The sequence below is a fragment of the Anabrus simplex genome, chromosome 4 (assembly GCF_040414725.1).
Source record: "Anabrus simplex isolate iqAnaSimp1 chromosome 4, ASM4041472v1, whole genome shotgun sequence".
Taxonomy (NCBI): domain Eukaryota; kingdom Metazoa; phylum Arthropoda; class Insecta; order Orthoptera; family Tettigoniidae; genus Anabrus; species Anabrus simplex.
Genome location: NC_090268.1, coordinates 338309096 through 338453274, shown reverse-complemented (window position 1 = coordinate 338453274; position 144179 = coordinate 338309096). Strand labels below are relative to the sequence as shown.

Below are 144179 nucleotides of genomic sequence, written 5' to 3'. Positions count from 1 at the left end.
ATAGATAACCCTACTATTATTTCCAATTTAATGCCCAATTCCAGAAATTTCTCACACCGACAAAAATTTCAGTTTTCGTGTTATGACGTAGTGAAAAACAAAAACAAAATGGGGATCGGAATAAGGATTACTATACAGGGAACCACAGCTGAGTACTGCTACTGCTCTAGCAATAACGATGAATGATATGATGGTTATAATACTAATAATAATAATAAGAAGAAGAAGAATAACTGTCGCACTACGAGATCATCAGGAGATATTTTGAGCACTTTCTTTTAAATCTTCCGTGGTTTGATATCACTCTGACCTCATGCGGAACGTACGCTTGGTAAAACCGTTGCTTAACTTCATAAATACATTTACATTATTGATTTTGTTAGTTATAGGTTTGACCCTCTGCATTGTCTACAGCTCCTTATTGGAGCCAGACCGTGAGTAATGATGCTGGAGATAGAGGTGATGACGTGTTAAGCCACATAAAAGAAACCCGCTAGTGTTGTTATCGGTACACACTTGGTCGCCCCGCTGCTGGCTGCAGGATCCAAGAGATACGATACAAATGGAGATGTCGCTTTGCGCCATGATGACTGCACCAGACAAATGAACACCCGTTCAATGTCGCTTTAATACAAGAGTCATCAAGCGGAAACTTCCTGAAATTTGATATAACTCGCTTCATTTGTCTCATTCTGGAAACGTATAGATTTAGTAACTTTCTTTGTGTGCTTCGTTTGCTTGTTAATAGATTTGTGGAGCAAGGAATAAATGCTTTGTTCGGAACTTAGGGGCTTTCCTTATGTCCATGATAATAGCAGATGATGCAATGAAGTGTGGGAGAACATTTCAGAAAATCAAAGAATAGTATAGAAACAAATTCGAAATGCATTATTTCAAGAGCGAACTTAACCCGCGAGTGGTCGCTAGCCAAAATGTAACGCGAGTGGTCGCGCGTGACACTTTCTCTCACATTAAAATAAATATGACATTTTTCACAGTTTTATGGGGCGTAAGGCTGAAATTTACCACTGAAATCAAACGCAAGTTCTACCTTATATATTTTAGATAAAAATGAAGTAAAGAAAATGAAATGGCGTATGGCTTTTAGTGCCGGGAGTGTCCGAGAACAAGTTCGGCTCGCCAGGTGCAGGTTTTTTGATTTGACATCCGTAGGCGACCTGCGCATTGTGATGAGGATGAAATGATGATGAAGACGACACATACACTCATCCCCCGTGCTAGTGAAATTAACCAATTATGGTTAAAATTCCCGACCCTGCCGGGAATCGAACCCGGGACCCCTGTGACCAAAGGCCAGCACGCTAACTATTTAGCCATGGAGCCGGAAATAAATATGAAGTGATTAGCTGTTTATTAAATACACAACTTGCTGCTTAAAATAACATATGCAATGTACATAAAAATAACTTCCGCCCTGGAGTTGTAAAAAAATAAAATCTCACACATGCATTATATCTAGTAATATTTACGTAAAAAGCAAGGTTTCTGAACACAATAACATTTTCAAAAACAAGAAGTGCTCATAATTCAAATATTAACGCGTACAACAGGAGTAAGTTTTCCGCTCCACTTCAACATAACACCAACGCCATTGGTCGCGCGATGAGAGAAACTCTCACGCAGTGCGCGCGGTCATATAGGAACCTTTGTTCTGACTAGGGGAGGGGGTGCTTACCCTTCAAATGTGAATCGCTCTACTGACGACAGTTATAAACTCAGCTAGAAGAGGGTACAGTCACCTCCCTGTCATCATTGTGAAGTAATATAACAATAAAAAATAATGTGAGAGAAAATCTCATATAGCGACCACTCGCGGGTTAAATCTAAACTCTTCATACAGACCGTGTATTTTTTTTTGTCATTTTAGTTCTTTCAAGAGAGTCAGTTTGTTGTTGATGCTTTAATCAGGCTTGTTACCTGAATTAGTGTTCTTCAGAAAATAACCGAGAATAGATTAATTCTTGTCATAATAATAACGTTATCAGTTTTACATCTCAATTCTACATGTCTAATTGTTCTCGGAGACGCCAAAGTGTTGGAAATTAGTCCCGTAGGAGTGCTATTACGTGCTGGTATGTCTACCGACACGAGGCTGTCGAATTTCAACGACATCTTATACCACTTGACTAAGACGGGGTCAAACCCGCCAACTTGACCTCAGAATGCCGATGCCGGATATATTCTCGAAATATGCATTTTCACAAACTTACAAATGTCAAGTAAATATTGGCTCGATATAAAAGATTTCGTTAGCAAAACTGGTGTAAACGCAAACTTCCAAGAATGTACCGGTATTAGATAAAAATTTGGAAATTGAGATATTAACGAATTTACATTTTTAATTGCGAATTCCATTAATGAAGAACACCAGTGTTTTGAAAATATTGTATAATCATGATGAAAACGAATAATAGGTATATACTGTATAAGGGCCAAAGTGAAAAACGCGAAGATAATCGTTATTATTATTATTATTATTATTATTATTATTATTATTATTATTATTATTATTATTATTATTATTATTATTTAATCCTGTTAGGGTTAGTTCTTCCCTCGGGCTCAGCGACGGATCTCACCTCTACTGCCACAAGGGCATTGTCCTGGAGCCTGGTGGCTGTTGTCAGTGTTCTTGTAAGCTACTAAACCACGTTGTCATTAGCCCAAATTTATCAGAATGATGAAGATGACTGTCGAAATGATAAGAAATTCACTCGAAGAAAATTGAATTATCAAGGAGGTGGTGGTTATTAAAACCTAGATTGTCCTTATATTATTGAAGCGGAAGGAATCAATATGTTATGGCCTTCAATGGCGAAAATTCCTTAAAAGCTGCCAACAAAACTTTCACTGACTTACCGTTGATGTTAGTTGTGGTCTGCTGTACGTCAACTGCTCTGGTAGCCATTACTGCTGCAACGACGAGTAAACAACAGCTTGTTGTGTATAAAATGTTGTTTTAAATGATGATTACTGGCTAAGCAAAGTAAAACGGGTGTTAGACAGGAAAGGAATGGGGGACTATTGGGATAAAGAGACTCAGAACAAAAATAAGACGAGTCAAAAAGTAACTGGAAGATAGTGTAAAGCCGATAATCGTGACAGAATGAAAAACAAAAAAAACAGCACTAGAATTCTGCGAAATTATCCGAAAGTTGTCAATAAGGAAACGTTTACGAAGAGAGAGGTGAGAGGTATGGTGTGGTGGATAATGGGTATATACTTTATATAGACCAAAGAGAAAAGCACTAAGAAAATGGTTATTATTATTATTATTATTATTATTATTATTATTATTATTATTATTATTATTATTATTATTATTTAATCCGTTAGGGTTAGTTTTCCCCTCGGACTCAGCGACGGATCTCTACTGCCTCAAGGGCATTGTCCTGGAGCGTGAGACGTTTGGTTGGAGATACAACTGTTGGGGAGGACCACTACTTCGCCCAGGTGGCCTCACCTGCTATACTGAACAGGGGCCTTGTGGGGGATGAGAAGATTGGAAGGGATAGGCAAGGAAGAGGGAACGAATTTGCCATGGCCTTAAGTTAGGTACCGTCTCGGAATTTACCTAGAGAAGAAGTGGGAAACCAGAGGAATCTACGGAAAACCACTTCGAGGATGGCTGGGGAGGGGGGCGTGGTGGAATCGAATCCCCTCTACTCATTTGACCATCCGAGGCTGAGAGGACACCGTTACTGTCCTCGTACCACTTTTCAAGACACCGTTACTGTCCTCGTACCACTTTTCAAATTTCGTTGCAGAGCCGGGAATCGAACCCGTGCTCCGGGGTTGGCAGCTAATCACACTAACCATTACGGAGAAACAATGGAAGAGGCACATCTCCTGAGAATTTGTAGGGAAACTGATTCACTTAGGGTTAAATACCTTGGTAGTGAATATAAAGCAAAAGTGAAAGAGAGAAATAATCCCATACAATTGTAAATTTGTTAAATAAAGAGTGAATTGCACCAGAATTAGCAAAATGTTTCTGTATTAAAATATTACATGTGACAAAAGAAATTTAGAGACAATAAAACAGGCACTAGCTTAACCAATGAAGGGTAAGATACATGCTTGTCTTAGAATATATAACACTGTATAATCTATATATATATAAAATAGCTTGTCCTGACTGACTGACTGATTCATCATCGCGGAGCCAAAACTACTGGACATAAAGAAATGAAATTTTGGGGATATATTCACATTATGATGTAGGTGCTCGCTAAGAGAGGATTTTTGGATATTCCTTCGGTAAGGGGGTGAAAAGGGGGGTGAAATTTTAAAATGAGTGTATCTATATCTCAAAACTTTAAACGTTTATAGATGTGAAAATTGGTATTTACAATCTTCTTTAAAAATAAGGAAACACGTACTTTTTTGTTTTGAGAAAATCCCAATAGGAGGGGTGAAAAACGGTGAAAATGGGGGGAAAATGGGTTGAATGCCTTTAATCAGGATACCGGTACTTATATATCAGAAACTGAAGATATTACAGACCTCAAAATTGGTACTTTTGATCTTTTAAAAATAAAGAAACACGTATTTTTTTGTTTTTGGAAAATCCAATTAATGGGAGGGTGAAAAGGGGGTGAATTTTTAAAATGAGTGAATATATATCTCGAAACTTTTAAAGTTTGCTGATGTAAAAACTGGTATTTAGAATCTTCATTAAAAATAAAGAAACGCGTATTTTTTTGTTTTCGGAAAATCGCAATAGGAGGAGTGAAAAGGGGTGAAAATGGGTTGAATGCATTTAATGAGGCTACTTATATCTCAGAAACTGAAGATATTACAGACCTTAAAATTGGTGTTTGGGATCTCCTTTAAAAATAAAGAAGCGCTTACTTTTTTGTTTCTGGAAAACCCAATTAGGGGGGTGAAAAGGGGGGTTATATTTTAAAATGAGTGTATCTATATCTCAAAACTTTTAAAGGTTATAGATGTATTTAGAATCTCCTTTAAGAATAAAGAAACACGTATTTTTTTGTTTTCGGAAAATCGCAATAGGAGGAGTGAAAAGGGGTGAAAAATGGGTTGAATGCCTTTAATGAGGCTACTTATATCTCAGAACCTGAAGATATTACAGACCTGAAAATTGGTGTTTGGGATCTCCTTTAAAAATAAAGAAACACGTATTTTTTTGTTTGTGGAAAATCCAATTTATGGGGGGGGGGTGAAAAGGGGGTGATTTTTAAAAATGAGTGTATCTATATCTCATAACTTTTAAAGTTTATAGATGTAAAAATTGGTATTTAGAATCTCCTTTAAAAATAAAGAAACACGTATTTTTTTTTTTTTGTTTTCGGAAACTCCCAATAGGAAGGGTGTAAAAGGGTGAAAAATGGGTTGAATGCCTTTAATGAGGCTACTTATATTTCAGAACCTGAAGATATTACAGACCTGAAAATTGGTATTTTGGATCTACTTTAAAAGTAAAGAAACACGCATTTTTTTCGTTTTTGGAAAATCCAAATATTGGGGGGTGAAAAGGGGGGGAGAATTTTTTAAAATGAGTGCGTCTACATCTTAAAACTTTAAAATTTACAGATCTAAAAATTGGTAGTTACAATCTCTTCTAAAAATAAAGGAACACGTATTTCTTTGTTTCCTGTAAATCCTAATAGGAGGGGTGTAAAAGGGGTGAAAAATGGGTTGAATGCCTTTAATGGGGATACATATATCTCAGAAACGAAAGATATTACAGAACTGAACATTTTTATATGGGTTCTCCTTTAAAAATAAAGAAACACGTAATTCTTAGTTTTTGGGAAATCCAATTAATGGCGGTTAAACAGGACTGACAAGTTGGGGTGAATTTTTTGAAAGACTATCTCTACAGAATATCTTGGAAACGTAAAATGTTACAGACGTAAAAAGTGGGTGTTTGGAATCTCCTGTAAATATAAATAAACATAGGTGATTTGTTTTTGGAAACTCCACTTAAGGGAACTCAAAAGGGGTGAAATTTTAAAATGAGAATTTTTACAGTATATCTAAAAAAACTTAACATGTTACAGAAGTGAAGGTATTTTTTATCTCTATTAAACATAAAGAAACGTGTGTTTTTAGTTTTCGGAAATACCACTTGGGTGGAGTGGGTGGTAAAAGTGACTGAAAATGGTGTTGAATTCTTTTAATTAGGCTACTGATATCACAAAAATGAAGACGTTACAGACGTGAAATTTGATATTTGCAATCTGCCTTAAAAGTAAAGAAACACGTATTCTCGGAAAATCCAATGAAGGGGGGGGGGGAGAATTGAAAAATTAATTGTCTTCATTGTATGAGAATACATACATCTAATAAAAACTAAAGTTGTTACAGACGTGAAAATTCGTATTTGGATCTCCTTTAAAAACAAAGAAAAGCGCGTTTTGGAGGGGAAACCATCTTGGAGGGCGGGAGTGTAAAGGAGTTGAATTCCTTTCATGAGGACACATAAATCAAAAACTGAAGAAGTTAGAGTCGTGATAATTGGTATTTAAGAAGATCCTTTACTATTAAAGAAACAAGTATTTTTTGCGGGAAAATTCACTTAGGGGGGAGGGGAGGAGTATTATGATATGAAGTGCAGAAAGTAAATTATTTTTATTGGGATACTTATATCTCAAAACGGAAGGTAATAGACGTGAACATTGGGTTTGGAATCTCCCTTAAACACGAAGAAACAAGCGTTCTTTTAATTTTGTTTTGGGGGGAGGGGTGGTGGTAAATAAACTTAACGGCGGTGGGGTGTAGAAGGAGGTGAGACCAATTGATTTTACTGTTATTAATGTACTGATAAGGATCCTCCGTTGCTCAGGCGGCAGCGCGCCGGCCTCTCACAGCTGGGTTCCGTGGTTGAAATCCCGGTCACTCCATGTGACATTCGTGCTGGACAAAACGGTGGCGGGACAGGTTTTTCTCCGGATACTCCGGTATTCCCTGTCATCAGCAATTCCAGCAACACATAATAGTAATAATAATAATAAAAATAATAATATTCCGGACCGTCGTCAAATGTGCGGACCGCGCTGGAAACGGCTCCTGGACGGGTAATGACTAAGAATGCAGTCCGGCCGCGGGTTCAGTGCCGCCAAGGCACCCAATATGACACCACGCCGGATCTCCTGAAGGATTTTAACCATATTAAAAATGATTATAGGAAAAGATGGCAAAGATTTACGGACCCATCTGACGGGAGGAATACCTGAGCCTAGCCCGGGAAGTACGAAATCGATTGCTGGAAAGGAAGATTGAAAAATGGGAGGAAACGTGCCGTAAAATAATAGAAAACCAGTCAGATCGGGAATTTTGATGGATTCTCGCAGAAAACGAGTCAGATCGCGAATTTCGTCGGATTATATATCTAAAACAATAAGCATTCAATTATAAATTTCAGTATAATACCGTAGCGAAGCACGGGTATCTTGCTAGTATCTAGGATAAAAAGAAAAAGTTAATATTTGTAGAATGTATTATAAAGGTTATTATTTTTAAGTATAATATTATAATATTTAATATACGCATTAATAGACAAAATATTTGTAACAAAGAAATGAAATACATATAAAAGATCGGTACTCTCTCCCTGGTTTCATGTGATATGGGAGTCGGGGATGTGTATTCTATTCTAAAAATAATTAATACTTACATAATACATACATAAGTAATTAACCTGTTGTCCCATGACACCTGCACCTGCATAGACCTGCTATTGTACAATCCGTGTAAGACTGGTTTGAACGTTGTTTTCTGTTTACGACCAACTGAGTTTCTTACTATGACTTCAGAATAGAACATGGGAGAAAACATATTAACTTTCCTGAAAAATGGTCATATATTTCTCTTTCCACTCTATTTTATATCCAACTGAGATCCAGATCAGTAATGTGGGATGAAGGTTCACGAGCTGAACCGTACACGTTCTCTTCTTCGGGCATAAGTCAGACGGCAGTCAATACTCACCTGTCTAATTAGAGACTTTGATGTTGATTATTCAGCCCGCGACACGCTTTCTCTCAATGCCGAGCTTATCGTCTGCTCGCTCACCAGAAAGTCAAAGGTAACACTCACAAGAGTCCACAGTACATACAATATCACGGGGGCGCCATGGTAATATCGACCTCGATAATCACTTATGCGTTGAATAAATACTCCTACAAACATTAATATATTTCCTTACTAAATATGAGGGTTAATCAAAAATTACGTATTTGTAGGTTTTAATTTTGAAAACATTTCTCAGCAGACAAAGTACGGGTCCCAATACACGGAAACGTCAAATTAAGCAAGTTCCTCAAATTTGTCGAACGTTGAAGAGCTAAAGGACCCGAAAAGTTTCAAATTATGAATCTTGGATAGCTCTATCAAACTACATAAACAAATTTCGAAAATCACTTCCGGCCTAAATGAAGTTCCGGAAAAACAGCCTAAAATCGCTCTTTTCTTTACTCGTTTTCTTTTTCATGCAAATCCTAGCCAATTCAACTTATTTACATACTTATTTCAGTAATTTATTCCTTAGTTCAATACCCTCAGGCATCTTTTGATTTTTTGAAAAATGTCAACACTGAATGTAGTTATGAGGGCTTAAGTGAAACTCTGCATTGATTCACATTAGCGCTCGTAGTGCTGCTTAAGTGAAACAATGCATTAACTCACATTAGAACTCGTAGTGGTGGAAAAGGGTAAATTGTTAGTCTCATCGACAAAATAAGTTTGTTTACTACGGAAAGGATTGCAATTTTTAGAAATAAATAAAAAATATATTCTCATACTTTCATTTTATTTACCTAAAATTCGCAGCTCATATCCCTATGGTGTTTCAACATTGAGTTGCTTGTCTGAAAGGTTAGAGCTGTGGATTTTTGAACTTGAGTGGATAAATCAAGATGATGGTAAATAACAATAATTTTCTTCGGCACCTCTTCCTTTCATTTCATAATAATCACCACGTCGCTGTATCTATCTCCAGAAATCTTTCAGAAAGGACACATATATTGATGGAGTGCAATTTTTCGATATGAAGGAGAAAAATGGGATAGGCTGTGACGTTATTTTAGTTTGAATACGTCTTGCGAATGGGGTTATGGATATTCTTGAATTCGTCGTTGAAACACATCGATATCCACGTCCACTTGCGAATCACTATCGCTAAAATTGCATGCCTTTTCCTAAAAATGTTTGATTGGGCAAAGAAGTTGCACTGAATTCCTTCGCAATCACTTAACCTCCCGCCAATGGATTCTATTTCTTTTATTGGGATACCACACAGGGTTTACTACGCCAAAACCAGCAGCAGTCGAAGAGGTAGTTAAAAGACAATTTCTTGACATTCGTTGTGAAAAGAATCCTTCCGCGATGGCTTGATAGTGATGATCGTCAGTTTGAATTTGTGAGCACACGCATGAGGCACTAAACTTGTATCTATTTTTAAAGGCAGTATTTCTTTTCATTCAAAGTATGAGTATGTTTCTGGACCATGTTGTAGCGTAGCAATAGTAAACCCCTTTAAATGTGTTCTATGTAAACTGCACGAAATGGCTTTTATTTCACATATGTTAACACACGTTTTCACCACACACTCCCAAAGTAGGGTTGGGTACTATGTCCCTGTTTCGGCACACTGTTCCGGTGCACAGTTATGTTCCGCTGTTCCAGAACACCGAGTGTTAATTGTTCCAAAACATTCTCAAGCGAGCCGGAGACACTGACTCGCTGTACCGTCAGAAGCGCCACTATGCACTGCCCTTCGCCTATTAGCTGAAATGTGCAGCGGACGCACGGGACGCGGGACTGTAACTGCGCAGTGTAGAGAGGACTTCGAGAAGCAACATTACATGCTCCGCGCCAGTGGGAATGTGCCTGTACGGAACGTGCTGTGTGGTGTGTGCCTGTGTGTAGTTATAGCCATGGTCGAGCATAAAGCTGCAGGGAACGTGAACGAACAGTCGGAATACTGAAATTCGCGCCCAATAATCACGTTTAAAGGCTGCTTTTAGGTTAAGATTTTTCCGGTCAATATAAAATACACATAACACTGTTACAATGGCAGTGCAGTTGTTTAAAAGTAACCAATTCAGGAATATTTTCACCAGTTGAATGTATTGGCCTTCATTGTGAGTAATTAGTGAGTAATTAATATCTCGAAAATTTCCCTCAACACCTTCTCGGGGATTGATGTTAAAATTAATTTGGACTTTATGGAAACCTTTAACTCCAAGAAAAATATAGGTCGTCGCTTTGGAATTAAAAATATAACTGGATGAAAACATTTATGTACTTTCGTGCTGTTATGCTCTCTGCACTTCGAATTCCTTCCCTCTCAATTCCATTTACTTTCTTCAATATCTCGAAAAATTCCCTCAACACTTTCTCGGGGATTGATGTTAAAATTTAGTTTGGACTTAAAGGAAACTTTTAAGCCCAAGAAAAAATATAGGTCATCGCTTTGGAATTAAAGATATAACTGGATGAAAAAATGTTGTCACTCCAGCGCAGGGCGGCACACAGCCAGTATCGACAGGCAGACACAGCCAAGGCCAACTAATTTATCTAGTGCGGTCTTGACACAGCACGTTCGGTTCAGGCACATTCCAGCTGAAGCGGAGCATGTCCTGTTGCCTCTCGAAGTTCTCTCTAGGACGCAGTTACAGTCCTGTGTTCCGTGTCCCGGCACTCTGTACCGAAACACTCCGCCTCAAGCTCCTAATGTTGCGGAACAAGTGAATGTTCCGGTCTGCCCAACCCTATCCCAAAGTACACTGGGCGCTATGGACCTTACTCTGTAGAAGTAAGTCGATCCTACGTCGTAATCTGGAGTATTTTTGAAAACTAGTTACATTGGACTAGTTACGTTATTATGATGAACCAATAATTGAGAATCAATTCAAAGAAGACAACATTCACAATTAATCAAGACTTTTCAGACACTCATTATGCCTATCGATAAGTACTTACTAGCTGCCTTTAAATAAGTAAAAATGTTAACAAGTCGTTAATAGGAAATTAAATATGTATATGTGATGCGACAAATAAAACAGAACCATTTGTCGGAAAACAAAATTTGGTATCAAGATGTTAGGAATTTTGTGCTGTATTAGAATATTGCAAAAAGTCTATTGAAAAATCCCTTTTAATTTTCCGCACCACGTAGTCTATAGAGATTCTGTTGAATTCTATAAAATTTAACACATATCGGATCATCCTGAGTAGTTTATCACACCAATGAAATTCACTTTTTATATAGATAGTGTGCATTTTGAGAGCAGTACAGTGACTCTTTTCTGATTTGCTACTTGTGGCACAAGTTAAAATTCTGCTTTGATCAGTAGAAAGGTAGATGATTTCCCCACTTTCCATCGCTCTTCTGTTGACAGGGTTCTCCATTTGTATCTAATAAAGGGTAAGCGAAATACGAGGGCTATACATCAAGTAGTAGCAACGTAGTCCAGACACTCGCAGGAGATCGGGCATGCTCAAACAGGATATGAGAGCGGCCAGGTGACGCTGTTGTCGATGTGTAGTGAGCATTGTCGGGGATTCAGTTGGGAGTGTTGTTGCCTTGTGGGGATTTCACCACTCTAAAACAAGTTTTCAAAAAGTGGTCAACGATCATGGATTAAAATCGAGTTTGCCCGTGGCAAAAAATGCATCAGAATTTTATCTAGGATTACGTAAAGCCTGTGGCGAGAATGCCTTACTGTATAGGACGGTTGCACGATGGGTTAAGGCGTTTCGTGCGATTCGGCATGAGACTGCTGATTTGCACAGCACAGTTCGGCCTTCCATTCCTCAAGATCAGATTGGATGGATTGTCTGGGAATCATTCTTAGAATTTGGTCTTAATCATCAGATGGTGAGGCACATACTGACGAAATGTCTTAACATGAGGAAAATTGCGATCCATTGTGTTCCACAACAACTCACCAACGTACACAAATGACACCGGTATGCACAGGCTGGCATCCATCTGGACAGTTATCGCAAAGAAGGGAGTGTATATCTGCAGCATATTGTCGCCATCGATGAGGGGTGGGCACGTGCCTATGAGCCTGAATTAAAGTGTCAATTGAATGAATGGCGTCACTCAGGTTCGTCAAGTCCACAGAAATTTCCACAGGAACCCAGTCAGGTGAAGTTTATGCTGATTGTGGCATACGACTACAGGCTTTACATAATCCTCGATAAAATTCTGATGCATTTTTGCCACGGGCAAACTCGATTTTAATCCATGAACATTGACCACCGTTTGAAAACGCATGCTGTGTCTGACGGACAAACCATCAACAGTGACTACTATTGCCGTTTCCTGGAGCGACGTCTGCGTCTGGCTATGTGGCGCAAACGCCCGCGTTTATTGCGAGACGACCACCCTATCGTGTGGCATGACAACGCACGTCGTCATGTCGCAAATAATGTCAAGCTCTTGTTCCATCGGTGGCATTGACAGGTCTTGGAACACCTCCATACTCACCAGTCAGGAGTCCTTGTGTCTTCGACTTGTTTCTGAAGTTGAAGGACTCCCTCCGGGGTTACCGATTTCCTGACTTGGCACCCCGTCGCTCTCATCAACAGAGAACGCCTTGCCAACGCTCCCCAACACTTCCAGAAATTTGGCAAACGGTAATAGATCCTGCGGGAGACTGCATCGAAGGAATATAGTGCCCTTGTACTGTACTTCTAAGTTCATTAAATATTGCGTGCTATCTATATTGCCATTACTTTATTTACAGCCCTCGTAGATGCTTTTTGGACCTTACAGCGATTTCAACGTTTCGTTTCAGGGCTGTGCTGTCAGCGTATAACCTTTCGTTTTCTGGGCCCCTGGTTCGATTCCCGGCCAGGTCGAGGGATTGTATTCTTAAAACAGTTAATTTCCTTGGCTCGGGGAATGCAGCAGGCTATCAATGGCAACACGGAATTAAAAAGAATAATATCAACGACGTTCTGTTTTCCAGACATCAATGGGGACTGTATTCCTTGGAAGAAGGCCGTTCAGAAGTTGTTAAATAATTTGCTGAAATATATATATATATATATATGTTATCTTAGTTTGTTAGCATGCGATGTAATGGCCGTTTCTGGGTTAAACGATTTTCAGATATTCTAAATTAGGTGTACTGAAAGAGAAACCACCAAGCGAGTTGGACCTGCGGTTAGGGTCGTGCAGCTGTGAGCTTGTTTTGTGTTCGAACCCTGCTGTCGGTAGGCCTTGAAGTTGTTTATCCATGCTTACCCATTTTCACACCAGGCAAACGCTAGAGATGTACCTTAATTAAGGTCACGGCCGCTTCCTTTACGCTTCCAGTCTTTCCCATCCCATCGTCGCGGTAAGACCTATGTGTGTTGGTGAGGCATAAGGCAGCTTGTGAAGAAAAGAACAATCAAGACGTAATACACACCTTTTAGCATGGATATAATGCTGTAAACTAATTAAATACCATCCTTTCACGATTAAAATTAGGAGAATATAACGTTTAGCAGTCGGAGTAACTTTCAATGTAAAAGTATATGTGCAAGGGATAGTAGATGGTATTGATCCTGGGAAGCCGTATGTCTCGCATGATATTTCTTTTCCTTTCTGAACATCTGTCCGTATTCACATCGACCCTGTCATTACTAAACATTCAGTTGGAAAGACCGAAGTTAAATTAATATTTTCCTCCAGAAAAGCTTATCTAAGTACATCGATTGATTTTATTGTAGGCTGTTTATTTTCTCAATATTTACCTCGACTATGATTTAGATTCCCGTACATATTTCATTTCCTTCACCTTTATTTTCACTATCTGTTTAAGGTTGTATTGATGCAGATAGCTTTTTGGTGACTGTGGTTCATGTAAATGTTAGGATTGGGAACTTAACTGCCGTGAATTTAATGAACAGCCACAATACTTTCCCGGAGTGACAAATAGGAAACCATAAAAGTCCCTTACGATCTATGGGTTTGAATTCATCGTCATCCGAAGGCAAGCTCACAGCTACATTTTGTCTACTGCGAGGGCAGATCACTCAGTGGCACCTTCACTCTTCCTCATGCTTAGTTCATATCAATTATTTATATACTTTGTGTGCCTTTGCTGGCAAGATGTAGTGTTTACAGTGCTCTATGCCTTCTGGTATGGGCTAGAATAAATTTGTTACTTTCATCGACGCCACTGTCGGCAGCCCTGAAAATGGTTTTCCGTGGTTTCCCATTTTCACACCAGGCAAATGCTGGGGTTGTACCTTAATTAAGGCCACGGCCACTTCCTTCCCACTCCTAGCCCTTCCCTCTCCCATCGTGGCCATAAGACCTATCTGTGTCGGTGCGAACTAAAGCAACTAGCAAAAAAAAACCTGACTCAGTCTTATCCTTGGCTTTGACAATATGAAAGTGGCTGAGGTATGAGTGATGCTAGTAATGCCATTCCCTATGCAGCCAGTTCCTGCTATGAATGATGTGAAAATGTCGCTCATAGGGTCGGCTGGTGCACGCATTTTAGTGGGCTTGGCAGACGGATATGCAATAGCAATAGTGAGGAAAGCAACAGTAAATTGCCTCACTCCTCATTTCCCTAGTACGCCTCTTCAGTGACACCCAGGCAATCTATGACAGCTAATGGTGTACCTGTTGAGGATCCAACCTGCCTTCGGGATCAATACCCCACATACACACATACATACACACATACATACATACATACATGCATACATACATACATACATACATACATACATACATACATACATACATACATATATACACTTTGTATTATTTCATACTTACGTCACTGTGGTTGTATTAAATAACATCCCGATTTTACGACACTTACGCTCGCGCTGATTTTCATTTTAACCCAATCATTTAGGTACATTAAAATAAAAAAAATTAAGGCATAAAATGAACCATAAGATTAACCATAAATTTGATATTTTACAACTAATTAGATCAAAAACATTTCCTTTACCTTTGGAGGCTAGTGGCACAATAGTCGTCCACCCAGTTTAACTGTGTATTTGTAAACAGTATTATAATAACGTGTTTTTGTGTATGGAGTACGTACTGATAATTTTAATTCGAATTGGGCTAGACTAGGCAAGCAAAGGCAAAGTCATCTCCGTACAGGCCATGAAGGCCTTTGGAGGGGTGGAAGGTAAAGGCTTCTATATATACTATCCGTAACATCGACACCTGATGGGGTAGAGTGGTTAGCTCTACGCCCGGCCGCCTTTGCCCCCAGGAATTAACCTGGTACTCATTTTTGTTTGAGGCTGAATGAACCTCATGGCCAAGTGGAAATCTCGCTTTTTTAATTTTAGGACTTTCTGTCGGGGATTCGAACCCACATCCGGGCGCACCGAGCACGCCTTTACCGCCTTGGCCAGGCAGCCCCTAAGGCTAGGTAAGTATCTTTATTTACAGATTACCTGGATTTTAAATTCGGTAGACGAAGACCTGGATCGTAAAGGATTTGGACAGGAAACACATCGATGCCTTTGACATTTGCTGCTGGCGTAGAAAACTACGTGTGCCTTGGACCGCAAGAAGAACTAATGCGTCCATTCTTTAACAGCTGAAGATTTTAAAATGCCTTTCTTCTCGTATCAGTGAAAGAATACTGCAGTTCTTTGGACACATTGCGATACAAACTAGAGAAAATCTAGAGATCTAGAGATCATGGAAGGGAAGGTTGAGGGAAGTAGACCACTGAGAAGGACTGCAACCAGATGCATAGGACAAGTGAAGACTGCCACCTGTTTATCTTTTCAATGCGCACTGAGGAAAATCGAAATGCGTAAGGTTTTAACAAAATTGTATCAGATGGTCTCATTCATTTGAAGCATCAACCAGTATCTCAGAGCAAAGTAGTAAGTGTTATCCGAGATCAAGGGCATGATAGTGGATGCTAGACGAATGGGCCTTTCAATATTCATCGTTCCGCAGTGTTACGAGCGTACCGGGAATGCATTATAGAAGGCATTACGATCTGTTGTAGACAGTGTACTGGCTAACAGTGGTTGATTAATGATATCTGGCTAGAATTTTCCTTAGAATTAGGGTTCTCTTTAGTTTCTGTGACCTGAGGGAGAATAGCAGAACGTGGACACCTCACCTGAGCTTGAAAAGTCCCAAACTGGGATCTAATTGATTGGAAACCTGTGCCGTGCTCTGATGAGAAAATACGAACAAATCTTCCAGATTAACATTTGCACGTCATAAGACCATATGTTCCAGTTGTCAACAAGACAACGCGCAGACTGGTGATGTTTCTGTTTTGGTATGTGGTGTGTTCACGTGGTATAAGCTAAATCTACTGGTCCACTAAACCATGTCATTGAATAGTGACCAATGCAAATCCCTCTCTGGTGACCATTTGCAGCCATCAGTGGACCTACTGTTTCCTGAAAATAATGGTAGATTGCACAATCTCTTTGAGCCATGTTTGTTCAGAAGTTACTCGAGAAGCACTGCCACGTTTTCCCACAAATGTAGCTTCTACGTCTTCCCGTCATGAAAATACCAATTATTTATAGCACGTGGTTGATAGGTCTTTCCACACCCGGGACTCTGTACTTACAAAGACTAGGGAATTGCAGGGACCAATTTGGAAAATAGCTTAACATATATGTCGACTTCTTGTGATATCTTTGCCACGTAAAATTGTATTTATTTGGTATAGACGGGGATCTACACTTTATTAAAGAGATAATGCATTGCTTTTGGTATGTCAGTATGAACGTAAGTAATTTCGTAAGTCTTGGGAACGGTGTTACATCATCCGAATATGTACAGTGTGGTAAGACTGCACCCGATACCGAAGGCCAACAATGGATCGCGTCTATGGTCACGGCTGGCTGGAAAGCAGGAGCTGGCACTGTCATTATGCGTCCGGCCGTGATTGAAGATGGATGTACGTAAAGAGAAACAGTGGTCATGAGTAAAATTTGCAGTTCTCTGTGGAAAAACACTGGTCTAAGTCGTACTGAAGCTGCGGTGAAAGGGTGTTTTCATATCGAGCAGTTGCACATTAGAAGGTGGCCTTTCTGCGTCCGAAGTCCGAGTGCGCAGTTGACGACCCATGTACCTCAACACAGACATGTCTGTAGCTGTTGCCGAATAGTGTTTTACATAACACCAACTTTGGTATGGGTAGAAACTATCCTCATGTACAGTACGTGTATGACTGAGTCCGCATTTTACTAGTGACAGGACTCGTAGGTGAACAAGAAGTATTCAATGTGGGTACAAGGTCGGTTAGCAAAGTGCGTAAGTTAACGCGATACGATACCTGCCGCATCCACTTGGGGCGATTTCTGTGCGAGTGGAAAATGCCTTCATTGCAATTGATGAAACCTCAGCGCGAACGTATTATCCAAAACAGAAGAGTCAGTCAAATAAATGGCGTCACCCAGCATCACAAAGATTACACAAGTTACGAGAAAATGCATCACAGCGAAAGACATGCTCATACTTGTGCATGAAAACCAGAGTGTTCTTGAGTGTCATTCTGCTCGTGAAGACCACTCCGTCAATGTCCAGCACTACTACACATCCATTTGTGTCGTGCACTTCAGTGGAAACATCCAGCCCTGCTAGACAACGCCATCAACCTCCATGTTAACGCAACAGCACTCGCTGCGACTCCAGTGATGGATCCTGTTATATGCTGGGGATTGTTCATCTTACTACACTCTCCCTATTCACCAGATGTGACTTCGATTGCATTTTCAAACCTAAGAAGCCGTTGTGCAGAATGCACATTGCAGACAAGGTGGCCATCATAACGTCATATCGTAGACTTGTAGTACTCATCCACTCTATCAGCATCGCCAGTGATATTCATCGCTTTCTCCTTCTTTAATAATGAAGTGTTGATGACTGGTTGGCTACTCTATTTCGAAGGATGATCCGTATGTGAAATGATCTTTGAGTTCGGTGTGAATAAAATTAAATACTACAACATTGCGGTCTATATGGGTATATGTTGGCTGCACTCTGCTGTTGGCTCCTGTACTCCGACTCCCTTTAATGTTAGTATTGTGACACACATTGACTTGGCCTTCCGACGTTCATCGTGGATTTACCGTGATGAAGCTTTATTGAACGATATGACACAGTTACTACGACTTACGAAACGGTTCGCGAATGTAGATAAGAAAACAAAATAATTTAATCTAGATGAGTAGAAGAAGATCAATGGCTCTAGTCTTGCCCAGGTTAGCTAGGTATCCCTAAAAGTTCTTCAGTACGGTTTGAGAAAGTTCATACTCGATACAAGTTGTAAACACACTTGGCGATAATCGTATATAGTGTTGGCTTGAGATAAAGACGTTTTAAAACTTCCACTGTTTGTTACTATCAGGAATCGTTTTATGAGAAACTGCGGTGGCGGTGACACGATGTAGATGACATATATTTTCATGTATAATTCATCATTTTGTTGTGGCTGGACTTGGACTGCACTACACATGGACGAACAGCTGCAGAATAGCACAATACAACCGCAGAACCCCGTATGTGTTTGACTGTGCTCTCCGACAGATTCCTTAAAGTAAGCTGTTAACAGCTGACTTTTAAATGATAACCAAGCATTGTTCCTTACGAATAAAAACGGGTAACGAAGTATTCTGAGAGTTTTCCTCCCCACGAGATCTGTTCTAATCCTAGTTACTTACATGAAAATTAAATGGCGTAAGGCTTTTAGTGCCGGGAGCGTCCGAGGACAAGTTCGGCTCGCCAGATGCAGGCCTTTTGATTTGACTTCCGTAGGCGACCTGCGCGTTGTGATGAGGATGAAATGATGATGAAGACTGCACATACACCCAGCCTCCGTACCAGCGAAATTAACAAATTAAGGTTAAAATTCCTGACTCTGCCGGGAATCGAACCCGGGACCCCTGTGACCAAAGGCCAGCACGCTAACCATTTAGCCATGGAGCCGGACAGCTACTTACATATTGTCATAAGATAGAATGAAGGAAGTAAGTAAGAAAAACGACCACGAACCTCCTTTACATTATAAAATCAAGGCGACACAGTTATGTGGATTTTAATATTTTTATTTTATTACTCACTGATGATGGAACTGAGAATCCGAAAATCCGTCTCGCAGTGAGACGATTCGTAAAATCGATATAACAACTCCTAAAGTTGTATAACAATCGATTTTAGGAACATTCTCGCTGCGAAATGAAATTTTCTATCTGGTAGGAAGTGCAAGTTGGTCTTTGGCTGGGGAAATAAAGCAGTAAGCGGCGATCTTCTCAGCTGTGAACTGGCCTTTGTTTACGTCTGCTCAAATTGCACTGTTGCTTCGCGCGTTTGAAGTTTATTGTTTGCTAGCCGATTTGTGATTATTGTGTGGCTGATTTACTCTATTTTAATGGGTTTATTTTATTTAGTGCTTACTACAATATAAACATGAGTGAACTAAGTGGTTCTAGTGCAATTAGAGAAGCATTGGAGGAGCTTGGAAGTGATGAAAGTGAAGACGACATTGGTAATGTAGAAGATTTCCTGATGATTTATCATTAGACGTCTTTTTTCTGGAAGTGGGGAAGAATATGACCTTAATTTATATACCCGTGACTATAGTGATGCGTCAAGTAGTGATGTAAACAATCCAAACGTGCGAACCCTACCAGGCACATCTGACCTAATGGCCAACCACAACAGATTTTTCAGAGTCTTTTTACCTGTAACTTTTTTATTATTCATTGAAGTTTCTATTATTATACTGTATATCATTGTGCGTGTAAGGAAATTTGGCTCATTTTGTATATCTTGGAATTTAATTTCAGATAATGTAGTGCTTGTTACCAACCTCTAAAATTGGAATTCTTTAATTTTTTTAAAGTATGACTAAACATCTATTATACTTTTACTGGATACTTGTAAGTAAGACATCCTACTATTATCTTATTCTCTAATTCTTCCTGAACAAATTGATATATAATATGCCATATGCAGTTACGAATTTGTATTTATTAAGAAGGCTCAGCACTTAAGAGTGAACCCATCAGCACTTGGAGGGTTAATGTGTGTTGATATAGATTGTTTTTAATTTTAATAAGTATATCAAGCCATCAGCACTGTTTACAATGGCGTTTATTCTTTATAATGATTATGACTTGGTTTAGCATTTCCAGTAAATGAGTTATCTCGCTTAATTTTTCTATGCTGCGATTTCATGGGTCGCTCCAGCTAATGGAGTGAATATATTTTTCAGAGAGCTAACTATGGAAATGAGGTCTGCAGCAGCAGTGTATGTTGATTTGAATTAGCAGGCAGACATATATTGTTACAGAAGTAGAGAGCACTTTAGCTGATATCGTTATGGTAATGTGATATCTATACCGCGGACTATTCTAATTTAATGATTAGCATTTTGACATACGCATTTAAAAAGTAATTAACACTAGAACCGACATGTGACACCGACTTCAGCAGCTATTAGCGAATGTCACACTTTTAGTAGCAGAAATACTGGAGGAGAAATATACGGTAGAGGGAAAGATGGTTTTCAGACATGTTTCTATTAATTATGTAATTGTATGAAAAATATCAAACACAAACGATGCCTTCTACACTCTGCAAGCAGAGCATGGGAAGTTCATAAATTGTTCGTATAGAAAGAGTTTTACAAATATTTGAACGGTTCCTTTGATGTTCCATTCAGAGGGCCGACGTTTAAATCCCAGTGACCTCTAGGGTAGAATTATCTTCTTAAATATGCAGCGACTGGAAGATTATCCGGCTAAATGGGAGTTCGTATATCCTGTGTGACATGTGTTAAAATTGTCAAACTCTGTGTCCCTAAAACTCTTAAATCTCCTCAGCTAAAAGTTTGAAATATTTAGATCTGCTGACAGATATTTTAAATTCATTGAACCAGAATGAAGTGACTTTTCAAAATTGAGTACGATATTGTACCCGCTCAAAGCCTGAGTCCCAACCAGCATTTATCTCAGGGAGTGTTACGGTCCGAATCCATCGCAACTACTACTCAATAAAAATATAATGTTTTGAGATATAAGATCTCAAACTAAATGTAAGGGCGCCATCCAATCAGTACAACAGGGTTGAACGGGACACTCTAATCTCTAACTTTAAGGCTCATCATGAAACACACAAATTATATATATTCAGATCAAAGGGAATTTATGAAGGCTCCGTCCTAGGAATGGGGACGGATATTTAAACGGTCACCAAGGGTTTACTATTCTACAAGAACAAGAACCTGGAGCTGTTTCCTTGCAAATGCTAAAGGAGCATTTTATTTAAGTAATCAAATGAAATTTTACACACAATCGAAATCTGTTGACCCTTGATTTGCCGGTAATTTGGCAAATTATTCCTGAAAATTGATTACATAATATTTGTCACTTTTGACCACCCTTCCATTTTGGTGGTAGAACCGTTGATATCTGAAGGTATCAGATTTACCTTCGTTAACACCATGACCATATTTGATCATGGACCAATAACCTGTTGGCTAAGTAGGCGCGATCACATGGACCATGTTATCGCCTCTACTTTAATTGAGATGAGACCAACCCGGGAAACTACAAACTCTCCCCGGGTTCCTAACCAAGATATGCTAATCGTTAGTTGAAGGAATACGACAAAGGGACTCTAACCTAATGGTCCAGATGTAGGGATTTGCCTTCATTTACACATATTAACTTAACTTATTATTTACAACCAATTGACATTATTCCGTTAATTCGCCAGCTGACTTCCCTAGTATTATCCATCATCAGCCTCCGAAATAATAAGAAAAATAAATAAAATAAAAAAATATTTTATTAAATATTATTTTTATTATTATTATTATTATTATTATTATTATTATTATTATTATTATTATTATTATTATTATTATTATTATTATTATTATCTGTGGAGATCATGATTATCGTAACCCGTAATCATCCTCGGACTAATATTTCAACTTTTCGCGATTTTATTTATTTTCATCTGAAATAAATAAAAGTACCTTCATTGATTATTCTTCTTCTCCTTCTTCAAATATTCTCATTATTGTTATTATTATTAGTTAAAAATCTCAAATTTTTCATTTCAACTCCCAACATCATAATTATGTTCAAATTTTTAAAAAAGTAAATTCTTCCAAAAAAAAGTACCTTTTTTATTTTTATTATTATTATTATTTTTTTTTTTTTTAAATTTAATTTCGCCTGTTACACGGTAGTCCACTCTTAATATGTTTAACGCATAACCCCTTTTACAATTCCTATTTATTTTGGCACTAATCAATCCAGATATGATTTACTTGGAATATTATTATTATTATTATTACTTCTTTCGAGAATCTTTATTTTTATTCCCCATCTTTATAATTTGGTCACATACGTTCTCTCCCAAACAGAAATCACCAAGATCCGAATTCATATCGGTCAGGACATACTAGGGTTCGAATCCGCCACCTCATTTTCGTACTGCCGTTAATTCATGGAGACCATATGCTCCTAAGACAATTCTCAAATCCCATAACACCTTGCAGTTGGGCAAATACCTCCAATCTCTGCAAGTGCTAAATTATTCCTTCCTTTTTCCATTTTGAAGTCCATTTATCCATTGGAACTCTTCAAAACATTTTCACCAATTAACCCTCGGTGTGTGTGGACTCTATTCTGCCCCTCAATACACCGGTATATAAATACAACCTCTATGTGGGCCTTTAAGATCCATCTATTTCTTCATCAACATCAGTACAATTCACTTTCATTTCGGGCCGGATTTCTGTCCCACAAAACTCCAAATCTCAACCTTTGGCTCAAATCCCTCTGGATCTTAAACATAGCGTGACCATATTACAACAGTGCCTATCTCGTTTCTACCAAGATTATATATGGTTATTATGGAGTCCAAAAAAAACGTTAAATCAAACATTTAGTGTTAAAACCGGATTCACTGCACAAATTATAATTATTCACGGCACAGGTGATCTCCACATTTAAATTACTTTAATTTGCAATCATACTATCCAACTAGGCCCGTGCCTTTATTCTCAAAGATTATTATTAAACACGCCTTTACACATTACCAAATTCTAATGTCCTACTTCGACCCTTGTACAGACTATTATTATTTTGTCCACTGGCGAACTTCGCGATATTTACACACATATCAATGGACTTCATTCCGTCCCACAACAATTTAAATCACTTGGCAATCCTACCTCTGGATTATCTTAACAACATGCCTTAATATCTATAAAAGTTCCGATAACGGAAACCCACTTTGGAAGCACTTCTAAATGAATATTTACATTATCTTTATGTGAAACGTGCTCCATATTAGCAAACAACTCAAGCACTTGAATGAACAACTCAACCCTACTATACTCTATTTAATAATCAAATTTATGATGCGTGCTTGATCTACTCTACATATTAATTTGTCCCTTTGTCTATCTATCTTTGAATTTATACGAGCCGTAACGGCTCGTTTCACAATCAAGTTACCATGATAAAATATGAATTCCTCCCCCTAACGATAGCTATCTATTAATACATTAAAAGGTACTCAACTCTGCCATTGTAGTCTGCTAAAACCGGACGAGAAGCCATAGCCCCTCCGGTTTTTAGCAATGCATCTCGCTGGTATTCATGCCAGCTTGAAGAATTAATCCTTGACCCTTTCCAACTTTACACATTCTGAATAAAAACAAATAAATTAACTGTTGCACTTTGGAATAATTTCCACCCTAAATTCTATTCACAAATTTTACACTCTCGGCCTTGTATCTAGCCCACTTAATGTAAATTTACATTCTTCATTCCTTTCCCGGACACTAGGAACATGGGATACCTCGGGATCCCCTTTACAACGGCCCGTGCGCGCACTTGAATTTCCCGTCTCACGTTCGTGTATCTGACCAGGTATCAGTTTAGAATCGACTGTTTACTAGGTGACATAAACACTCGTGACCGTTCTCATGTAACGCACTTCCTAATCTGTTGGTAGAATCTCACACTCCGTAAGTTATGCTTTACTGAGTCCTGTCTATTTGAAACACTTCATACTAGTATACTGCTCCATACTGTACTATGAGCTACATCACGTCATGAATCACTGTACTATGTAACAATATAATACTTCGAACTCTACTCCATGAGTAAGTACACACTCGCACCCCTGGCGTAGTCACGGCTCGAACGCTTTGTCAAAAGTAGTCACGTACCACGGGCGTGGTATCCGCCCGAACACTTTGTCAGAAGAACTTCCGTCCTAGTGTACGACCTCATATTTATACTTGTATCCCCTCTCTTCCGAGTTTAACGGAGGTCATCTTGGGGTGCACAGTCCCGATATCTTCATACGACAGTTTGCGGTTTGGCCGGTGGCTTAAATATATGATCCAATGATGTAATTATGTTCTCAAATGCTCTATACCAATTCTCAACTATTATCGTTCGCTGGTAATGGATATATTCGCGAATTTAGCTGCCGTAACCCGGCTCGGGGTTTCGCGCTCTATTGTGGCGTCCTTTGTCTTCAGCCAATCAACGAATAGCGTCCATGAATTCTCAGAATTACACCATGCAATCTCCCGCAATTATTAGCTTTATATAAGTTTTATGGTATAGTAAGGCTCCTAAATTCCACTTTATTGTGAATCGATACTTGACTTTTTTCTATAAGTTTAATCCACGGAGTTAGCCTCGCTAGTGCTTCTTACAATACGAAGTTGTCACCTTGCTTTGGTCAAGTGAATTTTTCCATTGGTCCACCTTGACCACGTGACCGGGAAGGCTCATATTTTTTTCTTCTAGTGCCAACCCCGTGTTCCACTCCGGCTAGTTACATGGAGATACCTCGCCATCATTTCTCAGAATTTTGCACACGGCTCCCTGCGCTGTTGCTACTACCAAGACTGCCCCGGGCTAGGAAAACTTTGGCAACAAGCTAGCCTCTCTCTTTCCTTGTTGTGACAAATTCTGAGAAACCTAATTCTGTCCCCCCATTGTGTTTGTTAATCTCACTGGAGACAAGAGTCTGTGGTATGGTGAAACCTGCCATCTCGGCCTGGCCTGTTCTTACTGTACGTACAGTAAGATACTATTTATTCTGAACATGAAATATATATTCCTCAATAATTCATCATAATTACAATTGCATGACGCTTATCATACCCCCACCAGGGTGCAATATGTGATTTCATTTTAGTTAATCAAATTCTAGAGAGAAGAAAATAATATATAAGCGTGTATATAGCAGGCAGTGTGAGAAGATTTTGATTCAATACTCCCTTTCAGACAAGTGTGATGGTTATGGTAAGAAAATTAGTCTTACCAAGACTAAATTGATGTCAGTAGGTAAGAAATCCAAGAGAACTGAATGTCAAATTGGTGATACAAAGCTGGAACAGGTACTTAATGTCAAGTATTTAGGATGTGTGTTCACCAAGAATGGCAGTATAACAAGTAAGACTGAATCGAGGAACAGAAAAGCTAATGCAGTGAGCTCTCAGTTGCGATCAACAGTATTATATGAGAAGGAAGTCATCTCCCGGACGAAACTACCCTTACATGTGTCTGTTTTCAGAAGAACTTTGCTTAACGAGAGTGAAAGATGAGTGGGTTCAGGATATCTTATTCATAAGTTAGAAGTAATAGACATGAAAATAGCGAGAATGCCTGCTGTTACAAACAGGTGGGAACAATGGCTGGAGAGTAATAGGAATGCCAAGATCATGGATAAGTTTGGAATGAACTCGATGGATAAAGCTGTATGCATAAACCGGCTTCGGTGGTGGAGTCACGTGAGGAGAATGGAGGAGGATAGGTTACCTAGGATAATAATGGACTCTGTTATGGAGGTTAAGAGAAGTAGAGGGAGATCAAGACGACGCCGGTAAGACGATTCTAACGATTTTAAGATAAGAGGTAATGAACTAAACAAGGCCACAGAACTAGTTACAAATATAATATTGTGGGGGTGGTCAGTAAATTCACAGAGGCTTGAAGACTGAACGCTGAAAGGCATACCAGTCTATAATGAAGATGTATTTATGTTTATAGTCGCACTTTGAGCGATATAAGTACATTTTGTGGAAGTTTTTCACGACCCTTAAAACTGAAATTACGACTCAAAAAAGTAGCCTTATTTACTATCCACTCATTTTATGAAACTAATATTTACACTTAATTACACGTTCACTTACGTTTAAGTTTTTCAGTCGCCTCAGTGTTTACTCGCGAACGTAACACACAGTCCGGTTTGAACGTCGTACTCCTGTTCTACAGCACTACCTCCACAGCGCAGTCTTCTTCCAGAACAGCACATTGCACTCTGCGTAGCCGTCTGACGGACTCGCTGTCGATGGATTGTTCGTTATGAACTCGCTGACTACTCCTAGCTGCTTACGTTCAGTCACTATAAACGTACAGAAGACTGACTCACTCGAGACTGACTCAGTCTCAGCAGGTTCTCTCTTAATAGGCCTGCAGACGATTTTCGTGGTTTCCGCTTTCAAATTATTCTGGGCGGATTGTTCATTGTTAAACACCTCCCAGCCTTTTCTAAGAACGTGCTTATTGTCAGTATTGCCGTCATCTGTCGAATGCGCGCTATCGGCCTTCGGTGTCGCAATCTTTTACTTCCTCCTGACATTGTTCCTAAACCATTGGGATCGGCAGTTGATGTCGATTTGGACCAGTTTTACGGCTGGAATGAAAGAGACTGGGAAAACCGGAGTACCCGAACAAAATCTTGTCCTGCCTCCGCTTTGTCCAGCATAAATCTCACATGGAGTGACCCGAATTTGAACCATCAAACCCAGCGGTGAGAGGCCGGCTCGCTGCCGCCTGAGCCACGGAGGTTCTATAAAATACTAAATTATACCTGTAAAACACACCATAATAATTTCCAGCAACACTCTCCAATATCATTTTCATTTCATTAATCATTCATTAATCATTGCCCCAGACGAGTGCGACAGGCCTCGGCAGCCAGCACAATTTTCATCCTCGCCGCTAGAAGAGGACTTCATTCATTTCATTCCTGACCCGACCAAATGACTGGAAAAAGGCTGTGAACTTTCATGAGCTATAATTACAGTGTTGTTTTCTACAGGCTGAAACGCTTTAAAGTTACATTGGGGATGAAATTCTCATGCTCTAGCGTCGTTATTATTCAGAGGTATTTTCATATTAAAGGACATATATCTCTTAGAATTAGATTCATAATGAGCACTTCCTAGGATCCGTAAGCCTACTTCTATCAGGATCGAAAGGACGTGTGTTGACTATGGAAGAATGAAAATGAGAAGTCTGATATAGGCCTACGTATGCACAGAAATGGTGACCCGATATAAACAAAGCATGGCGTATCCCCGCCACCTCCTCACTTAACGCGTTGGTGCAGGTAGACAGCCCGCTACAAGATTGTTGTGATTGAAATGGACACAGTGGTGGATGTATCGTAATACACACACTGTGCTTTCAGCACTACCCTTTCACTCTCTTCCCCTCCTTTTCAATAATGGAGTGGGGCAGTATTGATTTTTTACGACGGAACACCATTTCTGTGAATGCGTGTACAAGAAAAATAGGAAACTGCATGTTAGTGTATTGGAGAATAGATAGTTTGGTGTTTTGTGTGTAAGTTTCAGGGATGATGAAGACAGAACAAACACCCAGACCTGCTGTCGTCAATCTGCACTCCCAAGTTGAGAGCTCATGGTTCTTCTATCAATTGCTTCTTGTGACACGAAGGGATTTCGTTAGATTAGGTTAAGTTAGGCTAGGCTAGGTTAGGTTAGGTTAGGTTAGGTTAGGTTAGGTTAGGCCAGATACTAATAAGTATGGTGGTGATGGTGATTATTGTGAGAAGTACAACAGGGTATACATCCTCTGTTACCACTAAGCGGAAAAAAGAAGAGGTCCAATCCTTCGAAAAATGAAAGTATTAGTACAAGAAATGGAAGGACCATGAAGGCGTGAAAATTTACAAGGAGGAGATCACTGCATCACCTCGCACTGCGATCAATTATATCTATGGGGCTTCACCTATAGGGATATGGTACATTTGTGTGGCTATTGCTTGTCTGGTGCAGGGAGACCATCCGACGAGTGTATGGAGCATCTGCCGTGTATAGGAAACTGCGTGATAGAGTACAGAAATATAATGTGTTGTATAAGTTGCAGGGAAGTTAGAGACAGAACAAACACCTAATCACCGGACCAAGGGAAATTAACCATTTCGGATTAAATTACTCGACCGGGCCGGGAATCGAATGCGGGGCTCTCTGAATCGAAGGCAAGTAGGAAGATCATTAAGCCAAGTAGCCAGGCAGAGAGACAGTGAAACCCGGTGTCGAATCGTAGCCTACTTCTTGCGAATAACACCCATGGACGAATCACCATTAACAGCTCTGCAAAGGTTTAGAAATGAAACCAGGATTTTGGCACGCGATCTAGTGATTAGGAATTGCGCTCCACCACCTCGTCTATCCTGACGTCAAACATTTTGTCAGTAACATCTCTTTCCACCATCGGGATTAGGACTGGATAACCAAAAACAGGAAGAGATGTCGATGTGTTACATTGTCTGCAATGTTGCACCTAGGTGAATGAACGTGTCCTGGGGCCGCATCAAGTCACATATGCCTTCTTTGAGTGGAATACAAATGATTAATTTCATTCAGTGACTTGAAATTAAATATTATAATTTTAGAATTAGAATCCCACCAGCCACTGTGATTGTGGAAAAATGTTTCCCGTATCAAACAATTTGCAGGCTTTATTTAGAACATCTTATTTTATATAGTGCTTGAGGTTGCAATGACTTCTTTTCAAAATATATCGACAGTTATATTAACAATTAACTTCCGAGCCATAAATATAACCTTGGTACATGTGATAGGAGATGATATGAAAAGAGAAGCGATTCATTCAGAGCAACTTATGCTATTCAGTCGGTCTGTGTATTAAATTCCCAAACAATTCCGGGAGCGAAGCGTAAATTCACTAATGGACTATTAAAGTGATTAATAAACGAAAATGTATGATTTACTAGAAATGTTAGTGAAGTTAAGATATTTTGTATGATTATTTTATGTTTCTAATATTAGGTAATGCTACTTATAAACATGGTAAGCAGTTACTATAGAATAAGTATAGGCATCTGAAATGTATTCTGCGATATGAGCGGTCTGGCTCACAGACTAGCTTATCAACAGACAGTTCTTCAGTTAGTTGTCTGTCTAACTGGACTTTCAGCTTTTGAGCGTTTTGAGTTAGAAGTTCTCAGGAAGGAGGGCAACAAACATGGCAGATATTTACGGAGCATTAAAGCGACAATGAAATGTTTATAATTTATTGACAAGGAACTCTCAGGAAATAATGAGGTAACGAACTGTAATTTGGTCAAATGAACTGGAAATAAATCAAGATATATCTGAGAACATTAACAGTTAACCATGTTCGGATGTAAGAGGTTATAGGGTGCTTTATACCGACGTATTCAAAATATGTTATCTTAGACAATCAAACGAACGAATGATGCGTGTAGATTTTATTGTTGCAAAAATTAGGATTGAATAATCTCAGGAAATTTACCATGGGACGAGATAGTTTAGGATGAAGTAGGTAAATTTAGTAATAGCCCTATGCAATGAGTGACAGAAATTGGGGACTGTTACAAGGACAGTAAAGATTTATTAATAGTAATACGGCCTACAGTGAACAATTCAACAAGTAAAAGTGTTTCCACACCAGTCGTCAAAGGTAAAGAATTTGTGAATTATAATCATGTGATGTGCACAAGGAAATTGATTATAATTGATTTTTTTCAAAACTGGAGAACTCGATATCAAAATCAACCAGTGACCCGTACAGACAAATGAGGGCATAGGCAACTTATCAGCGAGATGGCATATTCCTTATTCAAATTTACAAATTACAGTTAATTGAATTAGTAATATTAATTTGTTAACTTAAATGTGGGACTGACGAGATTAGAAGTAAGCAGATACGGAAACGAGACAGAAATTTTCGGTATTATCAATACTATTGTAATGGAGTTGTGGTCCTTGCACGTAGCAACGAGTATATCGCCTGTAAACTTTTTACGTCAATAGTAGTAAAGTTTTGCAGCGTTCAATATTTTAGAAGTCAATACTACTAACAATATACTAATCGGTTTCAAATCTCCGTCTGTGGATCAGTGGTAGAGTATCGCTCTTCGGATCCCTATATCACGGGTTCAAACCAGATTTACTAGTCACATTTTGAAGTGTGGAAAGAAATCCATTCCACACCCCATATCGTATGATATCGGCACAATCAACATTTCTTTCTTTCTTCCTTTCTTAATCTGTTTACCGTCCAGGGTTGATATTTCCCTTGGACTCTGTGAGGGATCCCACCTCTACCACCTCAAGTGCAGTGTACTGGAGCGTAAAACTTTGAGTCGGGGATACAACTTGTAAGCAGGACCAGTACCTCGCCCAGGCAGTCTCACATGATATGCTCAACAGGGACCTCGTGGGGGATGGGTTGATTGGAAAGGATTGGCAAGGAAGAGAGAAGGAAGTAGTCGTGGCCTTAAATTAAGTACCATCCCGGCATTTGCCTGGAGGAGAAGTGGGAAACCATGGAAAACCACTTCGAGGATGGCTGAGGTGAGTATCGAATCCACTCTACTCAGTTGACCTCTCGAGGCTGAGTGGATCTCATTCCAGTCCTCGAACCACTTTCCAAATTTCGTGGCAGATCCGGGAATCGAACCTCGGCGCGGCAGCTAATCACACTAAACACTACACCGCAGAGACGGACACATTCGGTATATACCAGGTAAAATTAATTAAAACTCAGTCACAGATGGCCTAATTCAGATCCGGTTTTTCTGCCGGCTGGTAGAGAGAAACGACAGCTTAAATGATGTGAAATTGAAACGCGTACACACAGTAGTTAAGGTATTTTTCTTCTTCCTCTTCTTCTCTTGTTATTCTTCTTCTTATGGGTGTTGCGTCGTATAAATATAAGTAAGCAACTTCTCAGGAGTACTCGTAGTTTCTCCGGAGAAGTGGAGAAGTGGCTCACTCGAATGAGCAATTGCTTAATTTCGTTTCAATAAAACGTTGTCTGCAACTGCAGATATTTGCTCTGTGACTTGGGGAATCGCTTAGCTACTGCTCACTTATGACATCAACGTAATTGTACTTTATCACTTCTAACTGGAGCTGTGTAAGGATAAACAAACACAGACAGCACTCAGGAGCGTTTATAACGTCTTAATTTTATTATCATTCTAGCATGGATAGCACCTCTGAAGAAGAAACTGGCCGAGAGGCCCAGGTTTCATTTGTGTCAATTATTGAAGATTTCCCCGTTTTGTTTTAAAAGTCGCAGTTATCAGAGTCCAGAAAGCAGAAATCTATAGCTTTAAAATAAATTATGTCGACATATCAGTCAAAACATGGTGTAGGAGTTACAGAAGAGCAGTTATCTAAGAATTTTTTTTTGCTAGTTCCTTTACGTCACACCGACACAGATAGGTCTTATGGCGACGATGGGACAGGAAAGGCCTAGTAATGGGAAGGAAGCGGCCGTGTCCTTTGCCTGGTGTGAAAATGGGAAGCCATGGAAAACCATCTTCAGGGCTGCCGACAGTGGGGTTCGAAGCCACTATCTCCCGGATGCGAGCTTACAGCTGTGCGCTCCCAACCACATGGCCAACTCACCTGGTAAGAAAATCTTTAATATATGAAGTAGACTGAAAACGAAGACGGACCTAATGGGGACTGTAAACAAAAGTATAGTGCTTAAAATCCGAGAGCAGATCCTTTATTACCTTATGGAAAGAGACAGCAATCCATCAATTTCAAGACATAAATGTAGTATAAAATAACTTCAAAATAACACATTGTTTTATATTGCTGAGTATTTTATGAATAAGTACGGAATATAACTTAGATGTTTTAATGTTTTTATCTCTATTTAATATAATTTTACAATTATCAGGCTAGGTCACTGGTGGCACTCGGGAAAATCCGTCATCTAAAGGTGCAGATGTAGGTGGTGGTGGGGGTGGTAGGGGTGGCGGGGGTGGTCCTAAGACTTTCTAATCTGCAAGTGATAGTTCACAGCCAGCTTCTATGCCCATGTCCAGGTCTGGAGACTATCGTAAAAAAGGAGACAAGAAATATACGGGTAACATTGAAAAGACAGCGCAAACAAAATCTTTGTCTATTCACAAGCTGCAGAGATTAGTTCTTCTAGAGAAACTAGCTGTTCTGAGGCTAGAAAAGGAAAAACTATCGAGGGAGAAAAAGTACAGAGAAAATAGTACAAGTGCGGAAACTGCTGAAAGTGTTACAAATATTAATCCCACATACTTTACACTGTGAGTTCAGTGATAACATTCAAGTGTATAATAATTTTGCTTTTAGTTACCGTAAAAGGTGAAGAAGTGATTAAATGCTGTCGCAAACTACCGAACATTGATAGAAGTTGCTTATTACTTATCACAGAAATCCATATACAATCTTTGCAATGTCATCTCGCCATCGCTGTCCTTTCTCTCTTACACTCAAAGGAGGAGCAGCTTCATCTTTCCCAATGATTTCTTTACATTTTTGTCAGTTTCGGGCACATGGTAATCCTGATAATTTAAATGATTAGCAATATTGTGTAGAACAAAGCAGCACAGAACAGTTGAAGGTACTTTCTCTGCAGCTTGTCCAACTTTAGTGTGTGGTGTTGGAAAACGTTGTTTTACTTGACCCAAACACCTTTCAATTATTACTCTTTCCTATTTATGGCACTTATTTTAAAGATAGCTGCTCTGGAATTGCAGGGTTCTGATACGGTGTCATCAGCCAAGGCGCAGTTGCATAATCAGCATCAGCAAGTAGCAGAGCATTTGCTGTGTTCTCTCTTAGTACTCTGTACATATGGAATATCTCCAGATGCGGGAATCGTGTGCAGATCCAGGCCAAGAAACATCCATGCTTCTAAATTCTTCCTTTGCGTTACATGTGGCAATGTGGCCAAGTCCTTTACAATCATATATTAGCAAATGTACCCGTGCTTCGCTACGGTATTCTACTTGTATACGGAGTTCTATGTAAGTTACTGCACACGCAGCGAGTATTAGTATATTAAATTGCATGTCTCTTAGCGCTATCCGAGAAACAAAACGAGGAGGACCCCATACGTTGTTTCCGATTAAAGGGCACTTTCGGGAAATGTAGATGATAATGGCAGGCCACATTTCCTACTGCCATTCGCACTCGAGTTCTGGAGGCTCACTTGCCAGCTGTCATTTGCAATCGAGGTGGATAGTTTTAATTATAATGACAGGCCCCCTCTCCTAATGCCAGTCAAAATAGAGTTGGAGAGGTTTGATAAAAATCGAGAAATGCTGCTCTATCTAAAGTATAAAGAATCGAGATATGATAGTAAGGAATATGACGAATGTTGAAGGTCTCTCCAAATTGAGCAGCGATTGTATCATCTGCTTTGTGAAATGACTTAATGTTTAGAAAGTAGTTACCACGAAACGAAGGTCTGCACCGTCATTAAAATTGCCTTCATATTTCGGCATTTTTCGGAGCCTAAAAATAATACATTTGAACAGCCTGGGAATTTCTCTCAAAGTAGAGAGCGTCCAGTGACCAACCGAATTTATGTGCATAACGAAGGATGTTTAAAATGAAGGGAAATTTCAGATGTAGTCCACGGAATTTATAGAAAATCAATACTATAAGAGAAAATGGAAGAAAACTGTTGCGGTGTCCCTATAAACCCCCATTCTATTCAGCGATTTTTAAATTATATGTATATCTATACCTTCCCCTAGATGAGTTTACTCTCTCAATATAAAGTTTGAACGAGATCTATCCAGCAATTTCCCCGTGTTGGTGGAACAGACGGACAAACTGACACGAAAGCTAAAAACCACTGACACGGTCTTGAGTTGACCTAAATCGGATAATCATCTGAAGAATTGGCAAAACAAACGAAATCACAGAGAGCGGACCCCCTACAACTTTATTTATATAGATAAGTATGGGCACGTTTAAAAGTGCAGCCCTTCATTTCGATATTTACTGCTTATAAACGGTAGATCATATCAACGAACGGATTCCGCCATCTCGCGCCTCTCTTAGTGTTCTACATGGTTGGTGCTATGAAATTTTCCATCATCTCCTACATTTATGGATAGAGAGATTTCGACCAAACTTCATCTATAGAGTATACTCATCCAGTGGAAGGCTTAGATATGCATATGGTTTTAAAATCACTGAATACAATGAGAGTTTATAGGGAAACCATAACACTTTTCTTCCATTTTCTCTTATACTATTGATTTTGTGTACAATCGTAGGACTACATGTGAAACGTACCTTAATTTGAAACAACTTTTGTTATAAGCATAAGTTCGTTTACTCTTCAAATAACTGAGAAAATTACTACATTCTGCGGGTTTCATGCTCTGAAATGAATGGCCGGCAGATCGACAACAAACCTACCGGTTACCATAGCAACGTATCTGGCTGCTTGCCAACAGGAAAGTAAAATAGGCTGATGTTATTTTCGTCAATATTCCTGTAAAGTCGTGGTTGTTCCTTGCGTGGAATGGAAGAGAGCCGTCATGCTGCCATTCTGCGGGATATTTGCGGAATACCGTTGAAGGCTACAATAGTCTTCTAACAGCTCTAAAGGGACCGTTAATATTTGAACAGTACCGTGGAGTGTTACCCATGATTTCACATCGTAAGGTGTTTGCTATAAAATTTACTGTATTTTCCTCTACTTCTCTTTTTCCTCTTTAATTTCTTGCCTCTGCCTTGCCTCGTTAGGCTTAAGTAATAACACCATAAGTCATCTTCATATCTGTTTGCCTAAGAATCCCTGCTCTTAAATTTCTCCTCTATTACTGCCTTCTTATATCCGTAACCCATATCATCACAATTTAGAGAGGCAAATTTCATTTTACAATACATCCATTGGTATATAGATATTTGTCCTTATCCGGCTGTCCTCAGTTATAATTCAATATTGGATCACCCACGTAACGCAAGATTTGCATTTTCTCTTCTCTACGCAAAGTTCCACTACACTTTCTTTGGTGTCCTCCAAGAAGTGCTGCGCTAACCACTGAACATTCTGCTGCTGAAACCTATAAAGCTCTTTACGGTTAACCTCCCTGACTCTCTACGGATTGTGTAAACCTTTCTGCGCCATTTCAAGTTTACGCTGTATACTACTCGACTTTGAGTCACCTACTGAGGTAACTCCAAATTTCACGAGTAGTGAATCAATAGTGAATCAGGTGATAAAAATGTATATTTTATTCATACCAGTATTAAATGCTCTGTGACTGAATAGGAAGCTAGTGACTGCTCAAGGTGTAGAATTTGCTCTCAAAGTGAGCATGTACTGCCGTGTTTTATTCATACAAATGCGAGTAACTGCTCCAAAACTGTGAGCTGAGAGTAATTTTTCACTTTTATTCATAAGAGTCATTATCTCCGCAGATAATGTTATATTACGCAGTGCAAAGACAGTGGATTATTGTCGTTCTGTAGCCCCGAAGGGGAGCTAGAGAAAATTACCGCCCTCTGTTAAAATTTTGAGCAAATGCCAGCCTTCAGGTACTCGGATCATCGTAACAGATGATATGAGATACAGAAGGGAGATACAGAGTCATGTTGCCATAACCAAGGACGCCTTCAGCAGATTACTCTGGGGATGCTTGGACACGGTTCTCAGGAAGATACTAGTGAAGGGTGTTTTGTATGAAACCAAGTTCTAATCGCTGAGTAACGATGACGAAAGGAGATCGGTAGGGTTTAATATTTGATTGTGGACGATAACTCGACTGGGGAAAATTTGTGGAAAGCACAGAAAAAAAATCTGTTAAATGTCTTCAGTTCACGAAGAGGAACTGACTTTGGCATTAGCTACGAAGAAAATATTTGCTAATGTACTTACTGGCGGGAATGGTGAAGAGAAGGAGAAGGATAAAGAACATAGCAGATGGTGAGCATTGTCAGGTTAGCCGAAACTACCAGTATATAAGGAGGATAAAGGGGAAAGAGATGGCTGCTTGAAGAGCTGATGTGAGAATATCTCTATCGGGGCAGACCACTTAATAACGCAGCCTCGAAGCAATTTGCATATGGATTCCAAGCGGAAATGAAGTGTTCTTCAAAATAAAATAATATTATTTGGTTTTCGTCCCACTAACTACATTTTTTGATTTATTTACAATTTGCTTTACGTCGCACCGACACAGATAGGTCTTAAGAAGATGATGCGACAGGAAAGGGCTAGGAATGTGAAGGAAGCGGCCGTGACCTTAAGGTACAGCTCCAGCATTTGCCTGGTGTGAAAACGATAAACCACGGAAAATCATCTTCAAACCTGCCGACAGTGAGGTTCGAATCCACTGTCTCCCGAATACTGGATACTGACTGCACTTAAGCGATTGCAGCAATCGAGCTCGGTATTTTTTTATGATTTGCTGAGAGGCCGAGGTGCCGAAGTTTTGTCTTGCAGTAGTTATTTTATGTGCTAGTAAATCTACCGACAAGAGGCTGAAGTATATGAGTACCTTGAAATACCACTGGATCTGCTCAGTCTGTCTGTTCTTCACAGTTTTAAACTACAGCGTAAGAAATTATGTAAAAACACGAAACATTGTATTTATTCAAAGTTACGTCCGGTTCCATGGCTAAATGGTTAGCGTGCTGGCCTTTGGTCACAGGAGTCCCGGGTTCGATTCCCGCCAGGGTCGGAAATTTTAACCATCATTGGTTAACTTCTCTGGCATTGGGGCTGTGCGTATGTGTTGTCTTCATCATCATTTCATTTTCATTACGACGCGCAGGTCACCTACGGATGTCAAATCAAAAAACTTGCACCTGGCGAGCCGAACCCGTCCTGGGATGTCCCCGCACTAAAAGCCATACGCCATTTCAATTCATTTAAAGTTACTAAAACATGTCTAATATGAGTGAAGAATGTTGAGAGACACTCGAGGAATAATGAATACAAAATATTAATTTTGAAGGATTTATTTCCACATCTATACAGTAAGTTACATTGTGATTGAATGTATGCTGAGGTAAACACATTTATGCGCTTACTGACAAATTTGTACAGTACTTTTCAGATACATACAGTAAATAATTCCTTAGAACTACAAAGAACAGGAACGCAAATATCTTTTTATTCGTATATTGTAGGAGGATTAAGTTTAACATTAGTGCTACAAACAACACGAAACTAAATATAAAATAGTGAACTGCTGTTACGAAACTACATTCTATGGACAAGGAGAAATCTTCAAACTCGAAGAACATTTCTTCTGAAACTCTTCTAGGAGAATGTGAGTTATATCTACCTTACTCCAGAGTTCTGAAATAATATACAAAGTTACTTAAATGACAAATGCGTTATACAGTGCTTTAGCACTCAATTCTCAGAGCACTACTGCAATGTCCACGTATTTCCTCTCTCTCCTAGTAGCTTTAAATTGAAGAATACTCGTAATATCAGAAACTCTGTACATGGTTGTTTACAAGATAATTTTCTGCAATTAATTAAGGTCTGATTGGAAAATAGTAATAATAATAATAATAATCATCGTCATTAAAATAGTAATATAGTATATTTATAATGATATGTCATTTAGCCTAGCACTGCTAATGAATACATAATAAGTGAGAAATATTTCAAAATTAGTCTCTAGGAAGCAGAGTTTGTGCATAAGTGCAAGCATTCCTTCGTACTCATACAGAAACGAGCATCTATATGTTTTATATAAAATACATCTCTTGTTGTTTCAGTCAAGGATACACTGCTCAACCAGTTTTCGACTTTAAAACCCCTTCAGAGATTGTGAAATTGACACTAAAGAACTGACAAGATTTAATACCACTTTCAAGACAAACCAAAGTGAGTGTTGATTACATACTTCTCTGTAATTAAAATTATGAAAAATAACTCATGCTCCTCCTCCAGAAAAGGAATGCATTTCTAGATAAACCTGAAATATGTGGCAAGTAAAAATTTTTAAATTTACACGTAGGATTAAAATATTCTTCACACACAACAATAACGTCTTTTACTACAAGTATCATGGTTTTGAAATTGAAACCATAATATATAATCTAACTCAAACTAATAATCAACAAAAATATTTCTTTATGTCATCATAATTTTTAAAATGGGAAATGCATTTCATTGTGAGATTTACTCTACTCATTTTAGTATAATCTATTTATGTCACAAACGTCTGTCCATAAAATACATTAAAAATCTATTAGTTTCTTATATATGTATTGCATTTTAGTGATTACATATCATTAAAGTTACAAACATGAAAATATATAAAAACTTAATAAAGTTAGTTTAGGCCCTAGACTACAATATATGAGTAACACATTTCAATTCATTTTTAGTGACCTTTATTTATTTGTGTTAAAACTAGGCCGCCACTCCTTAATTTAAGAACAAATATTAATGGATATGAAACTATTTGTGTAAACACTTAAAGGCGAAAACTTTAAAGTATATCTGACCGCAACAACTGAATTTGTATTGGCGAAAATACGGAAGCTGAAATAGGATATCATACATACAGCTATCTACCTGCCGAAAACTTCACAATGAATAAAATAATAATCAACGAATACGTACCTTCCCATATATATCACCAAAATATCTCCTATTAGACAAATCAGTTATAAATTCGCTAGATATTTTAATTTGAACTGATGTTGAAAATTGGATTAAACACAATGTCATCATTAAAGGAATATGGCTTTAAATTGGCTAATTGGATCTACGCAGTAATTAAAACGATCATTATGATTTGTCGTGGGGTTATATGTTGAACGTAAGAAAAAATCAATAATTAACTGACTTTCGTAGGATTAGTTGAAAGAGACAGGAAGAAACAAAATGAAGGGTTCTGGATTGTTCACACACGAACCACACGGTGTAGGATAAATGTACTTCCCAGGTTTTACTATCATGTTTATATTTGGTTTGCCGAGCAATTGGCCGCGTGTTTTGAGTCACGTGGCTATCAGCTTGCATTCTGGATATAGTGGGTTCGAATCCCAATGTAGGCAGTTCTGAAGAGAGTTTTCCGTATTTTCACAATTTTCACACCAGGCAAATGCTGACGTTGTACGTTAATTAACACCACAGTCGCTTCCTTCCCACTACTAGCCCTTTCCTCTCCCACTGTCGCACTAAGACATATCTGTGTCGGTGCGACGTAAAGCAGAGTGGAAAATAATCAGGATTGGTTTGTGGTCGTTATACATTTTCTTCAATATATACTGAAGGTTTACTAGGCTGTTGCAATATAAAACACCCTTATTGTGAATTAACTGAAAATAGCTTCTGGTCAGTTACACATAAAAGTCGGTAATAACGGATACATTCTCCCATTAATTTCGAGGAGTAAAGACCACGCTTTATAAATATAACCGACATCATAAAATGGTATATACTGGGACGGAGGTCTCTTAATTAATGCAGCGTTTTTCATGTAAGGATGACTGCACATTTTACGTATTTTTGTCATAACAACTATCAAAACACTATAGCTACCAAGCAACTATTTTTACGGTAGATTACAATCAAGCTGCTCACATGAAGTACTCGTTAGGGTTGACGTCGTTCAGAACGTGATACAAAGGATTTAACAGCTGCTGTCTAACCACTTTCCTGATGCTTTCATTGTAGAACCCAAGGACCCACGTGACGATCTTAGACGTGAGCCAGTTTAGAATGCCCAGTCCTGTGACTTTGACATCGATTTCACTGTAAACAAAAGGAGGATGGTTGATTAACAACAAGTAGAAACAAGTAAAAACATCAACATTTTTTAGGAATAGCTGGGTTTAAAGATGTGAGAAAGCGAACATCTTAGTAGAATAATGAAGTGAGAGCAGTTTGTAAACGTAAAATGAAGGCATATCAGAAATTGCTCCATTGTTGCTGACTGTATATTCATGAAGGAAACAGCTCGAAACAAATAATTTTAGAGTTCAAGGGAAAGTGGGAAGATTTCGGCAATAACTTGAAAAGGCTACGTCAAGTGGCAAGGAAATCTCCCTGGACACTAGTAAAGATTATTAGAAATGGAGGAGGAAAAATGAATAGTGTCTTGGGTACATCAGGCGAACTCATAATAAAGCCCTGAGAATCACTGGATGGGTGATAAGAATATTTTAGGAGTGTTCTCAACGAAAAACGAAATCTTTCTGGTGACGTCGCGAATAAGCGAGTTCTTAAAGAAGAAAACAATGATAATGGTGAAATTGCGTTTGGGGAAGTGGAAAGGGTGGTAAATAAACTCCATCTTCATAAGGCGACCGGAATAGATGAAATCAGACGTAGAATGGTGAAATATAATATGAAGGCCGGGATAAAACGACTTCATATAGTAATATGATTAGCATGGAATGTTAGTAAGGTATCTTGTGATAGGAAGAAAGTAGTAATAGCACCTATCTCTAAGGCAGGGAGATTTTTATGTGGACTCGAGTAAAAATCGGTGTTGCACATAACCTATTTCTGTAGAATAACATCTAGATATCTAGCTGAAGCGTAAAGTCTCAGTCTGATAGCCGAATCACCATCAACAGCACCATATATCCTCACTCCATATGAACTCTGAGGAGAGGTTTGGGATTGAATCCGGGCTTTGGCACGCAATCTAGTGATTATAAATTGTATACCATCAGCTATCCTACACTGCTAGCAGGACTCGAACCGGACAACCACGGTGTCAGACCATAAGGACTGGGCACCTTAACGATCATTCCCACTTGGGGCGCTATACATATCGATAGACCTCACAGATGGAACCAATGGCATCCCGTGGTACATGGTACCACGTAGTAATCCCAAGTTATACTATAAGACTCTGGTAAAACCCCAATTAGAGTATGGGATACAAGATAGGCTTACTTTATAAGAGAACTGGAAAGGACCCAAAGGAAATCACCACGATTTTTTCTGGCTGATTTCCGACACAAGAGTAATGTTCCGAAGATGTTACGAACTTTGGGCTGGGAAGACATGAGACTAAGCGGGATGATCCGAGTTGTCAGAAGAGAAATGGTGTGGAATTACATTGGTAGACGGATAAGCTTGCGTCGACCTTCAACAGTTTGGAATTATCGTAATATGAAGAAGAAATTGAAACTCAAGAGGATAAATTAGGGAAAATATTAATTTATATGAAGAGGAATTAGGGAATGGAACAATTTATCAAGGGAAATGTTCCACAAATTTTCAAGTTCTTTGAAATCATTTAAGGAAAGACTAGGTGATCTAATGATAGGGAATCTGCCACCTGGACGACAATCATGATTGCAGATCATTGATTGATTGATTGATTGATTGATTGATTGATCGATCAACCGATCGATCTACCACATACGCCAATTTCCGATTCCTGCACAGGAGAAAGGACACGCTAGTCGCTCACCTGATGTTCATGCGCAGCTCCTTCGGTATGGACTCATTGGAACGAAATGCCGTCCAACGAATGCGAAGCATTCTTCTTCACCACCACATCTCATTTGTAGAAAGTGATAAATTTAATAAAAGTTACCGCAAAACTTTAACTTTAGGAAAAATATACTGGCAGTCAAACTGATAAGTTACAATTATCTACCTTGTATAACGACCTAGTTCAATGCTTGTATTTTACTCACTCTATATTGTCAACTCGGAGATTCTCCAGCGATGTTGTGGAATTAATTCCTAATTGAATCGCTGCCCTGATGAATACTGAATTGTAGCCCGTAGTTGCTCTCAGAGTTCCACTTGGTCCAATATTCATGAATTTCGCGAAGTATTGGTCAAATCCCACCTGAAAAAGACAGAACATCTGAGTTATTGACGCAAATAAAAAGAATTATCTGATATATGACGCCCAGTTTGAATTTTTATACATCTCCCAATGTCAAAACGGCTAAATTGATACTGATCTCCTTATAGAATGTAGCTTGTTGAAGCTGACTTTCTGACAAAAATTCTCCATTTTTTAACATCAGTAATAGAAAAATTTGTTGCAAATTCTTCTGCAGTTTTATAATCTTTTATAGGTAACCCCATTAACAAAATTTCGAATATTATGTTCTCTGATATAAGTATTCATAACGCCCGTAGTGTTTTAAATTGACCGGGCGAGTTTCACTTGATTGAGTATTTCATATGAAAGCATTGCTTTTGACCGCGCCATTCCTACTGACGTCATTGTAATATATGTATGTCCATTTCATTTGGGAAAACCACTAAGACAGACTTTCTGAGGATGTAAAAAGGCAGGTGGAGAGTGTCTACCATTATAATGAAAGCTCCCCAACCTGATTGTTACTGATGATACGCAAGCGGGTCTACCATTACAGTGAAAATCCTTTAACTCAGTCTTCGTATGAGAAAATATGTTTGGTGACTTCCCCGTCGCGTTTCTAGGGCAATGTTCAGAGCTATGCAATTCATACAATCTTTGCTCACAAAATGTACACTACCTAACCTAGAATTATAGTGCATAATTCCGTAGCGAAACACGGGTACATCCGCTAGTACCCTATATATCAGGGATGGCCACAACGAAGCTCGCGAGCCGCATGCGGCTCTTGACACCAACCTTGCGAGGAATCCAGTTGGCTGTGAATTAATTTACGCTAAACATATCTTTACAAGGAAGAGAAAAACTTATTTCTGATTTGGCCCAGACTGTATTTAGCTTTCATAGCAAGTTACAGCTTTTTGGGAAAGACCTTCAGACTAAAACATTTTATCACTTCAAATGTTTGAAGAAAATTACTGAAAACCTTCCTGGCGTTCAGGTGGAAACTGAAGATCACATGAGTAAAATGTTTGGCCTTGCTGAAGAAATAAATGGCAGATTTAATGATTTGAGATCACTTAAACCTTCATTTTCATTTCTGGAAAATCCTTTTTCTGTTGATGTTGTGGGCGATGGCTGTCCTGTTTCATCACCAATAACAAAGGATACAGCAGCTGTACAGTTAGACCTACTAGAACTGCAAGAGGACGAAGGACTAAAAGGACTCAAACGAAGTAGCGTTTCTACCATAGAATTTTGGAAGATTGTTCCAGAAGGAAAATACCCACTAACAAAAGAGTGTGCTAAGAGATCTCAATCTTAGCGACTACGTATGTGTGTGAATCACTGTATTCAGCGCTTAAATTCATCAAATCTAAATATCAATCTAAACTAACTGATGAAAATTTAAGTGAACTTGTGTGAACTGCGCTTACCAATTATCAGCCTGATTTAAAAATAAAAAAAAACCTAACAGCAGAAATGAATACTCGAAAAAGCACTTCTCAAAAGTAAAATCTCATTCCTCGATGTGTACCTAAACAATAAGTTCCTTCATTTGTTATAAAATGAAAAATGTATCTTCATTTTAAAAACCATTTTCTAAACATGCTCCCTATTTTGTCTCCTAAATTTGCGGCTCGCACAATTAAGGTTAGTGGCCACCGCTGCTATATATCAACATAACCTCCGTTCAATGCTACGGCCTTACGCCACCGTAATGTGAGGGCCTGTATGCCTGCAAGGTACCACTCGACTGGTCGATGTCGGAGCCAACGCCATGCTGCATCGATAACTTCCCCATAATCCACGTAGTGCTTCCCGCGGAGTGCATCCTTTCTTTGGGCCAAAGAAGTTAGAAGGCGCGAGATTCGGGCTGTAGGGTGCAAGAGGAAGAAATTCCGCTGAGGTTTTGGGAGATCCTGTCGGTGATGTGATGATGAAACTTGCCTCGCCCAACGATTCAACCGTGCTTTTGTCCATTTCTAGGTCTCCGTAGACATTCTGCAAGCGTCTATGAATATCTGTGATGGTATGGTTTTCCGACAAAAGAAACTCTATAACTGCTCTCTGTTTAATACGCACCTCCGTTACAGACGCCACTTTGAAGGCTAGTTATAGCGCTGCCACCTATCGGAAATTAATGAAACTCTACGAGACGAAGCGGGAATATTCAATGATGTCCCAAACAAAATTCCAATGTTTTGAAACCGAAATTGGCCGGAAATAAAATGTGTTGCATTATATATTGGAAACCCGTCGTATAAGATTTTGAATAATTTAAGGTGATTTTAATTCTTTTAAATTCATCTATTCTTTACTGTACATTTTTCTTACGTATGGTTAAATTGTTAAATATCTTTCATGACAAAGCAAACTGATCAGCAGTTGTCGGTGTCTAAAAAAGGGTAATGTAAGGATTTATACCTGTGAGTCTTGTCTTTCCAAGGCATATGTAGAAACATAATATGGAATACTGATAATTAGAAGAAATAATTTCCTAATGTGTCTCAAGCACAAGGAATGCATCAGCCTTCGCATCTGCCCCTACAGCCAGTGACTCACCCTGGCGTACCTCAAGGCCAAGGACAAATGGAAATGAGAAGGAATTGGATACAACAGTTATATACTTTGCGCTTCAGTACAGAATGATTCTCCCTAGTAGTTCAGTGCAAGAACAATGCCAAGAATGAAACCACCACAAAGTGTATCTTTAATTCAGCTAGTGAATGAACAAGAAAAGACGTGTTTATAGAAATGGTCGTGTTTTATTTAGTAAATCGTGCTGTGTTACAGTGAGTGTGGAAAGGAAGTTTGTTGTACAACAGCACATAAAAAGAGAGAAACATGTGCAAGCTGTAATAAGTATGAAGAACAAACTGAGTTCCTAGCTTCTTTGGGGGTGGGGGTGGGGGGACGAAGTGCTAGCACTACATCCATCAAATCAGTATGTTCATTAATATATACTTTCAAGTAAATCAATTATTAACGTATAAACAAGACCTGCGGAGTTACATGGATATATTACTTGTAAAACCATTGCTAGACAATCAGTAGAATTAAGTTTTGTCAAATATTTTAGTCATTATTTTTGTATATATAGCATATTTCCATAAATTTAAGGGCATTTTATTGATCATGTTCAGTGATTTTTTAGGTTATTTGCATCTGCCCCCCGCCATAGTCATAACTGTCTGCCACATGCTTACTCTGTCTAGTTAGAATTTCCCATGCATATACTGACTTATTCCTTGACGTAGAGCAAAAAATTACCACTATCAAGTGATTCATATCAATCTTGTATCAAAGTAGGAAAATATAGAATATCTGTACGTACATGATTTTATGAACAATGAAGTAATGACATACATACCTTAAGATCACGCAGTCCAAGGCTTCCAAACACGGACAGTGTGCCTTTATCATACGACAAAGTCATATCTGACGTTCTTGTAATTGTAGCGAGGTCCCTTGCCCAGCCTTTTTCTGCCGTGAAGTTGCCGTGCCAAGTGATAAACAAAATCTAAATGAATGGAAATTGACTTTAGACCAGGAATTTATATTCAGTTTTTATTGATTTTTGATAAAATTCTACACTAGATTATTGTTACACAAATATATTAACATATTTAATACAAGGTTTCTGACTTGATGTATAGAACGGTACTTGTGTACAGAATACACACAGTAGGTTAGATGATCATATAATGCTTATTTTACGATGATATGAATTGATACATACATACATACATACATACATACATACATACATACATACATACATACATACATACGTACATTATCATTATAGACTGCTATGCCTTTCAGCGTTCAGTCTGCAAGCCTCTGTGAATTTACCAAACGCCGCCAAAATCCTCGATTTGCAACTAGTGTTGTGGCCTCATTTAGTTCTATACCTCTTATCTTTAAATCGTTAGAAACTGAGTCTAACCATCGACGTCTCGGTCTACCTCTACTTCTTTTATCCTCCATAGCAGAGTAGATTATTCTCCTAGGTAACCTTTACCTATCCTCCTCCATTCGCCTCACATGACCCCACCACCGAAGCCGGTTTATGCGTACAGCTTCATTAATCGTGTTCATTCCTAAATTAGCCTTTATGTCCCCATTCCGAGTACCATCCTGCCATTGTTCCCACCTGTTTGTACCAGCCATCTTTCTTGCTACTTTCATGTCTGTTACTTCTAACTTGTTAATAAGATATCCTGAGTCCAGCCAGATTTCGCTCCCGTAAAGCAAAGTTGGTCTGAAAACAGACCGATGTAAAGATAGTTTCGTCTGAGAGCTCACTTCCTTCTTACAGAATATTGTTGATCGCAACTGCGAGCTCACAGCATTAGTTTTACGACACCTTGATTCAATCTCACTTACTATATTACCACGCTGGGAGAACAAACAACCTAAATACTTGAAAATATCGACCTGTTCTAGCTTTGTATCACCAATCTGACATTCAATTATGTTGAATTTGTTACCTACTGACATCAGTTTAGTCTTCGAAAGGCTAATGTTCATACCATACTCATTGCAACTATTTTCAAGTTCTAAGATATTAGACTGCAGGCTTTCGGCACAATCTGCCATTAAGACCATGTCGTCAGCATAGGCCAGACTGCTTACTACATTTCCACCTAACTGAATCCTTCCGTGCCATTTTATACCTTTCATCAGATGATCCATGTAAACTACGAACAGCAAAGGTGAAATATTACAGCCTTGTCTAACCCCTGTAAGTACCCTGAACCAAGAACTCATTCTACCATCCATTATCACTGCAGCCCAATTGACAACATAAATGCCTTTGATTGATTTTAATAATCTACCTTTAATTCCATAGTCCCCCACTATGGCGAACATCTTTTCCTTCGGTACCCTGGCATATGCTTTCTCTAGATCTGCGAAACATAAACACAACTGCCTACTCCTCTCGTAGAATTTTTCAATTACCTGGCGCATACTGAAAATCTGATCCTGACAGCCTCTCTGTGGTCTGAAACCACACTGGTTTTCATCCAACTCCTCTCAACGACTGGTCGCACCCTCCCTTCCAAGATGCCAGTGAATACTTTGCCTGGTATACTAATCAATGAGATACCTCGATAGTTGTTGCAATCCTTCCTGTTTCCTTGCTTATAGATAGGTGCAATTACGGCTTTTGCCCAATCTGAAGGTACCTTACCAACACTCCACGCTAATTTTACTACTCTATGAAGCCATTTCATCCCCGCCTTCCCACTATACTTCACCATTTCAGGTCTAATTTCATCTATTCCTGCTGCCTTATGACAATGGATTTTATTTACCATCCTTTTCACTTCCTCAAGCATAATTTCACCAACATCATTTTCCTCCTCCCCATGAGCTTGGCTGTTCGCAACACCACCAGGATGATTTCCTTTTACATTGAGAAGATATACAAAATATTCCCTCCACCTCTCCAGTGATTCCCTGAGATCTGGTATGAGTTCACCTGAATTACTCAAAACACTGTTCATTTCCTTTTTCCCTCCCTTCCCAAGATTGTTTATTACTGTCCAGAAAGGTTTCCCTGCTGCTTGGCCTAGCCTTTCTAGGTTGTTATCAAAATATTCCCACGACTTCTTTTTGGATTTGACAACAATTTTTTCGCTCTGTTTCTTTCATCTACGTACAAATCCCTGTCTGCCTCGGCCCTTGTTTTGAACCATTTCTGATAAGCCTTCTTTTTAAGTTTACAAGCTGCTCTCACTTCATCATTCCACCAAGATGTTCGCCTTTTCCCATCTTTACACACAGTTGTTCCTAGTCATTCCCTTGCTGTTTCTACTACAGCATCCCTGTATGCCACCCATTCACTTTCTATATCCTGAACCTGCTTACTGTCTACTGTTTGAAACTTCTCACTAATCATATCCATGTACTTCTGTCTAATTTCCTTGTCCTGGAGATTTTCTACCCTAATTCGTTTGCAGACAGATTTCACTTTCTCTACCCTAGGCCTAGAGATACTTAGTTCACTTCAGATCAGATAGTGGTCTGTATCATCAAAAACTCCGCGGAAAACTCGTACATTCCTAACAGATTTCCTGAATTCGAAGTCTGTTAAGATATAGTCTATTATGGATCTGGTACCCCTACCCTCCCATGTGTAGCGGTAAATAGCCTTATGCTTGAAGAATGTATTCGTAACAGCTAAACCCACACTAGTACAGAAGTCCATCAAACGCTTCCCATCCCCATTATCTTCCATATCTTCCCCACATTTACCAATCACCCTTTCGCATCCTTCAGTTCTATTCCCAACTTTCGCATTGAAATCGCCCATTAGCACTATTCTATCCTTGCTGTTCACCCTGACCATGATGTCACTCAATGCTTCATGAAACTTGTCAACTTCATCCTCATCTGCACCATCACATGGTGAATACACGGACACAATTCTTGTCCTAATTCCTCCCACTGATAAATCTACCCACATCATTCGCTCATTTACGTGCCTAACAGAAACTATGTTGCGTGCAATGATATTCCTGTTAAACAGCCCTACCCCAGACTCTGCCCTTCCCTTTCTAACACCCGTCAAGTACACTTTATAATCTCCTATCTCTTCCTCGTTATCTCCTCTTACCCGAATATCACTTACTCCTAGTACATCCAGATGCATCCTCTTTGCTGACTCAGCTAGTTCTACTTTCTTTCTTCCATAAGCCCCATTAATATTGATAGCTCCCCATCGAATTCCATTTCGTTCGCCAAGTTGTTTCCAAGGAGTCCCTCGTCTGTCAAATGGGAGTGGGACTCCATTACTCCCATAGGTCCGAGGCTTGCTTAAAGTGTTCTGAGCTCGGTAAATTCATGAAGCAGGATGCTACCCTACTTGCACATAGTCCAAGTGAGGATCTCTCCTCTAACGGGTTATGGACCACCGGTGAGTTGTATAGTCCTAGCCGCCTGAGCACAAGGATGGCCATGACTCAGAATATGTTCGAGATGCCCACTCCCATTCCATAGCAACTGGTATCCCGACTCTAAGGACCACTTACTAGGCCACTCAGCCGTTGCCCATGGTTCACGAACTAGGACGTGATTACAGTAACCCACAAACCTGAACCATTAATTGAAACAAATATATGAAGGTTTTAAAATCGAAAGGATAATGGTTGAGAGTGTATTTTAGAATTCATTTAACAAATATCTGCTTTAAGGTTAGAGGGCGCAGGTTGTTTTTAATTTGATCGTCAATGCACTTGCGTAGAAACGCACAAGTAAATTTTGTTAGTAGAAAAATATTATATTATAAATAAGAACATTACTTTAAGCCCTAGTTATATTTATTATATATTGCATACATTTCATTATATTATTTAAAAGATATCTTACCCTACTTGATTAAATCCCTTTTCTATAATTTGTCATTTAGCTGCCTCTCATCACTGAAGGAAATTTCCTCCACTCTTCTCCTCTATATGAAGTATCGTATAATTACATATGAAGTCTCTGGAGATGTTATTTTGGTATATATACGTAATTATACAGGTAACTTTAGAAAATGTTGCATTTAAGTGTCCAGTCTTCGAAATTAATTCTGGTATGAGATTGTTGTTCTTTTAAAATAATCCTCATATGTAATGTAAATGAGTTACTAATTTCACTTTTCAATGATTGATATATCTGTATTAAATTATGAAAGAAGTCCCTAGGTTAGCTAAATGGTTTATTTTCAATCACAAAAGTATAAAAGTGCACAAACGCTCTCGTCAATCGATCCTTTCAGTCGTGGTGCCAGTTGCCACATACAGGAAAGGGAAAGCAACCTCCTGGATGACTCATAAATTACCTCTGTCCTCTTCTGAATACAAAAACGCAGTGAAGATGTCATGCAACGTCACCGCAGTCAGACTGGTTTCCGGTAGGTCGTTCAGCACAACCCGTTGCGGCCAAAATGGCTACTGTACCATTACGTTACGATTGACGTCAGTTTACATGAATATAGATCGGAAGAAAAATGGCGCAGATCAGCTTCAAGCGTTAAGAATGCACGGAATAACTTTTTGTGACAAGTTGACCGCAATTAGGAGGCAGTGCCTGGCGAGATGGAAAGGAAACTCTATGAGAAATGTACCATTATACGTAAAAAAATAATTGAAAAACGGTCTATTATTATCTTTTGGCAAGAAGATTTTTCGTCGTAAACGGACTGTGAATTGCAATTACCTGACCAGAAGATTAGCTGACATAATCAATATAACCATAATAGGAGCCATACGAAGGAAGAATCCAGAAACAAACTACTGGAAGATACGTAAAAACGGCAGGGAAACACGCATAATAGATTTCAAATACTGTACGGAACAAGAGGTGTTGGAATACGGCATTCGTAAATAAGGCCTACACTGACTTAATAAACGGGCAAATTTTCATCAAATTATACGTATAGCCCATTTATAAGATTTAAAGAACATTATTCAGATAACATAAAAAACCAAGGAAGAGCCAGTTTATGAAAATAAAATTGAATCTGAGCAGTATCTTTAGAGGAAAAGAAATATAAATACAGTTAGACAAAGTCCTTGGAAAGGCTCTATATACTGAAAATTAAGATGTATTCTGTCAATTTAATAATGTCTTTTCGTTGCATGGAAATTGGACACGGAATGGAGCTGGCTTAAAGCGATGGAGGAGGGCTAACCAGATCATCGTAAGCTCAAGCCTGAAGACCTAGAGATCCAGCATGACGTGATCCAGTGCAAGGCTAGACGTTCCGAGATGCCGTGAGCAGGAAGAAGAAAGCAGCGTCAGACCTAGGATGGCATGAGATAAGTGACATTTTGAGAAATTTAACTATAAAGTATTTCATTTAGTGTAGTATAATTGTAGGAATGCTGTAGTGCCAAATATATGACCTGTTTGTGCCATTGTGTGAATTCTAAGGCACATGCCGGAGAAAATAACCACAGATACGTATTATTTATGTGTAGTAATATACTGCCGTGCTCATAAGTTTGATATGAGGTTAATATGAGCAGTATCGGGAAGAGAATTATGATGTTTTTGAACCTATATGCTTACGAGAACGTCGTATTCAAGCTAGGCGAGGCTGAGATATGAAAGTGAAGTGCAGTATAATAATAATAAACCTAGGCTACCCAATGACCAGATTGAATAACGAGGCCGATATCGTCCACATTTACGATGAGTTGAAATAAACAGTAGCAGCTTGCGGTGTTTTGAGTAGATATTAAGGTAAAAGAAATGTTTTACTGCGACGTGGTAGACATTATGAAGAAGCTGAGTAGAGATATTGTTGTATGCGGAGGAATCGCAGTAATTTAAGGCATAAATGTAATATGTTGTTGGGGATTTGAGATGTTGAATAGGTATTGTGTAAGTAAATGATTGAAGGAAATAGGTGCGAATTTATGCTTAGCTACAGTTATGTTGCGATTGAAAATGAGGCAAGCAGTGGAATTAAGGCCTAGATACGTGAATATATTAAGTGTAGCAGTGAGATTAAATGGTCTATTGGTCGAACTTATATGGAATATGGAGATGGATTGATCGTAATTTACATGAATTTGAAGTGCATATAGAAAAGAGATATAGTCGCCTAGTAATATATTTGTCTCACATAATGAATATACAGCATTGGAGCACGCGTTAACCTGAAAATGGTAAAATTAGTAGGCAGTAGAAGGAGTAATTTTAATTGAAAATACACATAATAATTAATTGATCGGTACGATTCTGACAGGTCATGACGGTTGAAGAACATGGCGATGGCACTCGTAAATGAAGATATTTAATTTTATTTTGGCACACATTTTTTAATATATAAGGATGTTGGAATTAATATTTATGGTTAGGATTAATTTCTTTTAGATACTTAAAATGGCATTTTCGAAGCAATAATTGGAAAGAGTTACTTATCTCATGCCATAAACAAGTCAATACGCAATTCCGAAACCAATCCCAAAGAATATTGCAAATAGACCTAAAGGAAAGAAAGACCACTCCCTCCTTTAATAAAGAGTAAATCCTAATTGTCCCCATGATGAAATAAAATGATGAAATGTGGTCACGCAGCAAAATAATAATTGCCCAGATGAATTAAAGATACCTGCCCAATTTTAACTATGTTAATTCGTCAATTTTAGTTGTCAAGAAAAATAATATGTGATTTTCGAGTTTACTTTCCTCTATTACCAAAGATGGTCATTATTTTTGTTAGTTATAATATTGGCATGCTAATAAATTAGTTTTAAGATTATTCTAGCGTTTATTTTCAAAGGTAGAGATAGGAAGATTTGTTGTAAGGATACATTTAGGCTGATATTTCGGAGTCATGATATTTAAAGGCTTATATTAATTCTACGGTAGGATTTCGGAGTAAATGAGGAACACATTGAACTATACACCCTCTTCAACGGAACTTGCGAAAGTAAATAGTATTGTTGAATATGTATAGATGTTTTTACCCTGAGATATTGACTTAATATTGACATGCAACCACCGCACTTGATTGGTATATCCATCCCCGATTTCGGATAGTTAATTAGCAACATTTAAGTGGAAATATTGCACGGGCAACATCATATTAAATTAGTACTACAACTTGAGGTGAAGTATGAGGAAGTACAGCGCGATGGTGATACCTATATTTTTATCAGTCCAACCTGGAACTTGGTAAGAATTAGGACTACGAGGCCATCAAAGGTTGCATTAGATTTATCACCCATTCGTGAGGCAAAATTGAAGAGAAAGGCACCGTAGGGCATGTTGCATTAAATATGGCGTCCCGAACGTGAGGCAAGTTTTTAAAGAGGTCGGATGAATAATTCGATTCTGGATATACAGAAATTTGATAACTTGATTATGGAGTGAATCTTGAGGAGGGGATATGGATGTTAGGCTTGGACATATGTCATATGATACCGTAGCTTCGAGCAGGTCTGAAAAGAAGGACGAATTGAGGAATGAGAATGGTTTCAAGAGAAAGATACCGGGGTTGTTGAATTAAATCTTGGACCACAGTCATGAAATTTATTCGAAGAAGGAGACGATGCCTGATAGTTTATGAACTTAGGTATGGCATGCGACGCAGAATGGATTGATAGCCATGAAGATTAAGGAAGAGAGGGCTTAACTAATGGAGAAATTGATATTTTTGGATGGAGAAGAAGAAGGTAGCAAGAAATTTGATGCGGAGTCTCGCAATATTTGACAGTCTCGTGGAAGGAGAAAGTCTACTGTATATATATTTAGGTTACATTAAGGAATTTGAATGCATGAGTGATGATGAGGGAAGAGTTATGTAACGCAAGTTTCATATTATTTATTTTATATATATGATTAGGTGAATACGACATAAATATAATTAAAATTGGGCATATAGGTCAATGTTTGGATTTGCGTATGACTTGTATAGGTTGTCATGGCTGAGTTACGATGGTCTGGGTTAGTCTTTCCCAGTTAAACAAGAAAGTACAAAGTAAACTTTGAAGTATTTATAATAATAGATATAGTTATAAGTCTGATAGACTATTTTATGTTGATATTTGATGATTGGTTGCTTGAAGTTGAGGGATAAATAGAGAATTAGGGTTATAGATAACATAACTGGAATTATAGAGCATTTTAAGTGGAATATTAAAAAAATGTCGAACTTAGCTCAATTAAAATCACAATTTGATTATTATAAGAAAGAAATTGAGGAGGAGAACAGGAAGAGAGTTGAAGTAATACAGAAAACCAAGGAAGAGCAATTAGGGATTCTTGAAGTGTTTGGACAGATAGCTGAAGAAAATAGGAAGCAAAATGAGAAGCTGCTCCAGGACATGATTAAAAATCAGGAGGAGAAACAACAACAGGCAAATGAAGAAAATAGGAAGCAAAGTGAGAAGCTGCTCCAGGACATGATTAAAAATCAGGAGGAGAGACAACAACAGATGGCTGAAGAAGTTAGGAGGCAGAATGAAGAAATTAGGAAGCAGAATGAAGAAAATAGGAACCAGATGGCTGAAGAAATTAGGAAACAGAATGAAGAAATTAGGAAGCAGAATGAAGAAGATAGGAACCAGATGGCTGAAGAAATTAGGAAACAGAATGAAAAAAATAGGAAGCAGAATGAAGAAAACATTAACAGACTGGAAGGAAAGCTCTTGGAAAGGATGAATGAGAAAAATGAGGAATTTCAGAAAATAATCAACGGACAGGATGAGAAACAAAGGCAAATGATTGAAGGAAAACTTCAAGAATTCATTAACAGGCAAGAAGAAAAACAGCAGGAAACAATGAAGGAAGTGAGAGAAGCTGTAAGGATGGAAATGGAAAAAGTCGGAAGTGAAATGACACAAATTAAAGTGGATATTGACGTTTTACGTAAGGATATGACAGGGATTATGGAAAATAAGAATCAAGAGGTAAATCAAGAGATAAATAAAGTTATGGAAGAATTGACAGAAAGCAGAAATGTCATTCAAAAGTTGAAAATGGAAGAGATGAAGAGTATAACGGATAATTTGGAGAGTTTGAGGATAAATTCCACAGAAAGAATTAACAAAATGAATGAAGCAATCGAAACAACGAATAAATCAGTGGAAGTAAATATCATTCTGGCAAGAGAGCAGGTGTCAGATAAAATTAAAATAATACAAGAAGAAGCTGAACGGAATAAAAATGAAACTGACAACAGAATCAGCAGAACGGAGAGAGAATTACATACGATTCGTAAGGAAATTCAGGAAATGAGAATAGAGAACCGAACAACAAGGCCTAATGTCATGAGAACAGTAGAAATTCAGGCTTGTGATAGGGAAACAACGCCAGCAATGACTACGGATTCAAGCCAAGGTATTAATGGAAGTTCGATGGGGAACGGAAATGGTAATAATGGAAGTCCAGCAATAATAAATATAATTAAAACCATCGCGGATAAGCCAAAACATTTTAATAATACTGCAAGTTTATCCCCAAAACGATTTTTGAGGGAGATGGAGGATTATTTTCGGGATAATAACGTTCCAAACGAGAAACGACTCAAAGTAATTGAAAAACATTTAGATGCTAACCCAAGTATTTGGTACCAGGCATTTAAGTACAGTTTCCAAGAATATGAGGATTTTAAAACGGCATTTTTAAGGAAATATTGGAGTCCGGAAGTGCAACAGCAGCTTAGAATGGAATTGTATTCACGAAAATTCGCTGTTGCCGGTCAGACAAGATATAGTGACTATTTTGCTTTCCAATTTCAACGTTTTCAGGATTTGGATTATGCACCCAGTGAATTGGAAGCTATTAAAACTATTCAAAGCCAACTTCCACCTGAAATACAAAGATTATTGACGACCTCGAACGTTCAAATGGCAATTGAAATGGAAGATAGGCTGAGACAAATTGACATGACGACTTCTCATCCCACGAGTAGGTTAATACGTAATATGGGAAATGAAGAGTCAATCAATGTAATAGCCGATGAGAATTATGAAATTAACAAACGAAGAGGACAAAGAGACGTGGCTACGAACCAGGAGATGGATGAAAGAAAAGAGATGAGCGGATACGAACGTCAAAGAGATCAAGAATATCGACGGACATATCAGATGGATGGAAGATATGTGCTATATGACAGGCAAAGTAACAGATATACAAGAAACAGAAATATGATCCGAAGAAGGAATAGGGAACATGCATGATCCGGGGTTTTAATTAAAAATATGCTAATCTGATTCAAAATTTCATGCAGAATTCAAAAATGTGATCAGAATGTACAAATAGTAACTCCAAACATGATAAAAATCTACGAAAATGTCACGTCACGCAAGTACGCGATCTCATTGGTCTGACGTCATCGTACAGGTTGACTGAATTAGCAGACGAAATAACACATAGTGTGCTGTGAGAAGCAGGATACACTTCGCGTATTTCTACTTTATGTTAGTGTCTGGTATGGTTAAATTCGAGGTCTATATATTGGATAATAATCTGAGTGGTATATTTTAGACTTAAAATGAATCCTGCGCAGACAGTGAGGCAGAAAACTTATAAATGGTGTAGAGTTCCGATGTGCAATAGCACATCGCATACCATACCAAACAAATTGTTTATAAATGTTCCAAAGACGCTAAAACTAGGCAGAAATGGATTTTGGCGAGCCGGAGAAATGCTGGTGATATATCGGAAAAGTCTACAGTTTATTGTTTTGAAGATTTTAACGTAAGATGAATTTGTTTGAATTTACAAATCACTTTTCCATGTCAGCTGTTCTAGTGGTAAAACTTTAAATTTTAATGTATTATGCTTTATTTAAATGCTTCAATTACATCTTGGAATATGAAAGTAATAAACAGTGCATTAAATAATGCTGATTATTAAAGTATCCTCCAAACCTAACCTATGTTTTGGGTGATCCATGTCAAGATAATAAATCAAAGGGGTTATGAAGCATTTTTGACAGCTCTAATTCTACCAGTATATCTTGGCATGGGACAGTTATGTATGTCTTTATTGAAGAGCTTAATTGGTAAAGAAATGTAGGCTATATCTAAATCTTCTATAATGTAACAAAGAATAGGCGTGTACATCATGAAAGGAAACAACGTGAATTTAACAAACGTATAACTCTACACAAAACCAATGCTTGTCTGTTGGGGGTCTTATAAGTTAACAATGCTCAATTATAATAATTATCATAATATTAATGAAATAAATAACATAATTGCACACAGGTGAAAATAGTGATGTAGGTGTTTAAAATATTATCCTACTTAGCCAAAGTTTTAGGTTATACAAGCCAAGTCAATAAACCGAAGGGTAAAAATACCGCGCGAGTTGGCCGTGCGGTTAGGAGCGCCCAGCTGTGAGCTCGCATCCGGGAGATAGTGGGTTTTGAACCCCGCTGCCGGCAGCCCTGAAGATGGTTTTGCGTGGTTTCCCATTTTCACACCAGGCAAATGCTGAGGCTGTACCTAAGGCCACGGCCGCTTTGTTCCCATTCGTAGGCCTTTCCTGTCCCATCGTCGCCATAAGACCTATATGTGACGGTGTGACGTAAAGCAAAAAAAAAAGTAAAAGTCACAGTCACAGCACCCAAAGACATTCCTGTATTGAGCGACTAAAATGTCACCAGGACACTTTTCTTTCCTGATATGCTCAGCTTGTTAAAAGCCAAATGTAATTAATGTTATTGTCTTCACGCCCCGCTAACTACTTCTACGATTTTTGGGAGACGCCGATGTGCAGGAATTTAGTCCTGCAGGAGTTCTTTTACGTGCCAGTAAATCTACCGACACGAGGCTGGTCTTCAACTACCACCGGACTGAACCAGGATCGAACCTGCCAAGTTGGGGTCAGAAGGCCAGCACCTCAACCGTCTGAACCACTCAGCCCGACTTATGAAAACTAGATGAAGTCATATTTATCTTTATCATGTTTAATTTTTTCCCTCCTCAAAGATATTTAATTCTCTTTCATGGGCCAGTTGTCCCAACCATAAATACTTTTTTGGGGGAGGAATGATAGATTATAGCCCTATAGTACTATGATCTTTCTTTCTTTCTTTCCTTCTTTCTTTCTTTCTTAATCAGTTTATCCTTCAGGGTTGGTTTTCTCTCGGACTCAGCGAGGGATTTCACCTCTACCACTTCAAGGACAGTGTCCTGGAACGTGAGACTTTGAGTATGGTGATGAAACTGATGAGGAGGGCCATTACCTCGCCCAGGCGGCCTCACCTGTTATGCTCAACAGGGGCCTTGTTGGAGGATGGGAGGATCGGAAGGGATAGACAAGGAAGGAAACGGCCGTGGCCTTAGGTGCCTGGAGGAGAAGTAGGAAAATACGAAAAACCACTTCGAGGATGGCTGAGGTGGGATTCGAAACCGTTCTACTCAGTTGACCTCCCGAGGCTGAGTAGAGCCCGTTCCAGCCCTCGTACTATTTTTCAACTTTCGTGGCAGAGCCGGGAATCGAAACCGGGCCTCCGGGAGTGTCACACATTAACCACTACACCACAGAAGCGGACTAGTACTATAATGCTACCTATATGTTTATGTTAGTGCTGAAATCCGATTTCTTACTTTACTAATGCTGAAAGCCCGAAAATGTAATGTTATTCTTTAATAGGGGAATCAGTCTAGAAGGAAATGTTGAAAGTGATGTGATATCTGTCCAGGTTCGTTGTTATCCTAATACTATGGGTTACAGTACATTGCACGTATATAAAAGACGCCACTTACAAACTTGCTTGTTATCCGCGAATTTCTGCGGCCACAAAAGTCACATTTTTCAAGAATGATGACATCTACACATGGTAGATTGTCTGACTGTGCTGTTTTGAACGTTTCTTCTGTCATTTCGAAGTTATTCGCGATCATGAATAATAAACAATCGGCTTTTAGCAACGGCTGATGCACAACGGCTGGTAGAGCTCCATGCGGTACTGGATTGTGACGTCACAGCGCGCCGCTTACGTCAGAGGCCGTTTCACTCGCCTTGCGGAAAGGCACTATTAAATATTTTTTTAATGGTAGAAAAGAAGGCAACATACCACAATGTAATACGTTTCCGTACTATTTCATTGGTGTACTTTTCAAAAAAAATATTTTTGAAAATGATGCATGTTCCCAATTATTACGGAGGAAGAGATGGACGGAACTTCATAGAAAGGGAGTTCGCAAATAGAAGATATGTCCAGGAGCAGAAAGAAGACTCGAGAAATCAAGAAAAATGGAAGCAAGCAATTAAAGACAAGGAGATTGTTGGAGATATCCAGGGCGCAGAGAGTTTAGAGCTCCAACAATATAAAAATTCGGAAGCAGGGAAACGTCATCTTAACCCGAATGCACAGAATTTCAATACAGGGTTAGACGTTCCTGAGAAAAGAAAAACGACAATTTTGAATTAGATCATGAGGGAAATGGTAATAGAGGAAAGAAAACGGATAACAAAATTATAAGTTGGATCCATAACGCAGCAGATATCAAGTATTATTACAGGGAAAATCAGGAACAATCCTTAAATAATATACCGGACATATGCGGAAAAGAAGGATGCATTAATTCGGAATGTCAAACAGATGGAGAAGACGAGATTGTTTAAAAAGGAAATACATAGAGTAATTGCAAAGTCAACAGTCATGGAATGAAGTACGGAGTAGGAAGTTGAGTAACGTAAAGGTCCATTTATTACACGAAAGGAGGCATAGTATAAATATATTGTGACCAACATATTTAAAAAATAAGTGGGAGGAGAAAATGTACCTTTACGTTACGATTGACGTCAGTTTACATGAATATAGATCGGAAGAAAAATGGCGCAGATCAGCTTCAAGCGTTAAGAATGCACGGAATAACTTTTTGTGACAAGTTGACCGCAATTAGGAGGCAGTGCCTGGCGAGATGGAAAGGAAACTCTATGAGAAATGAACCATTATACGTAAAAAAAAATTGAAAAACGGTCTATTATTATCTTTTGGCAAGAAGATTTTTCGTCGTAAACGGACTGTGAATTGCAATTACCTGACCAGAAGATTAGCTGACATAATCAATATAACCATAATAGGAGCCATACGAAGGAAGAATCCAGAAACAAACTACTGGAAGATACGTAAAAACGGCAGGAAAACACGCATAATAGATTTCAAATACTGTACGGAAGAAGAGGTGTTGGAATACGGCACTCGTAAATAAGGCCTACACTGACTTAATAAACGGGCAAATTTTCATCAAATTATACGTATAGCCCATTTATAAGATTTAAAGAACATTATTCAGACAACATAAAAAACCAAGGAAGAGCCAGTTTATGAAAATAAAATTGAATCTGAGCAGTATCTTTAGAGGAAAAGAAATATAAATACAGTTAGACAAAGTCCTTGGAAAGGCTCTATATACTGAAAATTAAGATGTATTCTGTCAATTTAATAATGTCTTTTCGTTGCATGGAAATTGGACACGGAATGGAGCTGGCTTAAAGCGATGGAGGAGGGCTAACCAGATCATCGTAAGCTCAAGCCTGAAGACCTAGAGATCCAGCATGACGTGATCCAGTGCAAGGCTAGACGTTCCGAGATGCCGTGAGCAGGAAGAAGAAAGCAGCGTCAGACCTAGGATGGCATGAGATAAGTGACATTTTGAGAAATTTAACTATAAAGTATTTCATTTAGTGTAGTATAATTGTAGGAATGCTGTAGTGCCAAATATATGACCTGTTTGTGCCATTGTGTGAATTCTAAGGCACATGCCGGAGAAAATAACCACAGATACGTATTATTTATGTGTAGTAATATACTGCCGTGCTCATAAGTTTGATATGAGGTTAATATGAGCAGTATCGGGAAGAGAATTATGATGTTTTTGAACCTATATGCTTACGAGAACGTCGTATTCAAGCTAGGCGAGGCTGAGATATGAAAGTGAAGTGCAGTATAATAATAATAAACCTAGGCTACCCAATGACCAGATTGAATAACGAGGCCGATATCGTCCACATTTACGATGAGTTGAAATAAACAGTAGCAGCTTGCGGTGTTTTGAGTAGATATTAAGGTAAAAGAAATGTTTTACTGCGACGTGGTAGACATTATGAAGAAGCTGAGTAGAGATATTGTTGTATGCGGAGGAATCGCAGTAATTTAAGGCATAAATGTAATATGTTGTTGGGGATTTGAGATGTTGAATAGGTATTGTGTAAGTAAATGATTGAAGGAAATAGGTGCGAATTTATGCTTAGCTACAGTTATGTTGCGATTGAAAATGAGGCAAGCAGTGGAATTAAGGCCTAGATACGTGAATATATTAAGTGTAGCAGTGAGATTAAATGGTCTATTGGTCGAACTTATATGGAATATGGAGATAGATTGATCGTAATTTACATGAATTTGAAGTGCATATAGAAAAGAGATATAGTCGCCTAGTAATATATTTGTCTCACATAATGAATATACAGCATTGGAGCACGCGTTAACCTGAAAATGGTAAAATTAGTAGGCAGTAGAAGGAGTAATTTTAATTGAAAATACACATAATAATTAATTGATCGGTACGATTCTGACAGGTCATGACGGTTGAAGAACATGGCGATGGCACTCGTAAATGAAGATATTTAATTTTATTTTGGCACACATTTTTTAATATATAAGGATGTTGGAATTAATATTTATGGTTAGGATTAATTTCTTTTAGATACTTAAAATGGCATTTTCGAAGCAATAATTGGAAAGAGTTACTTATCTCATGCCATAAACAAGTCAATACGCAATTCCGAAACCAATCCCAAAGAATATTGCAAATAGACCTAAAGGAAAGAAAGACCACTCCCTCCTTTAATAAAGAGTAAATCCTAATTGTCCCCATGATGAAATAAAATGATTTAATGTGGTCACGCAGCAAAATAATAATTGTCCAGATGAATTAAAGATACCTGCCCAATTTTAACTATGTTAATTCGTCAATTTTAGTTGTCAAGAAAAATAATATGTGATTTTCGAGTTTACTTTCCTCTATTACCAAAGATGGTCATTATTTTTGTTAGTTATAATATTGGCATGCTAATAAATTAGTTTTAAGATTATTCTAGCGTTTATTTTCAAAGGTAGAGATAGGAAGATTTGTTGTAAGGATACATTTAGGCTGATATTTCGGAGTCATGATATTTAAAGGCTTATATTAATTCTACGGTAGGATTTCGGAGTAAATGAGGAACACATTGAACTATACACCCTCTTCAACGGAACTTGCGAAAGTAAATAGTATTGTTGAATATGTATAGATGTTTTTACCCTGAGATATTGACTTAATATTGACATGCAACCACCGCACTTGATTGGTATATCCATCCCCGATTTCGGATAGTTAATTAGCAACATTTAAGTGGAAATATTGCACGGGCAACATCATATTAAATTAGTACTACAACTTGAGGTGAAGTATGAGGAAGTACAGCGCGATGGTGATACCTATATTTTTATCAGTCCAACCTGGAACTTGGTAAGAATTAGGACTACGAGGCCACCAATAGGTAGCATTAAATTTTTTGCCCATACATGGGGCAAAGTGAAGAGAAAAATACTGTTGTCGCAGGTTGCACTACCATGAGACAGAAATCCTTGGACATGTGCTGCGATTGTGCCGGTGTAAGAACGTCGATTGCTCAATCCATGAGACAGCATGGATGGGAGGTCTACGAGGAGGTTCACTGAACCTCTGCCGGTAACTCTAATCGGAAGGCTGACATCATGGTCATCAACAGAAGAACAGTGAAGGAATGGTCTTAGATCCAACCAATCGCTTTGAAAGGGACTGAAATCAGGCTCGGGATGTGGACTTCGAAAAGCAATATATTCATGTTCCGTGCCTGCCTTACCTGTCAGCAAAGTATAAAATACCTATCGATCGGTGAATTGTCAGAGGCCTGCTATTCAGAGCACGAAGCACCCTCCCTAGTCAGACATTGATCCTACTACAAAATTTGGAAGTTCTATTCTGCGAAATAGACGAAAGAGTAATACAGATACTGAAGAACTCTCTACAAATCATCCATTTCCATCTATACCTGAGAATGTGATTAACATTCCTCATCCACTAACACTGGGAAATGAAATCAAGTGCCGGGATGTGTCCGAAGACTTCGGCTCGCCAGGGGCAGGTCTTTTCATTTGACTTCCGTAGGCGACCTGCGCGTCGTGATGAGGATGGAATGATGATGAAGACGGCACGTACACACAGTCCCCGTGCCAGGGGAATCAACCAATTATGGTTAAAATTCCCTACCCTGCCGGGAATCGAACCCGGGACCCCTGTGACCGAAGGCCAGCAAGCTAACCATTTAGCCATGGAGCCGGACACTAACACTGGAAAAAAGAAGGTAATAACAACATTAACAATTACATTTCCACTTTTTGATGTTTTAAAACTCCATTGTAATTGTAACCCGCCTGTGTTCCGGATCTGAACTCTCACCCTCATTGGAGGACGGACGATTTATTTCTTAAAAAATCTCTCTCTCTATATACATAAATGATTTAACATTTCAGATTCATTTTTATTTTCAGGGATCTACTGTTCCTTAATATGTGAAATTATGCGCTCATAAATCCTGGGCAATTATCTGCACATGGAACACAGTATTAAATACTACAACCGTGGAAGATATAGTAGAAATAGCAGTTAGTCGTAAAAATTCAGAGGTAAGAATATCTTTCTCAAGGATAATATTCGGGAACAATGAGTAGGCCCTACACAGTAATAATTACATGGGACATATCCTATTTTAGTAGTTACGCATTACAATCGCCTCTTGTCTCGAACTCAGAATAACCCTCCTTAGAATGAATTCTTGCACTAGTAAACCTGTCTCAGGCTTCTTGAACTACTACAGATATGCCATTATTTTTCTCCTTACAATCTAAACATTAGATGAAAATTCGAATAAATACTTTCTAATATTTAATGTTTTCAGTCAATCGTAGTTATAAATGGGGTGGCAGATATCGTTTTAGCTGAATATTGGCTTTGTTCATAATTTTACTAGCTGAATGCCCTTTTTAACGCCACGTGATCTTACAAGAATTCCGCTCCAGGATCAGCCAGGATTCAATCTTGACTGTCGGAGTAGAAAGCCGAACAAATAAACTACTGTGGTGCACCAGTATAGCAATCACTTCAGTAATTCTAATCCTATGCTGGAAATTGACTGATTCTCAAATTTGAAGAAACTTATACATACTGATAATTCATATTATGTTTCAACAATAACGGCCGGATTAACTCTCACAATATTATCAAGGTCGATATAATTTCTTCAAAATACTACCTTCATCTAAATGATACTTTTGCTTGCATATAACTCTTTTTTTTCTCACACTTATCTTCTGAGTAACTTAGTCAATACGGAATACATATGAACAATATACTAGTAACTGGTGAATTTCTCACATTTTCAATATAGGTAGAACATGTTTTTGGTTTTAAGGCACCAGAAACTCGTTCTCCGCTTACGGATCTAGGAATAGCTGGTTGCGTGAGTAGGTAAGGCTACAAACTAGTGGAAATTACCAAGAGACACCTACTCAACAATGGTCTCTTACGGAGACTCAAGAACAGTCTATTTCAACCGGGCTTGGGACAGGCAATGTCGGAGAAAATAGAAGAATCTATGAATAAAACCTCACATATATCTTAAAATACTTTAGTCCTAATAAAGAATATTGGGTATATTTTATTAGTTGGTCCTAAAAAGAATTAGTAAACAGGTGTAGCCGATAAGAATTCAGAGGCTTAAATAATTTCGGAAGTATGAAAATCTTGATAGCTGCAATGCGTTCCATACTTCAGCATTAAGTAATGCACCCTTCTGTCCACTTATTCATTGATGCTCTTTGAGTGACTATAAACGAAGCGGTGACAAAGGAGTGCCACTCCTCTGCACTTGACCTAATTACAGATTTACCGCTGAATTCCCAGAACTCATTGCATTTAGAGAAGCTCCCACATGAGGTAAGCTAGCCTAGCTAATGCACTGTCACTCTAATGCTTTCAGGTGTCGTGTATGGAACAGCTACTTTAAAAGCATATTTGCCATGTTTTATGAAAACATAATTAACACTAGAGGGACAACAAGATATTTGCAGGTGTATATAGGAAAGGGTCAAGGGTATACTGAAAAAACCCACCTTGTGTCGTTTATGTATGCTATAAAAACTAAAACGCATCCCAAACATACAGGTAATGATGGTGGTGGTTATTATTGTTTTAAGAGGAAGTACTACTGGGAAACCATCATCCTCAAACATACAATGCTTGTTTACTATACTTCATGTGTTCTGTACTCAACAGATCGCGCCCTTATCAGTAGCGTAGGTAAGGTATATACCCACCCCATCATGAGGAGCTTGTACTTTTTATTATAAATAGATACTAAAACATAATAAAATAATAAAAATATCCGTTTAAATCGTGTTGTATTATTTGTATTATTGTTACTATTCATATTCCACCGTAAGAACCTCCCTGAATCAGGCGCCAGTGCGTCGGCATCTCACCGCTGGGACACTTCATGTGAGATTTGAGCTGGGCAAAGCGGAGGCGGGGCAGGATTTTCTCCGGATACTCCGATTTTCTTTGTCATCATTCATTCCAACAACACCTCAAATATCATATCATTTCATCTGTCAATCATTAATCTTTGCCCCAGAGAAGTTGGAAAAGGCTTCGGCAGCCGGCAAAATTCTTATCCTCAACGCTAGATGGGGCTTCATTCATTCCATTCACGAACAGGTTGAAACTGGAAACAGTCTGTGAATTTTCACTTTTCATGCCCCCGTAAATTGTATTTAAATGGACCCTGCGCAATTGAAATGTGTTATTTTATAATAATAATAATAATAATGAAATGAAATGGCGTATGGCTTTTAGTGCCGGGAGATCCCAGGACGGGTTCGGCTCGCCAGGTGCAGGTCTTTTGATTTGACACCCGTAGGCGACCTGCGCGTCGTGATGAGGATGAAATGATGATGAAGACAACATATATACCCAGCCCCCGTGCCAAGGAAAATAACCAATGATGGTTAAAATTCCCGACCCTGCCGGGAATCGAACCCGGGACCCCTGTGACCAAAGGCCAGCACGCTAACCATTTAGCCATGGAGGCGGACATAATAATAATAATAATAATAATAATAATAATAATAATAATAATAATACAATGCCTACAACAAAAGTCTTCCGGGCTATTATACCGTGGTCCACTCCTCTCATTCCTTCCAAACGTTTCGACAACTACTGCTGTGGCATCATCTAGGTATTCTCTCCTGTATCCCGCTGGCGACTGCGAGTACCTAGACGACGCCACAGAAGATGACTACCGCAGCAGTAGTCGATACGTTTGGAAGGAATGAGAGGAGTGGGCCACGGCATAATAGCCCGGAAGATTTTTATTATATTGACACCGGCCGTGAAAGCCTTCATACTTTGAATACAATGCTTGTTTACTTGCAGCTGGGGGCGATATAATAATTCCACGGTATCCCCTGTCTGTCGTAAGAGGCGACTGAAAGGGATTCGACGAGCTCTGAACTTGGGGCCACGGGGCCTCTATATGAGTCCTGACAATACTTCCACATACTTGTGCCAGACTCCTCACTTTCATCTATCCTATCCGACTTCCATTTGATCAACTCTTGTTTTTTTCCGAAACCGACGGTTTTAAATTTCCGATGTCTAGGGAGTCTGATCCAGCGACTTGGCCGTGCTTTTAAGGGCGCGCAGCTTTGAACTTGCATGGGACTCTTAACTTGCGAGTGTGGGTTGGCGACCACGGGGCCTGCAAGTTTCTGAAGTGGGTTGGAACCTCACTGTCGGCAGCCCTGAAGATGGTTGTCCGTGGTTTTACATTTTCACACCAGGCAAATGCTGGGACTGTACCTAAATTAAGGACACAGACACTTCCTTCCCACTCCTAGGCCTTTCCTATCCCATCGTCGCCGTAAGACCTATCTGTGCTGATGAGATGTAAGGCAACCTGTAAATTCATGAAATCCTGATTTTGGCTGTTATTTCTACATCTGTATTCCATTCTTGTGTTAGCCTGCATACGTCTTCTCTAGCCCTTCAACATCCACTCCCGAACATTAGCGTCTTTCAATTGTTTCCGTGTCGTTCCATGAGAACATTTTCAGTCCAGTTTCTCTCCGGATGGTACTGGACATCGTCTTATCACCTTGCTTCGGGTTGACCAACTCTCTTTGATGAATGACGGGCGTCTCTACTGTTCAACAGACTTGGCCCATTTGTTATTACTTGTTACAACACGACCAGCACATTGGCAAATGTACCACTCGTTTCATCACATCTATCATGGTGGTGGTGATTACAGTTTATCCTTTTAAGAGGAAGTATAACTCTATTAACACTAATCAGAGGGAGAAATGAAAGAGGTCCGAAACTTCGAAAAATGAAGGTATCGGCCAAAGAAAGAAAGGGCCACGAAGGGCGTGAAAATGAAAGAGTCCCTAGGCCTCGATAACGTTTACTGTCAACATAGGATACATTGTTTCTATCAAAGTTTTACAAAGCGCTACATTTTGGCTTCAATATCAAATTGATAAATAAAGATGTAAATTATTCGATTTAATTCTGGAATTCAGACATTGCAAACTACCAAAATTTCAAGCGGTCGGTGTGCCTGCAAGGCGTGACATAGTTGTCTGATATGTCGTAGTCCAGGTGATCTTTCAAGCGAAGCATGGCTCCATATGGTTATATTTAACTTTCTTCTTATTTATTTCTATATTTGAATTTTTCTTCATTTGTTTCCTGAACGCTACTCGATTACTCCAATAAAATTCTCAGCGTACTACAGTTTGAGAACCACTGGTGTAAGATATTCGAAAGCGACTTTTAGTACACCCTGCACATTCCCTCACGAGTGTCTGAGGCTGGTCCTTCATTTGATCAAACAGTGTACTGTACTTTGCATTGACATTTATGTTATGGTTTATTGTCGTAGTTCTACGAACCATCGTGCTCAATGTTATCTTATATCCTAACGTACGAACAAGCGACCTCTCATTGTGTATACATAACAATTTTTGAAACAAGCGGTTTCCTGCTTCCCACATTACAACTTTGTTGTTAACGTCACGCTCGGAAGAAAGCGGAACGGTCGGGACGGTCCTTTTACGAGGCAACATTTTTATTTTACTGTTCTAGGTGGCGTATCCCTTTGGGTTAGCACTTTTCTGGGTGATAAATAAAATAGGTTGCTCCCAACTGTACTTCCTTGCTCCAGGAGCTTCCGTCGGAAAGTAAAATAACCTGGCTTTATATCTTTTAAATAGATAAACTGTTACTCCTAATCTGAAAATAACTGAATCATGGCCATATTTAACTTTCAAAAATGGAGACTATATTTAAGGGATTAACTCATAAACATTAAGCGTCATTTTTAAATATGTGAGGTAACAAGTAATAGAGAATCGCCACCGTTTATTATTATTATTATTATTATTATTATCATTATTATTGCATTTTAGTTAAGCTCCTGACTGCAAATTTCATTTCCATTATCTAGATCTTGTTTGTCTGCCGGCTGTGACAACTTGCCAGTATATCTAAAGGGCATAGATCAGTGCCGTTCTTTGCCTTTGTATCCGAAGCTCCCTACATTTTCTGGGCTCTGGTTCTACTTAAACACCAGATAGATTTTTACCAACCGTCTACTGTCATCCCAGTTATAGATATTATTTTCTGGAATGCTGATATGGCTCAGACCATTCTTGCATTCTTCGAACCATTTTAGCTTCCTACCCCCCACCACCTCCTTTCTATTTATGAAATTTCAGATCTTAGAGGTAATGTTTGTTACTATAATTCTCGGCTTGCCATAGGTAGTAATAAGTAAGCCTGTTTATAAGGGGATCTCTCGGCTTGTGTGTTATTTCTTTTATTATCTTTTTGCAGACGTATATTCCATTACCTCCATTCCTTTACACGTCTGCTTATGTGTGCTCATTACGGCTAAGAGCGAAAGGTGGCATCGGCCCGATTGTTCTTGTGCGTGGTGGGTTTATTTGCTGTGCTTGGTTGGAGACTTTTAATTTGTCTTCATCTTCGATGTCTTGGCTCGAGTTCGTACTCTACATTGTGTTTTGTTGCTGATACTGTAAGATTCATGTTCGTCTTTCTGCACGATATGAATACTTGTTATGCAGCGAGTAATTTGTGTGTTTGGACTGGGTGTGCCATGCCCCATTTGTGGCAATCCAGGTTTCAGATCGAGCTCATGAGCCGTTGACAGAAGCATTTTATGCTGCACGTTTCTTATCGTCGTGTGTCGTGGCACTGTACTATTGTACTTTATATTTCGTATGCTGATCTCTATATGTGTGCGTGAATATGGTGTTATTACCGGGCCTATGCTACTTTTCAGTATCTAGCTATTATTTATTATTATCATTGTTCTACTTTTGTCTTACTTTCACTTCTGGCCTTCCTGGCCGATTTATCTGTTTATTTTAGATTTTAACCTCATTTTTACGCCTTTATGCGGCATGTTTATTTATTTATTTATTTATTTATTGTTACTATGGCAACCTTTTCCTTTATTCCCTTTAGTTCCACGTTTGTTCTTTTCAGCCGGTCTTGATTTCGCTGGCATCTTTGATTATATTGGGGATTTAATTTCTGTGGCAATTGTTTAAAAAAGGTGAGTGTATAGATTCTGATGATGTACCTCCGGATGATTATTTTTCCTATTTCGAGAAAGAAATACTTTGTAATCTGATCTTAAACACGGTTCTCACTGTGTGGTGAGAGAAATATTATATTATAAAACAGATTCTCCCATCGTGCTTTATTGAAGTATACTAAAGAATATGAGATTGTGTAACACTCCCTTTGAATGGACCGTTGTGAACATCATGTAGTGAGCAACTGACTTCCCATATCCTTATTTATTTGTCTTTTATGCCAATTTTGGACTTATTTCTTCCCTGTTTGTGATAATAAATGTGTTTCATTTAAATTAACCCTAGATCTGTGTTATTTCGTTATTACATTTGGGGCGTGCCTCTTTTTGTCTGTTTATAAGTCTAAGAGGCCCGGATTTAGCTCCTGGCGACTATTTTTTGGCTAGTTTTGACCGATCCAGTGAAAATAGATAGTATTAAGTAAGTTTGTTGACATATTAGAGGGCCCTAAACAGATGTACCAGTACGCGGCTTTTTTACACGCCCTGGGAGCGAGAATTTTCATGCTCTATCAAAATTCGATGGATCTATTTTGGTGAAATCTGGCCTCCAAATTCCGCACGTTTCGGTTAATTATTTTATTTTAATCATATATTTACTTATGTTACAAATGTCACCCAACAGCAGGGTATAATATATTTGATACTACAAGCATACGGTTTCTCTTTTTAACAGAAGTAAAAGCTGTTATTGTTGTAACCAAGGTTGAGATTTACAAAACACAACTTTATTATTCGCTTCAAATGCAAAATACACTATTTACACAAATAAAAATGAAATTTAACTTGAAGCAAATGAATTAGGAATCTTGAGAAAGAGTCTATCTTTTGTACACTATATACAAGTTTACAGTATTTACATCCACTTCTATCTCGAAAAGATAGTCCTTGATATGAAAAGTCGATAGTCGAAAACTATCAGAAGTACTGACATAAATGTTTTGGAAAGTCCTTCCTTGTTGAGTTCATAAAGGCAAGTTCAATGTTGGAAGAATTCTTACTTGGCGAAACCAAGGGAGCTTGCATTAATTAGGAAAATATAACGGTATGTAATAGTATGACTGGATATGGGCAGCGGAAGAGGAGCGGTGACCAGAGGTGAGACCTCGTACTGCCAGAAATTCAGTCCACCTGGTCGAAGCACATTTTCAAGAGGAGTAGCCTCCGTGCTCGACGTAGGGTGTATTCTGGAGCTGGACACCGGGGCAAGTGGGCATCTGGACAGGCTGGGAGTTCCTCTTTATAGTACACACACGACTGTTCAGGCACGCGCACTGAGGGCTGCGCGTCGAGGCTAGAAGAATGACACATGGCGCGCGTGTAGCTGGCTGGCGGAGCGAGAAGGGAGCGCCGGACATACAACAGTTATTATGAACGATCCTTAAAAATAAGAATGTGGCCCTAAGTTTGTTTCTGTAAAGCCTTTTAATGCTCAAAAATTCTTGCAAATGTAGTTTGTTGAGATCTTCAGCAGTGGGAAAGCGCATAAAAATATGTCCAATGGTTCTCGAGTAATAATGGATTAAGCAGAATTAAGCTGAGTCTTACGAATGCTCTTTCCGTTCCTAGCACAGAGTTTCTACTAATGAAGAAAAAACATCTTTTATTGCGTTAGATCTTTCAAAGATAGATATGTGATCCTCGGGATAATTTTGTAGAACGTTTTATGCCTTGAATTCTTATGCATATCGCTTGTGGATATCGTAAACGGTTTAGATATCCTAAGTGGATAAATCTCATCGCGTGGCGTTATTTTTCCTCCAGTTGTTTCACAGAAGCCGTAATTGTTGGTTTTATTTTCATCGCGGTTCAATATTTAAGATGTAAACCTTCCCAGGGTGATCCTCTAGGTAACAGCGAAAATAGCATTAAAATGTGTTCAGCGGTTCTCGAGTTATGGAGTGCTATTCCCGTATCTACCGAAAGATGTCTACTTTGAAAAGGCATAAAATGTGTTCTTGTGGTCAGAATTTTAATAAGTATGTGGTCTCTGGGAATTTTCGGCAGCACGTTTTATCTCTCGAATTTGAACGCATATAGTTTGTGGATATATTTAATAGTTTAGGCAGCGTAAGACGATAAATGTGTCGCCTGGTGTCATTTTATTCCTTTATAAAGCAGACCCTACACGGTCAATAAAACTGTCAGTACCGAAAAATATTGACAGTAATACTGATCGCGTGTGGACTAGAATGATGGAATGAAGGCCAGTACTGAAGCAGATCCGGATTTCCTGATCTGCGAGCGTCAGTACTGTAGAGTGGTGGGGATACTGACAGTTATACTGACCGTGTGAGTGCGCTTGTCATTATTTCTGTCAGTATCAACGGAGCAGCGGTGGACGACAAATGCGTTTCTCACCAAGGCCAAGTAGAGGTGCTTGTGGAACCGTCAAGTAGGCCTATTGCAAAAGTTTATCGTGCTATATGAAAAGCTGCCAGAATAAACGTACTTAACACAATACTTTACATGTTTCCACAACTGCTGTACTGATGGAAACTGGTGACATTATAGCGGAAAACTTTAAATCTTCAAAATGTATACCAGTTGTAAGATACCTCACTGTCACCGCTAATATCTCTGCCATCGATAAACAGCACCGCATGTTTGTATTTTGCCTTATTACAAAAGGCTCTACCAATCTTCAAAATTTATACCAGTTGCAAGATACCTCACTGTCACAGCTAATATCTCTGCCACCGATAAACAGCACCGCATGTTTGTATTTTGCCTTATTACAAAAGGCTCTACCATTCGTAGTAATTTCGCAAAAGTACCCTCACGCATTCGGAGATAGTTCTGATAATCTTCTGCTTCGGTATATTGTGTTTCCCTCAACACTTCATATGAGAATACTCTTCTCTTTTCCTAAGCCAATCTTTAACCCATCGTTTACGTTTAAAACTGCGTTTCGTGCAGTACTAATATGATAGCTACAAAATGCCCGTCTTTTACGATCTATTTTGATAGAATACCGCAATTGCATGTTATAAATCTCATTCCGTAGTGACGGTTATTGACTTTATTTGTAAAGTGAGAATGCCGCAATGGTAAGCTAGTGCACTGGTACTGACCAAAATATTGACAGTAATAATGATCGTGTAAGGTCGCTACAATATTGATGCGTACTGTCAGTATTATTGACTCAGTATTACTGATCAGTATTACTGACCGTGTAGGGTCTGCTTTAGAGTAGAAGAATGCACCCATTCCTGCGTGTTTCTATGGTGTGTTGGGTGTAGGCCTATAGTGTGTGTAGAGGAATGTATTGTGATGAGCGCATATTTGGTTAATTTGCAACTTGTGAATAACGCAATCGATGCATAAGGACTCTATATAACTATATATCGGAAATAATAATAATAATAATAATAATAATAATAATAATAATAATAATAATAATAATAATAATAATAATAATAATAGGATTATCTACAAAAAAAGTCTTTATCTAAAATCCTCAAAATACAACACCACAACACAGTAGTCAAACCGGAATGCCTATACGTGAGTGAATGTCTAGTATTGAATTACAAGCTGAATAAATTAGAAGTATTGGAAGGAAATAGTATACGGCAAATACTCGGTCCGCTGAGAACTACAGAACTCTGGAAATCAAGAAGTAATGATGAAATATACCGGAACATAGAAAACATAACAGATACAATGAAGAAGAGGCGATTGATATATATATTTTTTTTGAACATTTATACAGAATGGATGACAACAGGTTAACCAAACAGATCTTCAAATATCTTTGGAAAAATGAGTAAGTAACAACCTGAAGTCATGAACTCAAGAAAGATTTGGAATGAAACAACATAAGGAAAGTAGAAGCAACAGAGAGAGAGATTTTTAGAAAGAAAGTGTTAAAATGGAAGGATTCCAAGGTCGAGAGAGAAAGAAAACAGGCTCAAAATGGTCAGAGGAGAGGAAATGGTGGCAATAGTGAGCACATCATGGAGTATTGGAGGAGAAAGAAGGAACAACAACGGATTTTCCCTTTGTCCCAAGAAGACCCTAACGGAGAAATAAATAATAATAATAATAATAATAATAATAATAATAATAATAATAATAATAATAATAATAATAATAATAATCATCATCATCTTTCCATCATTTAGTTCTTGGGTGCAATGAACGTGACACATGTGGTCCAGGCCAAGTTTTATGTGTCCCTGCCGCTACAGCACGTCCAGAGCTGACTCTCTTTCACTGCCTAAAAACAGAAACTGAGAACAAGCATTCTCCAGTAACTAACTGCATGAGGATTTATAATACGAGGGCTAATTTTTTTTCAAGGTCCGATTGGTCACGAAATGAAACAGCAGTACAAATTTGACACTTTTCTATTAGTAACACTTACTGATACATCACAGCTATTTTTCAACATAGTCGCCTCGCAGATTGAGACATTTGTCGTAGCGTGGTACCAACTTGTCAATGCCCTCTTGATAGAACGTCGCCGCCTGCGCCTGTAACCATCTTTGTACGCCAGTCTGCAGCGCCTCGTCGGTGTCAAAACGCTGTCCTCCTAGCCAGCGTTCGCTTGAATTTCTTTGGCTTACTCGGGGAGTGCGAATGCATCCACTGTTTGGATTGCTCTTTTGTTTCTTCCGTTTCAAAATGAACCCATGTCTCGTCCCCTGTGACAGTTTTGTTCAAAAAATCCGGTCCTTCATCATGGTAGCGCTGGAGAAACGCTAAAGCGGCGCCCATTCGCTGTGTTTTGTGACGGTCAGACAGCATCTTCGGAACCCATCTCGCACAAAGTTTGCGGTACTGAAGTGTCTCACTCACAATTGTGTAGAGAGCTGACCTGGAAATTTCAGGAAACGAAGCACTCAACACAGAAATTGTGAACCGACGATTTTCTCGAATTGCCTGATCCACACGCTGAACAAGATCATCGGTTGACACACGCTTCCTTCCCTGGCCGCCTGCATCATGGACGTCTGTACGCCCTGCTGTAAAGTTCCTGCACCATTGTCGCACTTTGCTGTCGCTCATGCACGTTTCAACATACACACGACTTATTCGGCTGCATTGCACCCCTCAGCCTGAAGAAATCGAATTACACCGCGCACTTCACACTTGGCGGGCGAAGCGATCGTTGTAGCCATGTTTACGAGCGCGCTGCACGTTCACTACTGACGGGACTGAGGTGAGGCGCATAACGGTCATTTCAGAGACGTTGCGCAACACATCTGTGCAGCGGTTCATCATATATTCGCGGGCGTTTGACTGTCGCGACCGATCGGACCTTGAAAAAAAAAATAGCCCTCGTAAATACTCATTTACTTTCAATCTGGATATATTTTGCAGCATAAATGTGTGAATATTCTTGAGTTTCTAAGACTGAAAATTAATCGCTTAATATGTAGATAATAACGGTGTACTCGATGCATTACCGAGCTCGATAGCTGCGATCGCTTAAGTGCGGCCAGTATCCAGTATTCGGGAGATAGTGGGTTGTAACTCCCCTGTCGGCAGCCCTGAAGAAGGTTTTCCGTGGTTTCCCATTTTAACACCAGGCAAATGCTGGGGCCGTACCTTAATTAAGGCCACGGCCGCTTCCTTCCCACTCCTAGCCCATCCGTGTCCCATCGTCGCCATAAGACCTATCTGTGTCGGAGCGACGTAAAGCAACTAGCAAAAAAATACTCTATGCATTTTGATGATCTTCTTCCTTCCTTAAACTCATTATTCGGAGTATCCACGAACATAAATATAATCTGTGTTCAACGGTTATTTGAATTATTTGTATAGCATTTGTATAGAATTACGTGTATCACACTTCATGTTTGTCCTAGCTTTTCAATGTAACTTTAGTTGATGTTTGAAAATTAAATGTATAGAATGTCTTAAATTTAGTATTTAAATAAGTTTATCTGAATTTGAAAATTATATCTGAAATATTTCCGTTCTAAATTGCAATGGTGTTAATATAGAATAGTAGAGTATTAATGTACTTGTCATTTGTGCTCCTTATTATTGGGTCTGTATCTGTCAGGATGACAATAAATAAACACATAAATAAATAAATAAATAAATAAATAAATAAATAAATAAATAAATAAATAAATAAATAAATAAATAAATAAATAAATGACTGGAAGCCCTTTCTGATGCCAGTCCTATTTCGAAGGACGTACTCAGTATTTCTGTGCTGGTTGTTAGTGTGATATTTGTGTGTAGATGGAGAGACTTGTATCGAGAGGATCGTAAACATACAGTCTTCGAAAATAAAACCGGACGCGAATAAAATGGAACTTGGGACACTCTGAATTGAAGGCCTCACTTCTGGGTATTCATCGAAACATCTGGAGAATAACAATGAGGAATAAATAAACAAGATTACAGGTATGTAAATATTTTTCTACGACATTAATTTATCTACAAATCCCACCGCCGACAGCCGTGAAGATAAATTTTCGTGGTTACCCATTTTCACGCAAGAAAAACGCTGGAGATCTACCTTAATTAAAGCCACGGTAACTACCTTCCTAATCCTACCACTTTCCCATCATTTCGTCGCTGAAAACTTTCGATGTGTTATTGAGACGTTAAACTACTAAACCAAATGGCGCAACAGCCCCGAAGGGTCGTTGCCTAACAAGCGACCACTGCGCAGACCGAAGTCCTGCAGATTTACGAGGTGTCATGTGATCAGCACGACGAATCCTTTCGGCCGTTAGCCTTGGTCATGCAGACCGGGCTCGCCATCTCACTGGCAGATAGCTCCTCAATTGTAATCACGTAGCTTGAGTGGACCTCTAACCAGCCCTCAGACATAGGTAAAAAGCCCTGACCTCGCGAGGAATCGAACCCGGGGCCTCAGGGGAAGAGGCAGGCATACTACCCCTACAGCGCGGGGCCGGCAGTTAAACTACTACAATAATATAAAATAACAATTACCTACAGGTTAACATCCACAAGAAAACGTCTCATCTAACCGTACCGGTACTTTAAATCATTATTTTATTGAGTTGAATAATTTATTGTTGTATAATGTTGATTGTTGTATTGAACTCAAAATATTAGGTTTTGTAAACGAGCACTTTGTCAATTGAGTTACTTTGTTCATATTTAGAAATAAAAAGTGAAGTATAGTTTAATGACATTCTGACCGGATTTTACCTTCTTGGAGAAGCCAGTCCCGAAGTTGGACACGGGCACTTGTTCCAAGTTATTCTGCGTAATGTGCTCACGGGCCAAGACCAGTATATCGTCGATGTACTTGTTAGCGATTACTGTCATTCCTCGAGTAAGGTTCCTGAAATATTGATGGAAGATTATTTATTAGTCGGCAGATGAATAAGGCGAAAATAACTGGAATTATAATGACATATTAATAACTTATTGATTAATTATAGGATATTGCGTATCAAGGCAATTACAGACATTTACAGGCCGAAACAAGTCCTTATCCGTTATTTTTATGTTTCTTTTGCTCCCATCATTCTTTCTTTGCTCTTAATTTTACATCATACAGGTCTTACGGCGACGATGGGACAGGGCAGGGCTAGAATTGGGAAGGAGGCGACTGTGATAAACTACTTGTTTAACGTTGTACAAAAACATCGAAGATTTTCAGCGACGGAAAGATGGTAAAGGGGATTTAGAATGTAGCGGCCGTGGCCTTAACACACAGGCCCAGAAATTGCCTGGTGTGAAAATGAGAAACCAGGAAAAACCATCTTCAGTGCTGCCGACGGTGGGATTCGAACACACTGTCTCATAAGTTTCAATATACTCCTCCTTATTCGTGAAATGAATACAATTTTCTAAATAGGCCTAATTCAGCTGATCACAATATCTTCAGTTTGATAGGGGCCTATGGATCAGAAAGAAAAATAAATGTTTCTGATAATTAATACTTCAGATACTCGACAATAATCTGAGTATTTACGAGTAATTAATTTCGTATGGCTATTGTAGTCTAAGTGCATTCCTTCTTAGATCCTCCTGGAGGTTAAGCATCGACTCCCGTATGAATCATTGTGTGTAATTGTAGTGGACCCCACATCCCTCCCCGCTTTGGACGAAATATTAGTGCTCAACCACTCAGCCAAGGAAGCAGATATTTAGAGGGTTGAAGATAATTCAGGCCTGAACTTGAGAGGAATGGAGAGTTGACCTGTTTTCTAATCAACTATAAGGCATGATCAAAAAATTTCAGTTTGAGGGAGTTGCTACAGCGGATATACAACGTAGTGCGATTACGATGCGGGTATATAAGCACGAACCCGGGGCTCCGGGGAAGAGGCAGGCACGCCACCCCTACACAGCCCCAGAAATTGCCTGGTGAAAAAATGGGAAACCATCTTCACCGCTGCCGACGGTGGGATTGGAACTACTGTTCAGCCCGAAGGCCTGAAGGTTATGAGGTGTCATGTGATCAGTACGACGAATGCTCTCGGCCGTTATTCTTGTCTTCCTAAACCGTATCACCGTCAGACAGCTCCTCAATTGTAATCACGTAGGCTGAGTAGACCTCGAACCAGCCTTCAGTTCCAGGTAAAAAAATCCATGACATGGCTGGGTATCGAACCCGGGGCCTCCGCACCCCGGGCACACATCATAACCACACCGTAAAACACTCGCGTCTTGGCGAGTTGCGTGCGTTAAATGCGGCTACGTGAACTATGGCGACGTTATTACCAAATGCGTCCAAACAGGACCAACGTGCTGTTATTCTGCTCTTGGCTGCAGAAGGACAAACGCCGGTGGACATACATCGGAGAATGAAAACTGTGTATGTGTCGAAAACAGCGGTCATGGAATGGTGCACCAAGGTCCGTGCGGATCTCGTTTCGACACAAGACGCCGGTCGATCTCGGAGGCCAGCCTCATCCATTATGGACAACAAGCGGGCGGTGGAACTGGCGAATAGGGCTGAACGGCGCATAACCATTCGTGCGGTGGCAGCGGATCTCGACATCAGCTTCGGTAGTGCTTTGAAGAGTCGACGCTTCCTGTCGGACGGACGAGGATGTGCAGCAGGCGGTTACGGACTTCTTCACGCAGCAGGACACGGTGTTTTACCACACGGGGATCTTCAACCTGGTGCGTCGGCGGGATGAGTGTCTCAATGCTCACGGCGTTTTTTCCCGGTTCAGAACTGTATAGCCGTCGCACGGAAACTTTTAAATCGCCCCCTTATACACAGGAAGAAAATCGAATACACTTCTAGCATTGTTCCCAATATCTTGGGGTCGTCATTTTGAATGGATTCAACTAATTTTTACTGCCTGATATCTTTCCCGACGCCAACCCTATGTGGAGGGATGTCCTCAATGTTGCGTGTTTCCACAGTGGTTTTAGTATGAAGTGTTGTATATAAATGAAGATGCGTAGTAAAACGAACACAAACATCCAGTCCCAGAGCTGCAGGAATTAACCGGACAAAGTTGAAATTTCAGAATCAGTCGGGAATAGAACTCGGAGCCCTCTGAACTCACGGCCAGAATGCTAACAATTCAGCCAATGAGCCGGATACGCAGTAACGGAACATACCTGACGTAAATGCGCATTCTCACGAATATAATCGACTTTGAACTGCTATATCTCTTGATAGTCTATGAATCTAAAGATACGTCATAATACATACGAAACACCGTGAAGCAACAGCCCCGAAGGGCCGTGGCCGACGTAGCAACCACTGATTAGCCTGAAGACCTGCAGATTATGAGCTGTCATGTGGACAGCACAACGAATCCTCTCGGCCGTTATTCGTGGCTTCCTAAACCGTCTCACCGTCAGTTAGATCCTCAATTGTAATCACGTAGGCTGAGTGGACCTCAAACCAACCCTCAGATCCAGGTAAAAAATCCACTATCTGACCTCATAATCATATCGTAGTAGGAGCTGTCTGTGTCTGTAATATTAGTCGCCTTAAGAAAATAAGCTCAAAATTGTATTTGATAAGCGGTAACAATATTTGAATAATAAGAAAGTTTCAAACTCTATACTTTTGTTACTATCATCCATAGAGGTTCATGAAGTTCGTCAAATTATTTCATATAATCAAGTAATTTACTAAAAATACTAAACAGGGAAATGCCCTTCATTCGCATAAATGTCCCTTTAAAAATATCTGCTATCTTTCTTTCTTAATCTGTTTACCTTCCATGGTTGGTTTTCCCTCAGACTCAGCGAGAGATCACACCTCTACCGCCTCAAGGGCAGTGTCCTGGAGCGTGAGACTTGGGGTCGGGGATACAACTAGGCAGGAGGGCCAGTACTCGCCCAGGCGGCCACACCTGCTATTCTGAAGAGGGGCCTTGCGGATGGATGGGAACATCGAAAGGGATAGACAAGGAAGAGGGAAGGAAGCGGCCGTGGACGTAAGTTAGGTACCAGCCCGACATTTTCCTGGAGGAGAAGTGAGAAACCAAAACCAAACCCACTTCGAAGATGGCTGAGGTGGGAGTCAGTTGACCTCCCGAGGCTGAGTGGACCCCGTTCCAGCCCTCGTGCCACTTTTTAAATTTCGTGGCACAGCCGGGAATCGAACCCGGGTCACCGGGGGTGGCAGCTAATCACGCTAACCACTACACCACAGAGGCGGACTATAAAAATTTCACGACGGGTAATTTTCGACTGGTCGTTGTGGAGGTTTGTTTTGGAAAGATTAGAAGTAATGCAGTTAGAATATTAGTACGAGGATATCAGAAGAGATCTCAATCGAAATATGTCACATTTCTTAATAAGTTTCACATCATTCTTGGTTCTTCGTACAATGAACAGTTGGAACAAGCTTCAGTAAACATATACCACATTTTAATTGGCAACATGGTGTCTGTGTAAACCACCCAAATGTTATTAATATTTACAAATACAAGGTTAAAGTTTGAGTGCTCGTGAAGTTCGGAACTCTAATACCACCTTTCGGCCTTTTTCCAGACTTCCAAGATCTTGGGTAACATATTCGTTTATCAGTCTGCGCATTTTATGAGGTTTCCATAGATACGGACCGTTTGTTGTACTCTAGGTAGTATTTTAATTTTTGCTCTACTCCACTTGGTTTAGAAAGAATTCCTTATATACTCCTGTGTATGGGGGCGGCATAATACACCATTCATGGTACCCTCTGCCTGTTGTCAACGGTAACTAGAAGGAGCACCAGGGACTCTCAGTTTGGGAGTATGCTATTGCTTTCCATGTGCTCCGTACTCTATGAATTTTCGTAAAAGAAAGCAGGGGTGGTGAAATATTTACGCTCCCATGCACGCAGCAATGCAAAGTTTTAGCTCTGTGGGAAAAGTAACTCTGTAGATTACTGGATGAAACTAAGGAGCAAGACGACTGGTGAAGTTAGTGGACCTTCTTGAGAGACTACAGTACAAACTTAGAAAGTTGGCATTACAGTTAACTTGCAATTTTCTACTGTATGGTTTGTGCCGGGCTGAATGGCCTAGGCAGTTAAAGCGCTGGCTTTCCGAACCCCAAGTTGGCAGGTCCGAACCTGGCTCAGTCCGTTGTTATTTGATGGTGCTCAAATATGTCAGCCCCGTGTCAGTAGGTTTACCGGCACGTAAAATATTTACCGCGACTCAAAATTCTGGCACCTCGGTGTCTTTAAAAACCATGAAAGTAGTTCATGAGACTTAAAACCAATAACATTATTACTGGTATGTTTTGTCCGGCAGTCATATCATAGAATTAAGCACATCTTCGAAAGATTACGGAAATTATATCTCTCAACGAAATTTATCCTCATATTCTGAAATGACAGCTGTGAGATGCCGCACTAATTATACTGTTTCTTTAATAGAGTTTCCTTCAATTAACAGGACTGTGCAGAATATTTTATTTGTTTTACCTTGTTTAGCGGCAGCCTGTAAATACAAGAGGTTGTTCCTAAATAAATGGAAATGAATAATGCCTGAATTATATTATTAGACCCAAAAGAGGGTAAGTCTTTCTTTTTGCTAGTGGTTTAAAGTCGCAAGGCGAAGCAAGGATGGAAAAGGGCCAGGAGTGGGAAGGAAGTGAAAATGGGAAACCACGGAAATCCATCTACCCGATCCTAACCGCTCGGCCAACTCGCTCGGTAATGAGGATAGGTAGTTTCTGTCGTGCATAGTAACTATGCGCTTATATCATGGAGGCAGTTTTCTGGCAGATGCTGGCATTTTAGAGCAGCTCGAACATCCTTCCCCGAGTAAGGGAATTAACCGTTTATAAACAACTACAATACCAAACAATCGAACTTGGAATACCGAAGTCCGAAAGCCAAGACGCTGATCAATGAGATACGCAGCTGAATGTTGAGTACATGATCGTGTGTAATACATTACCTAAAACTAAATCCGAAAGTAAGGATTAATTACAAAACGAATGATTAAATCAATATTCTAAATTAGGCCTATACACCAAATATATTATACTATATACAAGTTTTTGTTCATTTCTAAGCTGAGGAGGATTCCATAAATCCTTGGGGATACAGAAGGTGGTAGTACTCACCTGAATTCCTTTAGTAAATTTTCGTCTGGAAGCAGTCGGGCCAAGGGAGAGAATTCCAGCAGATAATTGAGCTCTTTCTGGAGTATGAGGTTCAGTTTGTACCATAGATCCTCACGAAACTTCTCAACCAGAGTTTTATCTGCAAGAAGGACTTAAATGTTTACAATGTTTGTCTGGTGAAAGTTGGTATATCTATTATATCTATATTACATTTCAGTAAGGCATAATTAATTCAGTTTCTAGTGTAAAGAAATATTTTTTACCTATAAGGTTGATGTGAGAGCGGCACATACAGTATTTTCAGAGTTTATGATATACAGGGTGGTCGAAAACAATGTGAACCGTGTATGCAAGCGTTAGAGGGTTGGTCATGCTGATAAATAATTCCATACTCGCACGGTTGTCATTTTATCAGCTGTTCAAGTTCGCCAATCAGATCGCTTCGCGAGCGAATCCAAAAGGGCTTTGCTAGGCAGTGCTACTAAATCTTTACGTGACTTAAGAATGGCTTAAGAGCCATGCAGAGAAATCAGCGTCAAACACAAACACACCGTTGGTTTCAGGCACTGTCACCGTAGCGCACTTGCTTTGGCGTGATTCTGTCAGCTCGGAGGTCTGTATTCAAACCCCTCCCTTGGCGAAGTTTTATTCTTCGACTGGTGCTCATATGCCGGTCCTATGTCACGTACAGATTTGGCAACACCGCCTTGAAAAGCTCATTTGAATCTATTCGGGAAGCGATCTGATTGGCTAACTTCAGCAGCTGATAAAGTGACAACGGTGAGAAATATAGAGTTATTTCTTTCAAATTATTTATCAGTATGACCAACCCTCTAACGCTGATATACCCGGTTCACTTTGTTTGCGACCACCCTGTATATACAAATATATATAAAACAGAAAGTTATCCGTGAAGACATAGGGACATAGAGACATCTACTTGGCATTCTGGGAGAACAAAACGTTCTAGTAGGAAGTAAGAATATTCAAATATATATAACGAACATTTTGCAAGAATGTTCCCGGATTGTTATGAATTGTAAAGAAATGTACCTATATGCAAGGTTTTTATCAACTGATGTGGAGGGTAGAGTTGAAATATTTTACTCTATAGGCCACTCATAACCCGGTCTAGGAAGCCAAAAATTACGGACGAGAGGATTCGTCGTGTTGATTACATGACACCTTCATAATCTGCAGGGCTTCGGGCTGAGCAGCGGTCGCTTGGTAGGCCATAGCCCTTCGTCGCATTTGCGCCATGGGATTAGTTTTTTTTTATGCCACTCATAAAATGCCTTAGTGTGCTCGGTTATGTAGGCTTAGTGAAGAAAAAAAAAGTGCATTCTTGATGGCAGTGGTACGAAGGTCGTGTATGCCGTTTTAAGAGACGCAGCAAAGGGATAATCAACCCCTTTTAATAGTAACTGCATGATATTTTAGAAGAATTGAGGTATTGGCTAACGAAAGTGAGATGAGATGAGATGAGATGAGATGAGATGAGATGAGATGAGATGAGATGAGATGAGATGAGATGAGATGAGATGAAGGAGTTCTTAGGCCTCGCAAATCTAATACATTCAGTATTTTATGAGGAAAATGATTGGGCAAGAGATGTCAGACATATGATGATGATGATGATGATGACGATGATGATGATGATGATGTTTGTTTAAAGCGGCCTAACATAGGAGTGTTTTTCTCATCTGAGAAGAAGTAATATCAGGCTCGTATATGATCACATAGACATAATATAAAGTCTCACAAGCGTTGATACCCTGGAGAGAAGCAGTGGTCCTTCATAATGTGTTCGTAGCCAACCAAGTGTCTGGACTCACCTAGAGCTTCACGGCTGACTTGGCTGACGGCAGGACCTTCATTAGTCTCGTACGTCACCTGTAATTAGATGATGTCACCTTGATAATGGTTGAGAACACGGGGCCTTGTCAATAACTTTCTAATGGCTGTGGTGATGTCGTTACCGTTATAATCACGTTCTTGGGCGTGTAGGTCATGTCAAAGTTCGTGGCTTGCAGAGATTTTTCTCCCAGTGTCAATCCAACTTGACCTTCTGCATACACCTCGGAGATGATCACGCTGTAACATGACACGTACAGTAAAAGAATTGATTAATAAAATCCTATTCACACCTATTTATCTGAACAAATACAAACAAACCACTTATTCTTAACAAATATTGACTAAATATACTTCAAGTAGACTTTCATTTAATTGGCTAGTGTCAAGTACATGTACTATATGCCGGAGAGAAATGAATAAAAATGGCCCACCAGACACCGGTGGAAACTGAACCCATAGCCTTAAAATTAGCCATCCGACCCTCATCTGATTCATCTTCGGTGGCCTCAAACGTTCTTGTTCTGTTACTATGGCCAGCTAAACTGTGGAGTGCGCGCTAGTCGCTCACTGTAGCTCATTCGAATGTAATATTTTGTTTTCAAGATCACATTGTACTGGAAATAGACATTAACTTATTAGGTCGTGTTGAGTAAATATAGCACATATCGAAGAGAAGTACAGAACAGGAATGACCGAGGTCGCTGTAGCTCAATCGCGATGGCATCGGATGTGAAATCTGAAGGTAAAGGCTTCGGTTCCGACCGGAGTCCCGTTGTTCTTTTCTCCTCTGTACATAACATCTTCTTTTGCTACCACTTTTTCCTACACCTGTGGGGTTGCGAGTGCGAACTGAGTCGCACATGTGGATTTGGCCCTGTTTTACGGCCGGATGCCCTTCCTGACGCCAACCCTATATGGTGGGAAGTAATCACTACTGCGTGTTTCTGTGGTGGTTGGTAGTGTGGTATGTTTTCTGAATATGATGAGGAGAGTGTTGGGACAGACACATATACCCAGTCCCCGAGCCAGAAGAATTAATCAGAAGCGATTAAAATCCCCGACCCGGCCAGGAATCGAACCCGGCACCCTCTGAACCGAAGGCCAGTACGCTAACCATTCAGCCAACGAGTCGGACTATCTGTACGTAACATATGTTTGGATAAATCCCACAAAGCCTCATATGGTGAAACACTATATTAAGTACAATGCGATCTTCAAATACAGTTCAAATATTCAGTTGTAGACTACTTTGGGTTTCTGCAATCAGATTTAGCATTGATAATTTGTCTACAATTATGAATATTTGACAAGTGTATGTCTGTGTTTAATATGCACATATCTGGATAAATAAATAACACTGACAAGAATGTCCGTTTGTTCGTAATCTGTTTACCCTTCAGGGTCGGTTTTTCCCTCGGACTCAGCGAGGGATCCCACCTCTACCGCATCAAGGGCAGTGTCCTGGAGATTCAGACTTTGGGTCATGGATACAACTGGGGAGAAAGACCAGTACCTCGCCCAGGCGCCCTCGCCTGCTATGCTGAACAGGGGCCTTATGGAGGGATGGGACGTTTGTATGGGACAGGCAAGGAAGAGGGAAGGAAGCGGCTGTGGCCTTAAATTAGGTACCATCCCGGCATTTGCCTGGAGAAGAGGGAAACCACGGAAAACCACTTCCAGGATGGCTGAGGTGGGAATCGAACCCACCTCTACTCAGTTGACATCTCGAGGCTTAGTGGACCCCGTTCCAGCCCTCGTACCACTTTTCAAATTTCTTGGCAGAGCCGGAAATAGAACGCGGGCCTCCGGGGGTGGCAGCTAATCACGCTAACCACTACACCACAGAGGCGGTCGACAAATATGTCAAGAAATAAAATAAAGTAATTTATATTTTTCGTTGTAATTGTTACCCGAATGGCGTAGTTTGGTCTTAATATCAGAACTTCCTGTTGCAATATGGCCACATTTTGGATGTTAAAATGTGCCACTTCTGTGTATTGTCTGTGTACAAATATCTGTGCAAATTAAGAATACTGAAAATTATTTGAAGACGTAAACAAATGCACTGTTTAATTTTTCATCGCCTTCATCAACGGATTTCATATCCGCTCCATTATCTCGTCGTTGCGCCTAGAAAAACCGCTGTGTGATATATTTCAGGTTAGAACTCTGACCAGAAAGGTTCTGTCATCTATTGCATGAACTAACTATATCAACAAATTTTCGTTCTAAGTAATACATGTGCTGCGGGTTAGTATTTCTCCCCTTAACATTGCCGCATAACGGTGTTTTGACGCGCAACGACGATTATTTTCATGAATCAGCAACTTAGCAACCTGCATTTTAACAGAGGTAGACTCTCCATCAGTATTTGTCGATGTTGCGTTATCTGAAAATTCACGAAAATAAATAAATTATGGCACTTTTCATGAAGATCGGACAAATATTATCGGCACACTTTATCTGGGTGCATTTGCACCCTAGTGCTGAATCGGTCGACCTCGGCAATCTTCGATATTCGTACTGGCAACCTTTGAAAGAATCGCTTAAGCATCGCTGTGCGTCATCTGGCGTATACTTTACGAACTAGTACTGTTGTTGTTTACACAGCAAAGCCAAACTATCGAGAAATGTAATATAATGTTAAATAATGTATGTGTGACACAGTTGTTGACGTAAGATAATAAATGTTTAGAAAATTCTTATCGATCGATCATATTATCGATTCAATTTACATTTCATTTCCATCCAGTTGGCAGTATAACCGGAACCGGCAGCGCTCCCTCCTTACTCCTCAGCCCGTAAAAATCGGGCTCAAGAAAAGGTTCGCCTACAGTACACGAAGTTGAGGGCGCGGTCCGCCATGTTGGTGTAGCCACCCTAGAGCTCTCCTTATGGGGGAAGCAATGATAATATAATCAACTTTAAATCGCAGTTAATGGCGCATTGGAATAATTAAAAATATAGGGACTTATTCAATCAAAGCATAAGAACATTGGGAACACCGACACGTCATTACCAGGTCAGTAAATCTCAGGGATAGTAATAAAAATGAGTGTATAATAACGGCCGACAAATATTAACTTAGGTGCTGAATACATGCAATTAGAGATGGGTAATACAATACGAGTGAAAAACAGTTTCTGGAAACATGGCTGTAAATTTTATACATGCATGCCACGAAATTATGCATTCTTAAGGGGAGGTACGACTGAATTTTTCGTATTTTGAGTCAAAAACTCGGTTTTTTTATTCATACAAAAATAGCCCTATTCGTCCTCCATCAGAAAATGTTTTTATTTTAGTAATGAGCCCGCAGGTCCGACTCGTTGTCTGAATGGTCAGCGTACTAGCCTTCAGTGCAGAGGGTCCTGGGTTCGATTCCTGGTCTGGTCGGGGATTTTAACCTTCATTGGTTAATTCCATTGGCCCGGGGGCTGGGTGCTTGTGCTGTCCCCAACATCCCTGCAACTCACACATCACGCATAACACTATCCTCCACCACAATAACACGCAGTTACCTACAAATGGCAGATGCCGCCCACCCTCATCGGAGGGTCTGCCTTACAAGGGCTACACTCAGCTAGAAATAGCCACACGAAATTATTATGAGCCTGCAGGACATTTAAAAGCAGAACCACACCCACTTCTCCTGTAACGGCATAATGATAGTTTACTGTGTGTTTTTCGCTGGATATTCAAGTAATTCGCGGCGTATTTGCTGTAGAATTATCGGCATGCTGACAGCCACTCGTTTACTAGTCAATCAGTATAATTACGTTATGTTAGGAAATATTGTAATTTGAACTGATGGACAGAATGTTGTACCTCTTCCAAATAGTACTCAATTTATATCTGCCACACATGTATACTTTTATAGCTTAAATATATTATGTATTTGTATTATTTACATTTAGGAATTCGTATTTGTGTTAATCGTAGTAGTACAAGCATGGCTACCTTGTTTGTTTATATTTTACTAACATGGAGAAGTAACATATGGTTTCAATTCAGCGAGTGAAATATCTAAACTAGTGATTTTTCATTGATGTATTTCATCTTAATTCCTTTGTAAATGTGTGGGGTATTGCAATAAAACAACACAGAACACCCATGGAACTACAATCAGGAGACCTGGCATCACTGAACTAAGCATAAACAAAGCAAACGCGCTCCTCGTGGTCTAATGCACTGTGCGCTCGCTGCCGTCTTACTACGCCAGTCATCTTCTATTCGGCTTACTGCTACCCAAGCTACCAGCCATCCATGTACAGAGATCAGAGGGGTGCTCTCAATGTCTGCCATCCGTGGCTGATGGTGAAATTGTCGTAAATGAATATATTTTTTTACTAGTCCGAACAACCAGTCTTCTGTGCCCAGGAGATTCTTAACTAAATGAGCAGTATTCAACGCAAGTTTTAGAAATCTAACATTTTAGTATTTGACTTTATGATAAAGCCAACGTTGGACAAGAAGATGGTTCAGTATATAAAGGATATTAGTGTACGAATTTCACCTGGGTTAAAAAATGTAATCCTTCACCAAGGAGGGCTATGCGACCATATCGAAATAATTTTGTTGTTCTTCGTGTCTATTATGTTGGGTAACATATACAAGAATTAAGGGACATAGTTATTGTTCAGAAGAAAACCAAAGAGTTTATACTATTAATCGTCACTGAGACCATGAAGTGAAGGTTCAATCAATCAATCAATCAATCAATCAATCAATCAATCAATCAATCAATCAATCAATCAATCAATCAATCAATCAATCAATCAATCAATCAATCAATCAATCAATCAATCAATCAATCAATCAATCAATCAATCAATCAATCAATCAATCAATCAATCAATCACCACTGATCTACATTTGGGGCTGTCGCTCTCGCGGAAATTCTGTGCAATCTCTAAAATATATTAAATCACTAAATAATCGATGTATTAATTTAAAAGATTGTTGAGATAGTGTTTTAAAATCTAATTATGAGGTTTTATCCTCACGGTAATTCATATGCAACGGCAACTGTCCTTTATGGATTCTCTCTCTCTCCTACTCCTATTAAGATCTTTCCTTACACCCAAGTACTGTGCTTGGCATTGATAGACAAGGAATAATACATATGGTGCAGGCCTAAAGAGAGTATGCGAATTTGAGACCGAAGTTAGACGCGTTTGAAACACTGATACGATCAACTGTGCTCCAATAACAACTTCAGGATCAGTGGCCGGGCTGAGTGGCTCTGACGGTTGAGGCGTTGCCCTTCTGACCCCAACTTTGCAGGTTCAATCCTGGCTCAGTCCGATGGTATTTGAAGGTGGTCAAATGCGTCAGCCTTGTGTCGACAGATTTACTGCCACGTAAAAGAAATCCTGCGGGACAAAATTCTGGCACCTCGGCGTTCCCGAAAACCGTAAAAAGTAGTTAGTGGGACGTAAAGCCAACAACATTATTATTCAGGATCAGTGATACTCCAATAGCACCTTCTAACACACTGATCAAATTGAAACCTAACTCACTCTATCTTCACCTCCATTGGTATGCTACCGAGCTCAATAGCTGCAGTCGCTTAAGTGCGGCCAGTATCCAGTATTCGGGAAATAGTAGGTTTGAACCCCACTGTCGGCAGCCCTGAAAATGGTTTTCCATTGTTTCCCTTTTTTACACCAGCCAAATGCTGGGGCTGTCCCTTAATTAAGGCCACGGCCGCTTCCTTCCCAGTCCTAGCCCTTTCCTGTCCCATCGTCGCAATAAGACATATCTGTGTCGGTGCGACGTAAAGCCAATAGCAAAACAAATAGCATTGGTATGCTCCGATATAAATCAGCCTATGGTTTTCCACCTAAGCACAGGACCTACAATGAACGCTGTTGTATGTCCGGCGCTCCCGTCTCGCTCCACCAGCCAGCTGCACGCGCGCCTGTGTATCATTCTGCTAGCTTCGACGCGCAGCCCTCAGTGCGCGTGCCTGACCATCGAGTGTACTATAAATAGGAGCTCCCTGCCTGCTCACTTGCCCACTTTCCCCGATGTCCAGCTCCAGAATACACCCTACGTCGAGCACGGAGGCTACTCCTCTTGAAAATGTGCTTCGACCAGGTGGACTGAATTTCTGGCAGTACGAGGTCTCACCTCTGGTCACCGCTCCCTTACCTGTTTCCGCTGCCTATGTTCCGTAATTCTTTTACAAGCCATTTTCATTCCCTAATTTATGCAAGCTCCCTTAGTTTCGCTAGGTGGAATTTCTTCAATCAATTGAACTTGCTTTTTAGGAATTCAGGCACTTCAACAAACAAGGACTCTCAAAGACATTCATGTTAGTGTGCCAGATAGTTCTCGACTATCAACGTGTCAATTCACGAAGACTATCTTTTCAAGATAGGAGTGTATATAAAGACTGTAAACCTGTACATATTGTATAAAGACAGACTTTTCTCAAGATTCAATATTCCTTTTTGCTTCAAAATAAATTTCAGTTATTTGTGTAAATATCATAAAGTGAAGCAATAAAAGTTGTGTTTTGTAAACTTCAACCTTGGTTACAACACAACTCTATGGCGACGAGGTAAAAAAGCATCAACCTACAATTCTTCGACCCCAGTTGCCAACTCTATGGCGACGAGGTAAAAAAGCAACTCTACAATTCTTCGACCCCAGTTGCCAACTCTATGAGACGAGGTAAAACGCAACAAACTACACGTCATCTGCCCCAATCGCCAACTCTATAGCAACGAGGTAAACACGACACTACAATTCAACAGGCCCAGTTGTCAACTCTCCGGTGACGTGCTAAACAACCACGACACTCCAACCAGTTCTGACACACAGCTTACCTTACTCTTTCTTGCACGCATCTCGCAATGGCTACTGCGGAACAACTCGCTACGGTCTTCCAAGCCTTACAGCAGCAACAACAACAGTTTATGCAACAACAACAGGCAGCATTAATTCAGGCTATTCAAGCTATTTCTGTCTCTACACAGCCCTCAGCTATTCCTCCGTTCTCTGCTTTTGATCCGGCTAAGGAAGAATGGTCAGTTTATTTAGCCCGTTTACAACAGCATTTCATCTGCCATTCTGTCACAGATGATCAACGCCGCCGCGCACTATTTCTTAGTTCGGTTGGCAATGCTACGTGTGAATTACTACGTAAATTAAGTCCGGAAGAACACTTATCTGAGGTACCCTTCACGCAGCTCTTGGCCCGTCTCACGGAACACTATGCCAAAGCTCCTCACATAGTGGCTGCTCGCTATAAATTTTTTCAGTGCAGAAAGCAACCCCATCAGACACATACTGAATGGATAACTGAATTACGTGGTCTAGCTAAACCCTGCCAGTTCATCTGCTCTAAGGACGGTTGTGGTTCATCCTACACTGATTCTCTCATTCGGGACATGATAATTTTACATACTCCTGAAGACAAAATACGTTTTGACGCTGTCAAGCAGAGTAACCCTTCTTTAGAAGACGTCCAGCGTATTGCTACGGTTTATGAGCTTACTACCAAGACTGCCGCAGCCATAGCTTCTCCACACGAAGTTGCACAAGTCTCGCCTCAGGCCCGCAAGTCCTCTTCTACTGTGAACCGTACGGATAAGGCGCTCTCCACCAAGCCTTCTCGCCAGGTTCCCTCTCGCAATGCTACACGGAAGCCCAATTCTAAAAGCACCTCGAAACTCCTGCCTTCCTGCCGAGGTTGTTTCAAGCATCATGAACGTCGTGACTGTCGTTTTTTCAAAGCTACTTGTGAACGATGTAATAAACTTGGACACATTAAGACTGTCTGTCAAAGTTCGCTCCGCCCTGCTAAGACTACTGCAGCACGCCGGAAGCATATACAGCCCCGCCAAGACATGGAAGTTGATCAGATCAATCTTATTCTTCCCACAAAGGATTCTCACAAAATCATCATTCCTCTCTCATTCTCTGATCGCTCTGTCGATTTTCAATTAGACACTGGATCACCGGTCTCTATTATTAACCTGTCTACCTACCACGACTTAGGTTCACCTTCATGCTCTCCAGCTGACATCCAGCTCGTGACATTTAACAAGAAGAAAATTGACATCAAAGGTCAAATCAAGCTTCAGGCTAGTTATAAAGGAATTCAGAAAGCCATTCCTCTTCTCGTAGTTAACAACTACACTGCATCAAACATTATGGGCATGGATCTATTTAACTTATTTGGTTTCCAGATACATGACAACATTAACGTCGTATCTACATTGCATCCTACTTCTGACGTTACAGCTCTCCTAGAGCAGTTTCCTGAAGTCTTCGACTCTCAGCTCGGAACAGCAAAAGACTATACGGCTCACATACAGCTGAAATCCGGAGCTAAGCCTCGCTTCCTCAAAGCCCGTCCAGTACCCCTAGCACTTCAAGACCAGGTCACGAAAGAATTAGAAAGATGGATACAAACTGGAATTGTTGTACCAGTTACTTCTAGTCAATGGGCTACTCCACTCGTGGTAATCAAGAAACCTGATGGTAATGTTCGACTTTGTGGCGATTTTCGATCTACAGTCAACGCACAACTCGACACAGATATCTTTCCTATTCCACGTCCAGAAGACTTATTCCGTCGTCTCTCTGGTGGACAATTCTTCTCTCGAGTTGATCTTAAAGAAGCATATCTCCAGCTACTTTTAGACGAAGAATCTAAGAAATTTCTCACACTCAACACTCCTCTCGGACTGCTACAGCTCCAGCGGCTCCCCTTCGGTGTTTCATCCTCAGCGGCTATTTTTCAGCGCTATTTGGCTCAACTCACCGCCTCCATTCCCGGTTGTGCTAACTACCTGGATGATATTATTGTTACTGGAAAAGATCATCAGGAACATCTAACCAATCTACGCCTTCTTCTCCAGAAATTGAAAGACAATGGCCTACGAGCGAATCTCGCTAAATGTACCTTCTTTCAACCTCAAGTTCACTACCTAGGACATATACTTGATAAGAATGGAATTCGTCCTAGTACACAGAATGTCTCAGCGATAGTAAACATGCCAGCACCTCAGAACCTCAAGCAGCTTCAGTCCTTCATAGGCAAAGCGAACTATTATAATAAGTTCATTCCACGCTTCGCTACAGTGGCAGCTCCCTTAAACGCTCTACGTAAAAAAGGTGTTAAGTTTCAGTGGACTCCGCAATGCCAACAGGCATGGAAAACAATCAACAACGCCTTAATTCAAGCTATACAACTCACTCATTTTCAGCCCGACAAGATCATCACGCTAGCTACTGACGCTTCAGACTACGGTGTCGGTGCCGTTCTCTCCCAGAAGGATCGTCATGGACAAGAACGCCCCATCGCCTTCGCTTCGAAAACACTTAATGACCATCAACGTCGATACTCACAGATAGAGAAAGAAGCTTTAGCCATCATCTTTGGTATTCGCCGTTTCAATGAATATCTCTATGGCAACCATTTCCTGATCATTACCGATCATAAGCCTCTCGTACACTTATTCCATCCTGGTAATAAGATCCCTGAGAATTCCCTCAGAAAGCTTCAAAGATGGTCCATGTTCCTTTCTGATTATTCCTATCAGATTGTATATCGAGCCACATCCCAGCATTGTAAGGCTGATGCCCTCTCCCGCTTACCCGTTGGTCCTGATACTGCCTTCGATTCTCAAGAATCTGAATGTCTTCAGTTGGACATAGAACTTGAAGATACTGTATCCAGTTTTCCTATTGATGCTACCTGCATAGCTAAAGCTACGGATAAGGACAGTACACTTGCTACTGTACGTACTTACATCCGCAACGGTTGGCCTCTTCAGAGCACACTTCCTGCCCACCTGGCACCTTATCATCGTATGCAGCATCGTCTCACGACTCGTGCCGGAGTTGTATTACTAGAAGCAGGCGCCATCTTCCGAGTGGTCATCCCACTTAGCCTACAGAAACAAGTTCTCGGATTATTACACCAAAGTCATTGGGGTATCTCCAGAACAAAGCAACTCGCCCGTAAACACTGCTACTGGCCCGGTATTGACGCCGCCATCGAAAAGCTAATACGTCATTGTGAGCAATGTCAAACGAATCAGAACGCCCCGTCTTCTGATCTTGCTTCATGGCCTCCTGCTACTACTCCATGGGAACGAGTTCACATCGATTTCGCAGGTCCTTTCCTCAATTCCATGTGGTTAATAGTCATCGATTCACTGTCAAACTTTCCATATGTAGTGGATATGCATTCGACTACTACAACCGAAGCTACCATTCGTGCTCTCCAGAAAATCTTTACTACAGAAGGTTTACCGCAAGTACTCATTTCGGACAACGGACCTCAATTTACAGCTACTGCTTTTCAGAACTTTTGTACACATAATGGCATTCGTCATATCCTAGCACCACCTTTTCACCCTCAATCTAATGGTGAAGCTGAACGCTTCGTACAAACATTTAAAAGAAGTATGAAGAAAGCTGTCTCTTCAGGCTTAACTAAAGACCAAGCCTTGCTCCAACTCCTAAACACCTACAGAACTCTACCCGGCGCTGATAATATCACTCCTGCGCAGAAGCTCCATGGACGACCTCACAGAACTTTACTTTCTCTGTTACAGCCTCTTCCGACCCAGCATACGACCTCACCAACGAAGTTCTCCCTCAACGACAAGGTCTACACCAGGACATTCAAATCCAACCCACTCTGGATACCTGGAGTCATCTGCAGATCTTTGGGTCATCGTCTATACGAGATACAGACTACGGAGAAACGTATCTGCCGCCATCAAGATCAGATACGTCTGCGCTACCGCCCCTGTCCAGCTATTGATGCTATTGCTAAACCAGATAAATCTATTGCTGAACGAGCCTTAGATCATTTAATCACAATGGGTTCCTTTCAGGACGAGACAGCGCCACTCCGCCCAGTTCCTGCTCCGGACAATACAACAGAGAAATCAGCAGCTCCGCCCCAGCATCGCAGTCGCCGCCAGCGCCGCCGCCGTTTCACGCCGTACCGGCGTATTTAGGAGGGGAGGGTGTTGTATGTCCGGCGCTCCCGTCTCGCTCCACCAGCCAGCTGCACGCGCGCCTGTGTATCATTCTGCTAGCTTCGACGCGCAGCCCTCAGTGCGCGTGCCTGACCATCGAGTGTACTATAAATAGGAGCTCCCTGCCTGCTCACTTGCCCACTTTCCCCGGTGTCCAGCTCCAGAATACACCCTACGTCGAGCACGGAGGCTACTCCTCTTGAAAATGTGCTTCGACCAGGTGGACTGAATTTCTGGCAGTACGAGGTCTCACCTCTGGTCACCGCTCCCTTACCTGTTTCCGCTGCCTATGTTCCGTAATTCTTTTACAAGCCATTTTCATTCCCTAATTTATGCAAGCTCCCTTAGTTTCGCTAGGTGGAATTTCTTCAATCAATTGAACTTGCTTTTTAGGAATTCAGGCACTTCAACAAACAAGGACTCTCAAAGACATTCATGTTAGTGTGCCAGATAGTTCTCGACTATCAACGTGTCAATTCACGAAGACTATCTTTTCAAGATAGGAGTGTATATAAAGACTGTAAACCTGTACATATTGTATAAAGACAGACTTTTCTCAAGATTCAATATTCCTTTTTGCTTCAAAATAAATTTCAGTTATTTGTGTAAATATCATAAAGTGAAGCAATAAAAGTTGTGTTTTGTAAACTTCAACCTTGGTTACAACAAACGCTTTTAAGGATCGAACAGAATTCTACTAAAAATGAATGAAATCATTTGAGTAACTTTGTTACGGGAAAAACTCATGAAAATTCATGGACGGAGAAAATCAACGAACGGAACTCGTCCTAGATTGTTTGAAATATGTGAGTGATCAGACTTTGGCATCATAGCCAGGAAAAAATTGCTATATTCTGGGCATATGGTGAGATAACAACCTTATAACCAGTCAATTATCTTCAATCGGAAGGGGCCGATGACCTTAAAACAACAAGCATCATCATCATCATCATCATCTTCAATCGGAAATCTGATGGAGTTAAGTGCCAAGGGTAGAAAATAAGAAAAATATCATATGATCAACATGAGTGAATGGAGTAGACATAAGGTATATAGAGGCAAAATTTCAGGTGCTGATGACCGGAAGGAAATGGAAGCTATGATTGTCAACGTCTGAATAGAAGATGTCATACAATCAGATCTGATCTGAACTTGAAGACTTTTCAAGGAAAGGCAGAAATAGTTTCGAGTATGAATTATCCAGTAGTTTGAAACTTACCTTATTTTACCAGCATTTGTGAGCGGGATGACCTCCATAACACTGTTGCTTTCCAGACTGTAGTCACCCTGAATGTGAAGCGGGCCCATGGAAAGCCCAAGCCGCATGTTGAGGTACTTGAGATCAGTTGAAACATGGCTGAGTTCGTCGAGCTGTACACCTGACAGTCGGAGATTAGTGAGCTCTCTGAAAACAGTTAAAATATTCCTTCTTAAACAAATTTAAACTAAAATGTTGATGATATCATAATACTATTTGTTAATTTTCATTTATTAATTATGAATAAATTTCATATTGATGAAATAAATAATAATAATAATAATAATAATAATAATAATAATAATAATAATAATAATAATAATAATAATAATAATAATAATTTTCCTCCTCCTTCTTCCATGTTTCCCACACCGTATGGGGTCGTTTGTACGAACTCTGCCACAAATGTGGATTTGGGTCTGTTTTACTGCCGGATACCCTTCCTGACTCCAACCCTACGTGGAGGGATGTAATCGCTATCGGGTGTTCCTGTGGTGGGTGGTAGTGTGGTGCTTTGAATATGAAGAGGAGAGTGTTGTGATAAACACAATGACCCGTCCCCGAGCCAGAAGAATTAAAGAAATATTATTAATATAATTTATTAATTCATTAAAATCCTCCACTCGGCCGGAAATCGAACCCGGGACTCTCTGAAGCGAAGGCCTCAACACTTACCATTCCGCCAAGGAGTTAGCCAACAATAATCTTTGTCATGTAAAATAAATGTAGATCGTTAAATATGTTTTTTTCTATCCATGTCCTGGAGGTTGGTAGCTCGGAATGGTTGTTCGTACAGCGGTTCAATTCACTCGAACGGCATTATTCGTTTACCATTGTAAGATACTAGACGTTCGTTTAATTCCGCAAAATTATAATCATCATTACGTAATCCACGTTAACATACCTGTACTTATACACTGAACCGGACGATCCTTATTTAAAAGGTATTGGTCCATAATAGCACATTATTGTCTGACTCGTTGGCTGAACGGTCAACGTACTGGCCTTCGGTTCAGAGGGTCCCGGGTTCGATTCCCGGCCGGGACGGAGATTTTAACCCTAATTGGTTAATTCCAATGGCCCGGGGGCTGGGTGTATGTGTTGTCTTCATCATCATTTCATCCTCATCACGACGCGCAGGTCGCCTAAAGGAGTCAAATAAAAAGACCTGCACCTGGCAAGCCGAACCCGTCCTGGGATATCCCGGCACTAAAAGCCATACGACATTTCATTTCATTTCAGCACATTATTTTCTAGCATTTTATCATAACATAAATATTCTAAAGAAAAATCATCCCAACTGCAAGGTAAGTCTATTTTTGTTCTAACCTCAACTACGGTCATCTATCAGAACACAATTTATTATACGGTATATTGTGATGTAGGAACTTGAACTAAGAACAACATGTTTTTTATATTCATTAATAATACTGCCCATTAGACAGTTGAGAAAATCAGTAACTCTAGTTTGCATATGAGGGAAACTACTTGAGGATGATAACCCTCCATGAATTTTGCCGGGAGCTCATGAGTTGGGACGAGTCAGAAGGAACATTTTATGAATCATCGTGACTTCGACAAAGTATTTAGAAGCTAATCGGTGTTTATGGGGAAATGTCTACAATCTGCCATGCTGAGCAGTTCGAACGGTGAAGTGCTGGCCTTCTGACTCCAAGTTGGCAGATTTGATTCTGTCTCAGACCGATAGCATTTGAAGTTACTCAGATATGCCAGTATCGTTTCAGTAGATTCACCGGCACATAAAAGGAGCTCCTTCGAGACAATCTTCCTGTACCTCAGCCTCTTCACTAACCGTAGAAGTACTTAGAGGGATGTAAAATTAATAACATTATTGCGTCTACATTCTACTTTACCCAGTCGATCTTGAAGAAATAATATGTCTAAAGAGTTAAGTAAAATTTAAACCTGACACTACGGTAAAGAATGGTTTCATATAGAATAATGGCTAAATATGTAGTTACCATTCCTTTTCCTTCTGTACGCTGAAAATAATTTTTCTCTCTGCTCTGTAAGTTATTGCGATGGTATAGTTTTCATTTTTATCAAACTTACCGTAGCATTGGGTGGCTAAATATTTGGTCAATATTCATCCAGGTTCAGTATGTGAAAGGTGGCCAACAACCGTCCACGCAAAAAGGGCACGAAAAATGTGAACGTTAAGGTGTTAATGTGTGATCAGTTCTGTTATGTGGAACGGAAACATGGGCTGATGCGATACATTCCACGAATATCTGGAATCAGGTTACACAGAAGAATACTCTGAATCTGCTCGATGGATATGATTATAAGTAGGTCTACGAGAGTGCTAAGGATGTTGAGCACAAACAGAGCTGCTAACAACCTTTAAAAGCAGAAAAGAGACACATGTCGAACAGGTTTTGATACAACAAAAATACCATGCGTTTTGTATCATCCTTCAAGTAATGATAAAAGACCGCCGTGAATTCGAAGTAAGAAGAATATCATGGCTACACATATTCACTCATCATATTGATTGCCAAGATCAGATATATCTTATACCGTACGTTGAAGAAACTGAAGAAGAAATATTAAAATGAATACTCTTAAAAATCACGAGTAATTCGTAAACCTTGCCGAAAAGCGTGTTAAATGTTCGCGTATGTAAAATCTATTAATCAGATAAACATGACGGTGCAAATAACTTGGTCTAAACTAAAAATACATCGGTAGGCATAAAAACGGTGTAAACCCCACAGTTCTCAAGTGGAGAAAATTAAGGTATTGCAAATGTTTCAGGAAAGAATATTGGTAGTATCTCTTCACTTTTAATTTCTATCTTTTGAATAATTGTACATTCCAAGTTTATTTATTGGAATAATTCATAGATATCTTCTTCTTCTTAATCTGTTTTCCCTCCAGGGTCGGTTTTTCCCTCGCACTCAGCGAGGAATCCCACCTCTACCGCCTCAACAGAAGTGTCCTGCAGCTTCAGACTCTAGGTCGGGAGATACAACTGGGGAGAATGACCAGTACCTCGCCCGGACGGCCTCACCTGCTATGCTGAACAGGGGCCTTATGGAGGGATGGGAAGATTGGATGGGGTAGGCAAGGAAGAGGGAAGGAAACGGCCATGGCCTTAAGTGAGGTACCATCCCGGCATTTGGAGGAGAAGTGGGAAACCACAGGAAACCACTTCCAGGATGGCTGAGGTGGGAACCGAACCCATCTCTACTCAGCTGACCTCCCGAGGCTGAGTGGACCCCGTTCCAGCCCTCGTACCACTTTTCAAATTTCGTGGCAGAGCCGGGAATCGAACCCGGACCTCCGGGGGTGGCAGCTAATCACGTTAACCACTACACCACAGAGGCGGACCATTCATACTGTAGATATTCTAATTAAATTTAACTAAAAAATTCATGATCAATTTATGATTGGCTAATTACACAGATTCAAACATACACCATGGCATTTCAGCAAATCAGATTCAGCGTTAGGACATACTGAAAGTTTTACAGCTGAAATCTTTATTCGCAAGTTAATAGCTATTGTGAGAATATTTATAACATTTTATTAATTCGATTGTCTGTTTCTTTGTGATGGTAAATGTCTATTGAAACGTCTCTAGTACCATTTAAAGGTTTCAATAACTGTCACACAAATTAAGGAGTGAATTTTAATATAAATTTTGGATAGATTTAGGTAGATGTCGTCGGTGATTTAGACCACATCGTGTTTCAGAATTTTAGCCAATAGGCTACTGACTTCAACGAATATATGGCAGCATTCATTTAAAATGTTCATTTCTTAGGTTTGGGAGAATTTTCCGCCCAGGTCTCCAATTTTATTAACGTTATTCATTCTCTACAAGAAAATTAGAAATGGTAAAATAATTATAGAAAAACATTCATGAAATGAATCAGGTCGCATACTCCCTATTCCTATTTGTACACGATGGACAGTACATTGGAAATGTTTACACTAGACATCTATAGACTACCTCGAAGGATACGCAATCCAGACGGTAGGAGAGCAAACTTTAATAACCATTACCCCGTTTCAAATACACGATGGCAGCATTAATCTCTAAATTTTGAATGTTGAGGGTTATATATTTTTGTGCATATGTCTCCAATTGTAACGTAATTGAGTCTCCTTAGAAAAAATACTAATACCACAATAGCCATACTACAACATTCGCGAAATGAATCACACTCTGCACTTTCCATATACACTTGAAATAGACAGATCGCGTGATATTTTCACACTGATCATTTATATGAATGTCCGGGTCCAGAAACTTGGCTGAAAAGTCAGCGTAGTTACCTTAGATTCAGAGGGCTCCGGATTCGATTCCTGGCCAGGACGGGATTTTAACAATTACTATTTAATTCCTTAAACTCAGGGCTGTTTGTGTTCGTGTTAATACACATCGTCATTTATGTACAACACATCATACCACAAACCATCACAAAAGTACATAATGAATACATCCTGTCACATACGGTTAACGTCTGGAAAAGAATCTGGTCGTAAAACTGAATTTAATCTACACATACTCCTACCCCCAGGTAAGTGAATAAAGTCTAAGAATAAGAAGAAGAAGTATGAATTAGATGAACACCTGGCGTTCCTAGTTACAATATGTTGGAATAAAGATCTTTAAAGTTTATTGTGGCATTCAAAAGAAATTTAAATAATTATTACACAAATTGAACATGGAAATATTAATACAAAAGTGTGCTCTGTGCTGGCTCCGCGGTGTAGGAATAGCGTGCATGCCTCCGACCTGGAGGCTCAGGGTTCGATATTCTACTGTACTTGTTCAGGAATTTTTACCTGGATCTGACGGCGGGTTTGAAGTCAACTGAGCCTACGTGATTACAATTGAGGAACTATCTGAAGGTGAAATAGCGGACGCGGTCTGGAAAGTCATGAATAACGATCGAGAGGATTCGTCACGCCGATCACGCCTTCGGGCTGAGCAGTGGTCGCTTGGTAGGCCATTGCCCTTTGGGGCTGTTGTGCCATAATGTTTGATTTTTCGGATATTTGGTTACGCGTACGGTTATCAGACTACTTCGGCCGGCACGGAAGAAATTCAGGTAGTTGTATTTAGTCACCGAGATCATCTGTGGTATTAGACTCACTACTAATATCCAGAACTCATCTCAACCAGGAAATAGTTGAATACATCTCGAAATGTTCACTTTTGAGGTTAGACATTTTTCTTGCTCATGTCTTCAACTGTAAATTACTCACTATAGAAAAGAATAACTCAATAAATATCTGTTCATGTGCTTGTAATCGAGAGTACGCTTGATAATTTTATATTGGACATTTGCAAATGTTCAGCTACTTATTGGTCACGAATACGCTATAGTTTCTGTTGACAAGTAGAACAAGGACAGTGAACATTCTGTCCTTCGTAAGAATGTGAGCCCTGCCTCATGTGATGCTATTCGTATTCTAGGGAGGTGAAGCCATAATACCAGCTGGTGTCGTGATAGACACCACGTGTGTGTTGTAAGCCAGCCTCGCCTTAACTCAACAAGACCCGACCCCTACCTGTCCTACTTGCATGCATGATAATATTAATGTGAGCTCCACCTCCGTGTTGCCATGGTAACGTTGTGTGCTGTAATCACCTAAATAGTCAGTTACATCTGTATTAAATTGCAGTAACATTTCAATAAGACGCAATTTAAGGACTAAGATAAAACGCGTGCTAAATAGGTCATCTTTGACGACGATTCCCTGGCGTTGCACTTCTGTCACAACGTAATGTTAGGAATGTATATCAATCAAGATGTTCTATATCCTGCTAGCTGTAGTACCTGGCTCTGCTTGGACACTTTCTTTGAATGTTTAATTTTGGGGTTTGCATTAACTGTTTGAAGTAAGTTTTCTTGTATATTTCTTTATTGAGACGTTGAATGATACTTTACGGACTCTTTTTCTCAACCCCCATGCTGATGGAGGTTGAACTTAGATTTAAATGGCATGCAGAGTGTCACAATTCATCTCAGCGACCCCGAGAGCCATGGATTCGGCACTAATATCGGTCGTTTTCGATTTTTTAATATATCAATCCCTACCCTAGGGGTGCTAATGGAGTCTTTCCTCCACAATATTCTTTTCCAGATAGTGAGTCATATCTGTACCAAGTCTGGTTTACAGCTAAGCTGGAACAAACACATATACATCCATAATCTCGGTCATTTTTGGACATTTTTTCTCACCCCGTATGCTGATGGAGGGTGAACTTTGACTTAAATGGCATCGCGAGTGTCATTGTTCATCTCAGTGACCCCGAAAACTATGGATTAGACAATATTTTCGATTATCTTTAAGAACCACACCCTTCCCACTCCCATGGGTTCCCTCTTGAAAAACGGTCAGTTCCCCTTCCCACGCAAACGCTAAGAGTTAGCGTACTTTAGAATGAATGCGACAACACTTGATTAGTGACAGGCGTGATTCCATATTTTATCAAGAAACCTCCCAGACCAACTAGAGCATCACACTGTGCATTCAATTATAAAAGAGGCTCGAATTTTACTGTAGACCTCCAAGTTCGTCGCTTTAGAGATTGGTGCACAAGGTCGAATTCGATCAATTTTCGGGTACTCTCAGGGCATCACACGTCCAGTACACAGGCGGTCTGAAAGGGCTGGAAATTGTGCACGATTTCGTGTAAATTGTGTAACAAATCAGTGATACTACGAGTTCTGAAAAAGGATTTATCTAGGACGACTCGGTATGCACAAACTGACTACAATCCGGAAGTAGAAGGGAGTTACTAATAATACCGTACAAAGATCATTCTCGTTGTAACAATGTTTTACCACATTGTTGTAAGACCTGAGCTGTTAAGTCTTCGGACAGAAAACGCATCGACGTGTTTGAAATGTGGTGCCGGCATACGATACTATGTCTGTCTTCGACCACAGGAAGAACCGATGGGTCTATACTTCAGGAGCTGAAGATTTTAGAACGCCTTTCTTCTCGTATCAGTGAAAGAATACTGCAGTTCTTTGGGCACATTGCGAGACGACCTAGAGAATTTGATCATGGAAGGTTGGTTTGGGGTAGTAGACTACAGGACCGGGCGAGTTGGCCGTGCGCGTTGAGGCGCGCGGCTGTGAGCTTGCATCCGGGAGATAGTAGGTTCGAATCCCACTATCGGCAGCCCTGAAGATGGTTTTCCGTGGTTTCCCATTTTCACACCAGGCAAATGCTGGGGCTGTACCTTAATTAAGGCCACGGCCGCTTCCTTCCAACTCCTAGGCCTTACCTATCCCATCGTCGCCATAAGACCTATCTGTGTCGGTGCGACGTAAAGCCCCTAGCAAAAAAAAAAAAAACGTAGACTACAGGAAAGAACAACAATGAGATGGAGGGGACAAGTGATGACTATCAGCAATTTATCTTTCCAATGTTCCCTGAGGAAAACCGATGATCGTGGGTGATGGCGAAGCTAGAGCAGAGCCATGACAAGCAACGACGAAACCAGTGGGGTCACGATACTGAGAAATAATTGTCTGCTTGTTATTTGAAGGGACCCTATCTCATCGGTCACTCAGAAATGAGCAAATCGATTAGTGATGATAAAGGACTAGTGTACGAGACTCCTATATCACCAAAGGAGGATCTTATCCGCAAGAATCCACGTGATGACTGAAATACTGAGCATATAATCATACGTCTTTGACCACGTTCACTGGAAAAAATCCAAAGAAAAGCAGCTCGATTTGTTCTGGGTGATTTCCGACAAAAGAGGAGCGTTACAAAAATGTTACAAAGTTTGTGCTGGGAAGACTTGGGAGGAAGAAGACGAGCTGCTCGACTAAGTGGTATGTTCCAAGCTGTCAGTGGAGAGATGGCGTGGAATGACATCAGTAGACGAATAAGTTTGAGCGGTGTCTTTAAAAGTAGGTACGATCACAATATGACGGTAAAGTTGGAATTCAAGAGAACAAATTGGGGCAAATATTCGTTTATAGGAAGGGGAGTTAGGGATTGGAACAACTTACCAAGGGATGTGTTCAAAAAATTTCCAATTTCTTTGCAGTCATTTAAGAAAAGGCTAGGAAAACTACAGATAGGGAATCTTCCACCTGGGTGACTGCCCTAAATGCAGATCAGTCGTGATTGATTGATTGATTGATTGATTGATTGATTGATTGATTGATTGATTGATTGATTGATTGATTGATTGATTGATTGATTGATTGATTGATTGATTGATTGATTGATTGATTGACCAAGGGTTTACAGTGTGCTTTTCCTTCTGGTATGGCATAGTTCTTTTTATTTTCCTTGAACTCTCTCGGTCTTATCCTACGTTTTCGTTTTGACGATATGAAAGTAACTTCGAGTGTGAGTTATGCTAGTAATGCCATTACTTACGCAGCGAGTTCTTGTTATGAATGGTGAGGAAATGCCACTTATAGGATCGGTTGTTGCGTGTATTTCAGTGGGATTGGCAAACTGATATGCAATATCAACTTCTGGCTCGGTGAGGAAAGCAACTGGAAACTGCCTCATTCCTCATTTTGCTAGAATGCCTCTTCACTACCGTCTTGGCAATCTATGACAGCTGATGGTGGAAAAGTTGCGGATCAAACCAGCCTGCAAGCTGAATACCCAGCCAATGATTTATAGAAGGAGCCATCCACCGTAACACAGAATCGTACACATGTCCTGAAGTTTAATGGCATACCACAGAATTATTTATACTCTATTGTCTACCGCTGGCAACATATTGATCACTATAACCTGAGCAGGTAGCCTTCCACAGTACTTGACTAAAAGTGGGCAATTTGCGCGAATACCATGTCTTTACTAACATTCACTTTCAACTATTACTCTAATTAATGCGCTGCTCTAAATTCGAATTACCTTAATAAGTCAGCGAGGAGTTAATTACCTTAATAACTTTTACACATAAAGTGTTACCCAGATCACAAACGCGAAAATGCGTTTAATCTATCTCAGAAGGGCGTGGGTTTATTTCCCATCAGGAAGTATTTACAAGCACTGTTTTACCATATGGAAAGAGGGATATAACCCTTGCGGTTCACTCAATCATTAACCGAAATATGTTACTTGCTGGAAGATAAAAGTAACCATCATCGATCTAACTACATACTCCAGTTAGAACCAAAGTTAAGAATAGATGAAAATATTCTAGAGGACGGTGTGATCTATACTGGTGAGGAAGGCGATTTTCTCTCAAATTAATTCCAAATATTTTCAAAATGAAGTAGGTATTTTTCAATCAGTGTCAACGTTCTGTTCTTATCACTGCTTTCAAAGCGGAGATTATCAAAATAATCCCTTTGCTTTATTATAGTTCTGAATATCCTGTGTATCAAACACCCGATCAATCGATGACAATAAGTCAATGATACTGCAATGCTCCCTCGTCCTTATATAGAGTTTATTGGAGTGAAGAGGTCGATGGAATAAAATGAAGGCAGTATTCAATGAAGGCTGACTACATGACCTCAGAAAATGATTAATGCGTTTCTTCAAACATAACAAAGATGGAGAAGCGTCTATCGGCAAAACATGCTTGACAGTCTGACAACCATTGAGGGCTTCCTTTGTAATAGGCTGTAAAATGTTGTGCCCAAGCCGTGTAAGACCGTTATTGATGGTATCTATCGTATGAGTGTACATGATGTAAGAAACGTAGTGCCCTCGCTTGGAATTTTTAGTTGAATATTTGAGATCAAAAATAATAATCATCATAAATTGCGGACTACGTTATTGAAGCAATCAAGATAAGAAAAATGTAGGAGAAAAGATGTATCCTGTCCCCTGTATTTTCTAACTTACATTGTGAAGCCATTCTACGTCTCACTTTTTTTGGAAAAGTTCATGAAGTTATTCAACGGGATGGGAATAATCACTGACATCTTTACCGATGATACCGTGATACTTGGCAAAAAGGAAATCTTCAGTTTAGCTCCGGAAAAAGTATCCATTCCTCCAAAACTGTTTCATGTACGAAGTAGATATTTCATATAATGTTTGCCCATTTGTGTTTAATGTGTCATATTTTGAGAACATTCCGGCTCCTGAAGGGGTTAATGGTCTTAAGATCCGAAAACCAAAGTAATTATACATCCGACTGCTCGACGTATAATTCTCCTTCCTATAAACGAATATTTGCCAAAATATTTCCTTTTGAATGCCAACTTATTCGTCATTGGATGCTCTTTCTTTCTCTTAAAAAGCCCACGCAAGCTTATTTGTCTAATAATGTCATTCCAAGCCATCTCACCATTGACAGCTATAAACATTCCACTTAGTCAAGCAGCTCGTCTCTTTACCTCCAAGTCTTCTCAGCCCAAAGTCTGCAATATTTTGGTAACACTACTCTTTTGTTGAAAATCACCCAGAACAAATCGGGCTGCTTTCCTTTGGATCTTTTCCAATTATCGTATCAAGTAATCCTGGTGTAGTTCCCGCACACTAGAATCATACTCTCATTCAGGTCTTACCTGTGACTTATACGTCCTCTCCTTTACACCCTTACTGCAATTCCTGAATACCCTCATAATCATATCATTATTTACAATCCCGGTTATGTGATTACCCAACGAAGATCTTTCCTGATATTAACACCAAGGTACTTACAATGATCCCCATGAGTTATTGCCATTCTAACAACACAGTATTTAAAAGTGAGAGGACTTGTTCTCTTTTTGAAAATTACAACCTGACTTGTCACCCGGTTTACCATCATATCATTTCCTGTCGTCCATCTCACAACATGGTCGAGATCATTTTGCGGTCGCTCACGATCCTATAACGTACTCATTACACCATAGAGCGTAATATCGTAACTAAGGTTCGGAAGTTAAAGAAAAGTCATATGTCATTCAAAAGGGCATTTTACCAGAAACATAAAAAAAAACTGTAAATGATGGTTTCCTGACTCCGTTTAAAACAATTTTATGTTGAGTATAAATGCAGATGGTTAGGTCAGGAGAGCGTGGAGGCCATGACATGAACTGCTGATGATCAGTTCCACTACGACCGATCCATCGGTTTGGCAATCTCCTGTTTAAGAATTGGTCATGTTTTGCTGATTTTAGTGATATAAGGTCATATTTGATTATATTTTGAGCATTTTCGTTTAAATTGAGGTGTCTTTTTTAACAAGGTACGTGTTTTCTGCGACGATTGTAAAATTTAGGATTTCAGAATACTATAGTAGATGTATTTCTTTTTTCCTTTCCCGAAAGTGATAGGTAGCAGGTTTAGAATACAAACTTCTGAGAGAGAGATGCTGTGCGAACGTACGCCGACACATAGCAAAATGCATACTAATACTTCATATATATATTGATAAAAGAGCGAGAAGTGCGCCTCAGGGCTATGCTACTGAATGAAGTCTAAAGTTTTAATTTACTTACTGTTGCTCTGTCAGTTCGCATGATTAAATATGTCTGTTTCACAGGGTTATTACAAATGATTTGAGCGAATCCAAAGCTCAACAATAACTTTATTTTTGACATATTTTCACAAGACTTTGCACACACATAGAAAAATTTAAAATTTTCTTTTTGACATTTACAAATGTTCGATATATGCTCCTTTAGTGACTCTGCAGACATCAAGCCTATAATAAAGTTCGGGCCACACCTGGCGCAACATGTCCCTATTAATGGATTCGAAAGCACGTTGGTTGCGACCTCGCAGCTCTGGCAGATTTGTTGGGAGAGTAGGCGTAAACACTGAGTCCTTCACGTAAACCTACACAAAGAAATCGCATGGGGTTAGGTCAGGAGGGCGTGGAGGCCATGACATGAATTGATGATCATCAGCTCCACCACGGCACCGATTCATCGGTTTGGCAATCTCCTGTTTGAGTATGACGAACATCATCATTGAAGTGGGATGGAGCACCATACTGTTGGAAGACGAAGTCCATGCTGTCCTCCAGTTGCGGCATGAGCCAATTTTCCAGCATGCCCTGATACACGTGTCCTGTAACGGATTTTTCGCAGAAGAAAAAGGGGCCGTGCACTTTAAACTGTGAGACTGAACAAAACATATTAACGTTAGGTGAATTTCGAATGTAATGCACGATAGCGTGAGGTTTCTCTACCCCCCAGATTCCCACATTGTGTCTGTTCACTGCACCATTAACAAAATGTGTTGCTTCTCACTGAAGACAAGTTTCGTACTAAACTCATTTTCTTCCATACACTGTTGCAACCGCAACGAAAATGCAAACCGTTTGATTTTGTCATCGGGAGTCAGGGCTTGTAGCAATTGTAAGCGGTAAGGCTTCTGCTTTAGTCGTTTCCAAACGGTCGGCTGTGGTATGTTCAGCTCTCTGCTTGCTCTTTCCGTCGACTTCTGTGGGCTACGCGTGAAACTTGCTCGCGCGCGATCAACTGTTTCTTCAGTCACGTCAGGCCGACCCGTTGATTTTCCCTTACAGAGGCATCCTGAAGCTTTAAACTGCACATTCCATCGCCGAATGGAGTTAGCAGTTGGTGGATCTTTGTCGTACTTCGTCCTGAAATGTCGTTGCACTGTTATGACAGGCTGATGTGAGTGCATTTCATGCACAACAAACGCTTTCTCGGCTCCTGTCGCCATTTTGTCTCACTATGCACTGCTCACTGCTGCTGCGCTCTCGTGGCAGAAATCTGAAGTGCGACTTGAGCAGACCAAAATTTTGAGGTTTTCTGCATGACTGTCGAGTTTCCTGACCATATGTCAATTCATGCAGCTACAGTGAATTTATGAAATAGCTTCAATCATTTATAATAATCCTGTATTATCGCTTATCACTTTTTGACAAGTTTCATGTTTTACATATTTTACCATTTAGGTCACATTTGGCATATTTGCTTGGATATTTTGTAGTACCTTAAGTAATAAACTTACGAACCCTAATATAACCCTAACATATGGTTAGTCGATGTTATCACCACTCGAGTTCAATTTTTGAAAAGTGTTTGTTGAGATACAAGTGGGAACTTAAATTATGATTTAGAAGGTAATACTTCTCATCTTCCTGTGTACAAGCGCAGAAAGGTATTAATAAATAATTAAATCCTCTAAAGTACATGGAGAGCCGTATTTAGTGACCGAAACCAGGGAGGAAAAAGTGAAAAGGTCTAGTTCGAATAGGACTTTTTAGAATGCGCTTACTTTCGTAGTATTAAAAAAAGAAAGTTACGTACATGAATAACGGAATTTTCATTCGATAATAATATTAAAAATACCACCACAATGTTGAAACACAGCCCCCTCGGTTCTGGGTACAATTATCAAGATGATTTCGAGCTGCAACTTACTCAAGCGGGGGACGAATCACCGCCACCTAGAGACAGTCGCGTGGTGTTGAGTGAACCGGGAAAACCGCTAATTTCCCATGACACCAAGAGTTACGGAGAAGTCCATGAAAGTGAAGATAATTTTTATTCATTTTGCGGGAGAGTGATTAAGTGTATTTCATGTTGTGTACACAATATGGATGGTCGAAAACGATTATCTTTAAGTGGCGCAAATTACCACAGATTAGCAGAAGGGAAGATCAAGAGGGAAAGTGAATTGTTCTCCCACAAACCAAAATTAGAATTTTTCCCACAGGATCCAAACTATAACTCAAACAGCCTCCTCTCATGCAGTGTCGAAAAAGAAATGATGGTACCGGTACAGAAATCTCTGATGAATGTACGCCTAATTTTAGTTGCATTTCCATAGGTCTGCTGTTGGAACTGTAAGTGAAAATCGTGAATACGATCTAGTTCCCAGAGAAGGTATTCTGAAACCAAACGATTACCCTTATTTTTGGTTTACGAATAATGTTACTAGAGATTACTAATCTAAAGGTGGAGTGAAACAAAATGGACAATAATTTCTGACAAAAGTGCTGTTTGAAAGAAAGCTTTTAAATGGAGACATTATGGAACGTGAATATCTGGTTTATTACTGCAGCTAACGTTCTGTTTTCGTCCTCCTTGTACACCTTTTGGAGGGACATCATAATTTGCAACAACTGGCTTCAACGATTTGAGGTACAGAAATCAGTGGTTAACAAAACAAACAACAAACCCCATGGCGCAACAGACCCGAAGGGCCATAGCCTACCAAGCGACCGTTGCTCAGCCCGAAGGTCTGCAGATTATGCGGTGTCGTGTGGTCAGCACGACGAATCTTCTTGGCCGTTATTCTTGGCTTTCTAGACAGGGGCCGCCATCTCACCGACAGATGGCTCCTCAACTGTAATCACGTAGGCTGAGTTGACCTAGGTAAAAATCCCTGTCCTAGCCGGGAATCCAAGCCGGGGCCACCGGTTAAGAAGCAGGCACGCTACGCCTTCACCGCCGGGCCGGATTCACTGGTTAACGGAACATAAGTATTTCTACTTTCATCGTGATTACGTGTTACTGTTTAAAAGACGGGATATCATCGTCGCCATAAGACCTATCTGTGTCGGTGCGACGTAAAGCCACAAGCAAAAAAAAAAAAAAAAAAAAAAAAAAAAAAGACGGGATAGTGTATTGGGCAGATTCGACGGCTCTCGCAGTTAGAAGATTATTATTATTATTATTTATTGATATTAACTTTTGATATTTTACCTTGGAGGCATTCAACTATACCGTATTACTTAATGCATTATTTTGTCCTATCAAGTGCAAGGAAGGGGGGGGGGGAGCGGCGCAAAATGATTTCACCGAGCCCGATAGCTGCAGTCGCTTAAGTGCGGCCAGTATCCAGTATTCGGAAGATAGTAGGTTCGAACCCCACTGTCGGCAGCCCTGAAAATGGTTTTCCGTGGTTTCCCATTTTCACACCAGGAAAATGCTGGGGCTGTACCTTAATTAAGGCCACGGCTGCTTCCTTCCGACTCCTAGCCCTTTCCTGTTCCATCGTCGCCATAAGACCTATCTGTGTCGGTGCGATGTAAAGCAAGCAGCAAAAAATATAAAAAATGATTTGGGCCCAGAAGCATTGTAGTAGTTAAACTCGGCCCTGAGTACATGGTATTCTTTCTCATATTATTTGAGAACACAGTTATGAAGTATACTCTCTAAAGAACTAACACATGGATTGTGCAGTGGCTCTAACATTCTTTTTCTTCTAAAATAACTTATCATTTCAGGTAGGGGTTAATTACTCTGTTACAAAGAATCTTCTTGCTTCTAGAATGTTGAAAATGATTTTTTGTTTAACATTTTGCATCAGCATTTTTATTATTTTAGAACAGCATTCGGAGCGTTACAGTCCAGCGAGTCTTTTCATTTTTAGTGGAACCAAGCGATGATCGTGTATTTCCTGAGCCAAATTTCTTGAGGTCAAGGCAATGTTTCAAACATGCTCCATTAATAACAAAAGAACGAGACCATTACGTTCGACTAGATAAATCACATAAGCATTTATTTGTGAACTTCAGTGTTAGCCGACACTTCACAAACTGTTTATCAACCACAAATCCTACTTCCATTTACCCAGTTTAGAACTGAGAAGTACCAACTGGAGAAGAGATTGCAGCATCCAATGCCAATTCTCCGCCTCTTGATCAATAATTGAGTAGTGTTCAGCAATTGGAGGTTCGCATACCCTATGAATTATATCTAAGAAAGTGTAACGATATTTTAATCGATAAATGTGTTTAGCAGTCACTCTGAAATTTATCGATTTTTTTACAAGTTGTTTTACGTCGCACCGACACAGACAGGTCTTATGGCGACCATGGGACAGGAAGGGGCTAGGAGTAGGAAAGAAGAGGCCGTGGCCTTAATTAAGGTAAAGCCTCAGTATTTGCCTGGTGTGAAAATGGGAAACCACGGAAAACCATCTTCAGGGCTGCCGACATTGGGGTTCGAACCCACTATCTCCCAAATACTGGACACTGGCTGCACTTAGGCGACTGCAGTTATCGAGCTCGGTATCGAACATTTCGGATATATGACGTTAGGAGGGCAATAATTCGTATTTGCAAATTTCTCCAACCTTTTGTTTCATTATCCAGTATTTCTTATGGAAGTTACAAATATTACACACCTTACAGCTCTTAGCCTTTTTCAATCGTAAAATTACCAGCGTTTCGCCCCCGTTTGGCAGTGGGCTCATCAGTTGGACTGTCACAAAGTAAAGAAAATCCACAGCCTGTTTTCCAGTCATTCGACTCGGTAAGGAATGGAATGAATGAATCTCCCATCTAGCGGCGAGGATAGGAAATGTGTCCGCATTCCTCTGGAGTTATGATTAATGACCGATAGATTAAATGAGATTATTAGGACAGTGTTGCTGGAATGAAATATAACAGGGAAGACCGGAGTAGGCTACTCGGAGAAAAACCTGTCCTGCCTCCGCCTTTTTCCAGAACCAATCTCACGTTGAGTGACCGGGATTTGAACCATGGATCTCAGTGCTGAGAGGCCGGCTCATCTGAATTGCCACACCTTATTTTTTTTACAATATTCTTAACGTCGACCGACATAGATAGGTCTTATATAGACGATGGGATAGGAAAGGGGCAGGAGTGAGAAGGAAGCAGCCGCGGCCTTAATTAAGGTACAGCCCAAGCATTTTCCTGGTGTTAACATAGGAAACCACGGAAAACCATCTTCGGAGCTGCCGACAGTGGGGTTCGAACCCCAGCTCACTGCTTCATTATGGTTTGCCATGCCTTTTAGCGTTCAATCTGTAAGAACTGTGAACTAACAATTGGCTCCACAATGCTCTATTTGCAACTTGCTCCGTGGCCTCACTTAGTTCCACACCTCTCATCATTAATTACTATCAACTAATTTTAACCATTAATACTTTGATCTCCCTGTAATTCTCACACTCTCCATGTTCGAGTTCTTCGTTATTCTCCTCCATTCGCTTCACATGACCCCATCATCGAAGTCGGTTTATACGTACAGTTTATCCCTCGAGTATATTCCTGCCTTAACCTATATCTCCTCATTCCGAGTATTCTTCCCTCACGGCTCCTATTTGTTTGTACCAGCAATCATACTTGCCACTTTCCTGTCCGTTACTTCTAACTTATGAGTGATATATCATGAGTTCACCCATATTTCACTCCTGTACATCAAAGTTGGTCTGAAAACAGGTCGATGGTAGAATGAGTTCTTAGTTTAAAGTAGTTACAAGTGTTAGAGTCACCCTTACTGTCGATCTGTGTCAATTACTGAAAGCTATCAGTTTCGTTCGATTCCTCACTACCAATTTTTTTTTTTTTTTTAACAGAACACCGTTGATCGCAACTGCATGTTCACTGAATTAACTTTGCTTCACTTTCATGTAGTTTCATTTAGTATGCGATTACCCTTTGGGAATACACATATTAAGAACTTAAATTGATCTACCTGGTGCAGTTTTGTATTTCTGAACTGATATCCAAGCCTATTAAGCTTATATTAATGTTGATGTTTATTGGGCTCGATTTTCCGTCAGAAAGTCCAAAATTTTAAGAAACTGGCTTTTCACTTCTCCGGAGGTACATGACCCTAAGGTTCACTTAGCCTACACCAAAAATGAGAACCGGGTTAATTTCTGCACACAAACGCGACCGGGCTAACCGCTCTACCTCACTTACTGCCGAGGTTACGAAAGTTGAAGCCTTTACCTTCCAATCATACAAAGGACATAATTTAATTTGTTTTTATACTTATTTGTTATCTTTATATTTTATTAATATAAATGAGTCCGCCTCTGTGGTGTAGTGGTTAGCGTGATTAGCTGCCACCCCCGGAGGCCCGGGTTCGATTCCCGGCTCTGCCACGAAATTTGAAAAGTGGTACGAGGGCTGGAACGGGGTCCACTCAGCCTCAGGAGGTCAACTGAGTAGAGGTGGGTTCGATTCCCACCTCAGCCATCCTCGAAGTGGTTTTCCGTGGTTTCCCACTTCTCCTCCAGGCGAATGCCGGGATGGTACCTAACTTAAGGCCACGGCCGCTTCCTTCCCTCTTCCTTGCCTATCCCTTCCAATCTTCCCATCCCTCCACAAGGCCCCTGTTCAGCATAGCAGGTGAGGCCGCCTGGGCGAGGTACTGGTCATACTCCCAGTTGTATCCCCGACCAAGAGTCGGAAGCTCCAGGACACTGCCCTTGAGGCGGTAGAGGTGGGATCCCCCGCTAAGTCCGAGGGAAAAACCGAACCTGGAGGGTAAACAGATGATGATGACGATATAAATGAAATGTTCCGAAGTAAACTGTTACAGATATGTTAAAAGAGCTCATGTTTCTGAACTAGGACTGTCTACATCTGTTGTGCTCTGATCTTGGGGAGGTCTGTATTAGCACAGAGATCTTATCATTGAACATTCGTGTCCTATCGAAGTCAAGGCAAAAACATTTCATACATTCGAGAATAAATCAAGAAGATTATTCATGTACTAAGGGTGTTGATCATTGTTCTGCTTAAGATATCTTCACATCCTGCCTTATAAGTCACATGGCTCCGGGGGTGGCAGCCAATCAACTAACCACTACACGACAGAGGCGGACGAAAATGAATTCTATTATTAAAATTAATAACAAGGTATTTCATTTTGTTGTAAGTAAAGGTATATTTTAATTCATTGTCAAGTTCATATAAAGTTAACAATGATATAAATTTTATCAGCGTAAGATTCTGTCATTAGACAGATGAAAATGCCTTCTCATTTCAGCCTCATACAAGGTTTCCACAGAACGAGCATATCTCTTCTTCTATTGTGTCTCTCGTGACGTTGTTTGTCTACCTTTTATAAAAGTAATACGCGAATAGGAATTTGCTACCACGTGCTTCAGAATGATATTTCTCTCTCTGCAAAGAGAAATTTGCAGATAGGAAGCCGTGCAGTTCCTTCATTGCCGGCGGGCTTGATTACATCATTTTGAAATGAGCAAATAAGAGTGCCACAAATCTTGCAGACGAAACCGTACTGGGGCAACGAAATTAACTTCGCCAGAAACATAGCCGAGCTGTTCATATTACCAACAACAATGTAGCCTTTGTAGATACAGTATCCTTACATCTCCCTCCTTTGTTTGTAATATCACATCTGCCTTTCTCGCGAGAAAAAAACATTTGTCTTTTTCATCTATCTACTAACATGTAAAAGGATTAATTACATGATTTCCAAGGTTTTATGACAATGTGCTAATATCTGTCAGCTTGAAATTTGATTTCAAATTATAATGTTGTAAAATAGTAGAAGAAAGAAGTGGAGCAAAAAAAATATTTGTAGAGTCCGAGAGAAATCAATGGAAGATTTTTGAAATAGATCAAACAGCAAGGAAACCTATCCGAATCATAATAAATTATCTTAGAAATGAACGAAATGAGAAATAAATACTGTTTTGGTAAACCAGGTGAACTCATTGTGGATATAAAGGAATCACTGAACAGATTGTCCGGTTCCATGGCTAAATGGTTAGCGTGCTGGCTTTTGCTCCGGAGGGTCCCGGGTTCGATTCCCGGCCAGGCCAGAGATTTTAACCTAAACATGGTTAATTCTCTTAATTCCTCAACATCCCTGCAACTCACACACCATACATAATACTATCCTCCACTGGAATAACACACTGATACCTACTCATGGGAGATGCCACCCACCCTCACCGGAGGGTCTGCCTTACAAGAGATGTAGAAAGTATGATACGAAAATCAGCGTTTCCAAGACTAAAGTTATATCGTTTCAAATAAACCAGAGGACTGGATGTCTAACAGTAAACAAAAGACTGAACAGATGAATCACTACAAGTACTCAGGATTCACATTTTCCCAGGATTGATTGATTCCTTGATCCTTTATTTCAGGATTTTATAGGGCTATGAAGCCTCATTTAGTGCACATAATACGCTCTCGGATGTTATCCAGCACAATACGATACAGTATTACATCATCTAAACAACAAAGACAAAGACACCTCCGTACAGGCCATGAAGGCCCTTGGAGGAGTGGAAGGTAAAGGCTTCCACCATTGTTAACCGCAGCACGTGATGGGGTAGAATGGTTAGTTCTACGCCCGGCCGCCTTTGCCCCCAGGAATTAACCTGGTACACATTTTTGGTGTAGGCTGAGTGAACCTCAGGGCTATATGCACCTCCGGAAGTGGAAATCTCGTTTCTTAAATTTTACGACTTCCTGTCGGGGATTCCACCCACGTTCTTCCGGGCGAACCGAGCACGCCTTTACCGCCTCGGCCAGGCAGCCCCTAATCTAAACAACACATTACTCTATTGCATAACCTGTTCTGGAGTAGATGAGACTGATTGTTAGAAACTATGAAAGTACGATGTTCTCGCAACGAGTTTAGCATATAATTTGTAGCCAACCATGAAAGTGAAAAGTACCATAGTAAATGATCATAAAATGAAGATAAATTTAATTCAAGAAGACTAGTTGGGGCAAATAGTCGTTTATAGGAAGAGGAATTAGGGTTTGGAATAATTCCTCACGGGAGATAATTGATAAATTTCAACTTTGAAACCATTTAAAAAGAGACTAGGCATAGAACTGACAGGCAATCTGCCACATAGGCGACAGCCCTAAATGAAGATCGATGGTGATTGATTGATTGATTGATTGATTGATTGATCGATTGATTGATTGATTGATTGATTGATTGATTGATTGATTGATTGATTGATTGATTGATTGATTGATTGATTGATTGATTGATTGATTGATTGATTGATTGATTGATTGATTGATTGATTGATTGATAGATATCGAATCAAGGCGTTGAAAAGCCAATGCTGTGAACTCGCCGTTGCAATCAACAGAATTCTATAAGATATACTTGAGTTCTAGGACCAATAATTGCTGTCACGTGTAGTCTTAATCTTATCCCTCGCAAAATGCAGGGAAGCAGCTTATTTCGGTCACATGTTGAACTTAAGAAAACCTCAGGCCTTGCTAATATACTAGGTATCTCAACTCACAAATATTGTACACAAATGACAAGATATAGTAAAAACAGCCATCTTTATTATTACAGTGTAGGTAAGGTAACAAAAACACAATACCCACAGTGCATGTTAGTGTTGGCTACTGAATGCATGATTCGAAGCAGTGTATCGATTCATTCAAATGTCCGAGTGAATCGATTCACAGGAACAGCGAGCTCACGGCACACGATTCAGCTTACTCCCAGCGAACAGTGCTGAGTGGCGCACTTACTGGACGTTGACGGGGAGCCGAGCTTCCGCTGCAGCGAGACAGTGAATCATGGCACATCGAAAGAATCGTGAACGAGCGCGGCTCAGTGAGACACAAGATACACACGGCTCCTTATCGGCTCACTGGACACGCGGAGAGCCGAGCTTCCGCTGCAGCGAGACATACAGTGAGCCATGGCACACCGAAAGAATCGTGAACGAGCACGGCTCACTGAGACACAAGATACACACGGCTCCTTATCGGCACACTGGACAGTTGGACACTGGCGGAGAGCCGAGCTTCCGCTGCAGCGAGACATACAGTGAGCCATGGTACAGTACACTGAAAGAATCGTACGCTATAATGGATTCTCGAGCTCAGCTCATTTGAAAATAATACCCATTTGCATTCACTGTCCTCTTCTTACAGGGAGGTTTAAATAATAGATGGATTTATTTGCAGTGTTAGAAAGGTAGTCAAAACATAATTCTGAAGTAGCTAGTAAGTAGGGAGGCTATTAGGTTATACTATTTATTAGTTTAATGAATCTTAGTATTATAACTTAGTTGACATTTGACAATTAAACTCGACTCTAGCCTGCCCTATGACTATGAGTCATGCTTATGACCACTCAAAAGTACCTATTTTATATTGGGAAGAACGGGTCAGTATTCTCTCAGTTCATATGTCACATCGTTGCACAAGACTTCAATCATATGTGGACATACGCAATAACAGTATGTTGAATCAGAAAACCAGCGGGCTACTGTACATCTCGGGTAGCCTATACAAAATATGACGATTTAAAAAAATCCTCAGCTGATAGAAAAATACATATTTTCATAAATGACTGAGGGAGTTGTCGTGCGGTTAATATTGCGTAGCTATGCGCTTGCATTCGGGGGATGGTGGGTTCGAATCCCACCGTCGGCAGCTGTTAAGATGGTTTTCCGTAGTTTCCCTATTTTCACACCAGGAAATGCTGGGACTGTACCTTAATTCAGGCCATGGCTGCTACCTTCCTAATCCTAACCTTTCCCACCCTGCGTCTCCGGAAACCTTCGATGTATTAGAGTGACTAGCATTTGTTTTCTAAGAAAGGAGTTTATAGTATGAAGACCAGATGGCAGCTGCGAGCACTGAATGCTGTTGCTGCTCTCTTACCAGCACATACTACACAGATGCAGTAGGAGCGGTGACTAATGTGCCGTGAATCGGATCACTGTATCGATTCAGTAACGTGAACGGAATCAAATGAATCGATTCAGTAAAATGAATCGAATGTCCCATCACTAGTAAAAGTAAAAGCAAAGTCATCTCCGTACAGGCCATGAAGGCCCTTGGAGGAGTGGAAGGTAAAGGCTTCCACCATCCGCAACCTCGGCACGTGATGGGGTAGAGTGGTTAGCTCTACGCCCGGCCGCCTTTGTCCCCAGGAATTAACCTGGTGTAGGCTGAGTGAACCTCAGGGCCATATGCACCTCCGGAAGTGGAAATCTCGTTTCTTAAATTTTACGACTTCCTGACGGGGATTCGAACCCACGTCCTCCCGGGCGAACTGAGCACGCCTTTACCGCCTCGCCCAGGCAGCCCCTCCATCACTAGTGCATGTGGCAAATACCAAAATGATCAATTACCCCGACATTCTCCCATCTTCCAATTTACATTCCTCCATAAAATTGCAAGATTTGTGTCACTCATGGCAGCGACCGTACAAGGAGTTTCACTACTTTCCCGCTCCGATGTGATCCCCCCTCTGAACCAAAGGTCAGTACGCTAACCATTTAGCCGTGGATCCGAACACCTTGCTAATGCTATCATGCAGATTCCGCATAAGCAACCGTTTCTCGAAGTACTCGTTACGAAATCTCTGACGAAGGGCATTTATTAGTTGCAACAGACCGAGCGAGTTACGGGTGCGCAGCTGTGAGCTTGCATTCGGGAAATGGTGGGTTCGAACCCCACTGTCGGCAGTCCTGAAGATGGTTTTCCGTGCTTTCCCCTGTTCACACCAGGAAAATTTTGGCGATGTACCTTAATTAAGGCCACGGCCACTTCCTTCCCACTCCTAGCCATTCCCTATCCCATCGTCGCCATAAGACTTATCTGTGTCGGTGCAACGTAAAGCCACTTGTAAAAAATAGTTGCAAATGATAGCCAGCTCTCTTCCTAAACCAATTTCCGTCAATCTAATCTAGATCTGGTACACTTATCTCATGATCCTACTGTAGGAACATCGTTGGTGTGATAGGTCTCATGTCATGAGGATTTTCCGTCTCTGCATCTAAGGGACGACTTTTGGTAATAACTTCACATTCGTACAAAAGTCATTAGTTATGAACATTAAAGGTATCTGCGAAATGTCATTGTAATATTTCCCAGATGGAAGATAATAATTGATTTTACTCAAATGAAGTGTAAAATCTGCGGTAAATTAAGGAATAGCACGAAATATTGTACTTGCAGAGAATAATATGGGTACATACTTTACTACTTTACAACTATTTTTCTGCTACGTCCGTATGTGTTTTGTTTGCCTAACACTTTCGTGTGTGATGTCTTTGCTCACTGAAGTTGTTTGAATTAATTAGGTGTCGTTTTCCTCATGTTGCTCATTCGTTTTGTGCCCTAACTCATTAATTATATAATATATTTTTCCTTTCAACAAAAAATTTATTGGTCCAGTGGTCGTGCTATTTTGCTGTTTGAACTGCCCGCGCTAGTCATATGGACAAAGGTAATGAGAATTCACAGACATAGCACTCCCATTCGTCGGTACTAGCCCTGGACCTCAAAAAAGAAACAAAAGAAGACACGAGCAGCGGAATAAAACATAAGGGAGTCCTGTCTACAGCGCGTAAGTACGTATACATATTTCTCTAGGAACGAAGGTATTTCTTAATTTACCGCAGATTTTTCGCTTTAATTGCGTCTTCTTCTTTTCCTAGCGCTTTTTCCCACACCTGTGGGGTCGCGGGTGAGAACTGCGTTGCACAAGTGGATTTGGACCTGTTTTACGGCCGGATACCCTTCCTAACGCCAACCCTATCTGGAGGGATGTAAGTACTATTGCGTGTTTCTGTGGTTGTTACTGGTGTGGTATGTTGTCTGAATATGATGAGGAGAGTGTTGGGACGGACACATACACCCAGTCCCCTAGCCAGAAGATTTAATCAGAAGCGATTAAAATCCCTGACCCGGCCGGGAATTTTTCGACATAAGAGGTAGTGCAAGTGGGCAACCATCCTTTATTACCACTAATCAGAAGGAATATAGAAGAGGTCTAACACCGTGAAGAATGAAGTCAACGGTAAGGGAAAGGAAAGTGTTACGAAGGGCTTGAAATGAAAGATTCCATAAGCATCGCAGACCTAATACCGTCGGGGTTTTAAAAGAGCAACAGTTGATGAAGGGAGGTCGGGTAGAACAGAGGAAAGCGAGGAAGCTCAGACAAATAAGTGGAAGCCATGCCAAACTCTGTCAAGGGGCCCGCGGTACCCCATCTACACTCCCGAGTTGAAGGCCCCTCGGTCCCCGTTTAGTCGCTTTTTAATATAGTCTTCTTTTACGAAATACACGGAATATGGCACCTAAAAGCACATGCCTCATTTACCTAAAAGTGCATAGAAAAATTCTCATTCGTTGTCTTCCATGCAGTAGAAGAAGGAGATAAGGATAACTGAACGAGGTGTTTTCAAATTAATACTTCCGTGTAGCCCTAATAATACAGACATTGAACATCGAGTAATAAATTCGTTTATACTCCGGTGAGAGTTTTACCAGCATTTTCAAGTATCTTTAACACTTATTGTGGCGATATTCATATGGTGTTTTTGAAAGTACCAAAGCTCTTTGGTAACACAAATTTAAAATCTAATGTACTTACATTGTACTTCCCTCATCGACGTGAAAGAAGACGTCACTCAGACGAATCTCTTCTATTACTTGGACTTTTCTTCTGCGGAAAGTCTGGGAAAAAATGATTCAGAATCAGTCTAAAGAACTTTTTTGACACTTTACAATAGAAACACTTGTAGATTTGGAGGGTATAATGAAATGTACTCTTATTGGAAGAAATTAACTGGAAAAGGTACATTTTGATGTTAGTAGCTACATTTAGAAAATAATCAATACTATATCTCTGATTTCCCCGTATCTTACTAACTTAATTAATTACTTTTTTAAGTGGTTGTGATTTATTTCATCTTACCGTATTTTTCAGAGTGTTAAAAGTTCTAAAACCTTAATAAGTGCCAAAGTGATATTAGCCGGAAATATTTCCTTCGTGATTCGACAGTTATGCCTATACGATTTTGAATGAAAATTATCAAGCAGAAAAACAGTGTTTCATGTTAATCTTACATGGCAGACCTATTGCATTTAATAAAAAGTTCAAGGCCAGTGACCTCGAGGTTCACTCAGCGTACAGAAAAAGTGAGCACCAGATTAATTCCTGGAGACAAAGGCGGCCGGGCGTAGAGCTAACCACTCTACCCCATCAAGTGCCGAGGTTACGGACAGTGGAAGCCTTCACCCTATCGCCCTCCAAGGGTCTTCATGGCCTGTACGGAGATGACTGTGACTTTTTTAAACAACAATAATCGCCATAATGAGTAGCGGTGGCAAGCATGATTTGCTAAAAAATTACCTGAAGAAGTGAAGGTACTAGAAGATCCTCAGCTTCTTTCACTGAAGTAGTCAATTTATCGTTCGTAACTGAAAGAGAAGAGTAGCGTTGTTAGTACTCAACAATTAGCAGTATATCGTATGTTGGGAAAAGTAATTTATCTTAAGCGTAAATGAGATGAAAGGAGCATCAAACAAATTCTCATTACCATAAACATGGCACAAGAATGTAAAAAATGTTAACATTATTTCGCTTTCATAGAGGAGGATTTATTCATTTAGCGAGCGACACAACACAGGTTTCTAAATAAAAGTAATAATCTAAATAAAAATGAATACAAGTCATTATGAAAAATCACAAAGAAATATACAATGCTTATTTTATCATTCGTTGTGTTGAGGAGTTCTGTAAAACTTTCAGGACAGGACGGTGTGCCGAATGGTTTGCTTGTCCTATCCGCAATCGAACTCTAAAGAGGGACGAAAATTGCTCACATCCGCAGATTTTATGTGTACGTGTCCCTTGGGTGGTGCAAAGCGAGCAACAATTGTTGGCAACCAGAAAATCCTTGTGAATTCCTAGTTACTCTCATCACATTATCTCAAAGATAAGGGAAGGAGAGTAATAAAAAGAGGAAATATTTTAGATAAAATATACACTGACTGACAGAGCAAATGCAACACCAAGAAGGAGTGGTTCGAAAGAGATGAAAGTTGGGGAAAAAACAGAGACGGCACGGACGAATAATTGATGTTTATTTCAAACGGATATGCAGGTTACACAATGCGCACGGCATCGACTCAGTAGGATGTAGGACCACCGCGAGCGGCGATGCACGCAGAAACACGTCGAGGTACAGAGTCAATAAGAGTGCGGATGGTGTCCTGAGGGATGGTTCTCCATTCTCTGTCAACCATTTGCCACAGTTGGTCGTCCGTACGAGGCTGGGGCAGAGTTTGCAAACGGCGTCCAATGAGATCCCACACGTGTTCGATTGGTGAGAGATCCGGAGAGTACGCTGGCCACGGAAGCATCTGTACACCTCGTAGAGCCTGTTAGAGATGCGAGCAGTGTGTGGGCGGGCATTATCCTGCTGAAACAGAGCATTGGGCAGCCCCTGAAGGTACGGGAGTGCCACCGGCCGCAGCACATGCTGCACGTAGCGGTGGGCATTTAACGTGCCTTGAATACGCACTAGAGGTGACGTGGAATCATACGCAATAGCGCCCCAAACCATGATGCCGCGTTGTCTAGCGGTAGGGCGCTCCACAGTTACTGCCGGATTTGACCTTTCTCCACGCCGACGCCACACTCGTCTGCGGTGACTATCACTGACAGAACAGAAGCGTGACTCATCGGAGAACACGACGTTCCGCCATTCCCTGATCCAAGTCGCTGTAGCCCGGCACCATGCCAGGCGTGCACGTCTATGCTGTGGAGTCAATGGTAGTCTTCTGAGCGGACGCCGGGAGTGCAGGCCTCCTTCAACCAATCGACGGGAAATTGTTCTGGTCATATTGGAACAGCCAGGGTGTCTTGCACATGCTGAAGAATGGCGGTTGACGTGGCGTGCGAGGCTGCCACCGCTTGGCGGCGGATGCGCCGATCCTCGCGTGCTGACGTCACTCGGGCTGCGCCTGGACCCCTCGCACGTGCCACATGTCCCTGCGCCAACCATCTTCGCCACAGGCGCTGCACCGTGGACACATCCCTATGGGTATCGGCTGCGATTTGACGAGGCGACCAACCTGCCCTTCTCAGCCCGATCACCATACCCCTCGTAAAGTCGTCTGTCTGCTGGAAATGCCTCCGTTGACGGCGGCCTGGCATTCTTAGCTATACACGTGTCCTGTGGCACACGACAACATGTTCTACAATGGCTGTCGGCTGAGAAATCACGGTACGAAGTGGGCCATTCGCCAACGCCGTGTCCCATTTATCGTTCGCTACGTGCGCAGCACAGCGGCGCATTTCACATCATGAGCATACCTCAGTGACGTCAGTCTACCCTGCAATTGGCATAAAGTTCTGACCACTCCTTCTTGGTGTTGCATTTGCTCTGTCAGTCAGTGTATCAAGCCATATTCACGTAATTATGATTCCATTAAAATTGCATTTCCCTTCATAAATTATCCCCTCGAATGTCTAATCAAATTTAAAATATGTAAGTCCCGCTGTACCCTGCTCAATGACCATAACGTGGTTATCCTTACAGGTGCTCTGTGTGTCTCAATATTCGTAGTTTAACCACAATAGTTTGCAGAATGAATACGGAAAAATAATATTAACTGTATGATTATATGCACATTTTTTTCTCTCTCATGCTGAAAGCCTACAAAGATATCTCCATAAAAAACCCGAAATTCCTCAACATGTGGAAAATAAAGGCTATTACAAGCTATGATAACCACACTCAAGGGTAATGTTTACCTCTATGTTTAGAAACAATTACGGGTTTTATGAAATCTAAGGCTATATATGTCTGCCCAGAATTTGCTTATGCCGGCACCGTGGTGTAGGGGTAGCGTGCCTGGCTCTTACCCGGAGGCCCCGGGTTCGATTCCCGGCCAGGTCAGGGATTTTTACCTGGACCTGAGGGCTGGTTCGAGGTCCACTCAGCCTACGTGATTAGAATCGAGGAGCTGTCTGACGGTGAAATAGCGGCCCCGGTCTAGAAAGCCAAGAATAACGGCCGAGAGGATTCGTCGTGATGACCACACGACACCTCGTAATCTGCAGGCCTTCGGGCTGAGCAGCGGTCGCTTGTTAGGCCAAGACCCTTCAAGGGCTGTAGTGCCATGGGGTTTGGTTTTAGAATTTGCTTATCGCACTTCTAATATTTTCGACGACTTAACCCACGCCCATCCATGTGAACCAATCCAAACCTAATAGCTGAAATAGAGACCACAGACGAACACAGTTCCTATTTAGATTAAAATCGAAATTATTTGTATATTAGTTCGCAGTGTACAATCTAAATTCATGTTCAGCATTGTGAAAAAATAACGCGTTGAGAATCAAATAACAATTTTTTTTTCTCATGACACATATTCTTACTCTCGGAATGTGAGTAGCTCAACATCACAGTATCTTGTATACGTATACTGAAAGATGAAAGTGAAGATGGTAGATGATAAGAGTCCTCAAGTACCTATGTCGAAGATGTAGTAATAGATAGAACGCTCCGTATTTATTTGCTATCTACAGGTTGATTCATAAGGAGTTACCGCTTCTTGAAGAAGACCGGGCGAGTTGGCCGTGCGCGTAGAGGCGCGCGGCTGTGAGCTTGCATCCGGAAGATAGTAGGTTCGAATCCCACTATCGGCAGCCCTGAAAATGGTTTTCCGTGGTTTCCCATTTTCACACCAGGCAAATGCTGGGGCTGTACCTTAATTAAGGCCACGGCCGCTTCCTTCCAACTCCTAGGCCTTTCCTATCCCATCGTCGCCATAAGACCGATCTGTGTCGGCGCGACGTAAAGCCTTTAGCAACCTTTAGCAAGCAAGCTTCTTGAAGAGCTGATTGTTGAAAACACTTAAAGCAAATGTGGTCATATGAACCTGTACATTGTTCTACATACTTACAGAGTTACAACAATTTGAATGTTGTGTGTGAAACACGATTTTATTCTCCATGACTAAATGGTTAGCGTCCTGGCCTTTGGCCACAGGGGTCCCGGGTTCGATTCCCGGCAGGGTCGGGAATTTTAACGATAATTGGTTAATTACGCTGATACTGGGACTGGATGTATTTGTCGTCTTCATCATCATTTTGTCCTCATCACTACGCGTGGGTCGCCTACGGGCGTCAACTCAAAAGACCTGCATCTGGCGAGCCGAACTTGTCCCTTGGCACTCCCGGAACTAAAAGCCATACGCCATTTCATTTTTCAGTGAGTTAATTAATTTACTTTTACAAACAGTAGTAAAGTAATTAATTCCTATTGTTATCAGCACTACGGAATGAATTACAGCATTTTATAATTTTATCCTTATCTCATTTTTTGATTATGTTTATTGACTGTAATTCTCCGGCATTAAAATATTTAATTCTCTGTAAATCAAGTTTACATTACTTTCCCTTTGCTTCCAATGTTTCCTAACTGTGGGCTGCGTAAAACGTAGACTTCCAGGCCAGTCTTTTCTTACTTTCACAGAATTTCCTCATTGCTTTGTTCTGTTTCTCGGATAATATTGGGTTTGGTCTGCACCTTAGATGTTCCTCCTGGATGTGTTGATAACTTCATTTGCTTCCTGCACTCCTTTCGGTTGCGGATCATTATCCCTCTATTGCTTGTCTTCCATATTGGTTCGTCACCAAAATCTCTCAGCATCTACACTTTAAATTTTGTTTGCTTTTGCATACCATAAAGACAACTAAATGTAAGTAACTCCCTGATCGTTGAATGCATATACACATACAAGGAAAATGAGTAGGTAACTGTCGACAGAAAAGGTTGGTATACACTGAGTTTTTCGAAGAACTAGAATCCAAGAAAATGTTAATCTTTTTTGTGTGACATCCCTTCTATCTATATAACTGTTTAATTATAAAAATTAAAAGTATCTTAGACAACTAATCGTATTCAGGGAAGAATATTTTGAATTAATTATAATACATTTTTGTTAATGCTGAATAATAATTAAATATGTTGGAACTTGGTAGGAAATCCAACAACTATGGTACGAAAATTAGCATCTCCAATACAAATTTGATATCGTTTTGAAAGGAACGTGAGGGAATAATGTCGGATACATAATAGAAATAGTCGGCCGTGCGGCTGTGAGCTTGCGTTCGGGAGATAGTGGGTACGAACCCCACCCTCAGCAGCCCTGATGATGGTGTTCCGTGGTTTTCCATTTTCACACCAGGAAAATGCTGGGGCTGTACTTTGATTAAGGCCACGGCCGCTTCCTTCCCAATCCTATTGATTCCTGGTCGGGTCGGGGATTTTAATCGCGTTTGATTTATTCTTCTAGCTCAGGGACTGGATGTTCGTGTTTGTCCCAACATTCTCCTTTTCATATTCAGACAACACACCACACTACCAAACACCACAGAAACATGTAATAGTTATTACACCCCTCCACATAGGGTTGGCGTCAGGAACGGCACCCGGCCGTAAAACAGGAGCAAATTAACACGTGTGACACAGTTCGAATCCGCGATCCCACAGGTATGGAAAAGCGGAAGAAGGAGACTAAGAAGAAGAAGGAGGAGAAGAAGAAGAAGAGAAAATGGAATAGAAGAATCATTTACAGCACTTTGAAAGTATATTCTCCCAGAATGGTAGTGTATTAGGTGAAATTGCATTAAGGGGCACCAAAACTAATGCAAAGAGTGAGCATGTGCTAACGAGGATTGTAGAAAGATAATTAACAGACGAAACATAACTCTGCTGTCAAGTCGACTTCGTTTTACCTCACTCTAGGATAACTTGTTCATAATCTAGTGACAACAGATACAAGGGTAATGAGAATGATTGCTGGTGGAAACAATGGCAGGAAGGCACTTGTTATGCAGATATGAAGGCTAGGTACTCTAGGAATGAAATATATGCGTGAAGTAGAATATATGAATCAGCTTCGATGGTCGGGATATACGAAGCGAATGAGGAAGGATTTGTTACATACGAGATTAAATAACATAGCCATCGAGGGTAAGAGAACTGGGAGACGATGGTTAACTCACGTTAAAGGATTTCGAGGCAAAATTTGTATAACTAGAGGAATATACAGTTTGTATTGCAAATAAAATGTTACGTATGTTCTTAGCTCATTAACAGAAGTTTTCAGAAATTGTCGAAGTTCATACTCATTTGAGAAGATTTAAAATGGTGGACGAATATTAAGGTCAAGACCTCAAATTAGAGGGATAATGTGGTACAGTCCTCTGTGCTGAAGATGAATATTCCCGTTATTGTAGCTGTTACGGAGGAATAGAAAGTGCAGAAGGTTGATCATATTACAAATATATATAAGTAAAGTTGTACCGTTTTAGGTCAACTCAAGACCGAATCGGTGGTTTTTACTTTTCGTGTCTGTTTGTCTGTTTGTTTGTTCCACCATCACGTCGAAACGGCTGGATAGATCTCAACCAGACTTCATATTTAGAGTATATTCATCCCGGGGAAGGTTTCGATATGCATATCATTTAAAAATCTTTGAATATGCGGGGGGGGGGGGGGTTCATAGGAAAACCAGAACGGTTTCCTCCATATTCTCCTGTACTCTTGATTTTCTGTAAACTCCGTGGACCGTACGTGAAACGTATCCTCATTATAAACAACTTTCGTTATGTTCATAATTTACCTTACCCTTCACATGACGGAGAAATTTACTGACTGCTTGCCAGCAGGGAAATAACGTATTGCCATTTTCCTCATCATGCTTTCAAATTGGTGGTTGTTCTTTGGGCAAAAGGCAAGAGAGGCGTCAATCGGACTATCTGCGGGATATTGGCGGAATATCGTTGGAGGTTATAAAAGCCCTAGAATATATTAAGTAATAACACCACTAGTCATCTTCTTATCTATTTACCTAAGAATCACTGCGCCTAAATTTCTCCCCTGTTACCGCTTTATTATATCCATAATTCACACCAACATAATTTATTGAGGGGCATTTGATTTTCCAATACATTCACTTGGCATTTAAATATTATCGTTAACCGGCTGTCCTCAGTTATAATCCATTTTCTACTAATTTCAACTTTCTTAACTGTATTATTTTCTTCCTTAATTAATCCGTACGCGAGTGCTAGAATCTACTGGATATATTTTCATCAAACTTCATATTTAGAATCCACCTGTCCTTGGGTATGTTTTAGGGCAAATATTGTTTCTAAATCCCTGAACTGACTGGGGGTTTATACGAAACCGAAACCGTGATTTTGCACTCCCACAAAATATACATAACAAAAACTTAATGGAAATCTACCTGCCTTAATGGAAATTAATTTCTAAACCTTTTTTCTCATTTCCATCATTTCGATACGAATATTAATAAGGGAGATGTCATTAACGGAGCGTTTTTCGGTACAAGTCCCATCGGACTTAACTCAAGAGCGGGTGCGTGTAAAGCGTATTTCGTACAACTTGAAAACTACTGAAGATATTCGAACCAAGCTTTATATTTAGCATCCACCTGTCCAAAGGTAGGTTTTAAAGGTCAGTAACATCTCATGTTCCCGGAATGGAATGGTGGTTTATAGGGAACCGAAATGGTGATTTTACTCTTCCACAATATACAGTACACAGTACAAAACCAACCTGACTGGAAATTGACCAAACGTAATGGAATTCCATCTCTTTTCTTTCATATGCATTTTTTCGTCAGGAGGATTAATAAGGGAGATATCATGAATGGTCAGTTTTGCAGGTTAAGTCCAGCGGACATAGCCCAAATGGTGTTGTACGTGGAGCAGATCCATTATCTATCTTTATAAATAATCGTAACGACTGTGTGCCTCTACATTGACTATTTGGGTGAAATTTTCGCACAGCCACCCGTTTAAGGAGTAATAGTGCCCATCTGCATTTTCTTGGTTTAGTTTCCTGAAAGTCCTAATTTTTACCCTCCTCGCCCAAAATCCAGATTGCAGCATAATCTGCCAGACTATAAAGAAAATTTAAATTTGACAAAATTATACGTTTTAGCCTGTAACGGACGGTAAAATCTTTACATTTTTCACTTTTTATCCTCGAAGAATATCGAAATATGGAGGCAATTTTAATAATGGCGCAGACCTTCAGGAAGTCATATCACATAACGGATTGCACAATCTCCGTTCAGTTTGGAATGATCTACAACCTTGGTCTTTTGTCGTATCTGTATCCCTTTTACATTTGATTTTGCTCTATTAATCGATGTTAAGTAAATTTGGACTTTTCACATGCATAATTCATGCTTTCAATCACTTATGGTAAATATAGAATCATCAAACTCTTCACGAAAATTAGCCCACCCAGTAGCCATATGTGAGCCAAATACTATGTATGTAGCTGTCACATAATTATTCGAAAATAATGCAATGTGAGATAATCTTACAAAATCTTTACTCTGTTCAACGTTTCTAACCCAATCTGACCCAAGAATAGATGAGATATCATAGGACCAGCAATTTAGGCCACTAAAACCGGCGTCTTATGGTATAATCCTTTGTCGATATGACGTACGTTTAGCAGCATTTAATATGTAAATGAAGGTCTGCAATATTGTCAACATGCATATACTTTCGTATGTCGATCTATGTATATTCACTGATGTCGATTTGTAGTGATCGAGAAAGGGTGTGTCTGCTATTGTAATCAGTACTCCCCACACCGACTTTGACTGGCAGTAGGAATGGGGTCCTTCTCCAACTCCTGTGTAACTGGCATTAGTAAGGAAGGCCTACCATTGTAATGAATAGTTCACTTCTCGATTTGACTTGCAGAAGGCAAGGGAGCATGCAGTTTTGTTTAAAACTCCCCTACCCGATTGTGTTTGGCAGTAGGCAATTGTGCCCGCAATTATAAACAAATGTCATCATCTAAAATGTGAGTGGCATTAGGCATAGTGGCCTGCTATTTTGATGGAAACTCACCAGCTTGGTGTGACTGGCAGTAAGCTGGCTGGCAGTAGGAAAATGGGCCTGACATTATAATGATAACTGCACAACTCAATTTCGACTGATAGTAGGGCAGTTGCCTGCCATTATAATAGAAACTCCTCAACTGTTATCTGTTTGGAAGTAGGAAAGGGGGCTCCCATTTTAACTAAAACTCCCTACATCGATTGTGACCGCGCAGTAGGCAATGGGGCCTGCAATTATAATGTAAACTTCCCAACTCGATTGTGAAAGGCAGTAGACAGTGAGCCTGCCATTATATCACAAATCCGTAACAAACACTTTACATTAGAAAGAGCGTATGGGGACCTCCCGATGCTGTTTCTCGGATAACGCTAAGAGACATGTAATTTTAAAACAATCCTATTTACTGCATGTACAGTATTCGATATTCGAATACAATGTAGAATACCGTAGCCAAGCACGGGTACATTTGCTAGTGAAGAGATAAAATTGGTTGAACGATCCGGTGAATTTTTGCACTGAATATAGAAAAATTGATAGCACAAATTTTCAGACAGGCAGAACTTGTCCAGTTGCCACTAGAGGGCAGTGTGGAGATCGGAATGGTAGGGAAGGCCAAGACGTGATTATTGCAAACTAATTGAAGTGGCTGCAGTATGGAATAATTATATGGAAATGGTTAGCACAATATATAACAGTATGCAGAGCTGTTTCAAATCAGTCAATGGATTAATATGCTAATGATTATTATCATCAGTATCAACACCATCATTATAATGTTCAGCTCTTTCATTGAATGATCGGTTTAGTGGGCCCCGGTTTCGACTCCCGGCTGGTTGAAGGATTTTCATTTAAAAGTTGTTAATTCCTTTGCACTAAGGCTGGGTGCTTGTATTGTTCCTAACATCCCTACAATCCACATAACATATATAACGCTATCATATACCACAATAACACACAGTTTTACACACACGGAAGGTGTCAAGTGCTCTATCGGAGGGTTTGCTTTACAAGTGTTTCACCAGACTATTAATACTATTAACACACGAAATGAATTATTATTATTACTAACAACAAAAACAATGACGTAAATATTATAGAAGACTGGTGTTGATTAGGTTAAGACCACATGATGGAGACAGAAAATACCTCCTAGAGAAATGTCAGTACACAGTACATACCATGTTTAGAGGAGAGTTGTTGCTTACGGGATTTTTATCCAAATATATATATAAAATGCTAACTTGTAAGTTTCACAAAATTCAACCTCATAAACCAGAGGGCGTTAAAAATGCGAGTTGTACCAAAATCTTCCAAACTGTCTCAGTAGTAGAGGAAAAATGTTGCATTTTTTGAAAAGTGTCCGGCTCCATGGCTAAATGGTTAGCGTGCTGGCCTTTGGTCACAGGGGTGCGGAGTTCGATTCCTGGCAGGGTCCGGAATTTTAACCTTAATTGGTTAATTTCGCAGGCACGGGGGCTGGGTGTATGTGCCGTCTTCATCATCATTTCATCCTCACCACGATGCGAAGGTCGCCTACGGGAGTCAAATCAAAAGATCTGCATCTGGCGAGCTGAACTTGTCCTCGGATACTCTCGGCACAAAAAGCCATACACCATTTAATTTCATTTTTGAAAAGTCAACGGAAATATATTTTATTTAATTAATATAGGAGGATGTGAACACGCCGCCATGTTTTATGAAGTACCTTTCTTGCAGGGGGTTCATGTAACTAGGCAATGAGTTGCCTGTTATTTGAAAATAGCAATCCAACATGGCGTGTTCGAGATGTATTTTCATGTAACTAGGTAACTTATTGCTGAGGAATGTGTTCATTTTCGCACCAGATGGAAGAGCAATGCCATGTACCTACTCGTGTTGCAATGAATATCACGCAAACAATTCGCCATTTATGTAAGCGTATAGAAATAGTTTGATCAAATTAATAGACATAGGAATCTAAAAAATAGAACATATGTACAGTAATTATTTGTTTTGTAAGAGAAATTGTAAGTAAACGTAATAATAAATATATAAATAAGGAGACGACCAGAAATAATGAAGAAAAATATTATTAAAAATTGCATTAAGTAGAATTACTTTTAAAACATTATAACATACTGAGGCGTAACAGAGCACGCCAGGTATCAACTAGTATAAAATAATTCATTAAGTATAAAATATTTGGAAGTGAAGTACAGAGTTCTACACAGAGTGGCCCGCCGAAGTTGTTCACATCAAGTACATTCTGATTAGTATGTGTGCACATTTTCAAATATGGCACCGATAGGGCTTAGTAGCCCGAAGGTGAAGGAGACAAAGTCTACGCGTGACTCATACTTCGAAGAGAATGAACATACAAGAAACTTCGCCACATACCGTCACCCTGAATACAACGTTCAGAATGTTGGTGCTACAATTGAAAATCTGCAAACTTTACTACTCCTTTTCACCAGTGCCTCATTACTGCCAGTGGAAATAATTAATACCCCGAATGTGGCTGCTACGGTCAACTACAGTACGTGTGTGTTTGGTTCATGAGTCTATAGACCGGTTTGATGCAGCTTTTCATGCCATATGAGTGCCTGTGGTAATAATTAATACCCTGGATGCGGCTGCTACGGTCAGCTACAGTACGTGTGTGTTTGGTTCATGAGTCTATAGACCGGTTTGATGCAGCTTTTCATGCCATATGACTGCCAGTGGAAATAATTAAGACCCTGAATGTGGCTGCTACGGTCAGCTACAGTACGTGTGTGTTTGGTTCATGAGTCTATAGACCGGTTTGATGCAGCTTTTCATGCCATATGACTGCCTGTGGTAATAATTAATACCCTGGATGCGGCTGCTACGGTCAGCTACAGTACGTCTGTGTTTGGTTCATGAGTCTATAGACCGGTTTGATGCAGCTTTTCATGCCATATGACTGCCAGTAGAAATAATTAAGACCCTGAATGTGGCTGCTACGGTCAACTACAGTACGTGTGTGTTTGGTTCATGAGTCTATAGACGTTTGATGCAGCTTTTCATGCCATATGACTGCCAGTGGAAATAATTAAGACCCTGAATGTGGCTGCTACGGTCAACTACAGTACGTGTGTGTTTGGTTCATGAGTCTATAGACCGGTTTGATGCAGCTTTTCATGCCATATGACTGCCAGTGGAAATAATTAATACCCTGAATGTGGCTGCTACGGTCAACTACAGTACGTGTGTGTTTGGTTCATGAGTCTATAGACCGGTTTGATGCAGCTTTTCATGCCATATGAGTGCCTGTGGTAATAATTAATACCCTGAATGTGGCTGCTACGGTCAGCTACAGTACGTCTGTGTTTGGGCATGAGTCTGTAGACCGGTTTGATGCAGCTTTTCATGCCATATGACTGCCAGTAGAAATAATTAAGACCCTGAATGTGGCTGCTACGGTCAACTACAGTACGTGTGTGTTTGGTTCATGAGTCTATAGACGTTTGATGCAGCTTTTCATGCCATATGACTGCCAGTGGAAATAATTAAGACCCTGAATGTGGCTGCTACGGTCAACTACAGTACGTGTGTGTTTGGTTCATGAGTCTATAGACCGGTTTGATGCAGCTTTTCATGCCATATGACTGCCAGTGGAAATAATTAATACCCTGAATGTGGCTGCTACGGTCAACTACAGTACGTGTGTGTTTGGTTCATGAGTCTATAGACCGGTTTTATGCAGCTTTTCATGCCATATGACTGCCTGTGGTAATAATTAATACCCTGGATGCGGCTGCTACGGTCAGCTACAGTACGTCTGTGTTTGGTTCATGAGTCTATAGACCGGTTTGATGCAGCTTTTCATGCCATATGACTGCCAGTGGAAATAATTAAGACCCTGAATGTGGCTGCTACGGTCAGCTACAGTACGTCTGTGTTTGGGCATGAGTCTGTAGACTGGTTTGATGCAGCTTTTCAGACCATCCTGTCCTGCGTTAATGTTTTCTTTTCTACGAAACTACTACATCCTATATATGCTCTGATCTGTTTGTAATATTCATACCTTGGTCTACCCCTACTGTTCTTACCACCTACACTTCCCTTAACAAGCAACTGATCAAGTCCCGAGTGTCTAAGGTGTGTTCTACCATTCCATACCCCTTTCTGTTCAAAGTTCGCCAAATCCTTCTCCTCTCACCAATTCGATTCACTATCTCTTCATTCGTGATTCGATCTAACCCTATCACCTTCTCTCCGAACTGTGATTCAATTCCATACAATGCCATGCTCCTGACGACAGTCTTCAAAAATATTTCTAATTCGTATGTCATTGTTCAAATGGAGCACTTTTTTTTTCTAATGAAAGCCTGCCATTGGTTATGATAGTCTGCATTTTGTGTCCTCCAAGCTTCTTCCAGCATTAGGCATTCTACTACCCAAGTAATAATATTCATCTACTTATTTTATGATTTAATTTCCTAATTTAATATTTCCTGCAACATATAATTTCGTTCGACTCCACTCCATCACTTTTATGTATGTGTCCATACAATTCATCAATTTCTTCTGATCTTCAGTAGACTCAAATAAAATAATATCGGATATTTTATACCTTATACTTCGATTGTAATTCCCTTTGGTAATTCTGCCTTCATTTCGCCAGATATTTCATACACACATTGAAGAGAAGATGGGTACACACTTCAGCCTTGCCTCACTCCGTTCTGGATTGCTGCTTCTTCTTCACAGCTCTCGAATCGTATCGATGCAGACTGATTTTTGTGCAGATTGTAAATAATCCTTTTTTTCTCGAAATCTGATCCCGATCACGTTGTGAATCTCAAATAGCTTGATCGAATCAAAATCTTTTCTAGATCTACGAATACCATGTACGTGGGCTCGTCCTTCTAGTCCACTTCCAGACATACGAATGGGGGACTATTTCACCTCCGGAATATTATACCCGGAAGGAAGCCATCATCAGTGCATCATTCATTCATACGTACGGAGAGAGGTGCATGTCCTCGGGAGTCAGCTGCGACTGCAATATCCCATTGCTTTCAACCGTGTAGCAGTATCCACATACCAAGCCATGTTAGGTATGTTTACAAGGCCAGATTGTCACCCTTGCAAACTTTCGAGAGGCTGCTATCCCCCTTTCGATGAACCATTCGTCAGCCTGTTCTCTCGACAGATGCCCATTCGACATCGTTGTACCTGCTGCTCGGCTGTCTGCTTTATTGGAACGCACAAGCCTCCCCAACGCGCCGAGGTCACATGGTTCAACTACTTATGCGACAGAAATGGATGTAGTTCCATAAAAGGACTTAGTTTGGTGTATCGATGTCGTTCACCAGAAGGAAAACTCCCGTCCACTACACTTACAAACTAGGTGACAGTGATTTGCGATCAGTTTGCGAGATGAAAGACCTCGGGGTTTTATTCGACCACGAGCTTACATTCAATTCGCATATACTGAAAATGGTAGCTGAGTCGTACAAGACCCTAGGATTCATTATCAGGAATATAAAACCCTTCAAAAACACACAAACTTGCATTCGTCTGTTCAATACCATAGTAAGACAAAAAATAGAATATGCCAGCATAGTTTGGAGCCCTAGGTGTCAAACATATGTTTATCAGATTGAAAAATTACAAAAACGATTTTTAAAATACTTACAATATAAAAAAACTGGCTGCTATCCCCGTATGGTACCCTATAGTGATATCCAATTTCGGAGTGGAGAGTTTAGAAATTCGCAGACGGAAGGATGCAGTAAAATTTCTTTTTAAAGTTGTAAACTATGCTGTTGATAATCCTGAATTACTTTCTATCCCAAATTTCCATGTACCTCGCTTCAATTCCAGAAATAACATAACATTTTTAAATGTAAAATTCAGGACGTGTGCCCATGATAACTGCCGGTAAACAGACTCTGCAGTATCTTCAACAGTGCCATTCAGAAAAATAATGGCCTTGACTTCAGTTTGCCATTGAGTGAGTTTGTAACTGAACTTCATCGCGCACTTATATGAAGTCCTAAAAATAGGGGAAATTGTAAGGTGAAGTTCTATAATATTATGCAATATAATGTATTGCTTTATTTATTCTATCATTTTACTTTGTCGTGTGTTGTTCCACCGCATTAATGTAAGGTTTCTTTAGTCTTTAGAAAAATACTTTCATATTTTATATCAATATAATGCATTGCTTCATTTACTTTATCATTTTACTTTGTCGTGTGTTGTTCTACCGCATTAATATAAGGCTTCTTTAGTCTTTAGAAAAATACTTTCATATTTTATATCATTATTATGCAATATAATGTATTGCTTTATTTATTCTATCATTTTACTTTGTCGTGTGTTGTTCCACCGCATTAACATAAGCCTCTTTAGTCTTTAGAAAAATACTTTCATACTTTATATCAATAGTATAGGAGATTAGATAAAATTGTAGAATATAGTTTAGATATAAGTTTCACCATGTTAATTGTAGCTTATCTGTCGTAGTTGCCACTGTAATTGGGACACTAAGTCCTGTAGTGTGCAATAAATAAATAAATAAATAAATAAATAAATAAATAAATAAATAAATAAATAAATAAATAAATACATAAATAAATAAATAAATAAATAAATAAATATTTCCTGAATTCGAAGTCTCGGTGCTAATTAAAGCAAGGACACACACTTGATGTTCATGCATATGCCTCTTATTATTATTCCTAAATAAAAACAGCATACTGTTCACCTAAACTATTCAGAAGTTAATTTAGGATGAGAAACTTAGGTGCTCGACCGTGTAAGTATTGTAAATACTCATTATGAGATACATTCTTGTATCCTTACCTCAATATTACAGATATTAATGGTTTTAAGTTATTTCAAAAATTAATTTTAGAACTACTTAAAGTGACAACACAACAGGTATTACTTACATAAGCTGGAAAAGCTGTGAAGGAGAGGGCTATCATTGCTGGCACTGACCAGGGCCGGTACGGACACCAACAATAGGATCAATGTAGACACGTGCATTGTCAGCTGCACCTGTGGACAGAAGAATGGGTCCTGTCCCATTAGCTGCGCCTTGTTCGATCAGCCGCCAATTAGAGCGCAATGGGCGAGCAGTGTCGTGGTTTGCCAAGGGTGGATGTCTTCCTTCCCCCTCACGAGTTTACACTACCGAGTATTTCTCTGAATAAGTGGTTTTCAAGTTTTTCTGGAAATCACGTCATATCGCGGGAGCAGGGAATTAATGTACAGTGGAGCGTAGATTAGTCGGATTGTTAGGGACCAACGTTACCTCGATGTACGCGCATCCCTAGAAAATGGCTGAACAGAACTGCATTGAAATCAGTGTGTAAAGGCGAGGAATAAGTCACCACAATCTAAGTTATAATTAATTTTATTCATGCCGGGTGAAATGGTAGTTTAGGGGAAGGACTAACATATCATTTTCAAATATCTATATTATTACTTGTCCTATAGATAAATAGTACATAACGAAAGTTAAAAAAAGTACAATTTCCGATCATTCATGCCTTATACGGTTTCTTTTTTTTTTTTTTTTTTTGCTAATGGCTTTACGTCGCACTGACACAGATAGGTCTTTTTTGGCGACGATAGGATAGGGAGGGCCTAGTTGGAAGGAAGCGGCCGTGGCCGTAATTAAGGTACAGGGCCGATGACCTTCGATGTTAGGCCCCTTTAAACAACAAGCATCATCATCATCATTAAGGTACAGCCCCAGCATTTGCCTGGTGTGAAAATGGGAAACCACGGAAAACCATCTTCAGGGCGCTCCTAACCGCACGGCCAACTCGCCCGGTTTATACGGTTTCACCGTACTGGCTATGATAACAGAGATATTCATGAATTTACTTTACTGCTTAGTCCATACCAACACCAAGCGTCGCTAACGCGGAAGTATGGTTCAATCTGTTTAAATGGTGATGGTTTTGTCGTAATCCTCGTAAGGTGAAAATCCGCATGGTCAACAGCCCATATCGGCAAGGAAAATTGTGAAGATGACTGAAAATAAGAAAAAAGTCGTGTAGGAATCATTGCTTTAGGAACAAGACAAGAGGGAGCCCTAATATCACAGAGTCGGAAGGAAACTAAACGCGAAGGCCTTCAATATCAAAAGATCCCTTTCATTTTTCCGTCTGATTAGTGTTAGTAGAGGATAGTTGCCATGTTGTACTTCCTCCTAAAACAATAATTACCACCACCACCTACAGTATCGAAAGCCAATAATATTGATCAACAGTAACATTACATTGACTACTGTTTGTTGTGATGTGCTTTGTCTCTTTGCCGCTACAAATCTCCGATGGAATGGTAGTATGCCATTCTGGTTGATATATGTTCTGATAAATACTGGTAGGTAACACAACGATTCATCATAGTATTCTAGCTATATGATCCCTGCTATGGTGCGCTGATAGGAATACAGAATGTGCACACTTAAAGGAAAACGACAGAGTAGTGCTCACCGCTGTCTGTAGCCAGCTCATTCCAGCTCCGGAACTTGGCGTTATTAATGCTGCTCGTGAAAAGTAAGAAAATGTGCCATTTTACGCTTCATCGAGCGTTTGATATTATTGCATTGGTTTTAATGGCTACATTTCAGTCAGTAAATATTGTATTTTGACAAGGATACTGACATCATTATAATGACCTATGTCGAGATCGGCATAATATTTTTCTGTGTCTATTAGAGCTTCACGGAAAAATGCATGGATGGATTTTAATGTAACTTGGTTGTTCAAGAAAGTTCAGGATAACGGGGGTGCTTCAGAAAGGGCCTAGAATATTAACCTTGATGTATCTTTCTTACGGATGATTTTACACTAAAATAGCTCATGTTGAATTTTTGTTTTGTATTAGGAGAAATATCAGTGGCAGTTCCTACAGCTTTCAATGGACAATATTAAAAGAAATATATTTACTGAAGGAACTATGCCAATTGAACGGAGATATTTTTTCGGGGCGTCGACCTAGAAATATCTTTTTCCCCTACTTGACCATATGTTAGGATCGTGCGTGTATTTGGAAATTGCGGAAGTGTAAACTATTGAATGTGAGGAAAGGAACGTTAAGGACGACACAAACACCCAGTGCCCAGGCCAGGGATAATTATCATTTACAATCAAAATCCCCTGACCCGGCCGAGAATCGAACCTGGGGCCGCCGGGTGACAGGCGGACGCGTTGCCCCCTACACCGCGAGACCAGACAGCGGGAAGTTGCTGTATTAACCTATGTGTATAAAGGGAAAGGGTATTAAATATAAAGCTGACAATTAGAGGCTAGTCAGTTTTGCATGCGTTACATGTACGGTAAGCTTTGGGAAAGCATTATTTCTGATTATATGAGACATGTTTGCCAAATTAATAACTGATTCAATAGAAGGCGGTTCTGGTTTAGAAAAGTTTATTCCACCGAAGCTAAACTTGTACGAGCTGCTCGACTAAACAGTCTGTTCCGAGGTCCGGGTCCATGGCTAAATGGTTAGCGTGCTGGCCTTTGGTCACAGGGGCCCCGGGTTCGATTCCTGGCAGGGTCGGGAATTTTAACCATTATTGGTTAATTTCGCTGGCACGGGGGCTGAGTGTACGTGTCGTCTTCATCATCATTTCATCCTTATCATGACGCGCAGGTCGCCTACGGGGGTCAAATCAAAAGACCTGCACCTGGCGAGCCGAACTTGTCCTCGGACACTCCCGGCACTAAAAGCCATACGCCATTCCATTCCAGTGGAGAGATGGCTTGGCAAGAAATTAGTAGACGAGTAGTTCAAGTGGTATTTTTAAAGTAGGAAAGATTACAATTTGAGGATAAAGTTGTAATTCAAGAGTACAAATTGGGACAAATACAGTTATGAATAGTTTCTGATTTCCACCTCACTACAATAAGTAAATCCAAATATAAACTAAATTTCAGAGTATTTTTTAATGTGATATCTTCGAACAGATTTCTAAGAAAGACATTTGTGTATAAAATGGACTAGTTGCCTAAATTTTGAAAGATTTTTGAATATTATACCTTACTTCATAAACTCTTGTTTATTTCCTACGTTGTAAACTCTAGAGATAAAAAAAAAAAGATGAACTCTTACCTGATTCTGATATGACGGTAGACTCTGCTGGTCTGATTATACCATACCTGAAGAAATCTGAGTCTTATATAGTTGGGGAAGACAATAGTCTTCAATAGGATACATGTTACCGTGATAAGATATCATCAACATGAATTCAGTGATAAGGTATTCTTAAGAGATTTATCACAGATACAAATAGCACACAGCAACTGTGTCCCTTGTCCACGGCTGATTGATCACAAGGGTTAACCCGTAGAGGGGATGGGTTGACATGTCCGCCTGATTACCTGGTAAGTGGGTAACAGCGCGCGACCAGCATGAACATTCAGAGTTTCTACCACAGGGAAAGAGAAAACTCCTTTTTTGTAACAGGGCTGATATCTGTATTGTCTAATTTAGTGCTTAGAAATATTGCGGTAATCATCCCAGCATAGACTGAGTGTATGTTAAATATTCGAAAGTCTTTGATCAAGTTGCTTCTCAGCTTTATTTAAATCATTTCCTAAAAGCTTCAGAAAGACCTACTCCGTTATTCGTGGTAACAATCTCCTATAATTAATGATAAGAGTACTCCTAAAAATCGTAATGACAAAAGCAATAATAATTTTTATGGCTATTATTAGCCTTATACAGCCCTTTTCATAAAGACACTCCGACAAAGGTGGGCGACATCTGCCTTGTGCAAGAAGCTGTGTGTAAATGTGATGGGGGGGGGGGGTTGTACTATGTGAGGTACGTGAGTTGAATGGTGGAAAAGTACAAACACAAGTCCCCGAGCCAAAATAATTACCCGTTCAAAAGTAGAATCTTGGAGACAAGTAGGCCATGCAGCCGGAAATAATAATAATAATAATAATAATAATAATAATAATAATAATAATAATAATAATAATAATAATAATTGTACCAGGCGGTACACCTCCACGCCGCTAATTTAAAATTTGCGCCAATTGAAACTCCTCTGCTGGAGGAAGTCTGAACTTTGTCTACGGAATTAATTTTCAAGTTTCTCTGAAGATGTCACTACTGGGAAATGTTGTAGTTTCTGAACTGGGTCGTTTTCGACGCATTTTTGTTTCCCTATTGTAAGAAGTGTGAACTTTCTCTTCTAGAGGACACTACTGAAGATCAACAATAGTGCACCCTAGTGCGAAGTGAAAGAACTGTTTTTTGGAGAAAATTTTATTTCAAAAGTTTGTTTCTTGTTAAATTTCTTTCTGTTATTGTTTAAGTTGGCTGTATACCCCTTTCTTTCCCCTTGTTTTGTATTTAGCCAATCCCGAATTTTTAAAATTAATTTCTAACCAATCAGGTGTATCTTCTCCAAAGGGGATATGTTGCTGTACCCTAGCCAATAAAGTGATTGTGGGCGGGTGTTTTCTTACCTGAAACGCCTCGAACTTTCCGCGAGAGTATATAAACTGCTGATTTTAGGGTCTCTGCGCCACTTCAGTACCATCTTTCAGTGTGTAAAGTACATAGCAGGGGGCGGGAAGCGCCTCTTTCTTCGGGGAGCAGTTCTACACCAAGGTAATGGCCTTTTAATAACTTCTTTTCTTGCTAGCTCAGCAGTTTAACTCTCGGGGCGGGTCCGAAGCGTTTCTACCATGTAACATTTTCCTAAATGTAACTACTCTTAGCATCTATTATCTTTTAAGCTACATATTGGGATAGAGAGTACTTAACCCTCTCGAGCTCCCACTCATTTTGTTTTGAGGTGAACTTATTTCTCACAACCGATTCTTCCTTAATGTAAAGTAAATTGTTCTTTTCTAAAGTCACCTCAGTAGTATGGGATTAGCCCTTGCATTAGTGGCCTAGAGCCAGATTAGGTTTGAAAACAAATGCATTAGGAGTGCAGATCGCCTCCTCTCATATTGTTATTTTAGAGGTCATGTAATTAACCTTCTTCTCATTTAATAGACCTCAGTAAGTTGGGTATTTTACCCCTGTGTATATGTCCTTAGAGGACAGCTTGAAGGTGGAATTAGGTGTGGCCTTTGACAGGCCTGAATTTTGAGAGCAAGTTGCTCTTTCTTGAAAATTTTGTTTTCTGCGCGCCTCAAGGAGGCCTTACTGTGTAATTTGGAGCACGTGCTCCTAGGCATGAATGGGGTTTTCTGCCCCTCTGTTGAAACTTGTGTTTGGGGGTAAAACTGGGCTAATGGCTCAAGAATTATGAGGTTGGGGCTCGAAGCCCAAATCCTGTAAATATTGTAATTGTACTTTTATTGCCTTGCTACTCTGTACCTGTCTTTCGTGTTATTTCTGAATTTTGGAAAGAGAATATAACCTTGTTAAATTTTACATTAACTTTAATTTCGTAGTTTGAGACCCGTTCACACCCGCACCTTTTTTCACCTCTACCTACCACAAAAATACGGTAACAAGTGGTAGCAGAGCGTGGTTTGAATGGGTCTCAATTTAGCCCCTTTTGACGGCTAAACATTGCTTTGATCCGAACTCTAACAATTTTCTCAGTTGCTGGAATTTTTTGATTTTTCCTGTTTCAAAGTTGTTCTGTCATCATGCCCGGCCCTCGCGATGTTCTCCATCTTAACTATTTGCGCAAGGAGGAGTTAATCTATGAATTAACTATTAGAAATGTGCAATCTGGAGGCACGGTTGCGGTAGACACAAACAAGTTTAGAGAGTCCCTTGATTTGCCCATTTCCATCCCCACTTTGGGAGAGAAAGAAATTGACGACTCTCTTTCCACGATCACCGAGAATACTACTGGGCTAGCATCGGTAGTTAGTTTTTTGATGAAAATGATCCTTCTCCTAATCAAATTAAGCGTGTGCAAGCCAGGTTATATCATTTTTCAAATAGAGTTAACGATCTGTTGTCTCTGAAGTTGAATGACGTTCAGAGGAAGGAAGCTAGTATGTTGCTTGAAAATATTTCTGAATTATCCAGTAAGGTTACCCAATTGTTAACTGGGGAAGTTCCTCCCAAAATCGATCAACCCACCACGATGAATGCAGGTAGCGAGGAAGAGCCTCCTAAGGGAGAAGTCAATAGGATAACCGTTGCTGCTCAAACTATCCCTGCCCCATTGGACAACGATTCTGAACGCCGTAACTCATTGAATAATGTACGTTCTGAATTAACTTCTTTGCCACTTAAACCTTTACCGACTATGTCACCTGGGTTCAGCAGTTTGCCTCATCCATTGGCAATGTTGCTCAGAGGTATCTCGAAGTTTTCTGTCAACACCACCAGTGAAGTTATTTCCTTCTTAAGGTTTTTAGTTGAATTTCAGGATCATGCCCTTGTTTTTTCTCTTTCTCCATGTCAAATTTTGCAAATCATCTATCCTTATGCAATTGGCATTCTCTCTGACAAAATAGTAAGAGCCATAGCTGAACAGTCATCTATTGAAGATTTTCATGCCCACTTGCTTGCAAATTTTATTCCTGCCCTTGCGAGGTCATCTCTGATTCAGAAGTACTATTATCGAGTACAGAGATTGGATGAAAATCTGGCTGATTTCATACAAGACATTAAGTTTTATACTAGGGTGTTTGCTCTTCATTTTCCTGAAGATCAGATTGTACAGGCTATTGTAGAAGGAATTTCACCATCCTATAGGTCATATTTGTGTTTCGCGGCGTGCCCGCAAACCTTCTCTGAACTTGAAGCATTGGCCGTCTCAGCGGAAGGAGTTAGATATGCCGATTCTTTGCGTGTCGCGAAAGAACCCCCGCCTTCTTTTAGTAATACTCGGCCTCCACCTCGCCGATCAGTCACACCCCGTAAATGTTACGCTTGCGGGTCGCCTGACCATCTTCGGAACAAGTGTCCATTGATCAAATCTAGTAGGGCAAATAATGGAGCTGGCTCATCACAAGGCTGTTTTAAATGTGGGGCTTTCTCACATATCGCCAAAAATTGCCCAAATTCAAATAACACCCCCTCCTGCTCAACTTCTGGTGCAAATTCCACCAATGCCAATAATAAAAAATGACTAGTGTTTTCGGCTGAGTCGACTAATCCATCTTTCCGAGGCTCAGCCCCTGGTAAACAGATCGAAAATTCAGGGAACGTTCAATCTGAAAATCCATCTTTTGAATGCCCCA

The 144179-nt window shown here is 40.0% G+C and overlaps 1 protein-coding gene and 1 long non-coding RNA gene across 2 annotated transcripts; both read right to left on the bottom strand.

The window, feature by feature from the left end:
- Positions 1-37039: 37039 nt before the first annotated feature.
- Positions 37040-120791, bottom strand: LOC136872272 (mite allergen Lep d 7). The gene is made up of 9 exons (XM_068227277.1): positions 120712-120791; positions 95666-95851; positions 83557-83671; positions 83413-83470; positions 81578-81716; positions 76244-76379; positions 45237-45386; positions 41724-41881; positions 37040-39819 (listed from the first exon to the last, which is right to left on the bottom strand). The coding sequence occupies exons 2-9, from the start codon at positions 95770-95772 to the stop codon at positions 39645-39647; spliced, it is 1038 nt and encodes a 345-aa protein (XP_068083378.1). The 5' UTR covers positions 95773-95851; positions 120712-120791; the 3' UTR covers positions 37040-39644.
- Positions 120792-121407: 616 nt separating this feature from the next.
- On the bottom strand, positions 121408-140153 carry LOC136871966 (uncharacterized). Its single transcript, XR_010859847.2, has 3 exons — positions 140116-140153; positions 136935-137043; positions 121408-121541 (listed from the first exon to the last, which is right to left on the bottom strand). It is a non-coding gene; the product is annotated as an uncharacterized lncRNA (long non-coding RNA).
- Between the last annotated feature and the right edge of the window lie 4026 nt (positions 140154-144179).

Bases quoted from the DNA above. Each gene is read 5' to 3' on its own strand.
- LOC136872272 (XM_068227277.1), bottom strand. From the start codon at position 95,772: ATGCGGCTTGGGCTTTCCATGGGCCCGCTTCACATTCAGGGTGACTAC. The intron at 76,380-81,577 runs GTGAGTACTACC...TCAATATTTCAG, and splicing joins AATTTACTAAAGGAATTCAG to GAACCTTACTCGAGGAATGA. The intron at 39,820-41,723 runs GTGAGTAAAATA...TTTTGTTTACAG, and splicing joins CTCCGAGTTGACAATATAGA to TGAAATCGATGTCAAAGTCA.